The following is a 111,945-nucleotide window of genomic DNA, read 5'->3' as shown; positions in this document are numbered from 1 at the left end:
GAAAGAAAGAAAGAAAGAAAGAAAGAAAGAAAGAAAGAAAGAAAGAAAGAAAGAAAGAAAGAAAGAAAGAAAGAAAGAAAGAAAGAAAGAAAGGAAAACGGGTTAGGGATGGTAGCCTGAATCTACTTCCCAGTTACGGTGCCATTAAGCCACATCCCCACCTTCCCGATGCCTAGTCCTTTTCCTTAATTGACAGAAAGATAAAGCGTGATAAAGTCAATCACTGAATACATTCCTGTTGTTAGAGGAGCGCTCTGCAAATTGATAGAGTGGAGCTGCAGCCGTTATCAGAGAATCATCTGTGGGCATCACCAGTTCAAATTCCTGAAGTTTCTTGAATACTGGGAATGCCAGAGCAAAGGACAAGAACACCAGTGAATGGTAAATGAGGAATATGCTTTAGATTTTCTTGATGGAGGTCTAGGTTAAGTTTAAATAGATAACATACCAGTTGCTGAGTGGGCCCATACACTCTGAAAACAACTGGTGACAGTGTAAATCAGTATCACTTGCTATAAACAAGATTAATCTTTTTAATCCATCAATCTTTTAAAATTTTAACTATTTTTTAAATCAATGAGTAATAGTTGTGTATATTTATCACGCACAACACTTTGTTTTGAAATGTGCATGCTTTGTGGAACGCTTTAATCAAATCAATTAACATATGAAATCCATCAATTTTACTCTAAGAATTTAGCTTAAGAAGTAGGGTGTAAGTATGCAAAGATCTATGTTACGAACCCCAAGAAAATACCAGAAACAACAGAAATATTCACCAATGTGGGAACTATGTGTTACCATGTATAGGATGCTTTTTTATTATTGTAATGTGTCTGAAATTAGTTAACTCAGTGTCTTATAATGAAAGGAGTCTGCCAATTATAATCAGTAGCCATTTTTCCTACTTGTGGACATGTAATCTTACAAGTATAGGCATTTTTGATCCACCGAAGTATAGCATATTAAAGTGGAAATGCTGCCGCCACACATTAAGTTTGCAAAGACTTCCGCAGAACAGTCCGCACGTAAGAGTCTACTTACGCTAACATACATGTTCATTGCTGAAGACAACAACCAGCAAGTCAGTGACTGTGATTGTCTTCAGGGAGGGTTAGAAGAGCTTTTCCATTCTCTGTAATTTTTCCCCTTTTTTAAAAATGTATTTAGTTCAGGGTCTACAGAGTTTCACTACAGATTGGACTCGTAGTGATTCTCCTGTTTTCAGCCTCCCAAGCATGGGGATTACAGGCGTGTGCCACCATGCCCAGTCTCATTCTCTGTATTTTTAAAAAGCAATTTATAACACATTTTCAAGAAAAATAAAGACTTTTTAGATAGGTAGCTTGCCTTATCTGCCTCTTCCTACCTCTGTGGCACTGTGTATGCTGACTGCAAATACAGTGACACAGGTGAGCATAATGTTGCTCTTCCTGCCCCTTCCCAGAAGCAGTGACATCAAAAGTCTGCAGCTCTTGGCTCTCAGTTTTGCAATATAGACAGCTGCTGGATCTTCCATTCTGACAACTGCATCCATTTGGTAGAGGTGTCGCCACTAAAGCAGTATCACCTCCACCCACAACTGCAGGGTGGAGCACTGAATGCTTGAGAGATGATGGCAGAACACAGGACTGAGTGCTTAAAATTCATAGGATATTTTTGTATTTAATTACATCACATTATTTAAACAATCCTAATTGAATGTTAACCAGAGTCATTTAAATTTATGTAATGTGTGATTTTTAAATTTCAAAGCATTGTGCTAAGTATATTGTTATTATCAATTAAATTAGCACTCTTACTATTTCACTCTCAGTAACTTTTCAGCCTTCCACTGCTATTAGGTGGAATTTTAGCAGCAGTCTCATCAGCGAGGGCTCGTTTTGGCTGCCATCCTGTTCCATGAATAATGTCTGAATTAAATAAGGTTACAGCTGTCCCTCCTTGTCCATACTACCTTGTTGCTATCTTTCTTTCCAGAGTAATTTTGTTCTGGTCTTTCTGAGTTTTGTTCTGTAAGATTTTTCCACACACAGAAACAGGCTTAGCTCCTGGTGTGTTTCACAAATGGATCTGGAATTTCTCCTCTGCTCCTCACCCCGCCTACCACAATCTGTTCTCTCTCCTTCTCGGTTCAGCTCCTTCCCTCCTCCCTTTCCTAAGGCTTTTCTCACTGCTAGCCATTTCTCACCTCCAGTTCTTTCAATTGTCTTAGGTTTATTTGCTGCCTAGCTCTTGCATCCCTTACCCTGAGCAATTCTATTGCATCACCTTTTTCTATTTCTCTCTATATTTGGTTGTATGTTCCAAATATCCCATCATGAGAACATAATCCTTATTCAAAGAGACAAAATGAATGCCAGCTCCGTTGTGGAAGCCCCTGTGGTCTCCAGATTGTCAGCACTGTAACACAGCCCCACAGCGGGCTTGCCTTTATTTGTTCAGCACCAAGTACTTTTTTTCCCTAGCTATTTTTCTTAATGGGGGTGGGGGGCGGAGAGAGAGAGAGAGAGAGAGAGAGAGAGAGAGAGAGAGTTAGCTTTGGGCAAAGTAGTCTATTCAATGCCCAAATATAACTCCCAAGAGAATGTGTTTCTGAAGTAGTTTATCTTCCAGGCTTGCTTTTTACTTGAGAATGTTGTCATTGTTTTGAAGTCTTTCCTTTTCTGATACACACAAAAACATCTAGCAACTTTAAAAACTGTCTAGAATGATATTCAACTCAAGAATAAAAAAGAGGGGCTCAAGATTCAATCCTGATTGTTTCTAACTTGGCTTATGTTTCTGAATTGTGTGTGTAGAGGCCCAGTTGTACTAGAAAAGACCTTAGTGGAGCTTTGCTTTAGACATAAGGGCTTTGAGAAAGTAGAGCTTTGTGGCCTTGCTATTCATTACAGTAATCTGTAGCTGTATGTGATGATTTACATTTAAATTAATTGAAAGTTCAAGCAATATACACTGTGCCTTAGCTGCATTAGCCACATTTCATGTGTGCAGTAGCCAATGCAGCAGCATGGACATGTGACCTTTTCATTTTAGTGGAAAACTCTATGGGACAACACTGGTTTGGACCATCCCATTCCAAGGTCCAAGAACTCAGGACTTCTGCAATCTGGAGACTCTACTCTCCTGTAATAAAAGGTGTGTTGTAGCAGTGTCTTACGGTATAGGAACTGGAGAGCTCATGTACAGAGGGAAATTGAATTAAATACAATTCCAGGGAGTTGATCACTCAGGAAGCGATGGTTTTCCACTTACAAAACATTTTTGCATCTGTCATGTTTGGAGCCCATGACAGCCCTAAGAATAATCCTAGGAATGACAAATGTTTGGCCTCTCCATTCATGGAGGAGAAATCAGTGGCTCAGAGAAATTAGGACTTAACCAAAGATGCATTTCTTTTAAAATAGGACATAAGCTCCAGTGTCCTGCTCCAATTCTTTTGGCCATTTCATTACGTTGAAATGCACCAGGAGGACAGGAAAAAAGCCATGCTTGTTAAGGATATTCTTGCTTTGTTAAAGGTTTTAAATATTGCATAATCCTTGACCTCAGATTTATAGTCTTGAGTGTACAACTGACCTCACCCCTTGAAAGTCTGATAAATTCTCAAATTTACAGTATCTTAGGCAGCTTTGCAAAGTCTAGACAAGATAGTAGCTTAGTTGAAGGGCCAAAGAAGTTGGGATGCTCATGTTGTACTATGAAGAGTAAGTTCCCTAGACTATTCATAAGAAAGGAGAGGAAAAAGCAGAGCAATCAGGTTTTGCACAAGAGGGATGAGTTGGTTGCGGATACCCTTTACTGTAGTAGGGTGCTTTTTTCACAGTGAAAATTAAATAGATGTCCTTGTCTGTTTCAATAACTCAAGGTTCCCCATTACTTTTAGAGTGACCCCTCACCTTGCCCTATGATGTACTGCTTACCTGGCTCCTCTAAGCCTCTCTTCTACTGGGTGTCCTTTGCCCCTGTGCCTCAGGGCCCTCCTTTCTTTTCCCCAGCTCTGCCGTCCTGTCTCTCCCCTGGGCTTTGCCTGTGTGGCCTCTGCTCTGAAAGCACATTTTCACCTCTCCTACGGATGCTCATTCTCTTTCCCCAGGTCTTAGTTCAAATGTCACCTCCTTAAACAAGCCTTTTCTGACCATTGCATGAAAAGAACACCGCCCAGTGCAATGCCCTGTTTATTTCCTTTTCAGTATTCAACCAGAATTCTAGTTAACTTATTGTTGCCCTCAAGTATTGCTTAGGGACCTTATTACCTTTGCTTTCTGAAGTATCTGCCAAACCTTGAACAACACCTGGCACACTGGCATAGTAGGTTGCATGTAATTAATATGTTTCCATCTCAGTCACTCCTCAGAGGACAGGGAAGACAGATGGGTTATTGTACAAGGGACTATAGGCCACTTTCTGTCTTAGCCTCATCTTTTTATGCCCCTGTGCAGTGTTTCTGTGCCTCTGAGCCTCCAAATGTGCTGTTCCCTCTTTCTGGAATGCCTTTTACTTGCTGTTGATTATATCTGCACATTTTAAGACTCAGTTTGAACCTCACTTTCTCTAATTAACCTACCTGATACCTCTCCATAAGCAGAGAAATTTCTCCTTTTAAGATCTGTCTTTGAGCAATGCCATATAATGTGATGTAATATATTCTGTGATTGAGCTTATGTCAAAATGAAGTGCTGTGATCTGTTCAGAGGTCACTAGATTGGGAACTTCATGGTTGTAGGACCTGCGCAGCATTTCGGAGGCTGCTGTTCTCTGACCCACTTCTCCACCTTCCACCATGTGGTCATCACAGGACTCACCATAGCTGTCTATGCAATCCCATGCTTTGCCCCTGCAGATGGAGTGAGGGTGGGCACCCAGCTGAAGTAGAGGGGCTGATCCTACAGCAAGAGTCATGTGAGCTAGAGGTGAGCTCCTGATCCCAACAAAACCAGTAAGTGGCCTTTCTGGGGATTTGGAACCAAGGAAAGAAACTCAGTCTTTCTGGTTTGTAGGAAGAGAAACGTGAAATGAATGAGCCAAGGGGGTGGAGCTGAGAGAGATAGTCCTAAGCTCTTAATTCCTGGTTCTAGTGATAATAGAAGTCCCACTTCACTCTTGGGCTTCCACAGAGACACCCTAGTATTCCTATAATCAATGAGATGCTAGGATCTGCATAATCAATTCCCCTTTATGCATGGAACACTTCAAGTTAAGTTTTTGTTATCACCAAAACCAAGTGAGTAAATACAAATATACAAGCTAATATAAATTGCTTGTGCATCTTTGAATTCCCAGTGTTTAACAGTCTTTTGCTCATTGTATACTCATTAGCTAAATTAGTGAATTAATTAATCTTTATCCCAATTTCTGTGTCATACAATACTATATAAAAATGCCTAATCTTGTAAAACAAACAAATACAAAAATGTAGTTCTGCTTAAGCTTCTAAAATCGACTACTTACTTAATAAAAATGTATTAAAACTCAACCTTTTGACCAAATATTCAGACTATTCTAACTCAATCATAAACTTCTACGAAATGGACAAATCTTTGGACATTGGAATCACAGTAAAGTAGAATCTGCTTAACTCAGTGCTGGTCAGTATATATATGAACAATAAAATAAAAGAGATTAAAGCTTAGATAATATCTGTTTTTCCTACCTCAGAGTTGATGGTAATATTAAATGAGAAAACTGTATAGAGATCTTAAAAAGTTGTGAAAACAATAACTAAAAGCATAATTTTTACTACCATATTGCTGTATCACAAATACTCAGATAAACAATTCTCATTTTATAACTGTGAGAATTGTTGCTTTAAAATCTTTAATCAAGGGTCAGGGAGATAGCTCAGGGGACTAAATGCCTGTTTAGGCAAGCACAGGGACTGAGGTTCGATCTCTGGCACCCAGCCCCGCCCCTGGGTGTGCTAAATTGGTCACTAAGACCTGGTGTGATGGCACACACCTATAATCTCAGAACTGGGGAGGGGGGCCTGAAAACAGGAGGATCATTACAAGTTGTGTAGTTAGACCCTGTACAAAATACATTAAAAAAAACATCTAATCAAGTCAAATCAATAAAATCATCTTTACTCTCATAGTAAAGTATAAGTATTACCATCTAAAACTGGTTTATGGAAACCAACACAGGGCTCCTCTTTGAAAAAATGAGGAAGGGGGTCATAATGGCCTGAATACTCCATGATTTCCCTTTGGAGAGAGGTTAGATTGGCCTGGAATGTTCTGAAACACTCTTATTGCTTTTCCCTTTTCTTGGCTTCTCTTTGTTCACCTCCCATTGAGTGCTATTTCCCAAAGCAGTAGCCCTTCATAACAATATGTTCGACTTGCCTGGCATTTTATTTTGAAGGAAATCCAAACCATTAAACAAGCAAGTATTGTCTCCTTGTAACAGTCAGCGATCCTGACCCAGTGTCATGATACTCTCGGGGAAGCCACACTGCTGTGACTAAACAAAAGAGAAAATGCTCAATCTTCTGCTCAGATCATCTAAAATGAATTACCAAAGACACTGCTCTTCCCATACAGATAGAGCTTACTCAGGGGCCCAACCTGCCCGGGCTGCCACGGGGAAGAGAAGAGATGAGACGGAAGTGAGTGCAGGCTTAATCACAGCCCCCTTGGGACCAGTTTCCTCACCCTCTTCCTCCTCGTGCTCTCCAAGAATTGCAGGAAATCAGGCCTCCAATAAGGAAAAAATAACACTTAGTGAAGAAAATGGCAAACATTCCCCTTGGGGTTCTGTTTGCTGAGAACACATTGATTACTTTGGGAGGATGAAGCCTCTAGAGAAAGGAGAGGATGCAACCAGCGAATGTTTCAGATGTGAGTTTGTCTGCCATCAAGCGGGGGGGGGGGGGTCTTGACGAACCCAGCATTATGAGTATCTTATCTGGGCAGGGAGTGGGCACCACAGCTCTCAGGGCTCCAAGAGAGCAGGCAGAAGAGAAAGACCATGTGTCACAACTGGCGTTCCCAGCATTGTCTTTCCTCCCATGAGCTTAGAGTAGAGGCAATGGGGCCAAGACCTGGGGTGAGTAGGACTAGCAGTCCAGTTTCCCAAAGACTGTGGTTAGATTTGGATCTAGAAGAACCTCCCTCAAAATGATGACAGTTTCTACTAGCAACAATAATGACACGCAGCACTTACCAAGCACATGTGTGACATGTGCCAGGTCCTACTGTTTCCTGAGCACAAACTGAGGATGATTCTTAAAACCATCTTCGAGGGGTTAGTAGTTGCTGGACAGTAAACATGCCCAATAATTTATAATTAGTGTCTGGTTGTGTTTGTTCCATGGATTTACAATTTATCTTGGAATAGACTTGGAAATTATTTCAACAGAAAGGAAATTCTATTTAAAGAACTTGGTATGGAAGAAGATGGAAAAGTGGCCCAGTGTCTCTCCAGCCATGCCCATGTTTCTCTATAGCTATAGAAGCATAGCAAAGCCCAGAAAGGCTAAGCCTTAGGCCACACAGCATAGCTTACCAGAGGTCTATCTGGAGGTACAAAAATGATTCTTGACAGCTTGCCTACTGTCCTCTCTGTCTTTATACCACACTGCCTCACACACAGCAGACACATCCTTGTCCTTGCTGCAGTGGAATTATGTGTTCTTCCACATCATGGAAGAGCATCTTTAGTGCTCAGAAAGCTGTCTACAAAAGTGCTTTTATAGTTTTCTTCCTGAATGTTTTGCAAGGATATGAGGAAGGCATGTGGACGAGGAGGAAATGGTGGCTCTGGGAAGGCAAGTGAGTTCATGCAGGTATTGGAGCAAATAATGAACTACAGTATAAGCAACAGAGTATGTGAAAGGCTGCATGGCATATTCAGAGGCAGCTAGCCTGTGATGAAGGGGAAGTCCCTCATCAGCGCCCTGAGAACATCCAACTGAGCTGCCCATTCCTGGCTCTGAAGAGATAGACATGGGTGCTTGCTCCTACCCCTGGCCATAGCTGGCTGGCTAGTAATGAGCCACAGACTTGAGCTCAGCCAGATAAATGCTTGTGGGACGTGAGGACCTAGAGGCTGTCAGTTTTTTTGAGAAGCCAGTTGACAGGGCCTGCTGTGAATAGAACTAAATTGTTATTTGGCTTAGTTATGGTGGAATCTAAACTGGACCATCTGCAGTGGATGAAGAAGCAAACGAGCTTGTAGAAGGGAAGAAAGCAAATGCACAAAAATAAAAATAAAACCAAGAGAGAGTGAGAGAGACAGAGAGAGAGAGACAGACAGAGAGAGAGAGAGAGAGACAGAGACAGAGACAGAGACAGAGACAGAGACAGAGACAGACAGGGAGAGACCTAATAATTCTCTAATTCCCATGTGGTCTGTTTTTCCATGGGAAGGGTTTCATGAAATCCCTCTGTATTTTTTTTCCTTAATCTCTTTATCTTGATCCAATTGCAGCATATTTTTGTTCTTTGCAAAGAAATGCTGACTTCTTTTTTCCTTTTAGATGTTGACTTCTGCTTTAGAGAAAATCAACAGAAGAGAGGATATATCTTGCTTTGAAACGGGCTTGTGAACTGGTGCTAAAAACGGATGGTCCCATGTTTCCCTTGGAGTCTCAGGAAACATGACACGCTGCAGAGACAGGGAGGCCGAGGAGACCCGGGCGCCGGGATGCCACTGAGCCAGCCTGGTGAAGCTGGGGGGTGGGTGGTGGTGGCTGCCATCCAGACACCACGTTGACTCACTGCCCAGCCAGTTGCATTTTCCAGCCCCAAGAGCCAATCAGCTGCTCATCACTGCTGCCCAGGGAGAGCATCAAAGGGATTTAATAATGGTTGGCAAATGTCAAATTACATTGAATCCAAACCAAATTCCAGACATTAAGGGCTGTGCAGTCATTAGCAATCAATTAGTGCACTCACTTTTCAGTCAAGCATTTTTATACCCTCTCTTTTCCGCGACAAGGAAACACATGCTTTGCCTCCATCCCCCTCAGCAGCAAAGTTGCATCCCTCCATCAGCTTTGTCAGTGCTGGAACAATTGAGCCCCTGTTCTCCTGGCTTTGCTTCCCTGTTTGATCCTTGGGCCACAGCACTTTCAGGAAATGCTAAATAGCATCTGTATGCGGCATCTTACACACATGGACAGGGAAAGAGGAATCAGTCCCGGCTCTGTGTTTTTTAAGATTCCCAGAGCAGTAAGAGGTAAAGATGATGTCAAAAATCATCCCAAGCCTTCTCTCTGGCATTGAGAAGTGGCACATGCCAACCACACAGGGCCACACTGTGAACTCAGTTCACCTCTGGCGGCCCACGCTCAGCGCAGCACGATGGATGACATTCAAGCAGCAGAGCAGTAAACATTTACCACAAAACAAGACGTGGCTCTATTGATTGCTGTGTATCTGCTTCATCCTTCCCTTTCCAAATTAGCTCAGATTGATGGCAATTCCTTTCCTGTTCCCTGCACCAACGACATCATCTCCAGGGTCCTGCAGGTCAGAGGAAGGAGATAAACAGGAATCTGTATCTGAACATTTTCAGGAAGTGCTTTTGCAATCATTTTGAAAATTCCTCTTGTGCTCATGCTTTCCTCTGCTAGGTCTCCCAGAGATGTTATTTTTAGCACAACTTTCTTAGAATACAGAGAAGCCCATATCCTCTCACTGTGACATGGATTCCTTCCTTTGCTGTAGTTGACAATCTGGACATGAAACCCGCTTAGCTCAGCGTGCTTTGTCAACAGACGCCTACAGGTCCTCCATCGTTCTGTCTCCTCTGGGGCCTTCTAACTCTGGTCTTAGGTCACTTCTGCTGGAAAGATGAGCTCCTGTGGTTGTGAGGAGAGGGGTGAAGGTCTAAAAATATACACAGGACTGAAGGAGAGAGGGTGCCTGGCTGTGGCCTCACCGCCTTCGAGGGGAGTCCTGCTTCCGCTCTTGCTTTCAGAGTGTGGCTTTCATGCTCAGGCTAGGCTTCTGCCAGAGGCTCTCTCAGCACAGCACACAAGCCACCAAGCCCAAGCTGGAGAACGAAATCAAAACTATCATGTGAGAACTCAGAGCCCAGACAGAGCCCTGGCCTCTGCTCTGAGGAAAGACCCGGGGGCGGGTTTCAGCTTGCTCTCAGGAGGGGAGTATTTGGCTTTACGTGCCGTGCTGCCTCTCTGGCAGTCACCCTGCAGTGAGGGGCATGGAGAGGCCATCCCCACTAGGACAGATCCTCAGCGAGTGCAGCCCAGAGATCATGCCCAACTCCTAACAAGTCACAATGACAGACGTTTGGAGACCTGCACATTTAGGCTAGAACTAAAGAATGTACGTGTGCTTTGTAAATACCTTGCTTCTCTTTACAAAACAGTCCCTTTCTATGAGTGTTTGTCCGCCCCTGAGGTACTCTAAAATGACTTTGACAGGGTGTTGGAATATATTTACCCAGGCCTAGTGGTACACCCCCATAATCCCAGCTACTCAGGAGGCTGAGGCAGGAGGATTACAAGTTTAAAGCCAGCCTGGGCAGCTTAATGAGACCATGTCTTAAAATTTAAAATACAAAAAAGGGAACATCAATGAAAACAGGACCAGGACTGTGTAGTTTAGGATTAAAACATTTGCTTAGCATACACAGTGCCCTGGGTTCAATCCCTAGCTCCACAAAAAGCAAAACAACACAACCACAACAACAAACCCTCTCTGGCCCAATCCATTCCCATCCCAGCCCAAAGTGTTTAATTCAAGTCTGGGGCAAGACTCAAGTATTGCATTTTTAAAAAGAATCCATGATAATTTTAGATGGTCATTGGCTCCCAGCTTAAGAAATGCTGCACCTAGTAGGCTTCTGCATGCATTTAACAGAAGTTAATTTCTACTGGAGGAACAGTTTTTTGTAGAAACCAAGGACCAGTGCAGCTCTCTCACTGTCTTCCAGTCAGTGTTTGACAAATGAAGACATACTGGAATCTTCCACATCATCTCTCAACTTTCTGCCTCAATCTACACATAGGGAAACCAGCAAAGCAACAAAAATTACTCCCTCAGTCACAGCATTCTCAATGGTGCTGAAAACATGGCAGCTTTCTGACTGGACAACAAGACTAGTATACAGGAGGCGGGAGCAGGGACAAAGGCCTCAGGGAATGCAGCTTCCTGCTGCTGGGGCCCCAAAAGGAGACACCCCAATATAGGCCTGGGGGCCAGTTCTCCAGAGTGATTTGGTAAATATAAGGAGGTGATAAAAAGGGGCAAAGAAAGGGATTAAATGAAAAAATAAAGGAAAATTTTTAAAAAGCACAGTGGCAAGACTAGAAAAAGAAATGCATTCATTTCAAAAAATGCAATTGTGCTGTGCTACAGAACATGGGTCTGCATTGCTTTGGCTCTGGTGGTATGTACAGCCCACCAGCAGCGATCCATTTCTTGAGTGTATCCCATTGCCTCAATATGTCCCCGGATGTACAAAGGGACTGTTGACTTTCTATGTGCCACAAAACCAGGACACTGAAAGCTATTGCTCTGAGGAACAGAATCTAGCCCCACAGCTGGGAATATGTACAGCAATTGCCGTTATCATCCAGCTAGTGGCAACCCATTTGCTGGTGCTGTTTCCTGAGCCCTGCAGACCCAGGTTCCTGTAGACTCTTATTTTGATGATGTAGGAGGCCTACTGGCAAAAGCATACTGCTCAGTCCCTCCACGACGTCACTGGATTCCCCCATGGCTCAGCAGTGCCAGGCAGAGCTGCTTGCCTGCTTGCCTCCCACATTCTGAGATCCAAACTGACCACAGGCTTCCATACATTCGCTCTTACTCATAATTTCTGTATCTCTCATCCACTTTGCTCTTAAAAGTTTTTAACTGAAAAGATTAAATTTATTCACATTAAAGTACACATGAGGGGCAAGGCACAAGAAGTTGTATCTTCCTGGCTGATTAAAATTTAAAATTAGGGAAGAGTTTAGGCAAAGAATATGTACATCTTTAATAGAAGCTGATTAGGAGTCCAGGAGCTGGTTGGAAGCGCAGTGGAGGGAGGAGGGCGAGCTGTGTGTCTGTGTGCATGTTTAGGTGTAGCCTCAGGACCCCAAGTACCATGCCACCAAGGTAGTGTATGTTGCAATGGTTTCTTTCTCAGGCATGACTGTGGAGTGTGGAACCCAAGAAAGGAGACTTGGTCCAGCCACAGCCAGTTGTTCATGGTTCTATTCCCAGGAGAGTGGCATGACCTAGGCCTCGGCCCACCCAGACAGTGCCTTTCTCAGAGGGAAGGTGGCTGGGCCAAGCAGGAGAAGGCAAAGGTGAAGTCAAGAATGCATTCATTTTGCTCAGAGGCTACATTGTCTCCTTCCATCTAATAGATCTGTCTTTGTCTCTGTCTCTGTCTGTCTGTCTCTCCCTTTCTCTGAACTTCCCAGGCATCAAATCAGTCTTTATTAAATTTTCACATGCATTCACTTTTAGATTCAATTTGAAATGTGCTCCAAGGGGCGTCATATGGACTAAAGAATTAGCTAAGGAGAGACGGCCCCATGTCTCCCAAGTGCCACCACTAGGACTGAGCATTCTGACGTAACATGAAGATAAGTAATTACAGTGTGAGTTACTTATTTACATTTATATTTAAATGGAAGCAGTTGTCAAGCCAGTAGTTTGGAGAATAGTTTTGCTTAGGCTAAAGCTAAAACCTGTATTTAGGGTTTTTAAGAAGTATAGCAATGTCAAGAAAAATATGAAGTAACTAATAGTGCAAAGATATCAGGACAATTTCCAAGTTCATGTTTATGTGCTTCAAGATTAAGGAAAGACTGCCAAGACCAGCAGAGCACTGCTGCATCTCAGCACCCCCAGCTGTCACCTGCTCTGTAAAGGACAGGGTGTCTGACCTTGGGCAAGAGGGAACCTTGGACCGCCGTTGACTCAAGTAACACAGCTGCACTGAAGAATCCCTTTCAGTTCCAGCACAGGAGATCAAAGGAATCTATATCATTGGTCACCTTCTGTGACTAGTGGCAAGGGCACAGGGAGATTAGATCGATGTTTTCTGCTGTTGTGTGATGGCTAGGGAAAGGCCTAAACATAGAGCCAGGTCCTGAGATAGCAAGGGGTACTGGAGTCTGCTGCACTGGGAGTGGAGGGCCTGTGTGCTAGTTCTGCTGTTGGCCACAGGGTCTTGATCAAGTCTACCTCTTTTTGAACCTTCATTCTCCTATTTTTTAATTAATTGTTTTTTAACTGCCAAATACAAATATAGGTCTATTGTATGCAGTGTGATGTTGTGAAATACATGTGTATTGTGGAATGTCTCAATGAAACTCCCTAATATATGCATTGCCTCCCATATTTTCTTGGGGAGAATGCTTTGAATCTACTGTCTTAGAGATTTTCAAGAACACAACACATTTTCATGAACTATAGCCACTATGCTATACAACAGGTCCCTGAACTTACTCCTCCTGTCTAACTGAAACTATGTATCCCTGGCCCAACAACTGCCCAACTCTTCCCTACTCATCCTCTAGTCACCACATTCTACTCTTTGCCAAGAGCTCAGCTTCTTCAGGTTCCAAAATAAGTGAGACCAAGCCGTGTCTTTGCCTCTGGGCCCCAGTTTCTCTATCTGAGAGAGCAGATGGTGAATGATAACTATGTCAGCTACGCAGTCTTGATGGCTGGTGAGCAGCTCAAATGAAGTGTACACAAAATGAAAAACTCCATATAAACATAAATCTTGTTATATCCTTCAGTAGATTTCATCATCATTTCATTATTTTAAAATACACCATGGGTCTATGGATAGCTGTATTGTGATCAAGAATAATTTTTTAAAAAAATCAATAGTTTACATTTGACAGTCAATATTGATAGTTTTTATAATATCAGATAAAATACTTAATACTGAAAGAGACATTGTGAATTGGCTCTTCATGGATAAACCAGAAAACCATCAGTAATCCCTCAAATCTTGTTTCAGTTAAAAGTTTGAAACATCTCCTCTTCTAAGCCTATCAGTAGGAGATGAGCTAAGTAATTAGCATGTCCCCAGCCCTCACACAACACCAAATACTAGGTAATTCTACAAGGCTCCTGTCCATCAGCCCAGCATTCCCAACTGGGTATACAACTTCAGCATGCAGCTGTCACAACTCTGTCACCCTCTTTACTCTCATTAGGTACACAGGTTCCCTTTCAGGTGGCTGCCTGTGCAATTCCAGTTCCACTTACATTTTCTTTTAGAAGTTTCCAGTCTCGATTATTTGATGTGTTAGCTGATGTGCAGGTAACTACTGCTAAGTGGTTACACACACACACCACAACACACACACACACACACACACACACACACACATACACACACACATAAATTACTTGTAATTTCCAAACAGGACGACACTACAAAGAAAGAATCACCCAGCATAGAACATAGAATCATTTAACACCAAGACAGACAATCCCACCATCTGGGGTCATCCCTAAATCTGTACTATATGGCAAAAATGAATGCTCAAAATTTTGTAGTGTGGGTAACACATATTTTGACCTATTCTAAGCAAAAATTATTTCTCTAAATAAAGAGCTTCAATCTTCTAGAATATTCACTTAGGTAAACCTTCTCATTTCTTTATGCTGCATAGATCAGACTTACCACTCTCTTAACATTTCAGCACAGTGCAGGTTATCAACCATCTACAATGTCCACTTTAATAGTATTTCATATCTCAGAGAAGCAGAGTAATAATAAGCTGTGTTCTGGGCCGTGCTGCAAAGCTATCTCATCTCTCCCTGCACCAAGAAATTTCTAGGTAAGTGATTTTGGTTATGAGCATTAAACTCCTCAACTGGTTCTGCAGTTATGGCAAAGCAGGGACCAGGCAGCAGACCTGCAGGTTCCAGCACTGTGCTTGCCCAGACCAAGCGGGATCCTGTCCAGCCTCGGCTGCCTGGGTCCAGCTCACTTGCCTGCTCAGCACATGTGGAGGCTGATATTTACCATTTTCCTGGTCCCTGCAATACCTACTTTCATCTGTCCTGTTTCATTAGGGAGAGGACATGTTCACTCTACTTGTCTCCCAACCTTTTGCTTTATTGTGACACCTGTTTTACTGCTTGGACACTAGGAAATGTCTGTGCCCAAACAGCAGGTTCAATCACAGCTTCCAGCATGCAAACTATTTGAAAGGTCTTGTGTCAGATCCGTAGGATTAGTTTTTCCCCATCATACCCATTTTGGTAAACCCAAAGAATGAAAAAGAAAGCTTTTGTAGTAGAATCCTCTGGGACCTATGTGTTTCTTATTTCCAGTTAATGATACCACCTTTTGTGGGGGGACAGCCAGGCAAAGGATGCTTGGATAACACCACTTGTCAGGTTCCCCACTGTCCTTCCTACTTTGGCATTTTCTTTCCTGGAAATCGTGGGTGGAAGAAAAAAATGTTAGGAGCCATCTTCTGTGTTCTGAGAATTTCCCTCATGCTTTCATCTCCCTCTTTCCTCTGTCCCAAGGCTGGTGCTTGGGTTGGCATCTATCCTTTTGTGCTCTCTAGAGCTACTGCTGGCTGTCCCTGCTCACTCACCTCTTCCACTACAAGCCCAGCCCTCTCCTGTGAATACCCTCAGGCCGTTCCTCACTGCATAGACGCTGTGTAACTGTGCCCCTCTTCCTGCCTCCATGAACTGCTTCCAGCGATCCTTTCTAAAGAGCCTCCTAGAACCACCATCCCAGAAGAAATCGGCCTCTCTGCTGAGCAAATAAACTGCTCTCAATAATCCCCTACCAACCCCCTAAACAAATATCCTATTATCTACCTCATTCTAAAATACTGCTTTTCGTAACCTTCAACCATTTACTCTTTCTGCTCTGGAAGAAATAAACTTCCTTGGGTGTGTGTTCTTAGGCAGACCCTTAACTACCTGAATAAAGTTATAACACACACACATGCACGCGCACATACACACACCCCACAGAAAAATGACCTTGTACCTTTCACCTTCTTTTTTCCAAAAAAGAAAACTTTCATAAAATATAGAAAGACCAAGCTGTGGCTCTGAGGATTTTTTTCTCCCAAGTGAAACAAGCTGAGGTGAAATACATTAAGGCATCCTGAGACTGAACACATTCTACTGTTTATTACACATATTACATTCTTAAATAAAAATGCGTCACATAACATTTTTTGCATAGATATCTTACAATATACCAATTTAAAAAAGAATTATGAAACAGACCAGTAACAAAAATAAATTTTTTTCTTCATTAATAATTTTGTAACATTAACATACCACCATCATATAATACAAATAATAGTTTTAAATCTTAAGACTTTTGTACAGCAAAAAAACTTGACAAAGTAATATATTTATATATATATATATAAAAAGCTTAAAAAAAATAAAATGTCAAAAAAAGGCATAACCGAGGGCTATAAGACTGGGTACTTCTGTGATATATTATAAATACCAGAGAAGGCCTGAGAGAATGTGGCGGGGGAGGGCGTGAGGGGGGCTGGGAGTAGGTCTTTCCAAACACACTTGTTAGACACATCTGGCAAAAGGAAAATGTATAGTGCAAAACAAACATCTTCAAGCAATGGTTAAGAAGAGAGAGTGGGAAGGAAAGTCGTGGCTGGGAGCTTGTGTGGTGAGGAGAGGGAACGGAGAGTGGGGATGGGTTGTGGAATGGAAGGGGAGGCTTCAAAAACTTTAAACATTTATTTTTGCCTCTGTGTTAGCAAGGAGATCTTGACCATAACAGTTGTAGTTTTCCTCCCTGGAATGAAGCAGAAGTTAGAAAGAAAGAAAGAAAGAAAGAAAGAAAGAAAGAAAGAAAGAAAGAAAGAAAGAAAGAAAGAAAGAAAGAAAGAAAGAAAGAAAAGGAAATTAAGTCTGGGTTTGGATAGGCAATGCATGCTGGGAAGATAAAACATAAATGGTTGAGAACCAGCCAATGAAACCCAAAGCCTTCAGGATCTAGATATGCAGAAATCCTTCTGCCTCCAGTCTAAAGGCCTAGGATTTAAATGTCCCCTTTCCCCACCCAATGCCCCTCCCCTTTATGTGGAACTAACTCCCAGTGTGGTTTTGATATACTGGCGATTATAAGCATCCATCCCCCCCAAAAGATATTAGGCACTGGTGGCTACTCCTCCGAAACTTCAGTAGCCTGTTTTCCTTCTGTGAAGGTACAATAGGTATATGCACACGTGTCTTAGTGTGTGCATACACACCACCCTTATTATTCTGACGTGGGGTCCTTTTTATGGCAGTAGACAGAAGCTGGAGTCAAAGCGATTTACGATTCCAAAGCTCACAGTTGAAAAAAATAGTACAAATAGTCCCCAAACCAAGACCACATCAACCTTCCCTCATGACCACTGAGCGGAAGCCCTATTTATTGTACAGAGTATCTTGTTTGGGATACTGGTGAAGTGATGGCCTAGAATTTCTTTCTAATTTTTGATACCTGTTTCCCGAGGACTTAGATGTAAATACAGAACATCTGAAGAATACAGTACTATATTGTAAGGATGCAATGCATGTAAGAAAGTTAATTGCAGCTTTGTCTGTCCCATTCCTGGGATCTATTATAGGAACCAAGACAGGTGACTTAGGAGAGTGTTAAAAGCAAGAGAAAACCCTGGAGCCTCAGGCAGTTAGTCATGAGATAATCACATTATTTACAAATGGTTTTTGCTTCCTTTGACACATTTCTATTGTCCTATCTCAAGTATTTCCAAAAAATCCTCCAAGAGGAAAACAGGCCCTCAGGAAGGCATTGATGTGTCCTCAGGCCAGGCCCTCTGGTTTCCAAACTGAGAAATCACCGTGTTTACCGAAATTTAATCCCAACACCCAGAATCCAGTCCTCCCTTCAGGTCCCCTTCTCCTGCCATTTACAAAAAATTAAAGGGAAAGCACCCAAAACCCAACTTCAATCAGGCTCTACTTATGGAATTTCCACTTTTACGATGTGCGGGGTGCAAATTTGTGGCCAGAAATGCTGGCCCTCCTAAATTTTTTTTTCAAAGAAAGCAACAATTGTTATTGTTATGATCCAATGGTTTGCTTCTTTCTGAATTTCCCTAAGTTTTTCCTTCTCCAAAATAACCACTTTGGCAAAATAAATAAATAAATAAATAAAAAGTCAGACGCACTTCCCGCTATACTTTATCTTACAATTTACAAAGTGACTCCCATAGAGGAAATCATTTTGAACCTTCAAAACTAATCACCAGGTTTTGTTGTTCCTGCAATTTGAGTTCATTTCTTTTGGCTTTCCCATAGGATGCAGGAGTGAAGGCCATGGGTGGAACGTTCTGAAAGTGCTGGATGAGCCACCCGAAAAAAACCATTTATTTCCCCTTTGATACAGACACGGATAATCTGGAATCTTATACCAAACTAAAGTCCTTAAAAAATCTTCTCTGGCTTCAAAGAAGACTTCTGAAAACCAGGAATCCGTTCTTCTCATCATGTGTGAGGTTGGCTGTCTTTTTACCCTGTTATAATCAGGCAATTGAAGATGGCAAGAGCACAGGAGGTGCGGGTGGGAGGAGATGGCATTGAGAGAAGGGGCATTTGCAAGGCTTTGCAGGGAAAACAGAGAGAGAAGGCAATGGTCAGCATGAAGATCGTTTTGGGGTCTCCAATATCTTTACGAAATGCAGCTTTGTCATGGAATCCAAACATTTCTTCTTGTGGACACAATACTCATCACCACCAGGCATAAGGTGGGCCAGTGAACCAACAGTGGGGCAGGACGCCAGTAGCTAGGAGCAGCATTGTAACTCAGGTTTCCACATCTCTGGTTTGCAGCCATGTGGTAGAGAAAGAAGCACAACTTGAAATAAAGAAAAGTGTCAGTGGCTTAGAAACACTTTTCCTACCTATCAGACTCTGAACCCTGGGTAGAGTGTGTTGGAGAGGACAGCCACAAGAAACACCATGCCAGCTTTTTCCTTTCAAACCTGCGATGCCCTGGAATGTTAGGAGGTAATGATTTAAATGAGAAAGGGGTTTCAAATGTCCCCTCAAGCACCGCTTAAAATAACCAGTCCTCTCTGGAGCCAAGTACACTCAGATTTTTTTTCTTGAAAAACTTGTGCACATCAGCGATAACGGACAATTGATCAGAGATCCATTTCCAAAATGGCCAGGGCCATCCCCACCCCACAGTCTGGACTGGTTATTATCCACAGGTGTCAAGCTGAGCTAGAGAACAGTAGTTTCAAAGCCACACACTTAGCACCCACTGAATTCTCAGGCCAATTCTCACAGTCAACGAACGACTGAAGCAAGCAAGCAAGCACCATCATCGCGGTTCAGGCACCCTGCTCTGGGAAAGGTCAGGAGCAGATTAAAAAGGACCTCACTGATACAAAAAGGAGAGAAGTTACCAAACATTTCAGACACCGAGGAGGACCAAAGGACCTTTGTTCTGCCACATTCTAGTAAGACCACAGATGAGGACAGGGAGTGAACAGTAACAATAACTCTTTTGCATTCTATAAAAAAACACAAAACTTTCTTTTTCATAGAGCCTTGCATTGGTCAGTTCAAATATTAAATTATTATAAACCCTTAATAATAGCGTTTTGAGAGGGAAGTGCAGTTCCAGCTCAGGAGAGAACATTTATAAATTGTGGCAGCCATGGCTTAAGGCCACCACTGGCGTGTGCGTGCGCAGACGCTGGAGCTCTGCTATGGAAAGAAAGGAAAAGAAAGGAACCAACAAAATGTGGGCATTGAAAGTTTCCTCTAGTGCACTGACAGGAGGTGCTACAGTTTAATACAGCTGAGGTTCGAGGTCCCTCACACATCCTTATCCAAAAAGGATGTACCACACATTCAAATATAATCCCATGCTACGCCCCGATGGACTGGCCATAACACACACTCAAATGCAGTAGAGAACTAGGAGATTGTCAGCAAGCAGTGCTCCAGAAATTGTTTCTAAGTCATGTCTAGTTTTAAATCTTTGGAATAAAACTGATTCTTTTTAATACCCTCTAACTAACATATACATAATTGCCTCTGGCAACTGGACAAGTTTTCTGTGTGTTTGTGCACGTGTTATGTGTATGCTTAGGGTATTGTTTCGTTTTTTGTTGTTTGTATGTGTGTGTGTTTAAATTTTTTTTTTGGTCTAAATTGAAAAAAAAAAAAGAAAATTCTAAGGGCCAGACCTTAAAACGCCTTGAATGTTCCAACTGGCAGCTATAGTATTTGTGGCAAGGAGGTTCCTTTAGCCTCAGACAAGTAGTTCCAACATTGCAGTGAAAAGAAAGGTTGCAGAAAGTTGAAAACCCAAAATGCCAACGATCTTGAAGGCTGCTGTCATATATATGTTTATGCTTCTTATATTATTTCCTTTGAAAGACTTCAGTTTTGCATCCCAAGTATGCATGGGTGGCATTGTAACAGTCAAGGAGTCAAAGACTCAGAGGAGGGCAGGAGGGGAGCCAGCTGGTAGGGAGGAGCAGCAACCATGTGCGGACCAAATGCCATGTTTGGTTTTGAGACGTGTCTTGAAGGGATGGTCCCAGAATATACAAAATATACAATTTGTCCCAATAACCACCCCGCTTGCTTGCATAGGCCAGTGGATGGTCCTAAAGGCAGTCTTTGGAGTTGAGGCCAGCGCCAGCTAGCTAAGAGTGCGGGTAGACAGAGACCGATGTCAGATGTGTGTGTGTGAGTGTGAGGGCTGCAAGCCTTCTTAGAGTTAGCTTGCAGAATACATGTGGGGCCTCTGTTGATCCTGGGTGCACTAGGTCACAATCAACCTGGGCCTATCTGCCTCCCCCCCCCAAAAAAAAAAAAAAAAAAAAAAAAAAAAAAAAGAAAGAAATTAAGAAACCTAGAAACATCACCGAAGAAACACCTTCACCTTTTTCCTTAAAGGTCAACCCTCGATTCCCACCGGGGTGTTTCTGAATTATGTATTGTAATCAGTCGGGTAACATGAGTTCAGTGGGTATGAGAGAGGAAGATAGGGTGATGTTTTGTGAAGCCACTAGACTTGGGAGGCATCCTCTGTTTTCCCACTCCTGAAAAGAGTGATATTTTTGGCTTTTTTCAGGTCATGACCCAGAGTTAGATTAAGTACACAGCTGCCTTTTGAGACTAGTGACATCTAGGCTGTAACTGCTTATAGGGTAGCAGTGACACACAGCACTATGGGCTGAGGTCATCGTGCCTCAAGGAAGATGAAAGAACCGTGATGTCCGGTCTGATCAGTTGCTTTGAGAGCTGGACATCCAGGTGCCGACAGTGTCCTGGAGAGGTTAGGTCCATGGTGAAAAGATAAAACATTTAAGCTTCCAAATAAGCTTTTCAAGTTTTCCTTAGCAAAAAACAGAGATTAAAAAGAAAAAATCTAGCACTGGCAATAAGGTGAGGCTCAAGGGATATACTGTGATATATCATCAAGGACTTTATTCTCTTGGCCACTTTGCAGTCATGCTAGAAGTTTCCAGAATCCCTAGTGCATATGGTGTGCAAGAGTCAAAAAGTAAGTAAAGAGAACTCCTCCCTGGAGAGTGAAGTCTAGAGAGATGCAGGCCAGAAAGGTGTAACAACAACGTGTTATTTCAGAGTCTGCTGCCGCTAAGGCCGTTGGTATCAACTCGAAAGATCTCAATGGTACTAAGAAGAACCAAAACCAATCAACAGTTCTGTGAGGAAGTCTGACGCACAGAATAGTAGGACTTTTCACACACAAAGGACAAATAAACCAAGAGTTAATTTTGGCTACCAAACTGCAATTTGGTTTTCTAGGTCATTCTCCCCCAACTATTTAAAAAGAAACATTAGTGCTACACATAAGCAACTTTAAGACGTTGGACTCTCCTATCAAGTTGCACGGAGAAGCGAGTTAAGTAAGCCCCTCGTACTGCCATCCACTGGCAGAGACGTCACATCCATTTGCTTTGATTTCCCTTGGCAACAGCGGGAAGTAATTCCAATAGCGCTGAAGTAAGCAGCCAGTCTGCCTTGCTGAGTCCACCTGGTTTCCTTTTCTTTGTCTTCTACCATCTGGCTAGGGCAAGGCATAAGGAATAGACGTATATATTTTAAATATAGTTGAGTGCATGACAGTGTGGGTGTGTGTGGGTCTGCATGTAAGACGGTGTGTGTGGGTGTGTGTGTACACAGAGGTTTCTAAGTGAGAACTTTCTTCTGTGAGGCAGAGGGTCCCCACTGGAAGTCCAGCCCCCTGCCACCCGGCATCTCCTTCGGACATCAGCTGACACCATGGCAACTCTGGCCTTCATGGTTTTTAGATATGTCTCTTCATGTGGAGGGCAAGATGGTCAGACCTGGAAAAACACCTGGAAAACACAAACAATAGTGAGGATGTTAGCAACACCCAGGGGAAGAACTCTTTTCCAACACCCCTTAGGAAACTATGAACCTCACTTGAAAGAGATCTTGAACATGAGTGAATGTGGGGTGGGGGTGTTGGGGGGCTGAGTTGAGTGTGGGATCTTCCAACAGCTGTAACCTTGAGTTCATTAACTTCTCTGGCCTTAATTCCTCCTCTGTGAAAGGGGACATTCACAGCACTGCTCTCTCAGGTTACTTGTGAGAATTAAATGAGACGATTTATGTCAAGTTCTCAGAAGATTGCCTGGCACATAGTAAGACCTCAATGCCTGTTAAGCTATTGGAATTGTCACTGTTCAAGAAGAAATGAATGTGAATGTGTTTTGAAAACATGCATCAATGTTCATATACTGTAAATATAGTAAAGAATAACTAGCTTGTATCACTGGATAGTCCAACTCTGACATTTCAATACCTAGATTTCTGTACTCGGCCCAGAAATGCTGCCTGAGATACTGATAGACCCCTGCAGACACTACATTCAAGCCAAGGAAAAGAATGGAGGAAGACTTGCTTTTATTGAGTATGTAATAATATGCAGGCACCATGTTGGGTGTGGGGGGGTCCCTCAGTATCACCCCAGTACCATCTTTAGCAACCTTCTCTGGTGAGGGACCTCAAACTGTGTGCATGAACAAATATCTGAGCCCACTCTTTGGACTACGTGTTGGTCCTCATGGTTCTTGCTTAAGTGTTCTTCTCAGCATCACTATGGATTCAGGTGTCACATGCTCTTCCCCTGGGTGCCACCTTTGACATTCTCAGAAATATGGAGCTTACTTCTGCCATGAAGGGGCAGTTATGTGACTCACAGAGGTGTGGCCTAGACAGCTCCTGAAATTATTGGAATACAGAAGCTCTCTTTCCTCTGGGATTTCTAAACTCCAAAGATACCAGCCTGGAGCCATGGTGGACAATACCCTGCCAGAGCAGGAAATTTACAGAGAAAAAGTAATGGGAGGCATGGCAAGAGGATGCAAAGATCTGAAGACAATGTCTAGAACCCAACGCTAAGGCCAAATCTAATTCTGCTCTTGCTAGTTACTTGAGCTAATGGATAGCCTCTGATGCTAACACCAGACTGAAACAGGTTTCTGTATCTTATAACTAATAGTGTGAGCTTTTCTTTATCCTAGCACCCTACAGTCTCAGCCCGGATTCACCTGAGGAATGATCCTGTTTGGATCCAGGTGTTCTCCCTTGGGCTCCTACTCTGCAAACAAGCCTCTTCTTTCCCTATGAGAATAGTCTAGGCTCCCCTGAAGGCAGAGACACCCCCACTGCCCACAATCTCTGTTATGATGTTAGTAAGATGCCTAGCTCATCTTAATAACACTTTCTGCTCAAAGCAGGACTTCCTTGTGTTTGTTCATTCTTAAAACAAGAAAATCAGGGCTGGGCAAGGTGGCACATGGCTGTAATCCCAGGACTCAGGAGGCTGAGGCAAGAGGATCTCTGTGAGTTCGATATTAGTTTGAGCTACAAAGTGAGCTAAAGGCCAGCATGAACTGCATAGTGAGACCCTGTCTCAAAGACAAAAACGAAACAAAAACCAAGAAAATAAAAAAATCCACCCTGTGGATTACCTTATCCCAACATTCTCACACTATGTTTGAGCCCATTCCTTAAATAGGTACATGTATAGGATAATATCTCAAGGAGACAAAGTGAGACAGGATAGAAGCACAATGAAAACTGGTAAGAATGGGAAAACTGCAGCAAAAAAAAATCTGAAGCACTGAACAGCATACCAAATAATAACAATACCCATTATACCCACTTATTCAGGCCTTGATTTGGTGAAAGCAAGATATTTGGATAATACCCTACAGATATCTCTACAGAAGATTAGACTTGCTGTGAAGCAGGGGTACATACCTGGCATACTGAAGACGTTATATAGCCTGTAGGTAATTTAGCACTCAACTTGCCCTGTCATGGAGCTCAGTTGAACACTGTCCACTGCCTGTTCTCCTTCCCTCCCTCTCCTTCCCTCCTTTCCTTCTTTCCCTTCTTCCTTTATCCTAATAACCTAGAGAACAAAATCTAAATTAGGAGGTACTCTTTGTAGGTACTTCTTTTTTGAGGTTAACATCCCCACAAAGAACTCTATAAACAAAATATATTTATCTTAAGTACTAGATGAGATGTTCATCAGACAGTAGCCAAACCAGGATTTAAGCCCCAGTAGTCTGACTCTAAAAGCCCATACTCCTACCCACAGCTGCTTTTTAGCCTGAGACAAAGAGAAACTGAGTTATCAATGTAAGGAGCCTGTGATAGGCAGCACTGCCCCCACCCTCAGAACCCATGTTCTACTGGGTGACATGGAAAGGGGGGCTGCATTTGTGGATGGAATTAATTTACTAGTCAACTGAGCTTCAAGTAGGGAGATAATCCTAGATTATCTAGGAGGGACCAGTACGATCAGAATGATCCTTAAAAACCGAAGAGGGAATTGGAGGATAATCATACAGAAAACCGCAGAGGGGCTGGACCATTTTGAGGATGGGATCTGGAATTGTAAACCAATGATGAAGCAGCCTTTCCCATACTGCAGCTATTGGGGAAAACACTGTCCTACAGACTCCTCAACATTGACCCAGGGACACCTAAGTGGGACTTTTTGTGTATAGAATGGTAAGATATCAAACTTGTAAAGTAAATAAACACAATACTCAATGCATGATCACTGGTCATGCAGGCAGAGAGAACATGGACCTGGAAGTTGAGTGGTTAGATCTCAGCAGCTAGCACCTATGAGAAAGCAACAAAGTAGGTACCAGGAAACCTGACTAAAAGGAGTGAAGAGGGTCCAGATGGTGAGAAGGAACAGAAGTCTCAACGGTGGATAAAACCTCTTCAGTTTCCTTTCTATGTTCTGGGAATTTTCAGGAAAACACCAAATTCTTGGTGTAGAAGTTCATTTGAAAGAACTACTCAGTCATGTATGTCTTCAGCCTTTCCTTTCCAAGTTGCTAGTTATCTAGCAGGATACACATACAAGTATCTGCCCTTACTTTACAGACGTTGTCAGGAGAAAAAGTAGAAATAAACAAAATAGTTCTTTAATGTGGTATGAGATATAACTGTACCCTTACTGAATCAAATTAACGTCATTATTTATACAAATTCTAGAAAATATATGCTGAGAATTAAGCCAGGTTCCTCACCATTGAGATTTTTATTTAAATTCAATACGGCAGCAAGATACTCACTCATCATTAATTTATATTTGTTAATTTATATTTGTCCCTGACTTCCACAAAGGAATAATAAAAGGTGATAGATAAACTCGGCATCTAGAAATGCAGAATCAAATAATTTTAAGGGCACTATACCCCAGGGGAGTGTTTATGACTATATAGCAGTGAGGTGACCTTAAATTAGAAGATTCTTAATAATTGAAATTTGTACATTCAAGAGGACTAGCCAAGCCCCATAATCATTTCTCATGCTTATAAAAAAGACACACTGAAGTCATACGGGAATTACACCAACAGCCACCCTCTAGAGCACTTGAGGGCTAAGGGACTAGCTGATATTTCTTACCACCTATATGTGCACTGCTACAAAGATCAAAAGGGCCAAGACCTGGGTTGTTCTACCCCGGCAGCAGTGCCCCTGGCCCAGAGCTCTGCTGAGTGGATCGCATAATGCAGCGCATGGCCTCAGAGGGGAGCAGAGCCCTGTTCACTACAATCAGCAGCCTGGTGCTCTGTAGGCTGGAGGACAACTCATCCCTCCTGTAACAGGCCATTCAGTGTGCTACGCAGCTTGGTCTCACAGTAAGGAAGAGCACAACCACCCGAATGTGATTTCTCCCCAACCGAAACCTGAAGCCAGAGGTGACAGACTCCAGGGTCTCCAGGGCTTGCGAGATCAAGGACGTAAGTCCAACAGCTAAATGTAACTCTTGGCTTATCGCTTTTCACTTGTAATAAAGGCATACCAAAAAATCGCTCTTTCTGGAAGAAGAAACCACAGAGCAAGTAGCATACTATTTGGCAACAAATGATGCTTCCATGTTAAGGAGGCAAAAAGTACTGGCAACGACAGTGGAAAAGTAGTCACCCCCTGGCCACAGCAAATGGACAGTGTGGCTATTTAGCCCCAGTGACTGATAGTCATGTGGCCATGTGAGCCCAGCACTGCAGAGCTGGCTTTTTTTTCCAGACACAGCCAGAAATATAAACTTTTTTGTTGTGACATTTAACAATCTCAATAACTACTGGCAAAATAAATACAGTGAATGCATTTTTCAAAACTTTTCTATGGATAAAATAAGAGCATAAATTAGGCTTAGCACATGTGCAAGGAAAGGAAGCTCAAACCCTATTTAACTTCTAAATAGAATAGTCTCACTGCTCACACTTCTAGAGGCAACAAGGAGCGCACATAGCCATACGGGGCCCCAAAAGAGCACCGGGTCCTCCTGAGGGCTGCTGGTGTCCTATTTCTGAGGACTGCCACCTTCCTGGTTTGTCCAGGTCTCCCTTTCCAGGCAGGAAAAACGGGTCATTCCAATATCCCCCTCTACCCTGTCAGACCCTTCTCTGAGCATGTTCACCACGATGGAGATGCAAGGTACTGCCTGCTGCCAGACACCAGGAAAATCCCGCCTCTCACTTCTGACATTGTTGGAAATGTAGTACTGGTCTGTGGCACAGGACTCTGATGCATGCCCATCTCCCTCGGGGCCACGTCGCAGAATCTTTACCATCCTCCCAGCAAACTGCTAGCTCCCCAAACTCTAGTGCTTTTTGATGAAGACAATAAAGCAAAAACTCACCAAATCATGTACTGTGGATGACCCCCTTTCCTGAATCATCTGGAAAACCTCTCTACTAAAGTCACACAAATGGTGGCCAGACTGACTGATAATACATTATGGACTGCTGGGAAGTTGGAAATTCCTCCGCAAGTGAGTGGTTTTGAACTGAGGAATATAAACACTGGTAATTTCCCCAGAATTCTGTCCTCTTTCAAGAGTGGAGAAGCCCCAACATGCAGACTTCAAGTAACAGCCTCAACACCCTGTGGAGATGGGTGTGTCCCTACTGCCATCTTGCTGTGACAGTGCACAAAGAATTCAATCTCATGTGAGCTGACCACATGGAATTTTGCCTTCCCAGCTATCGCCAGGGGCAGTCACTGCTTGCAGGACTTCTTTATTAGTCAGGGATAGAAAGGAATGAATCAGGGAACCCTGAGATGAGAACTGAAGGGAGATATCAAACAAGGAGAAACTCCACTGGGACATCTCTGGAAAGGACAGCTGCTGATTCACATACTCAGGGGGACTTTGAGGGATGAAAGGAAACGAAACCACGAGCTGTGTTCATGGGCAGCACAACAGAGTTCCTGGGGAGCAGGAGACAATCGCTGCTGTGCAAAGTGTACTTCCTCCGTGCGGGCCTGAGGGGAGAAGGGTAGGCTATCTCTAGGCTGCAGGAGGCGTGGGGTCTTTATTTAGTTCTCAAAGAATGAAGATAAGAGGAAAATAGCCTCTTCCGGAAGAAGGAAAAAGGAGGAAAAACACAACTGATCCTTCGTAAGCATTTTAAAGGAGCACCACACCAACTTGGCCCACCTCGAGCCTTGGACACCTCTGGCCCGCTTGCCAAGCACACTCTGGAGGAAAGCCTGGCCAGCAGGAGGTGCAGGACACAAGAGGTGGGCGGGCAGGATGTGAACGCCACTGTATTTCCTCCCAAGGACAGCCAGACCCCTACTGACATCCTGTGCAGTCCCTCCTGCCATCCTGGGAGCTACTGCCCAAGCCAGGGAACCCTGAGGCTTTCAAGGGCTTTTATCATATTAGAAGCATTTTTCTCATCATAACCGAGACCTTTAGTATTGCATTAAAATTGGTTAATTTTCTTAAGCTTCCTTTTAAACACAGAAATAGGATTAGAAGAATAACACGCTCAGATGCAAGCCCGTTATTTGATTATGTCTAAACCTAATCCTGCCTTCACCTTGGCCTGCAGAGTCTCCATTTTGGGGTTTATTGGTTGATAAGGCCAGGCCTGTCAGATACTATTACTTGGGCAGTATCTGTTGCTATGTGCTCCTCCTTCCACTATCAAATGCTGAAGGGTTAGAAACTGAATTACAAGGTGAGTTCTCAAGGCACTGCTGTCTTCTGGGCCCTTCCTTGGACTGCCTTGAAAGGGGAAGACTGGTTCAGATCTCCAAAGAATGGGGACTTTAAGTAAATTCATTTTCAATAATACTTCAGAGTAAAGCCTTATGAAGTAATCACTCTGCTGTTAAGCAAGCTTTCTATTTTTTTTTTAATATTATGAAGGATGAGGGAAAGCAGTATTGACGCTAATAAAAAGATCATAAGCAGCAGCCACTAGTGATCATTCTCTACCCTGTTACTTTTCCTATTATGCTAAACTTACCTGTCACATTGCCTCCCTGAAGTGAGGAACTATTGCTGACACTCAGTGACTAGCACTGGGCCTAAGCTAATTAATGCTTCTGAAGCAGAATCAGGAACTCATGCCACCTCTTGATAACATGCAGGAGGACACACTCTCTTTTTGGTTTTCTCAGTGGAGAAATAAAGGGCAATTCCAAGGGCAATGATCTGCAAGACCTGCGGGTAACCAATCCGAGAGCCCACATACGGGCCATCCTCCAATTCACATCCCATCCTCCTCCCCTGCCTGAGCATCTTCTCCATCCCCTTACCTGTCGCAGTGGTTGCATTTAAAGGGCTTTGCACCTGTGTGTTTCCTGTAGTGCCTTGTGAGCTCATCACTCCGTGCAAAACGCCACTCGCATCCTTCCCATGAGCACTTGTAAGGCTTCTCACCTGAAAAAGAAAAAGGTCCTGGTGAGTACTGAATAGCCTGCACTCCACAAGGCCCTGCTTAGTGGGGCCAGTATCAGAAAAGGGCTGCATGAATCATTCTCCAAACACCACATCTACTAACATGGTGGCCCAGCCAGTCTCTCTTTTTTGAGTCTCCTTTTTCCAAACATAGTTTCATAATATCTTCCAATCTAGAGCTGTCATTTTAGTTCCCAGAGTCAAAATATTTCCTTTGAAAAAAAAATTTAAAAAAAAGAATATTTCCTTCAACTAGAGAAGGATCAACTTTACTTATTTTTGATTCCCTGGAGCACTCTGACCCCCACAGTCCAAGCAGAAAGGAAAGGAAAGGTGCTATTTTCATCTGAACCACAAATGCTTCTAATTCTATTTTTCTCAAGATCCTACAGTAATTTCCCATTTACCTTTTTACTATCCTCCCTCCCCCATCTTCCACCACAAACCAGAGCTAGGTAGACACCTGACAAGACAAACAGCTTGGCTCTCCCAGAACCACTGTCTCTTCCAGTAAATGTTCCTCCAATGGATGCCATCAGAGAAGGGCTACCATTTGGGAGCAAAACAAAAATTGCTTGATGACTTCTGTCACTTTTGAAAAATACTGCCATAAAAGTCCCAGTTCAGAAGCCTCTAATTTAATGACCAACTGTCCATAATAAAGAACAATGTACATTATTACAAATATTTCAAAAGCCTATTTGTAGAGCAAGGTTTTAGCCACAGAGAAGTTGCTTAGAAGCATGAAATCTGAGCACTTGTGCTCAAATGACCTTTCCTAGAGTAAACACAGATGGAGGAATATGTAAGAGAAAGTACAGGACTTTGTCTTAGACCTTTCTCTTTAACCCATCATGTCCGTCACTAAGCATGACAAATATTTACCCTTCCAATTGTATGCTGCACTGGTTCTAATTACAAAGAAAAATAATCTCTGAAACCCCATGAAATCGTGCAATGGAGCACTGTCACTGAAAGGCAGGTTAGTACAGTGGTCAAGAGCTTTCCAGCCAATGTTTCTAGGGTGGGTGCCACTCCTGCTACCGACTGCCTAACCCTGGGCAAGGTTCAGCAACCCTGGGTAATCATCTAAGCTTGGACAAGTTAATGAACCTCCCTTAGCTGTAGTTTTTATGGAATAACAACAGTATGTACTTCAAAGTGTTAGGGAGGAATAAATCAATATCCATATAAATTATACATTAGATCAGTTGCTGGGACATATTAAATAATACAACTGGCAAATATTATAAACTGCATAATTCAAAATTTCAGGATATGGAGCTGCCAAAGTACTATGAATGTGCCATTTATCTCTCCATTTTTAAGAGCTAAATCTTCACTATGCCTCTCTTAAGAAGACATTACCCAGTTACTATACTTGACCTACTTTCCACCTTTCCCTTCCCTTTAAACTCAGCTACAAAGCATTCACGATTCTCTATTTGTATCATCTAGAATCAAGCCAAACATGCTTGAAATTTTTATTTCATTAAATCGGTGCCCCAGTGAGCTGCTGCTCTGTAAGACCCATGGAGAAGAGGAATGTGACACACAGGCCTTTCTTTTAAAGGGGACCATGAGAACAGGAAGGAGGGCTGGAAGCCCAGGAGGGGACCAGGAAAAAAAGAATCACTAAGCAATGTTCAAAGTTCACCTTCTGGCTCCTAAAGCCAAAGTGTAGAGAAGATGCTCTTGCTAAAGCAAAGGTAGCTGAGTGAAGGCAACACAGACGCTTTGAGGTCAGCACATTGGAGACCTTGTGGAATTCAGACCTCAGTGTCTTTATCTGCTAAATGGGGATGGGCTTATTAATAAAGCCACATTCATTGTGTGCTTTTGGAGGTCACACAGGAGATATATTTCTTACACCTGAATTCCCCTGGCTCTCCCTTTCTGCAGTAGTGGCAAGGGAGGAAGGTCTAACTAGCAGTCCCTAAAAACTTTCAAACAGCTCCACTCAAGGCTAGAGTCACTCTGGGCAGCCTAAATACGGGAAAATATTTTAGTTGAAAATATTTTTATAGTATACTGATGGAGGGTGGATTTGAAAGCCTGAGCACCTTCAGTTTGTTCCAAATAAGGAGATGCTGAGGTGGGAACTAAGAGACTCCAGTGTCTTGGAGAGAAGCACTGGCCCTGTTTAGGAAGTCACCAAGCACCGTGTAGGCTCTGTTATTTCTCATGGTAATTTGGCACTAACAAATACATAAGGAGAACGAGGAATGCAAGACTTCAAACATTCAAAATGTCTCTCCTTCTCAAAGACCTTCAAAATATAAGGAAAACTGGAGTTTACCGGCTCCTTTGGGACCAAACATATCCCAAACACAACAAAGCACCTAGGAAATCCCATGAAATTCTGCAGCAACAAGCTGACTCACGTAGTCCCCAAAAATCAGTCCCATAATCGAACTGACCTATTCCTCACAGGCAACCACATGCTGGAGGGCACAGGAAGGACAGAGAGAATAAAGGAGACTGAAGGGGATGCCTCTGGGCACTTTTTTTTATTACAAACTATTTGCTTTTTGTTAAATCAATTAACTGTGTTCTGTGTTATTTTGGCAAATCATATCAAGGTTTCTGTTGTTTCCAAGAATTTTTTTTTAGCACATATTAACAAGCCTACCCAAGAACTACTGTGTCTCAGAGTCCTTTTAGTGACTGTCCCTTTTGCCACGGGCCCTAGAGGAACTGCAGAAAGGCTGATGTGGCTCGGACTGTTATCGCCTACCACTGTGTTTTGCTTCTGGCCAGTTGCTACAGAGAATAATACAGAGGTCAGGCCTCTCTGTGCCCTGACATTTTACCCAAGTTACACTGTAGTGATTCAGCAAACTTTCTCCAATGTCTAATCAGTTTACCTTCAAATTTCCATTTCTGAGAATACTAATATGAAATTTAACACAATCATGGAAGAACTCAATCAAACAAGGGCACAGTGTCTGTAGCACACATGGCTCAGGGTTCAGAGGAACAGAGAAAACAGATGGGACCCAGAATACAGCCGCCTAGTGAGAGCCTCGGCCCAGTGGGCTTGAACAGGTTCTGTACCCAGTTCCACCAGCCAGTTTCTACTGGTGAGGCTGACAGGCGACAGCCTTCCTGTCATTATTTTCAGCATGACCTCCCTGGATCCTAGCCCACAGCTTGTGCTGAGGAGTGAACCCACCTGGAGCCACTCACCATTTGTCTTTATCCTAATAGGCTACTGGAAGATCTCTGCTCTTTATAAAATACTTGGCTATCTTTCTTTCTAAAATAATTTCTATATTTGTAAAAGAAAAGATAAAAATGTTTTCTTTGTGTATGATGAGGGTAAGGCAATGGTGGCCACAATAAGGTTCCTTAAGAGCCTCTCGCCCACCCTCCCTTCTCTACTCCTCCCCTCCAGATACTCCTCCTGGGTATAAAACAGGGAGTGGTATGCCCCTACACAACACTCCCATACTGTGCCTAGGATGAAACAGCCATGTGGCCTGCTGCACCACAAGAGTGTAAGAAAATGTTTGGAGGTTTGTTAGTGACAGGCAGGTGACTGACTCTTACAAGACTCAAGTCCCAAAGATACATGAGTGTGAAGTCAAGAGGGTGAGCACACCCAGCAGAGGCCTCTCCTCGCAGCCTCCTGAATTTTAGGGAGAATATCAAGAAATCACTTTTCCTACCTGCTGGTAACATCAGAAAACTTGCATGTGGGGGGGTGCATGCCACCTCATAGGTGACAGTAGGTCTAATTGGGTGTAAACAATTTACAGTGGATGAGGGATCTTAAGGAGAGGTGAAGGTGCTTGAGAAACACAACTGACACTTAGCAAGGGTGACTTGTGGCAAGCAACCATACTCTCCCATGAATGTCTGTGACATGGAGTGTGCTGTAAACCAGTGAGGCGTTTTTTACTTTCTTATAGGAGCACACTGCCTAAGCCAAGACAATCAGATTGGATTGCTTAAACACCACCAACAAAAACACTTTCCTTGCACAAACCTCCAATATATGTAGATTTATTCATAAATTCTATAAAACAGACTGATGTCCTAATATATTAGAATATTAGAAAACATATATTCAATAGAACAATGAAAAAGAATGAGGGCAAATTAGATATAAATAGAAGTTATATATTTTTTCTTCTTGCAGTAAAAAAGATTATAAACTTCATCTAACTAAAAGTTATATATTTTTCTTCTTGTATTCAGAAAGACTGTGGGGGCTGGTGAGATAGCTCAGTGGACTAAATTGCCTGATTAGACAAGCTCAGGCAAGTGCAGGGACTGTAGTTCGACCCTAGCACCACATGCCCACCAGTCCCACCCCCAGGATGGGCTGAGCTGGTGACCAAGCCTGGGGGTGATGGTGCACACCTGGAACTGCAGTGCTGGGAAGGCTGAAAGCAGGAAGATCACCACAAGTCCGAGCTGTGTAGTGAAACCCTGCAACAACCAAATACAATTAAAAAGAAAAAAAGACTGCTGAACAATCCCACTGCAGGCTGGTGCCCTGTGGGATAACGGACCAGCACTGCCCCTGGCCCCATCTCACTTGTCCTCCAGGCTGTGCTCTTTAAGGCAGCCAGCCAGAGAATCCTTTGCAAATGTGAATCATAGCATGTGCGTTCCTTTCAGGGGAACTTAACACAATATATATTCATGTAACTGGTTTCTTTAACATTCCCTGGATTTTATGTATTTAAAGCATTGTTCTATAAAAGGTATCAGAAGGATTCAGTAGACAAAAACGTTCACAACCCCCCCAAAAAGGTTAAGATGAAATAAGAATGCCTGCCCTAGTGGCTTCCTATCTCTTTCAGAATGAAAGTCAAAAGACTCTAAGGCCTAGCAACCTGGCTCTAGTAACCTTTCCAATGTCATTCCCCCCTACCCCCTCACTGCCCTTCTTGAAGTGGAGTCCTCTACTGTAAATACCACTACCTCAGCGCCTTGGCACATGCTACTCCCTCTTCCTGGAACACTGTCTCTGTCTCATTTCATTCTTCCTTTGGGTCTTTTCCTAAATGTCTCCTCCTCAGAGAGACCTACTCTCACAACCTCCTCATGAAAGCAGATTCTGTCACATGCCCCAGTGCTGTGTTACTTTGAAATCAGATTGCGTATCAAATGTGTGAGTGACAGCCAGCTTCCTCTGGTGGCCCATCAGCTTCAGGTAGGCATCCATTTTGTGCAGAGCAATACCAACTGCACTGGAGTGGCACCTGGCCTCAGGTCTGTTGAACTCTGAATGAATACAAATTCCATCATGGTTTTAACAAAGACTAAATATAGGCAGAGGGCAGGATGGCCTGTTGGAAGTGCCAATCCCCTCACTGTCAGTGTAATGAACTGGCTCACGAGCAGAATACTTGTCTGGTGTTTAAATTTGACCCTCACTGACAGAAACTAAAATGTAGTCTTCTCCAATGAATGGAGTATTCTTTTACCCATAAAGATGATATTCACTTCTTCCATATCGCTCAGAGTCTAAAAAGTAAAAAAAGGAAGATTCTGAAAACCTTCCTGTCACCCTTCATCCCACATCTCAGACCTCAATCTCCTGAGTGACACCCCCTCTGGGAAGCTAGGTGCACTATTTTGTGAAAGTCATCTGCAAAGTTTCCCTCTGAGCTGCATCTGAGAGGGCATAATGATAGGTCAAATGTGCTATGCTTAAAGCTGCCTTTAAGATACAAACTGTAGCATGAAATATGAACATGTGGCAGAATTCTGCACCCCATGTTTAAAAGTCCCTTGGAAATAAACATCACTAAATATACATTTGCTATATCCATTTCCTGATCCACAAATTTTGAAGTTTCTAATTCAAGGTCTCCAAAGATGAGGATTCTGACAAGCCCAGTCTTCTGTTACAGTACATTTTACTCTCTCTTGTCTCTCTCTCTCTGTCTCTCTTCTGTTACAGTACATTTTACTCTGTCTCTGTCTCTGTCTCTCTCTGTCTCTCTCTGTCTCTCTCTGTCTCTGTCTCTCTCTGTCTCTCTCTCTCTCTCTCTCTCTCTCTCTGTCTCTCTCTCTCTCTGCCTCCCTCCCTCCCTCTCATGACTTCTAGACCAATGGTCATGCCAAGGTGTTGGTGTTTTAAAGACTTAGATTAGGAACCTGGAAATTTCTCAGATCAGGAAATGAAAACGCTATCTGGGGAAAAAGGAAAATACTTCATAATAAGTTTGTATTGCCCCTGGTACATCCAGAGATCAGCAAAGGCCCATCAATTGCTTTCATATCACACTCAGCAGCACTAGAGAATTGAAGCAACCCAGAGAATAAACCACTATAGAGAAAAAAATGTCTTGATACCAGAAACAGTAACCTATAAATACCACTCCATAGCTTGGCCACCACTCAGGCTGTGGACACTACAACAAAAGACTGACACCAATGTATTGACTGACTTTGCTTTAGAAAATTGCCTGAATTTTTCTTTAGTCTCAGCTAAATCTTAAATGTTTTCTTTTTCCCAAAAGTTTTTGGCTCAGCTAGTTAATGGGAAACAAGTCAAAGGCTCTATTCTCTAGAATTTCAAAAGCACTTGTAATAGGTGCTACATAAAGTAAAATGTGTACTCATTAATTTATACTCCATATTGATTTTCATTCATCCATTCCTTTCTCACCCAAAGGCTGCTAGTTATTGATCCTGAGCTATTGTATTTACACAATGTAGTCACTTACAGAGCAAACATTTACTCTGTTCTCTATTTTTTCTTTTAATTTCTAAAATAACCATAAAACAATGATGAGCCTATGTGAGGTTAACTTCTTATAGATGGATAATTAACTTAGGTTGTTCAAAACTCGAAGATGTCTCTGACTTCCACACCCAACCTCCAAACTTAATGGATGGCAGCAGCCTTTCTCTTTGGCCAGGGTATTCCCTGGACTTGTCCTCTGCTCTATCCACAGAGCAGCACAAACTTTACACATAGTAGAAGCCTAGAGTGTACTCTCATTCATAAAAGCATTGTATGAAACCCGAAGTAATTTCTGTCTTTAAAGAGTTTAAGCACCATAGTCATCTCCTTTGTCATAAGCAGTCCTCTAGAGTAGTGGTTCTTACACTTTGATTAGAATTAGAATTAGAACACTCTAAAGAGCTCGTAGAGGAACAGAAGCAGGACTGCACCTCAAGTGTGTCTGATTTAAGAGGGCTGACTCACTAGGGGAGGACCCAAGAATCCCATTTCTGGCTAATTCTCAGATGGTGTTGGAGCCCTGGGCCCAGAGCTCACACATCCAGAACTACTGCTCTAGCAGGGAGAAAAATGGGCCAGCTGTCCAAACATAGATTATTCTAGTTCACTCTTGGCTGCATGAGAGCACTGTGGTCTTAACTTCTTTAAGATGTATAATTCTTAACTGTGTGAGGAAGGAAGGAAAAAAAAGATCTGTTTCCACTTCCCTTGGAGCTAAAGATTTGATGGAATCCAGTGATGTGAAGGGTCAGTTACCAAATCCCAAATGAATGAAAAATATTACTTTGATAGTGATATCAAAAGAGAGTTTGCAAATATGCAAGAAGCCAGAGGGGTGCAGGGGATAGAGGCCCTATCAACTTGATGTGTATGACAAGGGCCCAAAGGTTCTCATGAGACTTAACCTGGAGTCCAGCAATGCACTGGTCACTTGGGCCCACCCTGCCTTGCAAAGCACAGCAGGGAGTAGCCAGCGTCAGAAAAACTCCTAAGGGACATGCTCCTTTCAAAACAACTGTTTACTTTTTCTAAATGTTCCTTTGAAGGCAAACTGTTAGATTCTTGATGAATTTGTTTGAAATACTGAAGGAAACCTAGATTTGTACTGAAAATTACTAACCACTCTAGAGTTATTGAAAGTTAAAAAGCTTTTGCAATATGTTACCATGCTTCCCATCAGCCCAAGAATGCCACAGGAGCCTCGATATAAAATTTTTTGTGTAATTAAAAATGTATGCAGTGTTCCAATATCTGGCAGTGAGTGAACAAAGTATAACCAATTAATATCAAAACTCAACAACAAAAAAACCAAATCTCTACTCACAAGATGGATATTACTGTCATTTCTAAGACTATAAATTCATTTAAGAATTTAGATATCAAAAATAATCATACATGAAGCTATCTCTTCTCAAATTCTGACATAAGTAGGACCATCTGAGAAAAGTACTTATTTTTTATGGAGGACCAAGCTAATTTTAATTTTTTATTATCTTGTTTTTATTTCTTTTATTGTTATTTGGGTTTAATTTTGTTTCTTTATCCATTTTTAATGTCTCTTAAAAATTTAAATATATTTAGTGTTGATCATTTAAGATAAAGCCAAACGTCAGTTACATAACACATTTGAAGAAAGAAGTTGTTAAAATATTCATCTTTTTCCTTTCAAGACACTAACTTTGCCATGTGAATTTACTTCAAATTAATTTGCAGACTATTTCTTTCACTTGGTCCTGAAAGATTGTTCTATAAATCAAGTTCCTACATATCAATTTGATAAATTTCAGTTGACTTTTATTTTTTAAAAAATAAGAATTTTAAACTCACCTTTTATTTTTGCTTTCAAATGTAAAGACAGTATGTATAAAAAGGCTTTTTACTAAAATGACAAATTATCAATGTTTGAATCAATTTTAAGACTGAAGAAAGTAAATTTTAAATGCAAACAGTCTTATCTCCAAACAACATTTTCGAAGCATGTTTAATATATTGAAAGGCATCATCAAGAGCCGTGAAAGCAACAGCTGGTTTAAAGCAGAGGTACATCCTTTTGATGGAAACCAACACAAGACAGGAACTTCCCCTGAAGATCCACTCAATTTGAGAGGCTGGCAACTCCCACACACAAACCCATGGAGGTTGATAATAATAATAATAATAATAATAATAATAATAATAATAATGTAGCAGACAACCTTGAGGGAGGATAGGCCTACACAACACCCTCTTTGGGAAGAGAAAAGAAATGTGAGAGGCCTGGGTGCTAGGAATCATGGAAAATGGAACGGTGTGCAGGCCCATACAGGGGAGCAAAGGAAAAGTGACTAGAGTGTTGGCAGGCCAGGGACCCATTGCGCTCAACAACTGGCACACTCGTTGATGACGTCTAACTTATTGCCTTGAATATGTTGGGGTTTTTTTCTACCTGAAAACTGATTTTTGTTCATGAACTATTTGTTTACCCCTATGCCTTCAAGATTTCCACCTACTTTCTCTTTCAGGAGATACTGTGTTTCTGTTTGTTTAGATCTTTAATCCATTTTGACTTTAGTTTAGTGCATAGTGATAGACCTGGGTTAAGTTTTAGTTTTCGGCATGTAGAGAGCCAGTTTTTTCAGCACCATTTGTTAAAGAGGCTATCTTTCTTCCAGTGAGTATGTTTGGCTCCTTTGTCAAAGATAAGGTGGCTGAGTGTGTTCGTAGGGGCTTCAGCATCTTCTAATCTATTCCATTGATGCTCAGGTCTATTTTGTTGCCAGTACCATGCTGATTTTATCACAGTAGCCTTGTAGTATAATTTCAAGTCAGGAATTATAATGCCTCCTGCCTTGCCTTTGTTGCCCAGGATTGCCTTTGCTATTGGATCATATTTGCATCTTGTCTTCTGAATAACTACTATGAAGACACCAATATACAATGTATTAATTATTGTAACTGCCCTACTAAACTATTTTGAATCTGTTTCATTGCTATTTTTTCTCATGAAAATGAATAAAAAATTTTTTTAAAAAAAGAAAATTGAATAATATAAGCTGAATCATGTACTATTAGGATAAAAAGTTAGCTTTCTGCTAATAAGTAACATATGTAAAAAGGCATGGGCTAATGGTTCATATAAAAAAGAAACACACAGGAGGAAAATCCAAACACCAGCTAGCCTCTGCTCTGGAAGCTGCAAGATGGCTCTTTTCAGCATCCTGAATGTGTTTTGATTAAGCTCATGATAAGTTATTATTCCCTGATTGTACTACTGCAGATGGTGGAGAAGTGACCTGAACATATCAACAGCTTATAAGATAATCTGCCATAAAATCAATAAAAAACAAAAAAGGAATTTTATCAATCTTGAAGATGACCAAATTAGGTAACTGACATATAGATAATGAAAAGCAGGGCCCTCCCCTGGACTGGCTATTATTCACATGGAATTGATATGGATCCAGTTCCCTAGTGATTTTCTGAGGCAAATATCAAATCAGTGAAGGTTTAAAATATCAATAGTCTGCATAATTGTCTTTCAAGATGGTCAAACATTTTTTCCCAGAAATCAAATTTCTCCTTTGGCTAAACCAACCCCAATGTATAACCTTCCCTAAGTATAAAGTCTAAGAAAAGAGTATCCTATTAGAACATTTTAGTTTTGTATTTTGATGAAGACTTGAGAATGATGTTTTTCACAGTTTCATTTTCTACATAGTGGGAAAGATACCCAGGAAATCACATCACCCATTGCACCCTACACAGCCTCCCCATCACTCAGAAACACTTCACCCCACCTTTCCTATTCAAATGGACGTCCTCTACTCATTAGGTGTCTTTGTTTCATGTCACCTCCTCCCAAATTATTTTACCTTCTCAGGAAGCTATATGTTTCTATAAGCTTTCATTATTTGGCTATTCATCTACTATTTCCTGTAGATATTATCTTTTTATGCCTTCTCCTCCTTTTTCCTACCCACATTAGATGGAAAATGCTTTTAAAACTGGGACATTCATACCTGCAATTCAATAAATACTGCATCTAGCGCAATACCATCCCATTTGTCTCTAATCATGAGATGCATTCAATACAACCCTGGCTAATTAATCAATGAGCTATCAAAATCTGACAGTATAAAAAGCTTTGTTACCAACTTGCCTTCTAGATTCATAAACCCTAACGTGCATTACTTCCAGAATGCTTATCTCTATCCGCAGTGAAAAGACCAAGTCAAAAACTTAAGACTTCTGGTCTCATATACTGACAGGGAAAATAAAAACAGGACTTGCAGTCATTATTGTCTCAAATATATACTCACCAATGACATTGCTAGCGATTAAAACAATAACAACAACAACAAAAAGAGTTGCTGTGAGATCCAAGTAGACAAAGCTCTGGGCTCACATACTAATAATTCAGAGGTCAAAATATTTGGTAAATGCCTCTGTGTGGGCATGAGGAGGACAGACTCCCTACAGTGTGGTAGGACCATCAGGACAGGTGTTCCACAGATCAGCCTCCAGAAACTTGAAGGATGCCATGGCAATGGTATGGAAATCTCAAGAAGACTAGCATGTGGAAAGGCCAGGAATGAACAACTGTGGTATCACAGTAGAGGTGAAGGGTGAGTCTCTGAGGAGCAAGTTCGAGAGTGAACAAAGAAGTGGTAACAGCCTGACCGGGAGAGGCCCTGACAACAAACTCTCTCCCTAAGAAACAAACTATCTTGGGGGCACAGCTCCTATGCACATCTGCATGCTGAGAATTTGGCACAACATATGGCTCTCCCACCACTGTGACATTTGGTCACAAAGAGACTTGTCTTACTGAGTAATCTGTTTATATTTTATTACCCTACAAAACCAAATGTCTCTCAAGGACAAAGGCCAGGTTACAATTATCCCAGTTTTCCAAGACAAAATAATGGGGCCCTGCTAAAGCCTCTCCAGTCCCTTAGTTTAACAACCACAGGTACACACTACTAGTTCATCATCCAGCCTTCCTTCAATCACTGCCCCCTAGATCTGCCTACATCCTCTTTCTGATACTCCTTAATAGGAATCATTAATAAGAAAGAAAACACAATGATTGAAGCCATCCGTAGTCTACATTAACACACACACAACTTCCCCTTCCTCCCAAATCTGCAAACAATTCATAACAAACATATTGACACCCACATATGTAGAAACACCCCCACGCAATCTGCCAGACTATATACTCCTAACCTCAAACAGCCTTAATTTTGTCTGTGCTAAATCCACAGCTACAAAATACTTTTCTCTTTATTCTTCTACCAAAGAATGAAGGCATGCTGGGAGGAAAATATCAAAGCAATGTGCTTTGTCCTTTGAGAGAAAAAAAAAAAAATGGAAGAGATATTAACATTGTGGCTAATTTGAGCCTCTATGCCAGGTCCTGCAAGTTAACTATTTCCCAGTTCCTTCATATTATTCCAGTAACACAATATTCTCTTGAAATGCAAAATGCACCTTAGCTTTCCATTTGGAATTTTTACCGTTCTCCAGGAACCTCGTTTTCATGCAGCTATTTTGATTTTCGCAATGCGCCAGCAACTCAAATGCACCGATTTTCTCCTCACCATGTCATACACTTAGAATTACAGAAATCAAGCACTATATGTTAAAATGTCTACACTGCAGGCTGAAAATGACCTATGCTTAAAACCAAAAGGTTAGCAGTGACTAGACTAGCCAAAGCTGCCTACATTCATTCATTCTTTTTTTATAGCCAGAGGACCCCTACATTTTGGTTGAGTTTGTGGCCTCCTAGAATAAAGTCTGTATTTCTCAGTTCCTCTACAGTTGCTTGTTGACATATGACTAAGTTCTAGATGATGGAATGAGTGGAAGTGACAGGTGTAATTTTAAACTGTGCTTTTAAAGGGTGGGACATCACCTCCCATTCTGACTTTCAAAATAACTGCAAGAGAACTGTGTTCCTGGAAAGCAGGCCTGATGCAGCCATTTGAATGCACACACCAACAGCTGCTCAGGGATGGAAGGCCTAGGGATGGGGAAAGCAGGAAAGAGTTTCAAGGGATTGCTAAGAGCCTAGACTTTATGCAAAAGGGAAAAACTTACATAGTTAAGTTTCTATTAGCGTGAGTTTCTGGCATGAAACCTTCACTTATGATCTAATTCTAAAAGCATAATAAGAAAACCAAATGAAAATGATGGATATCCACATGACCAATACCTACAGTTTAAAAATTATTTTGCAACTCACTTCTTTTCTTCAGAAAGATTTCTAGGACTGCTAGGAATAAGAATTGTGCCCAAGAAAAGTTTGGTGGAAAGCACAGCTGCACACACACCTAACTCTCAACCAGGAGGACTGGGTTCTAGCCCCAGCTCTCCCAATCTCTGTATGCCCCCAGGACAATCATAAACCCTTTGAGTCTCGCCTTCAGTATCGGAAAAGGACTGTCAGTCCCGTGTTTTGCCTCAGCTTCATAGAAGCACTGCAAAGTATGCCAGAGATGATTTCCATACAAGTGTTGTATACATCTTAAAGCACTACACAGGCAAGGTTATTATTAAAACATTCCACACAAAATCTTTCTTTATGTGACATTGTGCAGGACCTAGATGGTGAATAAAGTGCATATAATATCCTGCTTCTAGTTAACGACAGCTAGCAACCCATGGAAGACCTTACACCTCAACACTTCAACTTGCAATGATTAAAAGACAAATGTTTGGACCAAGTCACACAAACTCAGCACTGCACCCAAATAAACAGCCCTGAGCCCTAACAGTGCATCTCACTTACTAAAATATATTTTGCCTTTTTTTCCATTGGATGTATGGACACACCGATGGCAGAATCAAACCCTGATGGGATGTCTATCATTTTCCTCCTCCCATAGAAGAAAACAAAGTGTGCAAGAAACATGTAAAATATAATGCAAGACAGGCTCAACAATGGAGTATCTGTAGAGAAGATATCTGGAGTGACCTTCCTAAGCCAAGACTAATGGGTCGATTAATGAAAAGGAATGCCTTGTCAATGGATGATAGCATTCTACAAATCATGGACAGATCATTATCAAGTGCTTATTATACACTGAAACCTACTGATACTAAGGAATATGTATAGTATCATCTAAGTCATCTCAAGAGGCCTGTGAAGCACACACTGTTATCTTCCCCTGTTTCAGATGAGGAAACTCAGAATCCGGAGAAGGGGTGCACACACCAAATTCACCCTGCTTGTAAGCGATCTCCATCAAGGCTTAAACTGTGGCAGTATCACCTTCAGAGTCTACATGCTTCACCACTATCTCACTGCCTCCTATGAAAATGCTAAGAAATTGAAAAAGAATAAATGATTACCTTCCCTTTGAAATTATGCTCTGGCAAAACAAATGGTTCAACAGGAAAGAACATAACAATGACTTAGATACGTCTATATAATGGCTCTTATAACTTTTTAAAAATGAATAAGAAAAGAAATGGGACCTCCTGAGACCGGAAGTCTCCAGCACTCAGGATATCCTATTTAGCTACAGAATACTCTACTTCCCGAGATGGGACCTCCCACTGGATAGACAGCCAGCTGAGCTCAGGAGAGGAGGCTGTATGTCAAATCCACCAGCATTTTCTCACTTTATTCTTTTCACTTTCTCAAAAACATTTGGGTTGCCTGACACCACTCCAGATAAACCAAAAATGGAAAGCCTGAAGGCTGGTAGCAAAGTAAGGGCTTCAGTTTCCACCCATATCAGATGCCTGTAAGCCCTGCAGATGGCAGGGTAAAGATGGCTCTGTATGTACTATGCCTTCTCTAGCAACCCTTCGGTAGGGGTCAGGGTCCCTTATTATTCAGCCTCCTCCTCTCCACACCAACTGTGGGAGCCAGGCAAAGAAGAGGAAGGGAGTATGTGTTCTTCAGGAGCAGAGATGCCAAGCAACCCAAGGACAGACAGAGACAGACTTGGGCATGACACAGGCGGGTAGCCCTCAGCATGGAAGGCTTGAGTCTACAAGATGTGAGCAGTAAGGATTCAGAGGTGTGCAAGTGCCAAATACTTGCTGATGTCAAAGTTTACCAGATGGAAGCAAAATATGAAGGACAAAATGAGAAGTAGTACCTTATTCATTTTTATACTGATTACATGCTGAAATGATAATGTTTGGGATAGATTATATTAAGTAAAATATTGTATAATATTAGAAGTAATTAATTAATGCAATCAATTGTTTTTAACTGTGGCTGCTAGAAAATTTTACATTACACATGGGGCTCATGTTATCCGAGCACTTCCTGATGATGCTTCAGAGTCCAGATGGCACCCTAAAGGCAGGGCAGGTGCTGGGACCTTTTAAGCAGAGGCTTAACAAGATCAGAAGTGGGCCTTAAAAATGGCATTCTGACTACAGAATGGAGAATGGGCAGAAAAGGGCAACAGCAGGTGTGGGGAGCCTGTCCAGGAGCTTCTGCCACCATCCAGAAGGAATAAGACAGTAGCTAGTAGAGGGAAGTGAACAAATGCAGAACATATTTAGAAAGCAGTGCACAGGCAATAGGGTAATTGACTGGGGGTTGTGCACTAAGACAGCCTCCAGGGTCTGCTGTGCGCAGTCCTGGTGGGCAGCCACTCACCACCTTCCTCCAGTATCCAGGGCTCACCAAGCATCCTGGGGGCAGACATGCCTGTTTCTGTGAAGTTACCTGCAAGGGGCATGAATCATCAATACTCTGGGGATACAAGAATGAGCATGTGCTGTTCCTAAGTGCTTTCCTTTGGAAGAACTCCCACAGCAAGTACCTCAAAGACCTGCCAAGACAACAATCGCTTTGGAATGCTGCCGGAAATGATGGTAATTGATGCTAAGACCAGGAAATGGGCTGAAAGTACAGCAAATTGTTTGGATGGGGGGGTCTTTGCTCCAGGCTCCCTCTCTTGGTTTCCTCCCAGGGAAGGTTCAGCATGATACCACAGGAGACCAGGTTCCACAGTCAGGCCAAGGCATAAGAACCAGCTGGATTGCTCTATTAGATGGGAGCCCACAGGCCCTGCTAGGCTTCTGTTTTCTCTTTATTTTGACAAGAAAAACCCCTGCCTACCTTATAAGGATTCAGTGAAATGACTTAGGTAAAGGCCCTGGGACTGCCTGATCTTTAGAGAATATTCCAAAAGTTGGGGCCCTTACCTCTTGGCATTCTCTCCAGTGCAGTCACACCAGTTCCTCAACAGGACAGCAGGTGCAAGTAAGACTGTGCCTCTTCTCACCTCTCACAGGAGACAAATCTCAAGAAGGGTGAGGCAGGCTGTTTGAGTGTTAACTGTACAGAGAAGCAAACCCAAGCTCACGGCTGCTGCAACATCAGAGGGCTGCCCCTTCTGGGGCACGCATTATTATGAATAATTAAAACGAAGCTCTGCTTATCAAAATAAATGAACAAAGGATGCCACTGACAGAGCACTCCCTTCCCTATCAATTTGGGGATTGTTTTAGGAGATAATTCCCCCAACCCAGCTACTGCTTCTTCCGGTCTGATCATCTTCATGGACTTGCCTATCAATGTGGATAAATTAGCAAGCTTCTCCTCCACCTGTACCTGCAATCATAAATCACAAATATGATTGTGTGTGAAATTATATAGCATGGGCCTAGTGTAATAATAAACACATTTATATTTTATAACTGCTGTTTTCTCCATGTCCAAGCAGCCCACTGCCCAGGCCCCAGAGGTGCCCAAGTCTTCCTACAGGGCCCTGTGAGGAGCAGCTCTGCTCTGTGCGCAGTTTCCTTTCAGCCTGTCACATACCACAATCTGCCAAACGCCAGCCAATTCCTCTCTGGAGCATACAGGGAGCCATACAGGCTCACTGCCCTCTCCGCAGCTGAATGCAGACACAAACAAGCAGGTGACCTTTCAAACCGCATCAAAATAGGCCCTTGACCCACAGACCTCAAAACTTCGGTGCATTCACTATCTAAATCAGCCCATCTAAAAAGACCTATGTTTGCACAATGGGATTGTGTTTACACAAAGATTTAACACCTCAATAGAGCAAAAGCTGTTCAGTTAATTTTAATTATTGCTTTATTCCCCTTACAACAGATTTTAAAAAATGTGTAACAGTGAGCTCAAGGCAACTGATCCCATAAGCTTTGTGCCAAGGGTCCCTTTAACTCATATGATGACAAAACTAGGAAAGGTACATACAAAGTTTTCCTAGACTGGAAAGAATTCTTCCAAGCTGCTAGTTCTAGTCATTACCCATTCTCTTTTGTAGAAGAAGGACATTAAGGAAAACCACAGAAAAACATGAAGATCTGACCATGGGAAGAGGGAGGAAATATACATGGGTGGGGCAGCCAAGCATTCTCAGTACTTAGCAGTGAATTATAAGCAAGCAAAAGGCTAGCATCAATTGAAGATGGGGGCCCTGCCAATTATAATGACTTACTGAGATTATTTCCTTAGTGTAAAATAAAATAAAAGGGGTAGGTGTAACCATGCAAAAATGAACAGGAACACAGGACTGCACAAAGAAAAATCTACAGGCGAACAATGCTCAAAAGTTGAGCTCCTAGTGACAATGTGTGCTATTCCTTCCATCATCCAAGAATTGGTCTTTTGGTGTTAAAATTTCTTTCTTCAAATCTCTGGAAAACAATGCCTATCATTCTAAGGCTCCTCTGGGTTCTTTTGGCAGAATGTTGGACAGCAGCTATACCACTTCACTTATCAGAATAAAGAAGAAGGTCCACTGTACATGTTAGCAGAATTGTAACCTGAGTTTGAGATTTTTGCCCATTAGTGTATTTATAATTCCTGTGTTTACCAAAAGTCTTCTCATTAGGGCATACAACTTATCCATAACTATCTTCAACAACAGCTGACACAAGAAGGATCAAACAAAATCAGGTCTAACTCCACATATATCACACAAGGACAAATGGAAGCCCTCAAACCACATATTCAAACTTACCTAGTAAACTCTGGCAGAAGACACAGGAATATGTGACTTGTGTGTCATGATATGCCCATAGCTTTCTTTGCGCTCTCTAAGGTACCTTCCTTTGAATTTTCTAATTTTATACTGAAAGAGGACTGCTAAGACACATTCTTTTAAGGGGTCAGGGAGAAGTGTCTATTCATTACTTCATTCCACAAATTCTCTGCTCTATGTAAATACCATAATGCTCAGATACCATGTCAAGAATCAATACATTTGTTTGCATCCTTTCAAATTAACTTTCTTCCTTAAAATAGGGATAAATCAACTAAGAGCAAGGATTCCTAAGTTCAACCAAAATAGCATACATAAGACAACCAATCTATTTTTTCTGCTATCTTACATTTGTAGTCATATTGGATAAGTAAGATAATATTCCACATGTTACTTAGTATACGTGTAAGTTATGTAGAGTAGTAAACATTAAGCATTTATTTTCCTGAGCCAGGAATATAATCAAAGTAATTTTTATTCCCCAAAAGAAATAACCAATCTCTAAAGGAAAAGCAGAGTGACAGAAGCTCTGTTAGATAGAGTTCAACAGTGGTGACTTTTAACAATCCAAGTCTGAGTCCTCTCATCTGCAAATGGGGTATGCTGAGAATACTTCACTCGTGGAAGAAGTGGGAGTTCAATGAAATAGTATTAGTGAAAGTGCTAGGTAATCTATCAGGGTTAATACAAGAGATATTTCTGCTTACTTGGATATACAATAATACAGAGAGCCATTCACAGGCCTGGCACCCACTGTATTGAATCTCAAAGCCAGTAGGAGTAGGCTTGTCTCAGCTTACCCTGTCTTCAGCCCATCTGCTCTAGGGAACTGACTATATAACCATTGCATCTTCAGGTCATCAAGATAAATATGACTAATTCCCTATAGGGCCTAAAGCTAAGGTCCGAAAACAACTGTGATCCAAAAGATGACACTTAGCATGACCCCACAAGGCCAGCCTGTAATGGAAATACCTCCAAGTGGCAGGGATAAGCTAATCTGTGTGAAAGCCACAGATGTCACGTTCTCCCTACAGCCACATTCACATGTATGAGAGGAATAATGTCAGCAGTATTATCTCTAACAGCAAGGACAATGCTGTACAATTATAATAGCATATTGTCCATTATATCTGAGGATGGCTTGTATGACAATGTTATTTTCTATGCATGTAGCTAAAAGAACCAATGCATAATTCACATCCCCTGACAAAATACAAGTATAATGCACATGCCCATTAGATAAGGCCACTTAAATCTTTTTTTTTCCCTTTTTTTTTTTTTACCTGAAATAGCATCTTTCTGCCTAAGAACTCACAGTACTTTCAGTATTTTTCTCACACTGCTGCTGCAAAGCAAAATGTTAAATAACAAGAAATGCACCGAGGTAGCAAACACCAGTACAATGTATGAGTTTCCCAATAAATGCTCTATTTGCTGACTGAAAATACACCTCAATAACAGTCAGTCTTCTTTTGGACAGAAACAATACCAGTGTCACCAATTGTGGCAAGTGTATCTCAGAGAGCAGGCAGAGAATGACAATACTACACAGTGCTGCAGATCCTCAGGGCTTGGTCAGCTGGCCATTTCCTGGCAAAACACCCCCTGCCAAATACCAGCCTTTCAGCTCTTCTGATTCAAACCCCTGCCTCAGCGAAATCTCAAATTATTCCAGGTCAGGAGACTTCAGCAGAAGGGGAAAGGGCAGCATTCAGAAAGGGCCGCATCGTGAATGCTAAATCTACAAAGCTAAGCGTGCAGCAGAGGTGGTGTGATTGCCATCACATCATACGGGGAAAACAGCACCCTTCATAAGGCTCTCTAGAAATAACATATTATGCCATACTGCTATGAAGTCAATATTGCTAAAGATTATAAATGGAAAGCAAGACCTGGAGGGGAGTATTAAAAGGATTAGGAGATATTTTACAAGTGGTTTGGAGCAACTCAGAAAGATGTCAACTGCCAGGAGGTTGTATCAGACAAGTGTTTCCATGGCCCACCCTCCCAGCCAAGTGACCAGTTGTTGGGCTGTCCTGGGCAAGTGGGATATTCCACAGCATTCTGCCCTCCACTCACCAGATGCCAGTAGTACACCCTCAAAAATGATAACAAAATATGCTAGCAGAATTTGCAAATGTTCTGAGGGGTAAAAATCTACCCTGTTTGAGAATCACCATATTAAACAACCGATAATCTCACATTTAGGGGGATGGTACAAATGAATGGTTTTGTCCCTCATCTAATGGCCTCTTTAATCACACACACACACACACACACACACACACACACACACACACACACCTGCTGTATGCTCAAAGGATCTGGGAAGGTCTATCAGAGTGGATCACTCACTCAGTAGGGGCCAGGACAGGTTGTGAGCACAGGGTTTCCAGCTGTGGAACAAACGAAGAAAGAACCCAGCTCTACCTAGCAGCACAGCAGCACATCTGCCCCATACAAGAGGCACCTCATACTGATTCTCACAAATATACACTGTGGGTAAGTAGCAGTTCAGCTGTGGGGCTAGCAACCATCAGATTCTTCTTCCTAGATATGTCAACAGATTTACCTGAAAGGACAGTGCTAGCTTTGTGTAGCCTAAGATTCAGAAAGCCTGTGCTGGGGGCTGAGGAGAACACAAAGTTGAAGGACCTAATGCATGCCCGCATTCCTCATCCCCTACAGAATGTCTGCTCTGCGCCTGCACTATCAGTACTGTTTTAAACATGGAGGCAGCTACAAAAAATTGATCTGCTTTCCCAAAAGCATGAAGAATGAAAGCTCAAAAGTGCACACTGATGTTTACTTATCACTGGGATCAACCATAACTGTGTCAGACTTCAGAGATCCCAACTCAAAGTTTCCAGGATCTTGTCAGAGCCAGAGGAAGGGTACAGAGTTCCACTTGATAGATGGGTGAAACGTGAGCTTGAGCAAGACAAACATCCGTCCTTCGCTGCACTTTTAAACATACCTCCTGTTTGAGTCAAATAGGGCTGATCCATAACACATTTGGAAATGCTATCCTAGCAATATGCTGTCAACAAAAACTAAACCCTCAATCAAAAACAGCCCTTCCCACAGGCAGAATTCAAAACTTGTCAAGAGATAAAGGAATATTCTAAATTCTAATGGTTCCCCACAACCATATGGCTAAGTCCTTCAAGGAACAAATATACTTGTGAGTGATTGACAACTGGTCCTTTTAACAGAGACAGCAGAAAGAATATGAGACCTGCTCAGTAGTTATCATCTCATAATACGATTTTCCTCTTACTCTTTACTGCTAAGAGCCCATTGCTCTATGGAATACTGTACTATTCTGTCAGTCTTCCACCAGTCATAAGTACACATTAAAAAAAATTATGCTGAGGAGCCTGATCTCATCTTAGAGTAAAAGGGCTCAGAGCTCAGATTAGGACTCTTGCTGCTTCTCTTTTGAAAGGAGATGGTAGATCTCATTAGTATGGGCAGCCAGTATCAGCCATTAGTGTCAAAAAAGACTTGTCTTTGCTAACTATTTTTGTACAGTCACACAACACACTTTGAGTTTTCTCAATAAAACAGCTCCTTCCCAAGGGAACAAAGTTGCCTCTTCAAGGAGCTCCAATTGACACATGCTTTCTCAAGCATTTAAAGTGAAATCTCCTCAGAAGATGACTGCAGTTCTGCAGAATCTTCCTCCTCACACTTTCAGGGAGGATTTCAATAATGATAAAATGGAGACTTCCATCCAGGAGACAACTGCAAGGAAATTATATTTTTAACATTTTTTGAAATTCCAAAATTGATTTCAGGTTTATTATCCACCAGGTCTATTTGTTTGCCATAAAAAGCTAACTTATGCAAATACATGCATTAATTTATTCTAAGTACAGGATATTATCCACAAGTAAGGGGACATGTGCTACACATATCAGAAGAATAAAGCCCACAATGGAAAGCCAGAGGGTTTCCCTTACTCCTTCAAATAAGTCAAGAAAATCCTATAATACACCAGTCCATTTCATTTTGTGCTTTGTATATCAAGAAGAATCTGTGTAAAATAACTTAGTCCATTTAAGAGATAAAATGGCACTACCCTTAACACATTAAAGATTTGTTTTGTTACTGAGTTAGTAATTTCACTGTTTGTACAAATTCTAGTAGGATCCATATCAAATTTTGGCAAGTAATTTTCAGCCTGCTTTATTCTTAAAACCAAATTCATCACTTAGGTCATAAGTCATCATCAAATGTTTTATTTCTTTAAATTACATTCATAAGGAATGCAGAGAAAGGAAAGACTTTAGGGCTCTAATGTGTTTTCATAGCTAAAAGATTTAGTTGAGAAAGCAGGATGAGAGGACGCAGGTGCCAGACATTGTGTAGAATTTGCACTTATGCTCCATTAATTGCCAGCATATCTTCCGATCCCTCTTCCTCCCCTCCCCCACTAAATCCCTCTGGAAAACAGCAGAGCAGCAGGCCCAGACTGGTACCCAGCAGCAACACCAGGAGCAGAAGTAGCCAATTACCCTCCAGAATACAAAGGGGGGTAGTGGTGGAGGGAATGATGTAGTTACCTAGCAACCAGAAAGAGCAGAAACAGCTGTGTAGCAGGCCCGAGCTGGTACCCAGGCAGAAACAGGATAGCCAATTAGCACACTGTATTTAATGCTGATGTGGTTTCCTAGTAACAAGCTGCACAAGTCAGTCTGTTGCATTTTCTTCCCCCTCCTTCTTCACATTTTCCTCAATCATGCACAGTATTACTATTTGCCCTAATTACTGTTTCTCCACTGCTTCAAGCAACCATTATTTTGTCCCTAGAGAAATTGGAAGAACTCAGAAAAAAAATCTTCTGTAATGACAGTATTTAGTTTCAAATTCAGTTTAGCTGTAAGCCTTGAGACACTAAACAACAACAAAGAATAAAAAACAAAAAAGCAGTGAACCACCCCTGCCTAAATATAAAAGTAATCTAAAATACCTTTCCTGCATGCAAGTATATTTGTATGTGAGTAAAGCCAGAATATGTAATAATACATATTATCATTTTGCCATATGCTACATTTTTCAAATATGTTGAATCAACTATATGCTTGAATTTATTCATATTGATTTTCTGACATTCTCTCCTGAACACTAGGAACATAAAACATCTTATTACCTATATCAGAGAGAGGAGATGTATCCTTTGTTGCTCTTTTTAAAATACCAATACTAGTTTTAACAAGCTCATGACCAATTGAGAATTTAATATGAAGAATTATTATTTCTTTTCTGCAAGTTGCAGACAAGTAAATGTTGCATATCCCATAATAAGGGGATTCGAAACATCATGTTATAAGTTCATAATCAAGTAACGAATTCTACTGAGGTGACATTAAGCTACCTGAACACATAAAATGAACACAGAAAACATTCAAACAGGTCTCCTGGGCAGATATTCTAAAATGTATTTCTGACACATCTTGCTGTCTTCGAATAGCAGAATGTGTGCCAGAGTCAAATTTATATCCAATTCACTTGTACATAGATTATGTAGTTCTATATTTCTTAGGGCATCCATCAGGCTCCTAGCACCTCTCAGTTAACAGCAGCTTCAATATTGTAACAAGCTACAGTCCTTCCATCAAAATAGCCCTGATAGCAAAGAGCCTGGGCTCTGCAGGAAGACTTCTGACTCTGTAACACACCTCACAGGGCAATTTCCCACCGTGGAGGGAAAGGACTTTACCAACTGAGGATGGCTTCTGCCTTCTTATTTGCAACAAAAGGGTTGATAACTTTTATTATCTTTAACATATCTACGCCAGCTCAACAATCTTGTATTAGAAAAAAAATTATATCACTTACCTGAAAACAGAATGCACTACTTTACTGAATTCCATAGATTAAATGTCAGCTACAGTAATGAAATGAGTATACATTCTGAAGGCTGAAACAAAAGAAGTCTATGCTTTATGACATCTAACAAGTAGTTTATCAAAAGTTTTAAATTACAAATGTATTTATTATGTAAACAAAATATAGTAAATGGAATCTTATGGATAAATACAGAAAAATTTGGGAAAACTAGAATGTAGTTACATGTTTTGCAAGCCTGGTACTATATAGGGATGGAGTGCAAAGAGGAGCACCAAATGTACTGAGGGTGGGATTCAAACCTGTGTAGGCACTAGCTCACTGCATCTTAAGCTGAACACCATCCCAGGGTCTACTATAGATAAATTGGAGGACAAAAAGGAGAAGAAGACACAGGGTTCAAACATGTAGAGGCTCGGTGAAGGACACTGTTCAGTCTAGGCTGACAGGGAACTGGCAATGGGACACTGGTCTTCATTCACTGAAAGCTTATGAGGTCAAGCTCTGGGTTAGCCCCCAACTCACCTATCTGCATAGGTGTGGATGGTAAAGAAGAAGCTAAGATAAATATGAGATAGACCATGGCGAGCTTATTGTTACTAGAGACATTCCTAAATAATTTAGATGATCCACACTCCATGGTATAAACTAGTCAGGTCTTATCATGGGTGATAGAGGATGAGACCATTCTGGGAATGAAGAACTCCTGACTAGTTGGCCAAATAGCCAGTGCATTAAAAAGTCACCCTTTGATCAGTTTGATGGGTCTTGGCTCTACCAACATTTAGCTTAGTAATGTCATGACAGTACATTACTGGAACAAATGAAGCTACTCTTAGACTAGGAGAAGTATAAGCAGGGGAGTAGGGCACTCAGGATGAGATGAGAGTCCAGTTTCCAGCACTCCCCCATGTTTCCCTACTCATGTAGACTCTTGAAGTTGTAGTAATAGTTTTTCAAAATTGAAAAGCAAGGAAACAGTGAGAAATCCAAATGTTACACACTGGTTAGTGGATATGTAACCTACCCACCAACAGTGTAGTGTTATCAGATCCTGCTATGGAGGGTCAAGAAAGGGAGAGAGGAAGAGAGAGAAAATCAGGTCAGATATGGGGTGAGGAGTGCAGAAGAGAGGAATAAAGGCTATTTAGAAAACTGCCTCTCCCAGAGTCATCCAGTTTGTCAACATAGGGAAGTGACCAATAGAAAATGCCTGGAAAGGAAGGACCTGGCTTTCTGTTTGGTACCCATATAGCCTAGCAGAGCCTATGACAGGCTTGATTCCCAAACTCTTCTACTTATTCATCAGAACTAGCTTCCCTACATGAAAAGTTTCCTGACAATCCATTATGGAGGTCTCAACTGAAATTTCTATTAAATTCAAATGGAAGAAACTTCAAAGAAAGACACCTTATTTTACAAATACTCTTTCAAGAACCATTCCCAAGTTTTGTAGACAAAAAATATTTTGTTAACTATACACAACTTTCTTCAGTTCTACTTTTTTTCCTGACACAAACAGAATCATTCTGTCATTGTTTCAAATTCCAGAAAGCATATGAAAATTAGTACCAATCAACAGCAAGTCAAAAACATCACCTTCGCCTTCACTGTTTACAAAGTAGTGCCTTTTAATTCTCCTGAAGCCTCCTAGTATAACAGTTATAGGAGAACCACAATCCTCATGGACTCTCCTACTCTAACAGAGATAACTTTTGTACATTGTTTATTAAACAGTAATTGCTCTACACTTCACACTGGGCCATCCCAGTATCAATTTTCCAATTGCACACACAGCCCATGACTCATTTTCCCCCTGTCAAACACAGCTGGCTGACCCTTCAACTCTTAGAATTTATAAAATTTTATTACTTCTACTGCCTTTTCTGAACTGAAATTCCTTTATCCTCTTGTCCTTCTTACCAGCGCCCCACACACCCTAATCCATTGCTATATTCGCTTTTGAGAACAGGTACCAAACATAATGATTTTATGGAATCATATTTTAATCTCTTGCACTGAAAAGCAAGATTCTCACAACTAGGGAAAAGATAGACTTTAGAATAGTGTTCAACTATATTAATTGTATAAAATACTCATTAATTTCATGTTTTGCTGTCTTGAATCTTAATGTAGTTATTTACTGTGTGACTACCAATTACCCATTAAAAGGACATCTGGAATAGGCGTTCCACTAAGCTTATATTTATTATTATATTATAATGATAAAATAAATGTGCTTACTGTGTGTACACTGGGTTTAATCTATTCTGTCTGCTCAGTATGTGTTTACATAAACTTATCTTCATAAATGTTGAGCCATCATATTACTAAATTATTATGAGGTAAGTTCTAAGATTTTCCTAAATCACAAAATGTTCCCATCAGTTATTTTCTACCACCTCACTTTATACTCTTATTTCCAGACTCCTCTTAAGCCACTGATCATGCTGACTCCAAACTGTCAAACCCTCCCATTAAACTCTCTCCACCTTAGTAACTAAATGCTTAACCCCTTCTCCAGCTTCCATCCCAAAATGGGGTCTAAGGAGTCTCTGCCTCGAGGCATGAATGAATTTCACTGGCAGCCATGTGTCTCAATACACTGCAGGCTCTTTAATGTCTTAAAGAGCATTTCAGTCATAAATATATACATGTAAAGAATTTTCCTCTACAGCACTGAGGAAGCTGAAAGTGGGCAATGCACTCCCCCGACCCCACACACAGTTTGACACTGAGGTATTCAATTTCATCCTGCATGATATACCTGCCCTTGAATTGGGTCATTTATATAAATTCATGTATTATCATATTGGCATCACTTAAAAAGATGAGCAGCAGCAATAAATACCCCATCCAGAAAGAGACAAGTGGTATTTCACTCCTGAATCTTCCATGCTGCCTCCTCATATTGACAGCAGCTCCTGTACCCATTCTACTTAAACTTCTAGAATGGCTTGGCTTGCCTTGTCCTCCTGTGACTGCCGCTGCAGACACACACAGTGTATAACACCTGTGGGCACTTAACAACAGTTTCCAGAAGGGCTGAAAAAATAAATAGGAAAGGGCTGGGGAGGTAGCTCAGTAGAATAAATGCTTGCCTGGCAAGCACAAGAGCATGAGTTCAATCCCCCATTCGGAAAAAAAAAAAAAAAAAAAGAAAGAAAAGAAAAAAAAGCAAAATGACCTACTAAATAGGATGCAAGCCCAAGGTACAGGAAGGCGCCCATGGCTCAAATGTCAATTCTGCCATCGTGGGGTCTGCATAGCCTGGGCTAAGTCACTGTAACATTACTGGTCTTCAGTTTTCCCTATGATTGTGACAATGTTGGTCTTTCTTTCTTCACAGCGATACAGATTGTTATTTTAACGAGTGAACTGAGGTTGTCACAAGAGTGCTTGTCTCTCAGTAATCCTGAGGTTTATAAACCTGATAGTAATGATGATCCTAATAATAGTAACTGCAGAAACAACTACAGGAGGCTTGGAAAGAGCAAACTTCTTTTGCAATTTCACCTCTGCTGTTTCTCAGTCATTTGATGAGGCAGTCCGCATAAGGACCTTCCTAACTCTTACCAATAAAGTAATTTTTATTGCCCATGGAGATTTAAACTTTATGTTTCTCATATACTCTAAGAACAGATTATAAATAGAAATCTCACTCTTTTTCCATCATTAGCACAGAAGAGCTTAGACTACAGTAATGCTTGGGTCAAATCCTTGCCCAGTCACCTACGAATATCAGATGCTGGGCAAATTACTTGACCTGTCTGAGTCATCTCACGTTCCTCATCTATAAAACAAAATAAGAGAGTACGTATGTCACTTAATTTGAACTTTAAAAGGGTTAATATAATATTAACACAAAATGTGCCTGGCACCCAGCTAGTGTTTTATCAAGCATCTGGGAAATGAGCAAAATAAACAAAAAATACATTTCAAATTTTAAAGAACTTTCATTATATATCTGATTCGGGCACTTTTGTTTGCCTCCGAAACACCACACTTGCCCTTTTATGTGAAATGTTTTTAGTCATATTTTCATCTGAAAACTACAAAGCCTCACTAAACTTCGATTCTACCACTTCTGAGTTCACAGAGACCTGCCCCCAGCAGATGCGAAATGCCGCAGACTGCACCCTTGTGCGGCCATCCCATCCAAACGGTATCCTCTTCATGCTCTTCCTGCAAAAACTATCACTGGACTTCAGGCTAGGGAAAAAGCCCTCCAGTGGCACCTAGGCAAACAAGGCTCCTTCACGGTGACCAAGAACCCAAGATCTCACTGCCAGCCTGTCTCCTCCTTTTCCCAACATAGCCTACCCTTCACAATGTAAGCGTGGATACCCTTTATATGAACTTTTAAATTCAGTAAGTCTGCTCACTTAACAGAAAGGACCATTTCAATTTCAGGCTTTTCTTTCTCTAAGAAAAAATCAGGAAGAAATAAGGATAGAGTGCTTTTGCTTTTTGTGTAGAAACTGCTCAACATTTTAACAAGTTATGTTTGGCTGAAAATGAGCCTAAGAAAGAGGGTTTGTTTTGTTTTACTAGTGGAAATGAAGGCTCTCCTTGTATGACAATCTAAGAGCTACTTAGCTGATTCCAAGAAAATAGAAGTATGATCGCAGTGGCTGAATTATTGAGAAAGAAGAATGTATTACAGTGGCTGGTGAAGGTGTACGAAGGTGTGGTGGCTGCTAACGGACATTCTTATGCTCGTACCAACCCTAAGTGCTCTTCCCCATGAATAAACCACATGCCCATTTCTGTTGTCTTTCAATAAGATCCTGATACTTCATTATAACCCTTTGTTTCATTCCCTGCCTCCTCTTCTTCCACCTGGTTCCCCCCAACTTTATCTCCTTGGGCAACTAGTTCTTGTGCCCAGCTACCAAACTGAACATCTGCTACCATAAGGAAAAGATCACTTTGTTGTTTAATATCCTCCAGGGTAAAAAGTTTGGAGGATTCAGCATCCTCACAAAACACCCACGGAAGAAGGAAAAAAAAAAAAAAATGCCTATCTTTTCCAGCTCAGTAAATTCTATCCATATAAAAATTAAATGAATAACAACTTTTAAAAATTCCTCAATGCAAGCAAATCCATGACCCAATTCATGCACTGTCTTTCTGTATGCAGAGAAGGTGGAGACTCGCACATTTCATTTTATTTTATTTTTCGCAACTGTGTCTCCTTTGCAACGCATTACCATATAAAAGGGATATGGCACATATATAACTGCAGAGCAAAATGCCAGAGCTCCCCACTCTCTGGGATGATATTTTTTTCCATCCCAAAATACCTCTCCAAATGAAAGATGAGAAATATTTCCACTGAATGAAGTGAGTCTTGTGCTAAAATAGTTTGCCTCAGTCCATTTAGAACCTACTTTTGAAAACTTCATTTCAAAAGTTGGTCAGCAGCTCTTACTACTCTGCTCCTCATACCAGCAGTCTCTTTTGCATCCAATTCCTATCATCATGTACCTTTACCCTCGAGCTTTTACCAATCCATTTTCTTTATATGTTTGCGCTTAATTTGACTTCATTCTTCATGCTTTTTCCATTATTCTGAGTTCATCCACACCACATAAATTATCACCTTTGTTTTCAGTTCCCCATGTGCCCCATTCACACCCATTCCAAATAAATACTTACAATTCTCATCTATTTAATCCAAATTAAATCATATTCTCTCTCCCATCCCCCATTTCCATCCTCACCGCCCCTCCCTTCAGTTTCTCTTTCCTACAGCACCTAGCTTTCCTTCAGGGTTGCCAATGGGGAAGGAAGGTTTTACAAGCAAAATGCTTCCTGCATTGCCTTTGGAAAGGCACGTTCTCCATGCTGGTGGGCTGCTGCTTACAGGCCAGGTCTATGAACACCACCACCCCAGGCCAAGGAGGAACCATTAAAAATGGGGAAAGAAAATTTTTGTGATGCAGGTTCATCTGAAATGACTGGGAGCAGAAGTATTGCAGATTTTGGATTTTTTTTTTTTTTTCTGATTTTGGAATACTTACACACATAGAATCAGATATGTTTGGGATAGGACCCAAATCTGAATATAAAATCCATTTATGTTTCATTTTCACCTTATCTTCACAGACTGAAGGAAATTTTATCTAAGATTTTTAGTGTGGCTCCACTGTGTCTGTGACTTGTCCTATGAGGTCTGACCAGGAAATTTCTACTTGTGGTGTCACATGGGCTCTCCAAAGTTTTGGATTTCGAAATAGTTAAAACTTGGATCTTTCAGATCAGAGATACACAATCCGTATTTAATTCTGGCCCACTGGCTCATGACTAGTTTACATAAATCAGTTTTTCACTCAATGATCACCAATCAGTGGTAACGAGTAATAACTAGTGTCAAAAACAATCTTACAGCTATTTTTAATGAGCTCTATATGTCAAGTAATCTTCTAAGCAATCTATGAGGTAAAGGCAATTGTGCCTATTTTACAGCTGAGGAAACTGAGACTCAGAGAAGACAAATAATTTCAACAGGTCATAAATCTACGAAGTGGTAGGGCCAAACCCCAGCTGTGGGAGTGCAAAGCCTTGCTCTTAATTACCCTGAAGTGCTGCCTTTCTAACAATGCTCGGCTTTTCTTTTAGTAAATTCCCAAGGAGACGGAGTCTCTCCTAGCAATCTGCCTAAGGCAGGTAGCTGTGGGTGCAGGGAAACATCAAGGCTGTGCTTGAGTATTCACTTGGTGCATCCGGTAATCAAAAAGCAATGCATTACTTAAGGCATTAGTCACAACAGTTACCTTTTTGAGATCTCTACAGGGAAAGCAGGACAGAAAACAGAAGAATGTTTTCTGCCCTCCCTAAAAATCCTCTGCTGCTCCCAGTGCTGTCTAGCTTCCACACAAAGCAGGATGTAGTCTTTCTTACTGTGATTCAGAAAGTGTCCACAACCATGAATTCCTCAGTGCCAACACACCTCAACATTTTTGCCTCGTCCTTTTTCTGGTTTCCTGGGGGTTGACACTAGGCTGAGTTGCATATCAAAGCCTGGGAGCACTGTGATATCTTGTTATTAACTTGCTCATTGACTTTAGAAAGAAATGTGGATAAATATCACTTTTAGAATAAAGTCAGAGGGGCCAGGGAGATAGTTTAGGAGAATAAGCACTTCCCTGGCAAGCACAAGGGTCTGAGTTCAATACCTGGTTCTGCAAAAAAAAAAAAAAAAAACAGAGTGTCAGAGGGACAAAAAGAAACTGGCAAACATGTGAAGTCTTGGTCTCAGTGTATGTGGACTGGGGAGATGGAACCCAAATTCTGATGGGAATCCATGAACAGAACCCTACATGTGAGACACAGGACTCCAAAACTGTTAGTAGACTAGAGGCAAAGGGAAACTAAGCTCATAGTTACAAGACTATAAGCCTAAATTCTTCTTGTAAGCAAGCGGCATAAGTTTTAGCATCCCATAGGAATAACTTTGATCTTCAAAATAATGATTTGTTCAAGTCATATATTATGCCTTCCTACTTTAGAAAAGTTCTTCGGCACTGCACAAAGCTATGTCGTGATCACCAAGGCATGAGAGGGAAAAGGAACCTTAAGAGCCAAATTGACTAACGTAGAAAATGAGAAACAAAGAAATAAAATGACTAATGCAAGGTCACAGAGCTAGTGAGTGGCAGTATAGACCAGAATCCAGATGGCTCTGATTTTCCAGCTTACAGTGCCTTGCTCCTTGGTGGCCCAGCCCACTGACCCCCAGAGTACCAGACCGAGCCCCCCATGTGCCACCACCCACTTCTTTCTGGGAACACTCTCATCTGCCACTCACAACTGGGGAATTTTCTTCTTCAGCTTGAAGTGTGCAGGCAGTATGCAAATACACACAAGTCGCATACTGTTAGAGACCCACTTAAAAACCACCTCTCAGTAACTGCTCCTAGTGGCATGCTAGTAGACCTAAGAACAGATACCACCCTCAAGCACCAAACTTGAAAAAGAAAACAAAGACCAGCCTTACGGAAAAGCCAGTCTTCCTCTATTCTGTATAATTCTCTTCTTTCTTCCAAATGATCCCGTGGCTCAAAAGATCAATATGACTCTTTGGAATTACTGCTAAAGCCCTGAGTACAATATATAGTGCCATCCCTCCACCACCCATCCTTACCACACACATAGCAATGTAATCACTTCAGCAACTTCTCGGTAACAAGCTCATTAAAAAGCAATTCTGCCATCTCTCCATAAAGCACGCGCCAGAGAACAATGCAAAAGAGGAGATGCCAATTAATTATAGAATGATCACATCTAATGAACTCTGAAACCCTCCTGCTGCTGGTGACTTTGATGAAAACTCAGGGATGCCCGCAAAAGAGTGAATAGGGACAGCCTCACTACTTGTTTAATTGTGAATGCTGTTAAATGTACCTCCCCCGATTCCAGCGTTGACCAAACCTGCAGGGCTACCCTCCTAAGACAGTTGCATGAGTGCCAGTCTGTGAGTCACGCTACCGAGCTCCCTGCTGTCAGCCCCAAGCCATCGTGCTTGGCATCACCTCCTCAAACAGCTCTCAGCCAGCCAGCGACAAACCCGTGTCCTGTGCTTGGGACACGCTGAGAGTCCTGGGGTGAGGAGGGAGTCATTCCAATGCCCTACCAGGGCCCCATGCTTCTGTACCCTGCCTCCTTGGCACAAAGGCCACTTCTCAGAACACAGCCAGCCCTTCCCACCACGAGGCAAAAGCAGGAAAGGGAAGCAGCCACGTGCGGCCAACTTGTACCACTACCTGTGTGAGTCCTCTGGTGGGCCTTTAAGTGGGAGCTTTTTGTATAAACTTTCCGGCACCCGTTAAACTGACAGCGGTGCACCCTCTTCTTGTTTTCGGGGCATGCTTCCGCCCCTAGCCCTCCTTGTTCACTGTCGCTTTGTCCACTCTTAACTGCCCCAGCTGGTGCTACGGCTGCTGCTGCCGCCGCCACCCCTCCCACCTTTACGGAGCTGAGCGCAGCCTTCTTGGCCACCAGTTTCAACGTCACTGTGCCATCCACGGCTGACAGAGTCTGTGAGGTTTTGACCAGATGGCGGCTGAGCTCAGGGGATGACGGGGGTGTTAATGAGGTCACTGCGTTGAGCTGGGCCTGGTTGACGGCTGTGTAGCTGTCCAGAGAAGAGCTGGTTGGCTGGAGGCTGAGGCAGGTCTCAGAGAGCAACTTGTCCCGAGAGAGCAGAATGTCCACTGCAGAGCTCTTCTCACAGATGGTGGCTTCTACTGGGAGCAGCAGGGGGTCTAAGCGCCGGAAGCTTTCCTCGATGCACGGGGGAGGAGAGGCATGGAGGAAACAGTCCAAGTCCTCACCAAAGGTCTCCGAGATTCGCCGGGGCTCTGTCTGTAGGTAGCGCTCCAATTCAAGGCATGTCTGTGGACAGAAAGGATGGGGGAGAAACAACTATCAGAGGCAAAAAACACCAGCAGATGGGCAGAGGGGCAAAGAGCAGAAAATCTGCTGGTTGTTTACAGTAATTTATTAAAATTATAATTTCTACAACACGGTGGCAAGGAGCTAGGATCCCATACAGTTCTGTAGCATCTCTTGCCATAGGATGAAAAAATAAGTTCAGACACAACTCCCTAACCGGCTGTAGACAGGACCCTATATAGTAACATAAAATTGTCACCTGATAAAGAAATAGACAAGAACCAAAGATGTTTCAACAAATCTTTATCCATGCTCATAAGTCTTCATAAGATGATAGAAGAAATTTCATGGCAAAATTTAATACTTAAGATGTTCCCATCATCCTAAAGCCGTCCTCACTTAAAAGCTCTTTTACTCTAGAAGTTTATATAAAACTACATTGCTCAACATACAGCATCAGCCCAATCTCCATTTTCTTAGCGTCAATAGAGAAAGACTAATGGCAAATATAAAGTGTGACAAGTTCCAAAAATTTACTGCCACCATAAAGCTAGTATGTTTGCAACCAGGATTCTGATTTTAGGCTCTTATTCTGTTAAGAATATATTTTAATGATATACCTAGTTGTATTATTTCTGTCAAGGATTTTATTTTGGTGACATTTCAAAGATTTATTTTTTTAATCAGAATTCTGGTAAAAGTCTGCATTACTGAATATGAAAGCCAGATTCCTAACTATGAGTCAGGTTTGAGTTCTGCTGCTGAGTTTTAATCATGTGAACTGATGAATAGTTCCCATCTTCATTCAATACCCCCCATCACAATCGTTCATTCAACTACTGCACTCACTGTATGGCTGCAGGGCTTTGCCTGTGTTAGAAGGAGAAGACAGTATAATAGATCCATGTGACATAGGCACAGAATAAATAATTAGGAGCTAAAAGTGGCAAAAATTTACAAACCAATGTGATATCAAAGTGTATTCTGTAAAGTGTATTGATAAGTTGTTAGGGAGTGACTGGTAATGAACTCTACTCTCTAAGATACAGATATTCTTCAAGAAAAGCTTAGTAAAAAAGTAGTTTTTATTTTGTTTTAACTGTCAAGGAAACAATATCTCTTATATTAGGAACTAATCCTTCACTATTACCACTCCTCATATCTATCTAGAAATCTGCATTATCTTCACTTGTCCATATTCTCAATTCCATGACTTAAAATTTTCCTTTCCTTTTTCTACCTCATTGCTAGAAATTTTCATTTAGATCTCCCAATATTAAACTGCTCAGCCTCAGCTCCCATCAATCAACTTTTGAGTTATAAAATTCAAATCCCTAAAACTCTCTTAAGCTTCTTCTTCTCTTTTTAAACTATTACCTAGCATGCACAGTATGTAGCTACCATGACATAACTAACTACACACTATGACTTTGGTCTTTATGCCTTCTCCACTCTTCAAAAACCCTTTTCTGACACCAGACCCTAGATGGTAGTTACCTTTCCACAGCACCTAGCCAAGTTTCTCAAAATTGGGAACATATACTCATATTATACCCCTATTTCACTCTTCTGTATTTGCTGTCAAAATCTGTCTGCTTCTATTGACTTGCTAGTGACCTAAGGTAGCTGATTTTATTTTAAACTCATTATTTTATTGCTGTTTTCAGTATCAGAGTCCATCATTTGTGGCAATAAAGGAAAAAAAATTAATTTCCAGATAGCTTGGAATGCTCTAGATATCTTTCTACTATTGATTTCTAGTTTGATTTCATTGTTATCTACTTTATAAGATATTGATCCTTTTCAATTTCTTGAGGTTAGTGTGATGGTCAATGGTATGGTCTGTCTTGCTGAGGCAGGCAGTCTAAGAAATGACCACTAATATATGTCTTTAGGAGCAGAGTCATAATGCTTCTTGAACTTTGCCCAAAGAAACAGATCTTTAAGACATGGATATGTTCCAAGTAAAAATAAGCTACACTGTGGGTTACAGGATGTCCTTGAAGTAGTTCCCTTCCTCCCACACACCAAGTGCCAATGTCTAGTGGGTACAGCTTTTGTAGGCACGGATCCCTTCCATACATCCCAGCTCAAAGATTTAAGTCACTAAGAATTTGATAGTTAGGAGGCTCAAACTTTCGTAGTCTGAGTTCTAAGGCATTAAAATATTTTAAACATATGTTTATGTTCTTCTGGGAGGAATAAGAAATAACTTGGGTTTGCATCCCAGGAGCACATGAAGCATACTTATGATCTAAACAGGGAAAGACCTTTGTCACTAAAGTCTGGATCACTTTGGAGAGGCTATAAATTACAACTGTGATGCAGGACATTCTTGTTCCATCTGAGACTTAGAGAAACATGGCTACCCATCAGGAGGCACTACATAGCCCTGTGAAGTCATTATGAAATTCATTTCCTATAATATTAGATAAAGGTGAAGCTTAGATCAAAAAGACATCAACTTGAACATGGAGTGAGGTCCTTAAGAATGTATTTATAATGAGTGTGAAGATTAAAATGCTAATGATGAGGAAGGTCATAAAGCTAGATTATTTTCAAGCCAAAGAATGTCTTTTTAAATAATAATTAGAACTTTCTCAATAAATATCCCCAATGCTTGAGGTATTAGTATTTACTTGTCAATTTTAATACATACCAAGATTTCCAGGGAAGTATGTACATGCAGGAGTAAACACATGTATGTTTTTCTAATTCCATCTACTGAAAGAGATACCAACACTCTCATATAACAATGAACACAGAAAAACCTGGGTTCCTAAATATCATTACCCTGTAATAATAAATCAGGGTTCTTTGGAAAAATAATTGTTTTCAGGGTTGGGACAAAAAGTGTAAAATAAGCTACAAATATGCAATAGTAGGACCAGAAAATAAACTGGTCATTTGATGAGGGAGTATGTCAAAATGGCTCAGGTATTAACTTAAAAAATGCTCTCAATGGTCAAATCTGGACAATTTGAGCAAAGAAATGAGTATTGGTAATAATACATTATCATTCAATAGTTTAAGTAAAACTCCATTTTGATATAAAGATGATTGAATAATGGGCCAGGGAGATAGCTCAGTAGAATAAGTGCCTGCTTGGCAAGCATAAGGGCCTGAGTTCAATCCTCGGTTCTGCCAAAAAAAAAAAAAAAAAAAAAAAAAAAAAAAAAAAAAAGAAAGAAAGAAAAAAGAGGATTGAATAAATAAAGGAGAGGAAGGGTCAGCTCTCCATTATAATGAAATTGCAATTAATAAATAAAGAAGCACTGATGGAAATAAAAAAAATTACTATAAGACAAATAATGAATAATGAGTGCAAGTTGGAACACACCAATGGATGCTAAAATTAGTAGATGAAAGTATGATTAAAAATAAGATATTGGGCTGGCCAAATAGCTCAGTGGATTAAAGTGCCTGCAAGCAGGTGCACAGGCCAGGGGTTCAATCCCTGGGCCTGCCTTGCCGGCCCCGCCACTGTGGTGCACTGAGACAGCAATTGAGAATGGGTGTGGTGGAGCACTCCTGTAATCACAGCACTTGGGAAGCTGTAAACAAGAGAATCACTACAAATCTGATCTAGCAGTGAGACCCGGAACATGCTGTAGACTCTTCCCTAAAATACAGAAAACAAAACAAGATATTTACCTATTCTCAAAGCATCCCCACACAAAGCATTCACTAGTTACAAAGACAAAAATACTGACCTTACAGTAAAAAAAAGTAGGCAGATAGAATCTTGACTATCTGATATTAATACTGTTACTAATTACTTGCTCAAAGTTACTGGTACTGTTACTAATTATTAATTACTTCTGATAGCATATACCCTAGTACACATTACTCTGGGACATTCCTGCCAAAAGTGTATAAACTCAATCTAAACATGACAAAATATCAGTCAAATATTAAGAGCATTCTACAAAATACCTGCTCATTTTTTTACATGTCAAGGTAATAAAAAATAAAGCAAGAATGAGAAGTTGTCGTACACAAGAGGAGACATAAGGATATATGACAAACACAAGATTCTGTTCTAGACCCTGGATAGTAAGAGCACATTAGTCAGAAAAATATAATGCAATTCAAGTAAAATGTAGAGATTCGTTCACTGTCTAGCATCAATGATAATTTCCTAGTAAAGATAATTGTCTATGGCTTAGGTAGATTTAGTGGTGGTCATGGAAGGGACCCATCAGCAAACTGTGTCTCTAGACTGTCAATGTGGACAGACAGTCCAAGCATTTGTTTATCCACCAGAAGCAGAGATTCAGTGTGTTCCAACGACGTTCTGGCCAGCAAACTCCAAATCTGAGTCAGCAGATGTCAGGTTAGTGATATGAATTACACCCACCTGGTAACTCAGGGGGTCTGAGGATCCCCTCACAATGACCTAATCTTCAGGCTTGAGCCACTGCTCAGCCTCAGCCCTGAAAATCTCACAACAGCTCACAATGAGAAGGAAACACTCTCATGTGCAAAGTGACTTTCTAATGTAAGTCCTAAATAAGCCTCGTGACCACAAATGACTGATAGTAGACGAGCAACATAGGTAGTAGTAGGTGGCTTTTTATCACTTGGAGTTTTTGGGTTCCTGTACAAAAGGTGGTAGGGCAAGCGGTAAAAAGAAAAGAGAAACAGAGAGAGAAAATACATTTTGCTAGTGATTTTTTTTTCTAGAATAATAAAATCAAAGAACTAAAAAGCCAACTACTACTACCTATGTTGCTGGTCTACTATCAGTCATTTGTGGTTCCTTTAGCTAATTGTTCTTAACCATTCCACATACCCCATTTAGAAAGGCCAAGAGTTAAAAATACAGAGAATTAACAACAACAAAAAAAAATACAGAGGGATAAAATAAATTTGGGGGCAAATATAGATGTAAAAACATGGAAAGTACAGCTTTCTACTTCTTAGAAACTTGCAAAGTGACACTTCTCCAGGCTCAGACTTTAACCAGAAGATAATGAGGACAGTTCCTGGCATGCAAGGGGTGAACCTGCTTCCAAGAAAGAATGTTTCCCCAGGCAATTACACACCCAGGTGAACTGCTGTCAGCTGCCCCAGGAGCCTCTTTCTGACATTTAGTATGTGTGATTTTGTCAGGTGTTACTAAACATGACGTCACAGGTCCCAAAGAATCTTAAGTAGAGAAAGAGGGAATGAACTCCCTCCCCCACTTTCTCCTGAGAGAACCCCAAGTTCAATTACTCTTGTGTGCTTTATAATATTCAAACACATCCCAGGAGAAAACCTCAGAGTGACCCAAACAAGCTACTGACAGGTGGGAAATTTGGGTTTCTTTGTCCCAGCCATCTTATAAAATATTCTTTTTTAACTTCATCTGTGAGCTTACACCTCACACTTTTTCAGCTTTAGCACAAAAAAAAAAAAAAAAAAAAAAAAAAAAAAGACATTTCCTCTGACTCTTAAAACCAATTTTTTTAAATGGTAGGACTGCACACTGGTATTGATGGGAACTTTGTGGGAATGATATGATGTAATGATTCTGACAAACTTCTAGGCTTTTAAAATTAGGTCAGAGTTGAAAGATGGGAAAGGAAGTGGGAAGCATAGACAGAAAGATCTTACACTATTTTTCTTGAGGGGTAGGAGAGGGGACTGAGGAGGCCTGATTAATAAACTCAGCAAGCCCCTGGGAGAACCTTGGCAGCCAAGTGCTTGAACTTTGCTGCCTTCCTTCCTGGTTATTCCACATTGTAAAGCAGTTTGGAGGAAGAGGATGGTCACATTAGATCTGTTTTATGGCACACAGGACAACAGAAGCCAGTGGGAAGAATCGGTCTCCAAAACCTGGAAAACCTCAAAAATGAGTTTAAGATGATTTTTAAGCAAATGTTCATCTCTTTATTTTCATCACTAGACAATACTGCGGCAGAAGGCTAGGAGAAAATGAATTTTGTCTAGAAAACGTGGGTAAGCAAGTCTAAGTAAAACTCTTACTGCATTTTTTTAGCCATTAAGTTAAAAAAAGACCCACATCAATAGCACACCCCAGAGGTACAATAGTATTACACATTACTGTCAGAATTGCTGAACTCCACAAAATAACCATGATATTATATCCAACATAAGATCACATTATTTTTCACTGCTTCTCACATCAACTGTATGCTGGAGCTGAAACCAAATTAAACATTTCCCTCTAGTAATTTGTAAAATTCTGGGAGACAATGCTGTGGAAATTAATTTAATTCTCAATAAACATGAAAGTTGGGAAATAACTACCAACACTCCTTCAACATTTCTCCTCCCCAAATTATTTTGAGCATACAGAGAAAATATTTGTTTATATATTTTTCCTTGGGGAGGCCGGGGAGGAAGGAGGCAAGATTAAAGGCCTGGGGAGAGGACGATGTCTTTGAAATTACTATCCCCGGGCGCATGATGCAAAGCAGCCTCAAATACTACTTTCATCTTCCAAGGATTCCGTTGTTGCAATGCATAAAAGAAATCTCCCAAACAACTCAAATCCAAAGTAAATGTTAAAGGAAGCCTAAGGTCACACAGTCTGAACAGCACTGGAACTGCAACGCAGGTCTTTCTTGGTTCCTTAGGGGAGGGCCTAGGGACCCCTGCACACCAGCCACATAGAAATATCTTTTCCTCATTCATGTCTGTGATCTTCATGTCTGCAGGGACAAGTGAGCCCACACATGGACAGCCCTTTCTAATTCATAACCATGTCATTTATTTACATGCTGCCTCTCCAAGTGTATCAATCTGAAGTCTGGCCTCTACGCTCCACTGCAGCTGGCTGTCTAGGAAGAGTCCCTCACTGTTTCTCTGCCACTGTGTTAGAGCAAAATTCCAACTTCTGAGGATCCAGAGACATCACTGCTTGTGCGCAGTGGGATGAGAGCAGGTCTGCTCTCCTCCCCTCCCTACCACGCTGCTTCTGTTGGCTAGTGAAAATCCAACTTGCTACTTTGTAGCTTGAAAGTTAGTTTCACTAGCTGCCCCTGCTTCAGTCATCCCATTTCTACAAACACAATGAAACTCACTTGCCTTAAGAGGCGATGAAAAATAACCCTACACACACTAACTACTATTAAGAGCAGAAGACTAGATCTGGATTGAAAGTGAAAGTTAAACCAGAAGAAATTCAAAAGAGATCTTACAAGAAAACTCTCCTTGGCCCATGAAGATTAGATATCTGCCTCAGCAAGGAGGCCACAGTGTCTCAGCTCTTGGGAGAGCCTAGGACTTTGGGGAAGTCTCCCTTCTGAGGATCAGGGGCTTCCCATGAACAATAGGCCTGACGGGTTTTCAGCTCCACCATTAATTTTCCATAAAGAGCCGTTTTCTTGACGAGCGCTTGTGTCAGGCAGGGCCTGACGCTTCAGAAACCTGTAATTATTCTTAGCTCCACACCCCCCACAGCCTCTGCACCTGTGTCAGTTCGGGTACCAGCTGGCCACATCTTGCCTCCTGCCTCCTAAGGGGGGACAAGAGGGGGACCACCATTGAAAACCCAAACTCACATGATTCGCCCCTTCTCCCCAAATGCAAAAACAAAACAAAAAAATTTCAACTCATCCATCTTACCCCTTCCCCCAACAAGGCTTGCCAAAAGCAACAAATAAACATGAATTGGCTGGAGTGCCTTCATTCAAACCAAAATTACTGGAAAACACAGTAAGAGGGGAAAGCCTGACAAGGGTTATTAATCCCCTTTTACAGCCCACTCTCACCCACACCCCCGCCTGTTCCTATTAACTTTGCACACACTCACACACCCTCAGCAACCTCCCGGGCCCTCCACTCTCAGGGGCCAAGACGGGAACATGCCGAACCACTTACATCATCTCCCCTTCCTCTCCCAAAGAAGTTGCACAGGCTGACTCAGGCTACTGCAATTTTTCTTTTTCTAAAGCAAACTCATTTCAGTGAAACTCTCCTGGAACGTGGTTATATCCTTCTCAGTTGGGTTAATTAAATATACCTTTCCCCTACCCACTACAAAAATACATATATGCACAATTACAGCTCTGACTCAAAGCATGGGCACACGGGTGACGATGCTCACTCTCCCCACTCACAGCTTGAACTTCCCAAGAACAACAGGTCCAAAGCCCACTGGGATCTTGAGTGGCAAATGCAATTTACTGGCCAGCAATCACAGAGACCAGTACTTTCAAAACTCAGAGCTTTCAGGAACCTCCAGTACGCAATGTTAAGTAGCAGCACGAAGAGAAATGCTTGTTCTGCTCCTCAGACCACAGGAAATGAAAGCAAGGAGTAAGCTGCCTTTCCCGCACTGATGGTTGTACTTTTACTTCATCTGAGGTACTGGGATTGATTTCCCAAATATCTGAGGTATTTGTGTGGCTGATGCACCATGTTGTCAACTGCACTAGAGGAAACCCACTGGAGCAGTGCACAACAAAGGCAGAAGCGCTGAGGTGAAGCGTGCTAGGCCGGGTGCCTGGGTGCCAGGGTCCAAAGTCAGGCTACTCCGCATACCGGCTCTATCACACAGAAGGAAGATACTCAGCCCTCTGGTTCTCAGCTTCCTCACCTGCAAATTGATTATATTTGTAAGCAGACAATAAAGATATGAGTCAAAGGCACAGAAATGCACAATTTAAAATAACACAACTCTCAAAGAAAATAGAGAACTATAACATTTCAATAAGCAGCTCTGTCAGGATGGTTAGCCCCGACTAACTAACTGGGTCACCTTAACCACTCTGCACTCGGATGTCTCATCTACCAGGAGAGTGGGCTCAACTCCTAAAGGACCCCATTGTCTGGAATTTTGTGAGTCCCTGAAGCTATAATAGAGGCAGGCCTACAGTCATTCACACATCATTGCTGCCAAACTCAAGCAAAACGTAGGAGGCTTAGGATAACCAGGAAGAAGGGCAGTAGGGGCCTTGGGCACTCTGTAGTAAGACCTATGATACTAAATCATGTTAAGTTTACAAAAGGCTGTGGAGATGTCATTTCCTGCCTCCCCCAACCCTCAGCCTCATCAGAACTTGAACAAGTACAAACTATAAAACCAGTAAGCTATATTCTCAAACACCCTCACCACCTCAGCTTCTTTCTTAACATGGCCAGCAGCCCTACTGTGACCTAGCCTTCCACTGCCCCATTCCCCTTCTCTCCTTCACTCACTCTGCCCCTCACACAAATCCTCCTCACTTAGCCCTATAAACCCTAGAACTTTCCCTAGTGAATCTCAGAATGTCTACCTGCAGGTCATCACATACCATGTATCATATTTCAGCTTCGCTGTTCCCTATTCTTGGACTTCCCTAGCCAGCCTTGCTCAAATATCCTATCATTCTTAGCGTGCCACTTTGTTTTACTTGCTATTTAGTTCTTAGGAGGTTCTGGAAAGATTGCCAATATTTGTGTGCATGTTTATTTTGTACCTTTTCCTACTGGAATGAAAGTTCCTGGAGAAAAGGGTCTTAGTCATGTGTCAACAAATCTCTAGTGCCCATTTCAGGCATTCCTTGGAGCATTTGCGCTAGGTGGTCCAGCCAGGAAATCTTGTCCTAAAATGCCCACTTTATTAGGTCAAAAGGCTCCATTATCTTTCAAGTTTTAGCACTGACAATGCACTCAATAATTCACTCTCATCAGAAGGGGTGAAAAGGAACCTTTCACTTTGTCTTTATCAAGACAAAGAGATCTGTCCTGGATGCTACCGTCTGCCTAGTTCAGGCAGATGCCAACACCAGCCCATTTCGTCTTAGCAGTTCTTATTGCATCATGTGCTTCTGGTGTCACTACAGTGAACACAACTCGCCCTCTCCACACCTCCATGACAGGTGCTTATTAACTGGTGTCCTGAGGGAACAGAAGAAAGAAAGAGGCTCAACCCACTTTGCATCACCTAGTCCCATCCTAAAAGGATCTCCCTGAGAAATGCAACCTGGCCACCAGCCTCAAAGCACTGAAGGCTCATGGCAATTCAGTCCCCAGCATCAGCAGCCACTTTTCTAACAGTCCATAAATAGCAGGTCCTGCAGTGAAAGGATGCAAATCCAGTAATCTTTAAGGACTCTCATTTTCTGCCATGCCAAAGAACCTCTGCTTACACAGGTAAGGTCCTGTGAAATTCCTGTTTTGGACCATTCTTGTCTTTCCCATAAATTCCCCAATACAGAAGTGTTTCCTTTCCTTCTGTTCTCTGTAAGAATTTTACATAAAAAGATGTCTCTACTGAGAGGTGCCACTTATTTCAGGATCATTATTTCACAGATACAGAACTGGAAGTGAGCCAAAGTCCAATTAAGAGGGGATGGTGTTTGAACTATGTAAGAGTAGAAGGGGAAATATTGAGTAGAAGCTGTACCAGATTCCTATAAATGTGCATGTATATATGTGTTTGCATGTGTACCACTGACAATGAAATGTATATTCTTTTTAAGGCATTTCAGATGCCTTTTTCTATACATGTCATTGTTCCCAGAGTCACAAAGCTGTTCCCTTTCTTATTCACTACGTTAGGCAACAGGAATCTTTCACATGCTGACCGGAGAAAAAAGATGAAGGAAAAAGAGGTAGTTTTCCTTCGTGTAAAGGAAAGTAAAATTATGCTCGACCCATTTCTGAACCACATTACGATGTTGCAGATTTCAAATTAACAATTCAACCCAACTTGACAGGGAAGTATCAAATGCTGAGACCCTGAAGTTTAGCTTCCAGCCACTGTGGCACCTCACTTAACCTTAGGTGGCTCCACTGATACTGGATGACGTGCATTTGCAAGCATACCTTCTCGCTGAAGAAGAGACACTAATTTGAATCATCAGTGCCATCCCCTCTCCCCTTTGTTCCTGTCTGAGCCAATTTCCATATAGTCTCAAGGAAATCATCAGCCCATGCAAAGGGGAATCCCAATGGAACAACTGCATTAGCAGCATAAGGGGGAAAATCTAATTGCCAATCCCGTTGCTTTGTTGTTTCAACCTCCAAGGAAGGTTGCTACACATGCACAACACAAATTAAGTTTTAAAACATCCCCATGATTTAAATTTTTTTTTAGAAACACCTCTCATGGGGAAAAGATGGTTCTTAGTACAAACCTCCTTATGCAATGAAGGTCAACTGCACCAGAACTTGTGGGTGGCCTCTATCTTTGAAGTCTCAATCATCTCAGCCAACAAAATATATAAAAATTGCATAAATTTATTAAAACCACTGCATATGCTACTTCTAGTGTATGGTGAATTAATTAATTTTTTTTAGATAGATTCTCTCTTTGCAGTTCAAGCTGGCCCTGAACAATGTAGTCCAGGCTGGCCTCAAACTTACAGCAATCTTCCTGCTTCAGGCTCCCAAGCGCTGGGATTACAGGCATGTGCCACCATGCCTGGTTATGGTGAATTAATTCTTAGTAAACGCTGTATCCACATTAAGCATTCTTAAATTACCTTGTTGACAGGCCTCATAGAAATGAGGTTTTATGGTCCAAATAAAGCATTCTCTTTTGGCATGGCAAGATATGTCAGTGTGATTTCCTAGTGCCCTACTTACTGGAATAAACCTCATGGCAAAGCATCAGTGTGACTACATCATTAATTAACCTGAACCACATACCGGAACATTGCTGCTAATAAAACTCCCCTATAAAGAAAACATGTTTTCTCTACTGAGAATTCTGGAATGTGAGCCCCAGCAGAGCCATTGCTTTAATTAAAGATATATTTTGATGTTTTTGTCTATGTCTGTGATTGCCACTAAGTTTGGACATATTTGGTTTGATCTTTAGTAACTTAGGTCTTCCATGTATGTGCTTTTTTTTTTTAAAAAGAAAACAAAAATGACAACCATGCGATCAGGATTTGCTAATGACTGAGAATGAAAGGATCATTTGCTCAAGTAGAGGATGCTGTATCTACAGGATTCTTAAAAGCATGCACTGAGCTTTCAACCCACAATTTACTGAGCCAGAGAGTCACAGAAACCTTGCATTTTCTCTAGAACACAGGCTGACAGAAACAGAACCCAATCCTAACTACAACTATAATCCTAACTATACTCAGGTAAAACTGGGACATTTCCCATCTAATTCATATGAAAGACACAAGTTTAAAAGAATAACTGGGGATTTTTCTCCTGAAAAGCATCTAAGAAGCTTAACAATCTGTATCATATACTACACTCAGAAGTCTTCCTGTCACAACATACAAGCAGCAAAGACTAAAACTCCTACTTATTGGGAACACAATCTAGTAAAGAAAAGTAGGGTTTCCAAGGTATACAACCAAAATACCAATATGAACAGAAAATAGAATCAAAAGTTTCTTGGCTATTAACAATCAGGATCTCAAAACATTCTAACTATTTAACACATCGTTATGAAGAATTCCTGATGAATATGTAGAATATTGCAAACTAGAAAAACAACAGGTCTCAAATTTATTTCATAAGGTGTTTATTTAAACTACATTTCTCTATTTTACTTGTTTTGTTAAGACTAGAGAGAACTGTCTTGCTTGCTTTTGATCACATCTTTTATTCTGAGTTTTCTGTGGTTATTCCATACTCTGGTGAAATTGTTAAAGGCAAATGGGATTTCAGTCATTCCCATCTATCAACATCAAGTATAATTGTAGAAACAAAAAGAAATGGAGTTAGTATCATTTCTTTTATGATATAAACAGAGAAAACTCAAAACTCAAACAAATACAATTTACTAGACCTCATTTTATTTATTTGATCAATACCAAATACATAGAAACTAAAATAAAAATAATTTCTAAGAGGGACTTGAACCTACTAGCCCACATTTTTAAAACGTTTCTGAATTTTGATAAATATAAAATTACAAATTTGACTAAACGAGATTAAACATTTCTCTCCCCAAATACTCTTCAGAATAGTGGCTCTTGGCCTGTTTTCAGCACCGATATTTCAGTCATCCAGTTCTTTTATTGAAGTATCAAGTAGAAAATGCAGCTAGAAAAAAGGCAAAAGACAGAATCAACAATAAAGATTAAGAAGGAGAAATGGTAGCAACAAAAAACAGATGGATGACAAGCATCTTGCTCCTGCGTAAAGTCTGGGGTGCCAAAAGCTGTTTTATCACTGATGTACCTTTAACCAAGAAAATCCATCAAGGTGTAGAGAACAGGCGGCTCAAGGGCAAAATTTACACTTGGTTCTACTTCCTGCATGGAATTTAAGCATTAATTTCAAAGTGGTTTGTCTATAATTATCTGGTAGTAACCAACAAAAAAGCAAGATAACTGTGGGTGAAGATTATTGTGATTCAGAAATGTATAGTAGTAAAGAACATCTTTGTTTTGAAAATTAGACACCTTAGCATCTTTTGGTGAAAGGGTGCCCTAGCAGTCTTGAATATCCAAATCTTTTAATTCAGGAAGTTTTAAATAAATGTGTAAAATCACAGGCAATAAAGGGTCACAGAGAGAAGACAGACAAGAGCTGGGAACACCTTTACCAGAACCTTTTACACAGTGAACTATGTGCCCTTCATGAGCCACCTCTTGTTCTTTACTTTCCTTATCAAGAAATCAAAGGTGCTAATAAAATGGACTCGATCCATACAATCCCTTCCAAGCCTATGAAAATCCTCCGTGAATATGATAAATTTCTCATGACCAAACCTTGCTTCTCTAAGGGAAGTGAGGCATGGGAAGAATATGGGCTCCCTGACTTCAGGCCCTCAGCATAAGAAGTGCCATGTTTCCAAGCACCTCATTTACAGACTCTGGACTGCAGTTTCTGTCTCCATTTCCTAGACAAAGTCCAATCACACCAGGTCATGTGGCTGTCCCTGAAGTACTGAGGCAGACCTGTTCTTTCAAAGGGTGATTTAGGACTTAAGATCCCCAATAAATCAACACACTGAAGTGCAAACAGGGGCCAGGAAAGTGAGCTGCCTTAGAGAAATGGTCATGGAGTCTGACACTAGGGATGGGCAGGAACTGCCATCTAAAAGGAGAAGCTGCCAGTTAGCTCCAGCTCATTGCTATCATGGGAAAGGGAGGTCTAAAACAGGGAATATTTTTAAAGAAGACAATTTCCAACAGGGTTATGTGCAATCTCCTGAATTTTAAAATGCTGATAATTAATATTAAAGGTTAGAAATCATGAGACAAGCAAAGTGCCTTTAGGTGTCAAGTTGAACCTTCTGCTTCAAAAGAAAGGAGAGGCAAAAGAAAAAACAGTATACTTGGGAAGTCCTTTCCTCTCTGTAGGTCTAAAGGATGGCATGAGGTAGCTGCAGAACACTGTCCCTTGGAGTTGCTGCAAGCTAGGAAACTGAAGCCACTTTCTGAAGTTTTCATGGGCAATCCCGTCTAGAGGACAGACCCAGCTGGAGGAGGTAATGGATGAGCAGCAGCATTTTACTAGCTCTCTGCTTGGTGACTCCTGCCCTGTGTTGCTGAGCTCGAATTCCTGCTCTCAAGAAAATCTGAAGGTTTGCAAAAATGAACCATGAAATGTCAAGGAGCTATGAAAAATCTACAGGCACCTGGAAGTTTAAACTTCTTTCAGGACTAGCCCAGTGTCTAGCATAATCAGTGCCTCCTGAATAAATAATTCTTAAATGAATTCTTAAAACATCTTGATTAGGAAGCACTACTATTTCTCAATGCATGCTCTTCTGGGAGCATGGGACAGATTGGCAGATGTGTTCAATGGGATCATGATTGGGAGACAGAAAGCTCTGCTAGAATAAGCAGGCTGTGTCTTTTAGTGGCAGGAACTTTACCTTGTATTGCTTTGAAATTAATTCAACAATTATTGCCAAGCTTCCACTTCCTATCAGACATTGTGCTAGAGACTATAGGGGATTCTAGGGTTCAATACCTTCCTCTAAGGTATTCATGATGCAGCAGGACTAGAGAGACAGAAATATATACAAAGACAATCCAGCATATGTGCAACTGATACTCAGGTAAATAAAATGCTACAGTAGCATAAAAAGGGAGCCTACTTAATTTCCCAGCAGAGGCAAGGGGAAGAAGTCCCACTTGAGCTAGACTCTGACAACGGAAAGAGCTTTCTGTAAAATGCAAAGAGGACAGTGATACTCTTGAAAGAGCACACCATGTGAGCGAGGGTGCAGAGGAATGAAAGGCCCACTATGTGTCAGGAAGGGTGAGCAGTCTGCGGGTCATCAGCCATGAAGCACATGTTTAGGAACAGGAGGAAATATATGTGGGGCCTAGAAAATGCCAGGTGCTGTTGGCTGACAACTACATCATGGGTCAGTCTGGGCTCAGCTTCCCAGGTCACTAACTAAAAGGCAGGTGCCATTTCTCTGGATCCTTAATGATAATTCAAGGAAAGACTATAGCACTAAGCAGATACTGAGAAGGCATAGGAGTTACAGAAATGCTGCCAAGAAATATTCCTGAACCTAAAATGGCTGAAGACATTATCTGAAGCAACTTTTCTTCAGACTTAATACTCCCAATGTAAAAGCACACACATACAAACCACAAAATGAGAACAACAAAAAAGACCTAAAGAAATAAATATCACACACACACCCCAAATCTTGGCTAAAAGCAAAAAATAAAGCACAAAATTAAATTCACACCTGAGCTGCCTGCTTACTGAGGCAAAAAGATCAACAATGAATTAAGAAATTTTCACTAACAAATAAAAAGAGCATCAGTTCCTCTGAAGTCAGTTGACCTATTCTAGTAAGCTTTTGAAGAAGGTGAAAGAAGGCAAGGAAACATGGAAGAGGGGAAAGAAGGGGGAGGGCAGAATTATATAATGAAAAAAAATCATTCTCTATGAAAAAAACATTTTAAAAAGTCAACTATTCTGAACGAATTTGTTGGTGAGGGGACCAAAAGTTCAGGACCTAAGTGTTTTTCTCCTTCGTAGCCTCTCCGTGGATGTTTTCCTGGCTTTCTAAGTAAAGAGGAAACCTCGCCTGTTCCTGCAGTCATGCGTTCTGACCACATCTGCAGGCCCACAGTCCTTGGCAGCCCTGGGGCCAGCTAGGGAGCTTCTGCAGCCACTGCTTGGGTTTCACGCAGCCAGTCGGTGTGGGCTCAGGCAGGGCCCACTTGTTAAGGACAACATGAACAGGCACATTAGATCTTTGAAAATACAGCCACAATCTTAGGCTTCCAGATTGAAAACAAAAACTCCACAGCCAAAGAGGGAGTTGGAGGAAGCACATGGCAAGCTCCCACGGGCTCCCTGGTGACTGAAAGGCTCACAGAATCAATAGAGCAGCATTATGAACTCTGCAATACCGTAAGAGAGGGCTTCGCTCTGGGCCTTGTGGGCGAGAGACCATGGGGGAGGGAAAGGACAGCTGTGAGGGTGAGGCGGCCCATTGGTCTCAACTCCAGGGACACAGGGCAGGCCTGGGTAAGCTCTACAGAGGAACCCATTGACAGACTCTCCCCCTGCCACAATCAAAGCCTTTCCCCCAATCCAAGACTTGTCACAATGTCACAGTGGAAAAGAACACAGTGTAGGACAACATAGGTTCCCAGAGTGCCAGCAAGGGACAGGCCATGCCAACAAAAGTTTTAAAGGCATCACACAAGTGTGACATTCCCTCATCTGCAACCACAGATTTTAAAACAATCCTATGTCTTTCATCCTTCTCTATGGTTTCCTGGATCACCCGCAGGTACCAAAACAAACCAAAGCCAGAGGTACCACCAAACCTGCACAGAGATACCAGGACCCCTGTCCTTGAGTGCTGCTTGGTTTGTAAAGGACTCCCAGCTGTGTCACTGGTTCCTCCTTCAAGTCACCTGATTCAATCCAACAACAAGGTCAGTATTACCAGCAAATTGAATGAACACTCAATGAGCAGGGGCGCATGTAATCTTCGCCTTCAAATTAAGATACACATATGTGCTGGTCTCTCCTGCTACTGTCCCTTGGTAGTTCTGGCAACTGTCCTGGGCAACTCCAAACACTGATATTAAAGGTAAACAAAGTTTTCAAATTCATCTTAATCCCCAAATCTTCCCTACAATCATGCAGATCAAACAAATGTCTTATTTCAATGAAGTCCTGGCTGTCCTCAGCTTCTACAAGTCTAGCTTTTGATTCTCTTTAGAAGGTTAAACATTCCCTATTGTGAATGTGACTTACTACATCACTTTAATTCACTTGCTGTTAAAAAGCACTCTTCTCAGAAATGATTTTTCTTTTTCTTTAATGATGTATCAAGCCAGTCATATACAGGCAGCCTGCTTTACTTATTGATATTATTCACACCTGCCAATAGGGACAATGGCAACTTGCTAATCAGTCCTAGCACAGAATTTAAGAAATGAAATACTTATGACTATATTTAAAAATAAATTGCTGCCACTGATGCCTAAAAACCACTCACTGTTTTATTTTACTAGACTTTGTTAGGAATCACTGTTCAGTAACATGTCATTAAGGCTTTAATGGACAGGATCAGTCATCTCTTGCCTGACATGATTGAATGTGTGGCATTAAAGACCAATTAACTTTTCCTTTTCTTTATTTCCCTCATTTTTTCCAGTGGAATCATATAAAGCTACCATGAAAGATGTTGAAGTTTTTTTTGAAAAAGACTTTAAACAACATGCTTATTCAATGCCAGTGATACAGTCATCCCTTGATATCTGGAAAAACTGGTTTTAATACCCTTACATGTACCTCAGGTAGAAAAATCTGCTTAAATCACCATAAAATGGTCTGATCTTTGCATATAACCAATGCACAGCCTCTTATTTGTATAATTTAAACCATCTCTGGACTATTTATAATCATTAATATACTACAAATGCCACATAAATAGTTGTTACTCTTACTACTTAGGGAATAATTACCAGAAAAAGTCTGGATTTAGTATAGACATTTCTTTCCTGCATATTTTGATCCACAGTTGGTGGAATGAAAAGACACAAAGGGTCAACTGTACAAAAAATATACAGTGTGACATTTTTGCTTAGCAAGATGAAAGCTCCAGCTAGATACAAAGTTATAAAACTCAAGAGGAGAATCATAATTAATGACATACAGGTGTTGAAAGGTTGTAAGTATTCTCAAAAGTCTGTTCCTTTTTAGATTCTTTCTGAATAGTGACCATAAATTTCAGAGGGAAATTTCTGAGACATTTTTAAGGAGACAAGTAGGAAAATTCTTTGACTATGTCAGATGTGCCTGTGAACAGTGCTAAGGAATGCTCTGTCCTGGTGGCCTATCCTTTCCCTTACATCTCAGTGACATTCCACTCTTCCGTATGCACTTATCTGTGTCTGGTCCAGTCCCATACACTGAGCTCCACAAAAGTAGTGCCAAGGCCTGCCCAGGGCATCCTTATCACATTGTGCAGTGCTTAGAACATTGAGAACTACCAAAAAGTAAAGAAAAAGAGGGAAAGAATAAGTGAATGAATTTAATAATGTAAAAATCACAAAAGGAAAATGAATTATAAATGCAAAATTAAGCATGATCTGATTCCTCCTCAAGAATCTGATGATGATCTGGGCATGGTGGCACACACCTCTAATACCAGCACTCGGAAGGCTGAGGCAGGAGAACTGCTGTGAGTTCAAGGCCATCCTGGGCTACAAAATGAGTTCAAGGCCAGCCTCAACTGTATAGGGAAACCCTGTATCCAAAAACAAACAAACAAACAAACAAAAAAAAGAAACAAAGAGAAAGAGAAAAAGAATCTGGTGGTTTATTGTCAAAGCATGTGATCAATTCTAACGTCTCCCCCTGCCTAGCGGACGATGAGCTCAGATATACAAAGGGTCAAGTCGACACATGCTCTGCTGTAAAGTAAAGAACAGGCAAATGGTAGGTGAGTAAGTACAGAACAAAGGAGCTGTGACCACTAGGACGCTTTAGAGACAAGGATTTTTCTGTTCTGTCTAGCCACACTCCCTCTCTGAAGACCACTGGTGTATATTGCCAGTGTTTTCTCCATTTTTTAACTTTCAGGTAAGGCTAGGGAGATTTAAGAGCTACTCCTACATTACTAACTTTCTCTGACTATTCCAAGCCATTTACTGGCCTGATGGTCTTCAGATACCAGGGACAATGTTCTGTTGACTCATTCCTCTAGGTCAGGCCCACACTATTCATCACTGCTGTCCCTCTTCCGCGTTTCTTCTCCTTGTTTCTCTGGAAGCTTCTCTCTACCTGTTCTTCTCTCAGTCTCCATTCTCCTCAGAGAAAGCCTTTCCCATGTGTTGCAATTCCCTGAGGCCTCCATTCCCAAAGTATCTTCCAGGATCTTCTGCTTCCCTTTGCTCATACCAGTCCAAGAGGAAAGAACTCAAAAAGTATCCCACTCAACTCTCATCACTAGGCCTCTCCCTGGAGGGCCTCACTCTGCCCCTGCCATGGAGGAAGCAGCTTGGGTCCAGGACACAATAACCTGCTAAAAGGCCTGAACTTGCTGTTCTGTGTTCTTGTTGCTGGTGGCTCAACCATGGCTGAAGGGGATGAGGACAGACCACATGATGAGAGCTGGACTGAGGCTATACTTGTCAACTGTGTCTCAATCTAGCTTTATCACCAAGAAAGGCACTTGATCTTTACTTGGCCTGTTCCTGTATCGATTTCCATAAACATGGTTGGGGCTCACTTATTGCCTCCACGGAAAGAGCAGCAATCCTACTACTGGCAACTATCAACGAGAAGCATCCCACATTCTAAGTTAAGATATAAGACAGTGTGAAAACCTAAGTGATCCACCTTCCAGTTCCTGGATTGTGCTTAAAATAATTAAAAGTAATAATCATAAATGAAGGGCAAAATGTTTAAACAGAACAATTGTGTCCTTGCTCCTCAGTACTTGTCTCCTTCTCACCTCAGTACAGTGCTTCTATATCCTTTTACTTGAAATGTCATGTACATCAGTATATACAATAGACATTTTTATTCTTTTTTCTTCATTTTTATAGAAGATAACCGGCTTTTCACTTTATCAGCTGAAAGACTCTGGGTACAGGGAGATTAAGGTTGGAAAGATGTGGATGCTCCCTGACCCAAGATCCCCTTGCTCCAGCAGAGTTTCACCTCTTTTTCTACACATTTCTCCCACTGCACCCATTTCACTTCCTCAGAGCAAATGCCTTGTCACAAATAAGCCTTAGGATAGCTACCAGTAGGTAAGATGTCACTACTAGGGAAGCTGGCTGCAGGGATCATGGGCCTCATTGGGCTATTTTTGCAATTTCCTGTTAGTCTATAACTATTTCAAAATAAGAAGTCTTTTAAAGAAGTAAGTCACTGCTAACTGGAGAAAGGTACAACAGAAGAACACGAACAGGAGGAACAGTCAGCTAACGATGACCAAGCACTCTGATAACACAATGTGCTGAGTGCCAACACAGGCCCCTGACCTGGCTGCCTGAATGGTACCTGAAAGCTTATTCTTAAAGTGCTTTTAGGACACATCTGATTTTCTTTAAAGAACATAACAACATTTTCCAATAAAGCTAATTGTTGTAAGCTTGGAGTGTTACCACTTGATCCAAAGTACTTTTTGTTTGTTTGTTTTTGATAGCTGAGTTTCTAACCTTTCTTTTAAAAAAATCAAAACAAAACCTTAAAAGTACATACATATTTAATTTTGCAGAGAAAGGTATGACTCTCCAGATACAGAATCTGTCCAAATCATGATGTCAAGCATTTTATGGCCACACTTCCTTGCAAATCATATTGGTAGCAAAAAGCCAGCTGCAGACTCAAGTATTTTAGCACATTCTTGACTCTAGAATCAAATTGCTCGTGTGGGAGGTGGGGCCAAAGGTTCACTCCAACAAATCCCTACAGAAGTGCCTTGAGAGGCTGTCATTCCTGTTTGTCTTCACATCCTCTGGCACACAGAGCTCTGGTCCAGTGCTAACTGTGACCAGCTCTACCTGAAGTCCACCCAGGTAGACTCAGCAACAGAAGCCCCTCCATGGCCCCAGACACCTCACTTCCCAGGGCCACCTGCATCTAAATTGCCACTTTAAATGGAGGTATAAAGACAGCCATTTGACATAAAAAAAGATAGCTGGGCTAAATACCTACTGCTTCGGTGTCCAGATCCAGTCTGCAAATTCTTGACACAGTCAATATTTTTATTCTATTCATTTTTTTAAGTCAAAGGACTTAAAAATCAAGGTTCCTAGCTTCTCATGAAAACCCAGAAGATCTGGCAATGGATTCTGTATCCCCCTTAGAGCAGCCTCTGGTTTGAGCTGAATGGCTGTGGAACCTTTAGCTATAATCTTTAGTAACTATATCACAATGGTCCCCACCACTTGCTGATGACCTGCACTCTCTGTCTTGCTCATTCACACTCCCATCCTGGTTGTCTGTGGCCATCCTTCTGACCCTCTCTGTGACTTCTTTGCTAATGGTAGCTTTGGAGGGAGGAACTTCCCTCCATCCATCTACCCACACTGCATTCTTCATCTAAATTCTCAGGGCTCTCACTCCATGACAGCCCCAGCTACTACCTGGGCCCTCTAATGTTCCTCCTCTTGTTCAAGATCACGAACACAAAGGAATGTCTCCTGGCACCCAGCTCATAGCTCTCAGGTGCCAAAAGATCTATCTTCTTCCGAGTGCCAACCAGGCATGTTGATATCTTAATTAAGAAAAAGAAACTTGTGTGGTTTCCCTTCTATGATGGGTTTTCAGTAATTAGGGGAGAGATAAATTAAAAATAAATTCAAAGCTACTCCCCTACCAAAAGCGATCATTCTGTCTCTAGGAGGTTTTGCATTAGCTGTATTGTCTTCTACATTAGCTGTGTATTTTTCTATTACTAATACTACTGAGCTTTGGAAGGGATGGAGATACAGAGAGGAAGGGGCCTTTGGGCCCCGACCCTACCTGGCCCACATCTGCTATCCTGGAAATACTGCAAGTCACCCAACAAGCCAACAAGCCATACATCCTGCAGCTTCTGTGCTACTGATGGTGAAGCTTTTAGCACTTACAATGAGAGCAAAAGGCTGGCAGCAGCACTTGCATCATGGGTTCACCACCACCACTCTACGCTCACACTCAGCTCGGCAGAGGTGCTCACCGTGCACTTTGGATGCAGCACTGCCACAGGCACTGGACAGAGGACAGCATCCAGAAAGCCTCTCCTAGACAGAGATACAAGCCTGCTCTCATTTCTACCAGCATGCCACATGAGACTCAGTGATGTACTTTGTACTTGGCCCCTGGGCTCCCATGTCCCTGTGAGTATGGCAGATGTAGGTATACCTTAAGGAGCTGGGAAACTTGAGCTTCACAGGGTTTGGCCCATACAGTTGATGCAGTTATCAGGTCTGGGGGTTCACCTCCTTCCTATGTGCAGCTACCTCCTACCAAAGTCATCTCCAGCTAGAACAAGTTCATAGCCCAGGCAGCAACACACTATTCTGTCCCCCACCCCCAGCATGGCTCAAACCGCCAGGCTCAACAGTCTTCCTACCTCAGTAAGTGAGTCCCCCACCTTCTTGCCATTACCCACACGTGACAGTGCCCTGTTAATGAGTTGTTTATCCATACAATGTCCACTTTAGAAGAGAACTGTCAACAGGACTCTCACTTCCATCCCAATACCTAGACTTCCTTCTTCTGAAGTATACCACTATCATCACACACACACACACACACACACACACACACACACACACAGTTTTGTGGATGTTATACTGTTTTTGCTATCTCAAGGGACATGCATGAATTTTTCTATTTTTTATTAGTCAATTGCAACACATAATAATGGCATCCATGTCTAGAAACTGATACACATGCATATCACATCCTCATCATTCTCTCCCTGTTCCCTGCACTCTCCCCACCCCAGATCCCTCCCCATCTCCACAGACCACCTCCCTGTTTCCTCCCATTGCTCTTTTCTTTGGCTCTTTAGAGGTTGTATATCTTGGCCTTCTCATATGAAATAAGTCATGCAATACTTAATATATGCTAATGATTAAAATGTGCTTTTAAATGCAGGGCTTGGGATATAACTGAGTGGTGGAGTGCTTGTCGAGCATGCTCAAGCCCCTGTCTCAAGCCCCAGCGCCACCACCAAATGATGATGATGATGATGACGACAACGACAAGAATTATCCTCACCCAAAGGTTATGACATGCTATATTCCATAGACTAAGTTTATTTCTTCAAAATTTAGTTTAAACCTGACATATGTGGGGTTGGTGAGATAGTTCAGCAGTCTAAAGCACCTGCCTAGACAAGCTTAGGCAAGGGCCGAAGGACCGCAGCTCAATCCCCAGCACCACAAGCCATGCCAGCCCTGCCCCGAGGGTGGGCTGAGCCGACCACAAAAAAAAAAAAAAAAATCACATGTGAACATCTACAAGAAATCAGTTATGTTAGTTTTTTGTATCATTTAGACAACCAGCAAGAACATTTTCAGAGTGCTGTGATGAAGGTACCGGTAACAGCCCTCATTTGGATAAATAAGAAACTACAAAGTTCCTGCTCAGAAAACAACAGAAACCATAAAGAGAAAGGCAACAAGAAGCAATAGTTTAAAGTTCGAAAACAAAAGTTTCCCCTACAAAGAAAACAACAGCATCGCAGTGCACTGACAGTTCACAAAGCTCTTTCACATCTATGTATCATTTGATTATAACAATTCTATTATTATAATTTCCACATTGATGATGGGAAAATGCACTTTAGCAATTTGCCTTGGTTTATATGTACAAGCAAGGACTCAGTTCCATGTTTTCTGATGGCAAATCCCTTGAATTTACCACACTGCCAAGTATTTCTCCCACTTTATTCCATCTTCACAGTTTTACCTGAACAATCATTTTCCCATTCGCATTTTTAGCTATCTCACTAAGGCTTAGTGTGCATCTCTGCAAATGCTTTTCTACAAATGTGCATTAATACAAAGTAATCACAACATCAAAATCAAAACAATGGTATGAACTTTAAACGAATGTTTACCTATCACAAGCTGTCTGAAACCTATACTCTATTAAAATCGTAGTAACAATAAAATAAAAGGAAGAGAGACAGGAAAGGAAACAGGGAGGTCATGAAGGGAGGAGGGAATGAGAGATTATCAAACTTGAGGGGAAAAAAAAGAAATAAAGCTTGAGAGGTGTTAAAGACTTGCTACCCCAAGCTCTTTTTCAACTTGAGTTAGAAGGATGGAAATAAAACTGAAACATGAATAAAACTACCTCCCAAGGTGATTCTGTGTTAGTTAACACTGTGCTCGTGAAGCTGTGGAGTACGGAAAACAAGCCCAGTCTTCCAGAAGCCCTGGGTAAGACCTGCTGTACCACGCTGCATTAACATGCAAATGTGCTCAAAATACTGAAAAGGGCCTCGCGATTCTTGAGTGTCCAATACTGCCTTAGACTTAATGATCCCTAAAGTTCAGCCAGGTTATTTGCAAATTGATGGGGAGGAGGCATGTTCAGGGATCAGAATGAAATGTTTAGCACTCCTCAAATTCTCGTATGTGGGAAATCCTAGTCTCAGGGATGCAAAAGCTAGAGGAAAAAGCAGGCAGGTGTGTCCTGAGTGAAAACTGTTCAAGGGCATTCTACAATCATACACTGTCTTTGTTCCTTTTTGTTTTCATTTTCTCTAGAAACATTTTTTAGAAATATTTTAGTAGTAGCTAATTCATACAGTAAGATAAACAGCTCTCTAGCTCTGAAAATGTATATAAACACAGTGGGAGAAGGGGAAAAATGATGATAATAAACTTAGGTGTTAGCTTAGCAAATAGATATATTTAAAAAGAAAAAATCAGAGATAGGAAAAAAGAAGGAACAATATCATATACCAAACACATCAAAGGAATGACTGTTTTTAACTGGATATGAATGAGCCTGAAAACCACCATCTGGTCAACCTAAGTGATATCCTGAGTAATATAAGGAACTCATATAAAAGGATAATTCTTTTCAACACACCTAATGTAGGAGACCATCCTCAAAGCACTAGAAAATGAAGGCCAAGTGCCTTGCCAGCAGATTTTGAATGTCAGGAGCAGGAAAAAAGCAAACTGCTCGATTCCAGGAAAGTACTTTATGAAAAAACCCTGAACTTCTTCACACCCAAAGCACCACTTCCTCAGAGAAGCAGCTCACCTAAAATCCACTTCCACAAAAAGCAAGCCATTAAAGGAGTTTGTGTTTTCTCTCCATGTGACTCTCCTTAGGCACACTCTACAGCATCAATCACTTTCCTCTTTGGCCCCATAATCTCCTTGATCAGAAAATTTGGGACACTACCGAGTTACATGACATTACAGTACAAGATCTCATATGTCCTGAGTCTTAAGTGACCTTGGAAGGCTAGGGCCAAAATGTTAGCTTTCCTTGAGGCCCTCCTTTTTCTCTAGTTTTGGTCTGCAAACTTAGGTTGTTAACCACCCAGAAGACAAGCTTATTGTTATTACCATATAACCTAGGCTGTTAAGCTTAACCTCACTATCTGTCTGAATATCAAACATCTTGGGCATAAAATGGAACAGGTATTTTTCATCAAGTATTGATATGTTGAACTTTAAGTCCCTATAGAATATGACAAAACATTTAAAAATTAGAATATATTTTTAAAAATAGGCATAAAGAATTATATACTTCTTATGTTTACACATAAGTCCAAAAATCTAACCATATACAACCTTGAAGCAGGACAGTCCCACAATATTCCTTTTCCTATCTCTTGCCTTCATTCACACATTGGCCAAGCAATGGCCGTGACTCATCCACATGGCTGACACTGACAAAGGTTCTACAATCTGAGGTACAGGGTCTCAGGATAAATCCTGAGGGGATTTCACTACCTTATCAGACCCAAAAGCTACAACTCTTGTTGCATAGGTCCTGCCTTCCCTTGGTCTTAACCATCCAGCAGAAAAGTATAAAAATGAAATATAAGAAGTAAAGCCATGCTGTTATGTTGAGCTGTAGGAGACTCAGGTCAACAATTTCTGACATTGCCAGTGAAGCGGAAGACCCAATACTATTATGGACCTCTGAACTCTTTTAGATTATTTTGCTGAGTTAACACACCTATAATATTCAAATAACGGAACTAAACAAAAAAGGGGATGCAGATGAATGTCCATTTTGTATCTGTGTATTCAAAGTGGTTAGGATAGATATATAGTTACATTCTCTTCATGAATAGAGGGATTTGTTCTAATGGTGTTTGTAAATAGGATATCAAGTCCACATCTTGTACAACAATTAACCACTAGGAAGAATGTATGCAATGTGTTCATTATTGAAACTGTCCTACCAATTTGGTTTGAAACTGTCTCATTGCTATTTGTTTCTCAATAAAATTATGGGGGAAAAAAAGCAGTTTGTGGAATCCTGTACAACATCCTTCCATGTCAGACCAAAAACCTCCAGAACTGGTTACATGTTTACTTCCACAAGAAGGAGTCCCACCACTGACTCAATGCCACAAAAAGGAGTCCCACCACTAACACGATGAGTGCCTGTAAGGGGTAAGGAAGAAACCAAAACAATGGCAATCTTTTATTTTTATTTTATTTTTTGTTAGTGAGGAAAGTCTGATTTTAAAAAAGGATGAGGAGGGGCTGGTATTGTTGTATTTTCCTACCACTTAGAGCAAAAAGAGGCTCCATGCTAAGGAAACTCAGTCAGTTTCCAAGTTGGAAAATGTTGCAAATTTTACCAATAAAGAATGAACATGCTCCAGAGCAACTGCTCAGCCCAGGCAGGGGGAGGGGCAAACCAGATGGTCTTTTCCACCCCAGATTTCAATGATCTACAACAGAACCTGGATGACTAGGAAAAAGTGAGATGCAATTTGGAAACTGCTTTGTAAAATAGACTCCTAAACAAAGACATCCAAAAAGATAGAGAAACTGCAAAAGAAATTAGAATGTATTCTGTTTGAGAGCAGAAAGCAAGCCAGGTTGATGGGGTGATAGAAAAATAAAGTTTCCCCCAAATCATAGCTTTTTGGAGGGGTGTTAGTCTAGGTGTCAAAAGCCCAAATGCATGCTCACTGGATCAATGATGAAAAAAAATCAGTCATACATAATGGGATCAGGGTTCACTGACGAGTACAAGACCACGTCAAAAAGCATTTCAGCTAAAAAGAAAACGGAGATATGTATGCCGGCCATATACCGCATCCCTCTAAGCCACTTGACCTTAAGAGCTTTCTGTTGGCACTGCTGATAATATCACTGTTCCCATGTCTCCACAGTGCACATTAGGAAACTACAGACCAGAGAAGTCGCATCACTCAGCGAGAAGCATAAAATACTGGTTGTATGTAACAGAACCCACGTGCTAGGATTAGGTTACATAATGACAGGAGGTCAAACTGGAAAAAAGAAATAACATTACAGTAAAGTCCTCTCATAGGCCTTTTGGTTCAGATGTACTAAGTTTATATGATTTAAGTTTTCAATAATAAATTAGATTATTATCTAATTTAGTTAAATACAAAACCACAGACAACTTGCAGGGGGAATACAGTGGGAAGGTTATGCTAAAAAAATGAAAAGAGCAAACAAACAACTAGGTGGTCAGAGAGTCAGATATTAAATGTAAAGGGAAAAAAAACCCTGTAAATTGATAGTTAAATTTTCCACAGTGAACCTGCATTAGATATGGAAAATAGTCCATAGTTTCCATTTTACCAAGAGAAAAAGTGGAACACTTAGAACAGCCACCTCGCTGTTTTTTTAATGCATTTTTAAAACATTCTGCGCTCATGGTTTTGCAAACTCCATGAAAAGCAAGGTAAAAAAAATTCTTTTCTATTCCTGGTATTGGTTCTCATATGTTAAGAAAATGAATAAAAAACTTAAGGATATTTTTTAAATGTAATTTGGGGGGGTTACTTTGAAATTATGAGATGAAGTCTTCCCAAGAAGTACAGGGAAGGATAAGAAGACCCTCTCCCAGACAGCTGGAAGCAGACAAAGAGCTGGGAAAGTTCCTCGGAGAGCCCACCTCCTGCTGGGCTGCGGCACTCTCCTTCCCAGTTTCTGTGCATCCAAGGAAACAACAAATGTATGATCTCCAGAAGGAAGAAAAGCAGTGTTCACAGGGGACTGGCATCTCTAAATAAATCTCCTTATAGGTGCCAGGCTAAACCTTAAACATGGAAAAATCATCTTCGAGTTTTATAGCAGCATATGAGTGATTCTGCCCCATCCTCTACAAAACTCCCAATAGGAAACAACCACATCAAATGACTGCTTTTTAGAAGCCAATTCAAAAATACCCTACTTTATCACAGAAAGAATATTCTTTATATATGTGAGTGCTTCCATTATGTCTTATTTGAAGGAGAAAAATGAAATAAAAATCCTATCTGAGCTATTTATAGATCTCATAAAACCTGATTCACTCTCATAAACTGCTATAAGCTCAGGCATCAGGTAAGGCAGAAATGGCAGGTGTGAAAACCAGCAACACATTATGCTATATGTGCCTAATTCCAGCTCCTAAAAAATAACTGTATGCTGGAAAGACTTACAAGTTATAAGAAAGATGGGAGAGAAAGAAAGGGAACAGGTTGGACATTTGAATAAATAAGCCAAGCAAATTGGAAGACTGTCACCCTAGGTCTGATTTCTGGAAACAAAGAATATTGCTATTTCTTGCCAGTTCTAAGTACTAGTGGCCAAATGAAAGCTTCTCCATGGAGGGATAAAGGAATACTATATTCAATATCTTTCCCCACTCTCTATCATTCATCCAGGCTCCCTGGGATCTTTGAAAAACCAGTGATACTATTTATAGAGAATTGAGCTACTTTGTACTAGGATTGAGGGGGAGAAGGAGAAAGGAAGAAGCATTTGTTGAGGGGCTCCAATATGCCTGAAATTCAGTCAGGGAACCAATTCTTGTAGAGGAATTAATAATTCTATTCCGCAGATGACCAAGAGACTCGGAGGTGTTCAGTGACTTTCTCAAGGCGTGGGGTCTGGCTGATGTCAAAGCCTCTATGTCATCTGTCTTCTATGAAACACTGTGACCTTAAAGAGCACTAACACAGTCCAATCAATTTATAGATGAGAAAACCAAGGTCCAGAGAGGTGACAAGCTGGTGAGGTGTTCAAATCCATATAGGTCTGCTCACTACCAGACTGCAGCTTTGGCTCCTGTCCTTGTATCTCCTACCTAAGCAGCAGCTAGCAGACATATAAGAATCAGCAGTGTTGAACAGCCTACTTACGTTTGGATCCTTGGCTCAACCATTTTGTTTGATTTTAAGTAAGCAATTTGCTATCTGAAACCTCCATATTTCCATCAGTAAAATGGCAATAAGGAGAATATCTATTTTAGAGGGTTGTCATGAAGATGAAATGGTATATTTAAGGAGTCAAGGAAATACTATTTAGGAAATATCTAATATATAATAGATATTATGATTATGACAGGAAGAATAGCCAAGTGGAAAGAATAAAGAGGAAAATGTATTCCACCACTCATTATGCAATTTGTTTGCAGCCACAGCAAGCCAACTTGCCTAATCATCCCCTGCCCCAATATTCTCACCCTTGAGTAGGAAATTCTGCAATATCTTCCTGCTTGCTCATTACAAAAAGGATGTTTCAATGGCAGGAGGCCATAAGCAACACCCCCTGAGCCTTTCAGAACTAATGCTCGATATACATGTTCCTAAGGCCATCATAAGCATACATCCCCATCATGGAGCAAATCATCTATTGGTCCATATTAAAGGAAATTACAATACTGAGATTGACAGTGTTTCCAACGCTGAAAAGGCATGGGCTACTTTTCAGAAGCCACAGGCTGAGCAATCTTAAAAACGCAGAACTCAAGCCAGTGACTCAGATCTGACACTGAGCAGGAGCTCCGGGAGCTCACAAGAAAATCACATCTACAAAGTGCCTCCTCACAGAAGACCTCCAACTCCACAGGAGGAATGTGCACCACGAACAGTAAAAGCTCAAAAGGTAGGGCCAGCCATAGAGAGAATCTATTTCCATGCCTTTATAAGCTGAGTAAATGTGTCGCCTCTCCAAAAATAAGCAACAACACTATGACTGCCCTATTGAATTCCTGCTCACTGGGTTCTGCAAGGTGAATGTGAGAGCTGGGGTCAAGAGCAGCGAGCACTCCCTTGCAGGGCAACTGCTCCATGGCTAATTGCCATTTTCACAGCTGGGTCAAGGTTTCCAAAAAAGCATCCTTCAACCCTGAGCTCTAAGCTTCTCCTGATGGTCTCTCTTGCCAACCATATCCCCATCAAAGGCAGTTTATAGATGAAAGGATGTAGCTACAGTGCATACAATTTTGCAAACATCACAGTTTGACAAAAGAGCCATTTCTAAGACTTCTTTGTGAAGATCACCACATGCCCATGGTCATTACCACAGGAGCTGGGCTTTCTGTGGCTATGGAGGCTGTCTCTTTCCCCGAATGTCCTCAGCAACAATTCTTCTACAGTTTATTTTTGTTCCTCTTATTAGAATGATGGCTCCTTTGAAATTCTTTATGAGCACAACCTGCTTCCAAACACCATGGTCAGCAAGAAAAATGGAGATCTGGTACCTAATGCCTAACTAAATCACCTAACAGATATACATCCTGCTACAACCATACAACAGGCTGAAGCAGCTGTAACCATAGCTGAGACCCTACCATGAAAAACTTATTTGAAATACAACATGGCAAGAGCTAAATGCCCAAATTCACAAAGATTTCAGAAATAGATATTGACTACATTAAATAAACCTGGTGTAGGTCACAGACAATGCGAGCCAAATAGGACTTCTTGAGACACTTCAAGGTGAAGGAAGGCAAAATAAGATTGATAGAGAAACACTTGGGCAGCTGCTGCGAGCCAATGAGCTGGATGAAGAACATCCAGCCCTTCTGTCCTACTTTATGACAAACCTCTGGTACATGTGAAATCCAAGTTATATAAGAAATGCAGTATTTTAAAAAATGAGGAGAGGGCAAATGTAATGCTGATATACTGTTAACCCTCACTGATCAAAGCTGAAAGCCGGGGCTACATATTGGATCCACTGGTATCTGAGTCCCTCCAAAGAGATACTGATTTACTTAGCCTGCAGGGCAGCCATAACTGAGAACCACTACCAAAAATAGAGGTATAGCTTCAATCACAGTCATGAAATATTCCCATATAACTACTGAATACCTACTGTGCACAAAGCCCCCTAAGAAAGATAATATATTAAAAGCTTAATTCCAAAATTATAGGGGCCGGGGAGATGGCTCAGTACAATAAGCGCTTCCCTGGCAAGCGCAAGGGCCTGAGTTCAATCCCCGGTTCCACAAAAAAAAAAAAAAAAAAAAAAAAAAAAGATAGCCAACACATTAACCCTGCTTTAAATCAAACAACTCAGTTAGAAAAATGAAAGAGAAAAAGAAGGGGGGAGAGGTTCCAATAGATAAAACCATAAGGAAGTAAAAAGTTCTACAGACAAGTGTAGAAAGAGTAGCAACTATTATTGGCTAAAAGCAAGGGTGACAGTTGCTTGGACGATGTGGCAACTATCTGAAAGTTAGACATAGTTACAATTTGAACAGAGAATTAGGAGGGGGAAGGAGAGCAAGAGGGAAAAAGCTAAAGGGAAAAAATACATAAAGACAGAAGCAGAAAAGCACTCGCCTCATCTGGGTGGAATTTACTACCTGTGAAGGTGAGGTACAAGTTGGGCCCAATCTTAGAACAGCTTGACATTAGAAGTTTGGTCTCATCTCACATGTTACAAGAAGCCATTGGCAGTCTCAAAGCTCGCTGTGCCAGGTGATAAAGTAGAAAGACCACTCCAGGGAGATGACAAGCGTCGCATCAGGACAGTGACAGAGAGAGCACGAAGGTGAAGATCCATGCGAAGGTGCCACAGAAGACAAATTTATGGGATTTTAAAAATAACTATGTTTAAACCAACGAGATTTTTCAATCTAGAGCTTTTCTTTAAAAAAAAAAAGTCAGATTCAAAGAAAAGAGAGAGGCCAAAGATAGCTTGCAAAGTTAAACCTAGATTGTGAGAAGAACAGTTATATAAACAAAAGAAACAGAAACCAGAAGAAGGAAGGGGCCAATGGCAGAGGTTGATGAGTTAGGGATTTGGAACAACGTGAGCTCTGGCAATAGTGAAACAACCTCAAAAGATTTTATTGCCAGTCATCTAACGAAAAAGTGGATCTAAAATGAATGTTTTCACCTGAGGCTGGAGATGTGGATTATTACTCCTGAGCAAATAAAGAGATCTCCAAATATCTGGGAAGGATGTTTCAACTGCCAAGATCTTTGAACCGAGAGAGGTGTTAGACAAGTTTCAAGAAAAACTTTTGCCATCAGAACTAGACAAGACTGTGAGTGTGCAGGGAGGGCCAAAATGAATAGGACACAGGAGAGCTGAGGTTCCTCATCAAAGTTGGGCCTGCTTCATCCTTCAGCCTCCCCAAGTGGTGGAGTTTCTTCTCCACTATTTATTAAGAGTGTGCAGTGCTTTCTGTATAAATTTATAAAACATTACAACTCAACTCCCATCCAACTCTCTTCAGAATTTATTTTTTTATTTTTTGGTACTAGGACTTGAACTCAGGGCCTTGTGCTTACCAGGCAGCACTTGTGCCACTAAGTTATATCCCAAGCTCCTCTCTTGCAGAGAACATTACCATGAACAAGTACATGGGCTGATGTTCTATGCACTCCTTAGACCAGCAAGATTTCCAAAACAAAGCCACTGCACATCCGTTGCTTTCTACACAAAACTCCCAACTCTGTCTTCCACCCACCCCTCACCACATATGTCTGGATGTGTCCTCCTTACTCCCACTCCATTTGCTGTTATTTAAATGGCAAAACTGCTTCTAAGGCTAGCTTTGTAACTGGGGACATTTTTCCCCAAGTAAAGTGTACATTTTCAAATTTACCACACATTGTTAAGAATAAGATAAGGATTAAACAAGTTAGTTTTCTCTACCATATTCAATAGTTTGGTCCAGGGTCCAGCCAATTCTAAAATTTCATTTAAGTAATGAGAAGATTTCATGGAAGTAATGAGAAGATTTTCCTTGCTTTTTTTTTTTGAAGGAAAAAGAGAACAGGGAAAGAGGGAGGGGGAGAAGTAGAGAGAGAGAGGGGAAGGTGAGGGCCTGAGACAGAGAGAAGGAGGCAGGGCAAAAGGGAGGGAGGAAGAGACCAAGTACATTGTAAAGCAGTGATGGGACATAAACAAAGTGAAAGCCACTTGGGCATCTGAAAGAGTCCCAGGCCTTGGGGTCACTGGTATCTACATTAAGTTGTGATCTGGAAGAATTCAATCCCTCATCTGGCATTGAATCAACAGTCACTTGTTCCACCCTTAGTATTTAAAAATTGAGAAAACCAAGACCTTTTCAATATTTTAAGTTCTAAGAGTCTCTGTTCTTAGCTTTGATACAAGGCTTGAGGCCTGACTTTTAATATGACCCTCAGGAAATGTCAATAGATCCATATTCAAAAATAGATATCACATATGGCTCTCCATTATTTTAATTACCATGAATCATTTCCTAATGACAAAGACATGGACCCTGGTTCCTGGCCATTATGGACATGTGTATTCACAGCATACGCACATCTGCCCTGAAGCATCCAGCCCCCAACAAGCCCTTAGCTAAGAGCATGCCCACCATGGAACTAAGTGGATCTCAGCATGTTTTATAACCAAGGGTGCAACAAAGTGCAAACAGGAACAGGTCAGTCAATGTTCCTAAGCTCACATAACTTAACAGTTGCACCTTCTTGCATTGGTGCTTTATTCTGTGGTACTTTACTTTGGGCAAGTTTTCTCTTCTATACTAGTCTATCTCCTAGGAGACAGAATCTATGTGCAATTCAACTCTGCAATTCCCAAATGCAGTATTTTACACAAAATGAGACCTTAAGGAAAGAAGTATTTACTGTAAGATAGTTTTATATTTTAATATAAACAAAGAAAATCCACGAAGTACCACTGGGTCCATTGGCCAGTTCCACCAGAAATGGTATTTCCTAAAAGCAGAAATCAGAGCTGAAGCAGGGTGACAACAGAGGCAGACCCCAGGGCTGCTGTAGACACTCAGCTGTAGCATCCACATACCAGATTGGGGTGGCATAGGACTGCTCTACAGGAGAATGGGACACACATAACACAGTTCATCGGGCCAAGTCTTTAAGGTTGCACCAAATACCAAGTGAAAAAAACAAAACACAAGGCAGTAGAAATAATTCTGGAAATTAACAAGGTCTGGAGGAGAAAGATTATGATAAAACTTAAGTAAAATCCATCCTAAGAATGTTTATATCTTATTTTTGAAAACTTTTAAGTTAAATTTAGGGAAGATCATTTCTCAAGTGAACTTGTTTCTTGTCACTATTTCACATATTGTTCATGATTAGGTAACTTGTACAGATTAGTTACGTGTGTAACTTGTTAAATTTTAACACCATTGGTAGTTGTTTTAATCCCTGTACCTTGTAAGATTTGGCAATTTGGGGTTAAACACTTTCACCTGTTCATGCTAAGTAGGCACTCAGCTGATTTAGGAAATCTAAGAGGTAGGAGGATGAAATCTCTACTTCTCACCCTCCAGCCCAGCTCAAGTTAACTTGGGGAGCTGTCCTAAACTTTCAGCAAATCCAATGCAAACATGCTCATTGATACACTGACTGAATTCTCTGCATTTGCCAGGCATGGAGACGGGCCAAGGTGCTTAAAAAATGATTCCCACTCTAATAAACTACAAATATAGGGGCACCTACCAACCAGTCAGGTATCAGAGCACCTAACTGGTCAACAGGAGCTGCTTAGATCTAGTCAGAGTAAACTGCATTCCTTTTTTCCCTCACATGCACAGAGTGAGGAAAGAAGACTGTCATGCCTGTACTCAAAAAGCCAAAATGCTGGAAAATTTTCAAAGAGAAAGAATTTAAAGATTCATAAGAGAACAGCTATTAAAATCTCCACTGTGACCCTCTCTAAACTATCCCCATTTAAGTGGAGAGGCAAATTAGGCCCACAGGCACTTGTATTTAGGATGGGCTGAAAGAAGAGCCCACATGTGAACACTTAAGGTCTCTGACATGACAATCCATAAATCATTTCAGGGAAAGCCTGTCACCTGCATCTTCTGCTCTGCCTTTTAAATGGATGGGACCCCAACACCCCATTCTCCTTAGAGGAAAAAGTAGGGGTGGGAGATACACTGAGAACAAAGAATGATGACTTTCTCTTCCCCCTACCAAGGAAAGATGTAGTAACAATAACTGCATTGAAATCCTCACTCACTTTAAAATACCAAACTGCAAACAGGTAGATGGAATGATAATGTTTGAGAGGCCGTAAACCTACACAAAGATGTATCTATTAAGAGAACATGGAAATGAATCTATTAAAGAAAGGCTAAGTGATTGCATTCACATGTGCTTTCATTTTTAAAGCTACACTTATTTAGTGGTTGCATCTTTTAAAGAATTTTCTGAATAGCAGAAGTTCTACTTTTTTGTCCATCTACCAAGACATCCTTTCAAATAAAGGAATAGATTATCTAGTCATTGAAGAACACACACACACAAATCATATACCAAAATAAGATAAAGCCAGCTATTTTATCCTTTCAACATGGTTACCAAAGCTCCATTGTGTCTACAAATTTCCCAGGGTGGTGCTGTTGCCAAGAAATTCTAATTCATGACAAGGTTCTCCGCAAATTGGGATAGGGGCAAACCTGCAGAGGGACAGACCCTACAGTTTGCTTTGTCTTTCTGGCTGAGACAGCACCTGGCTGCTCAGGCCTGTGGAAGGCAGAGAAACAGGATCATACAGAAGAGTAAGCCATGTGGCTGACTGACCCAACCTTATCCCACCATGAGATGAGGTGTTCTTAGAAGGCAATGATTTCTGTGGGTTTTCCCCTAGAGATGCCTCTTAGGACCCTCACAAAAAGTGCTTTAGGATGCCTGAAACCAGAATGAAATTGCAGTGTTATGGGGACACTTTAGTCTTTACAGTAGCCAAGTATGCCATTAGTTTAAAACAATGGGGCATGGAGGAGGGAGGAATGTTCTATGATTTATTTATTTGTTTCCAGTAGCAGTGGAAAATTTTCTCCAAGCAAAATGGAGGCCTGAAACTGACCCCATCTGCCAATTATGAATCAGCATTAGCAATGAGCACAATTCCATAAGAGTTCTCAAGTAAACATGCCAAGCTCCTCAATGACATGAAGCAAAGTGTATTACAAATAAGACTTAAGAGCATCATTATTTGACCTGTACTCACGAAATGCCAGGCTAGGTATAATAGATGTACAAAACCTCTGAAGGCTTTTTTCCCCAGTAACTAAGAGTATCATATCAAATTGTTTTTGTTTTCCAAGTCAGGGGTGTATCCAAGCAGTCATAAGTTCTATCGGCAACAAAAGTCATGAATGGGTCTCTTCTTAAGCTATCATCAAATAGTACCCTACAATCTTCTCCAGCTTCTGTTCTACGCTGGCCTTTTTTCTACTTTGCTCAGACAGCTCTTGGAAAATTTCCTGCAAGTTTCCAAAGATCTCAAGGCTAGTAGCCTTAAGAGTTGTGTCAGCTGAATTCCATAAAATAATACACCACATAAGCACAGTGTAATTTAGAGTTATATGACAGGCAGAGACAATATTACCGGGGCCAAGTGCTTAAGTATGCAGTCAGAGTCCAGGAACGGAGAGCTGTTAATGTGGGATGTCCATTTGGACTTTAAAATTGTAACAGCAATGATCTGGGGAGTTGGAGCTACATCACTGACTGAAAATCCAATGTCAAAATGATCTCTATGACAGGAGGTAGCCCTCTCACAATCAGTGGTTCTGTTGTAAGCTCACTGACACAGAAAATCATCCCATATCATAAGTTTGAACTAGAATCCCCAAATAGCATATCCTTAATTTTCAAATGTACAAATGTTCTTGGGTTTAGCACACAAGCTACTCATTCTCTGGAAAATCAGATGATTGGAATCTCATTATTTCACCCTTCTCCCTGAGGCCAGGTATATTGTTCACTTTGACAAGATCTAATAATTACTCCTCATTTGACCTCTAAAATCAGATAACCCTGCAGCATCAGACAACTTTCTCCTGCCTGGGTTTCTTTGTAGCAATATTCTTGAGCTGGTTTGAGCAAAGCAGTCTCAAAATTTCACCGTCAATGGTTGATTTGGAACCGATAGTTGTACAGAACCACCATTACCCCTTCAACTCAGAAGTAGCAAAAGGGGTTGGCTGTGGGAATAAGGAAGAGATATGGGCTAGAGGTTTTGGCATCAGCACAAACTTAGGGTCCTGGCTACCTTTAAAGAGCAGTTGTGACTACAGAGCCAACAGCAGAAAGCTCCTTGGAGTGACATGTTTTGTAAGTGCTTGCCACAAGTTTTATTTCCTATGGATCATGAGTGTGCAGCTCTGAAATAGCCTGGTAAAGGGTTTTAAGGTGAGGGTGTTGGCACTTACAGAGGATTAAGGCAAAAAGTAAGGAAGAGGTTAAGAGGAGACTAATTCCTCTGCCTGCAGATAGAAAGTAAGCTATCGGTTCCTTCAGTGGGCAGGAGGGGGAGGGGGAGGAGGAGGGAAGAAGGAAGAGCAGAGCTGGCTTCCAGGGAAACAAAAGATCTAATGCATCCCCTAATTGTCAAACCACTGATGTGCCTTCACAGACCTAGAGTTTCTCCTGGATGGGCTAGCCATATCTAGCAAGGCAGGTTTCCTCTGGAGAGAGGCCTTCCCGCAAAGCAGGCTTTACTACTGTGAAAACTTGAACCAAAACAAAGTTGTGTGATTCATCAAGAGGGAACGCTGTAACAAATAAAGCCAACTTTCTCCTCTCCAACACTGCTGAACAGTTAGTCACAAACAAGAGCTGCCTCGAGCAGGCTGACTAAATCAACAGATTCTCTTCCCTAACCTGTCTAGACAGTTGTTAATATGCAACTGATTCAACACCAATCAGCTGACAGTGCAAAAAACGAAAGCTCTTTAGAAAATGAAATTCTGGCAACATTTTGGTTCACACAAAATAAAAGGAAGGTAATAGACCCAGTGAGGCCCTTCATGAGACAAACATGTTACAGATGGGAGAGAGGAGGTATTGAAGAAATGCTGTATGCAAAAAAAAAAAAAAAATGCGCTTAGAGAGTCAAGTGTCAGAAGTATCCACCAACATCTTCCGACAGGAATGCTTGTGCGAACACACAGGCTCAAGAGGCCAGTACCTGCAGGAAAACTAGCAGCTTCTGTTGGGAAGAACAACTAATAACAATGGTGATCAGCTTCACCATGGGGCTCCTTATATCAAAAGTCAAACCTCTCCCACTAGAGCTGCAACTGTTACATCCCAGCCTCTAGCTGGCAAATCCTGCTTCAGATCCTGGCTGAGGAAATTCAGCCGTTCATTAGCCTTAACAAGCCGCCGTCACTGAGCGAGCAGAGAAGTTATGAGGGCAGCTGCTCACTGCGCCTGTCCCCCAGCCCTCCCCAAGGGCAAGCATGTTTCTTCAGGATGGACTGCACAAGTTCACACTTCCGATGTGCAAATCTAGAATGTCTTCTTGGACTTTCCATGGTGCACACCATGGAGTTTTTAAAGACCCATGTCCCCCGCCCCCACCCACCACCATCTTCCCCGCAGAATGTCCCCCCCATCGCTGCTTAAAAAAAAAAAATACTGTTCCCACAGCAGACCCAGCACTTTCCACTGACCAGTATTTTCTTTATTCCACTTCACAAAGCCCAGTGAACTTGTCCCCCGCCCCTCTGCATCCTCCTCCGGACGCCTACCCAACTTGGCAAGGCAGCCTTTAGCATCCTAGGAGTTTCTTAACTAGTCCTCCGCGACAAAGTCAGAGGATGGAAGCACGTATCACCCTTTGTCTGAGGTTGTGCTAACTGAAGAGGGGCCCCAGAAAAAAAAGAGGGAGAGAGAGATAAAGAGGAGAGAGTGAGAAAGAAACAAGGACACACAGAGAGGGTGTTTTCCTTCTGGAGGCATTCCACTGGGGAAACCTACAATGCTTTGTCAGACTAAGATAGATACATCTTCCTGGCCCCCTTGTATGTAGATAGATATCCTTGAGTAGCTTTTGTCATGGGTTCTTTTCTCTTTCCCCACCTCTGATCTCAAAAATCAAGCTCCTATTCTTTACTGACACTCGTTAATTACTGGGAAAACACTTCGCTTTGCTCCAGCCCCCCCATCCGCTGGTCCTCAGCACCAGTTGAAACAGATGAACCTTATTTAAGGTACTAGGTTCGTAGAGCCTGTGCGTGTAGGGGATGAGGTATCCTAAAGACCCAAACCGTCTTCCTATAGGGCTCCACCGAGCCCTAGAAGTTGGGCATGTTTCTGCTGGCGGCCAGTGAGCGGAAAACGTGTGCGCAAGGATGTATGTTGGTGACTGAGACGCAGGCGGTTCAGACCTGGCTGCTCAGCAAGGGAAGACTAAGGGGTTAGGGGAGGGTGGAGAGGTAAGCGCCTATGACTGTATCAGAAAACATTTTAAGCAACATAGAGCCAAAAAAGGAAAACATAAATAAATAAAAACAAACAAAAAATTTCAACCCAAAACCCACACCAATGCAGCCCCTGCGTCTCCGCCGCCGCCACCACACGATTTACACAAGTAATTTAAATCATTCACCTGCTGCCAGGTCTCCTCCAGGGACGGCAAAGCTGAGAAGTAGCCGGTGTCGTGGACAAGTTGTAGCTCCTGGAATATACTATAACTAGCCAACACGTCCATGCTGCTGCGGCCGGGCAACGCGGGACGACAAACCCTCCCCCGAGCACAGTGGGGTCTGTTTGTCTGTCAGTCTGTCTGGCTTACCCCCCAAGAAGGCAGACATCCAGTGGCCCTTTTGTTTTGTTTTGTTTCAGTCAACTAAAAAGGAAAAAAAAAAAAAAAATCAATGCAGGAGCGAGGGCGCGAGGTGCGAGAGGAGCGAGTGAGTGGGGTGGATGGAGAGGCATCCAGCGTGTACAAAGCAGCTGACTGCCAGGAAGAGGGGACTTCACGGGAGTCACAATTCCCTTCCAGCTCTAATCACTCCAGCTCGTGGATCAGGAAGGGGACGCAAGCTCACTGACACGAAGCTGCCATCTATTTCTGCAGCGCTGTTCGCTCCTAATGCAATCTTTGCTCTTTATTTTGGGAGGTTGCATTTTTTTTTTCTCGCGATCGCTTCTCTCCCCCACCCCTTTACTTCCCTCCCCACCCCCACCCCATCCTCGCTAGTTTGTAGTCCCCCCCTCCCCTTTTCTCCTCCTCCTGCTCTTCCCCCTCCCCAAACTCCCTCCCTCCGCCCGGCTCTCCGCGCAGCCGTGGGATCTCGGAGGAGGGCGCCCATTAGGCTGCATGTGACCATGTAAGGTAAACAGGGGGCTCATGAAGTCACTGAGGACCAATGGGAAGCTCAGAGCTGGCTCGAGGGCGGGGTCTGGCCTCAGCGGCGTGCACGGATTGGCCCTCTGCGGATCTCCCTGCTGCCATACAAGGCGGCGCGAGGCAAGCTATTTTTAGAGGGCTATATAAAGGGGCTGAGGCGGCCGCCCGGCGGTCGGGGAGCGCGAGCGCTGGGGCGGGCCGGATGACACTTGCGCTGGCTCCCGGGACGCTCGGACTCGGGCTGCGCGCCGGCCTCCGACCCTTGCTCTGCTGTCTGGCCGAGCCCCGTCTGGGGGAGCCGGAGCTGCGCCGAGGGGAAGGGCCGCGTGTGGCTGTGGTGGCGCGGACGCAGCTGGGCCGGAGGTGACGGTCCGGAGAGCTGAGGCGGGACACCTCCTGGAGGAGGCATGGGAGGGACGCTGTGGAGAGGACACCTCGCGCTCGGCCTCCCGCCTCGGTCCCGAGTCGCTAGGCAGAGGCCACGCTGAGGAGGGCGTCACCTACCAAAAAATAAAGGTCCCCGAAGTCCCCTAGCAAGCCCCCCATGGGCCGTCTAGGCAGAGGCGAAGCGCGTTAGACCCAGCAACTCACAATAGCGGAGAACAAAAGAGCGCGCGTGCCCGGCTGCCCCGCCCCCGGCCTCCCCAGGCCCCGCCCCCGCGCGCCTCCGACGCCGTGCGTGCGCCCGTGCTTCCTCGTGACCCCGCACCAGGGTCGGCTGGAGTCGGTCGATCTGAGTAGACTGTGTGCGACTTGTCCTCCGCTGTGCCCTAAAGAGAATGGGGGCGGGGGAGCCCTGGGGCTGCGGCTCACCAGATGGCTCGGGGCGAGAGCAGAGAAGGCCCAGTTGTTTCCTAGAGCTGGGTTGGAGGCGAAGGTGCTGTTGTCTCTCAGTTGGGACCCTGCACCCTGCACGTTTAGATGGGCCAATTGTTTGTTTAACCTTAAATGGTTACTGTGGTTCAGGCTTCTCCAAAATACGCTGAGATGAGCTACTTTTGGAACGATTGCAAATTTCAGTACTTAGAGATGAGAAGCTTCCTTGTGCTGTTAATGGAAGAAACTCATCTGCCTTTCTCTCCCTCCCCACTTTTCCCTCCCTTTGATTATGTGAGACTCTTGGGCACGATATTTGAAAGATTATGTTTTCTAGAACAAGCACGACTTGAAATTAAGTATTGGCCAGGGGAAATTAAACAAGAATTAGCGGGATTGAGAAAGGGCCCCTTATTTATCTGTTAGTGCTGTTAGTGTGTGGAATGGTGTTGGTCAAATGTGCAGCGTCCATGGTGCACTTACAGCAACATAGATGCACGCAATATGCAAGGTTGTCACCACTTCCTAACTGCGCAACTTTGAACAAATTGCTGGGTCAAAGCTCTACCTACCTGATAAACAGGAAGATTTTCTTTGTTCTGAAGAGTGGACATTTGCAAATCTCCTAGCATAGTATCTGACACAAGGAAGTGAGTACTAAATGTTATCTATCACTGCCTTTTTTCTTTTCCTTTTTTCTTCTTTTTTGCGGAACCAGGGATTGAATTCAGGCCCCTGAGCTTGCCAGGCAAGCGCTTATTCCACTGAGCTATCACCCCGGCCCCAATGCTGCCTCTTGACTTGAGCTAAGTAAACTAGATAATATCTAAATTAATAGGGGGACATACTGAAGCTTTGGAGATAGAGGGCAAATAGACATCCCTTTGCTACAAAGTCCTACATTCTCTACCTTTGAGCTATCCTGCTTGGCTGGAGTAGTTAGCAGGACACTATTGAGCTGCACAGGGACAGTGATGGCAAAAAAATCCAGTGGCCAAACTGCAACCCAGGCCCAGTTACTTGTTGCAAAGTGCCAACTGTGCAGTTAAACCCGAATGCCAGGCTACTGGAGTGACCTGGCTGGTGTGCTGATAGAACTCTGAAGCCCACTGCCCCATAGCTTGGCCACCACTATACTAGGGGTGAACATTTTCACGAGTAACAGGTGAAGGAAAATAACTGTAGGAGGCAAAAGGCAAGGTGAGATCACATGCTTTTGAAAGCATACAAAGCCTGAGACTCAAGGGAATGTAATTTTTCTTATGTTACACGGTTAAACTATTTTTGAATAAAAATATAGCAATTAACTTTTATGTTTGAAGATTTTATAAATAATGATCACCGTTTATTAAGTACAATGTACTACAAGTACACAAATGTTTTAAATGCCATGTTGGGTTCAGTCCTCAAGACAAATGCATTTTTATTATTGTGAACATTCTGGATGAAGCTACTCAAGTTTGGAAGTATTAAGTATGTCAGCCAGGGTCACACAACCAAGAGTTCAAATTCAGGAACATCTGATGGTTACAACTGTGCTTCTGCATTAGCTCTCCATGGTGAAAGGTTGAGGTTCCTGGCTTTCTGCTGAAGTGTGTTCATAAAAATTGCTTGGTTTGACTTGGGGGTTTGTCACTGATGCCTTCCTCTTGCATAAAAGAACCCAAAATTTTACAAAATAAGTTCTGCAAATCCCATCATGAACTTTTTTTCAAAACAGTATGAAATATTCCAAAATTCATTTCAAGAGATCAATGCAGCAAGGTATTCCAAAAAGTTCATTTCAGTATTTTTCATGGTTAGCTCTTTTTTATGTCCTAGATACCCTAGGTTCACATTGTGAGACACATGCATAGTACCAAAAGGTATAAAATAATCAACAAGTTAAGATCAGAAGGAAATTTTGGCAATTAAGCCAAAAGTAAACTGGCTAGGCACAGTGGTGCATGCCTATAGTCCCTGCTCCTTGGGAAGCTGAGGCAAGAGAAGCACAATTTTAAGGTGAACCTGGGCAACCCTGTCTCTAAAAACTAAAGAGCACTGGATATGTCATTCAATGGCAGAGCACCCCAAGTTCAATCCCCAGTACCACAAACAAACTGCACTCATATGATGACCATGTATTGAATACCTCCTTGGTTCTTAGCATCTTGCTAATAATATTCACATCAGACCTTCACTCATCAACACGGGATGCAGGTGTTTCTGGTCCTTTTCTTACAGGTGAAGATACTGAAGTTCAGAGAGGACATGTGCTTTGTTCATTGCCATAGGTCTATCAAGTGACAGAAGCAAATTAAAGTATATATCTGCTTACAGATTGACTCCAAAGTCTGTTGCTTTACAATTGTTGCCTTTGGACATGCTAATGACATCTCTAATATTATTCTCCTTTGGAAATAATCCTGTAGGGTAACCCTAGAGTAAATAAGGTTGCTGCTCAAGAACTCAAAAATGGAGTATTTAAAAAAAGAAGAAGAATTTAATATCTAAATAAGTACAATTAAGGAATTGGACTTTTACCACCAGGAAAGTTTTGTTTCATTAGGAAAGAAAGACCTTATTATCCTAGTGTGCTTAGTATTGGTAAAGGCTTCTCATAGGAAAAACCACTTAAAACAGAAACCAAATTTTAAAGCAATTAGGAAAAAAGTTTTGCTTAGAACTTTATTTGAAACTAGAACTCGTTATTAAAAACATTTATTCTGCATTGTATTGAACAAAATTAATGTTTCAAGTATAAGTCTGCTAATTGTAGAATGAATAATTAATACATCAAGAAAATTACCAGTTGCTTAATTTTGCCTACAAAATGTGAAGTATCTGTCAGTGCTCAGAACATGATACCTGAAAGTATAATGCCTTGGCCTGTTGGGTATTTTGAGTTGAAGGAAACTGACCTTTTCCTGTTGAATATTTTGAACTGAAAAGGATTGAGAGCCACAGAAGCAAAATCTCTCCGATCTTCCCCTGCCTGACTCCTTTTTGTTCCCCTAAAGTGCGTATAGAAACTAAAATTGCTCTTCTCCAAAGTGAGTCACAGAAACCAAGAAGGTCACCCTATGAACTCCCAGCTTCTCCCCTGAAAACCCTATTATGACAAGTATCCTGCCCATACCCAAAGATCAAGAAAAACTAAACAAAAAGACCAGCTTATTACCATTAGGTCATAGCCCCTTATGCCAATCATACTTCTGCAAAACTATTCTTCGTTGGTGAAGGCTCTCGTATCACTGAAAACTTTGGTTAGATGAATTAGCTGTGATTTTCTTTGGTTAACATGTCGTTTGTTACAGCTTTCTCAACACTGAAGCCTGTGACTATGACGGGAAGGAAGATACTTGTTATCCCTTGCACACCTTGAACATTACTTCATAGTGAACTTTTCAGTATAATTAAAAGGGGGGTCATGTTGGAAAAATATTAGGATTCTTTTCTGAAGCAATGATATGGCCATCTTCCGTATTGATGTAGCCTTCACTGTAGTCTATATCTTTAGTACTCATTTCCTGATGGCTTCACAGGTCTCACTTTGATATTAACATGACAAAATTTTACCCCATTTCAAAATTTTGCAATTCCACTCTGGCCAGAATTGAATCTATGTATATTGTACTGTGCCTGTCTCATAGAGAAGAAAAGACTAACATTAGGAAAGATCCTTGAGCAGGCTTAGTAACCCAAGCCTTTAGTTCAAGCTGAGGTTAAGGCAGAAGGGTTTCAGCCCAGCATGGGCAACTTAGTGATGGACAAGGCTCTATCTCAAAATAAAAAACACAGAGGGCTGTGAATGTAGCTCATTGCATAGGCCCTGAGGCCAATTTGTGGTATTGGCAGGAAAGAAGGAAAAAGGGAAGGAAGGAAGAAAGGGAAGGAAGGAAGGAAGGAAGGAAGGAAGGAAGGAAGGAAGGAAGGAAGGAAGGAAGGAGGAGGAAGGAAGGGAAAGGAAAGAAAAAAAAGAAAGAAAGAAAAAGAAAGAAAGAAAGAAAGAAAGAAAGAAAGAAAGAAAGAAAGAAAGAAAAGAAAGAAAGAGAAAGGAAAAAAAGAGGAAAGGAAGGACAGGAGAGATATTTGAGAGGACTAATCTATAAGAAGTTTTATCATTAAAAAATATTTTCCTGACTTGTGCACCCCCTCACAACCTCATTATAGCCAGAAGAGCATGAACTTATGGAGTGTGCTTTGGGTTTATCATAGAAAGCCAGGGTGTCATAGAGGTGGAGATGGGTAAACAGAGGTATCTGAGAAGGCACACTTGGAATTTGGAGGAAGGTGTATGTGTCACTTGCAAGTTGTTTCATGATCAAGAAAAAAAAAATTAAAATGTCCACTTCATTAGACTCCTTGTGTCTTGAATAAAATATTTCTAGAAAATAAACATCTCCCTTTGTTTTCATTCTGTGTTCACTTTCTGCTCACAACTTGGCTTCCTACTTATTCTGCCTGCAGGGAAAAAATTTACTGGTTCCAATCACAGGATCCTGGCCACGGTGACACCACTAATTGCTATTGTCACTTAATACAAAGACGTTTCAGTAATTTGTACATTACTTGTGAGTTCAGTTAGAATGGGCTTGACTCCCTTGATGTGTTTAATTTTGAGATAATGACATGTTAAGGTTTCTGGATGTGTCAGACTTAAAAAAAAATTGGTCTTAGTGAAATAACCAAGAACTCTTGGCAAGTAGCCTGTGGATCTTGTCCAGGAAGCATCTCAATCTTACCACAACTTTTCAAAATTCTGTGGGTATGCTATGTTTAATGAAACATGTATTTTCAATAAAATGGCAGCACCAACCCTGAATGCTGGTTCTAACATTGTAATAAATCATACATAGTAGGTAGAAGAAGGACTGGGTGCATGTTGATGCTGGACATGTGGCTTTGGAGACAGTTTTCTTCTCTTCTGTAACTCAAGTGGTCTACTACTTAACAAAAATTCTCTTACCATAATGATAAAGTAAGGAATTCATGAATTAAGCCAAATTCCACTATCAGAGATGCCCTATCCAGACATTCCAGTGTTGGACACTTAATGCTATTATGACCTGTGTAACATATTACACACAGAGATCAATATCTTTAGTCACTTTTCTAGCTTGAGATACTACCACTTAAAAGTGTCTGTATCCTCTAATAAAGAGCAAACTCATCATTGAAATTCACTTATCCATCACTCAATATATATTAGACAAAACAGTCATTTAACACATATTATGCAAAGCAAGTAGGACAAGAATAACATGGTAAATGCAGATTACCAAATGGTAGGTGGTAGTGTTACATCTCACACTTTAGAGAAAGGCAGGTTATGTCCAAGTTCTGCCAGATCCTCAGCTTCCCAGTGCAGCATTCCCTCCAGAAGATGCTCAGCTTCTCCAGCAATGGGGACACCCCATTGCCCGAGGCCTCATCCTCTGTGATCCGGCCTGGCTGACTGATTTTCCCTATCTAAGGACAGCATCACAAGCTATTAAGAGGTTACCATATAAATATTCTGAGAAAGGAATCAGAGGGAAATGAGGAAGATTTCCTTTAATAATAAAAGAATTATATTTGCTATACAATAATAGAAATGTCATGACAGTTGTAAAGTCACTGAGAAACTAAGTTGCTATTGTTTTAGTGATTATTGCCCTTTGTACTATACAAAGCCCAGTGTACAAAACTGTATTGTGTTTAATCCTGAGTATTTTTTATTGTGACATGTTGACTACAATATAGTGTCACTATTCATATATTAAATATCAATGTCACTGTTTATCAGAATATTATTTTTTTCTTTTTGATGTGCCATGTCTGAAGGGTTTGGTAAGCAGTTAAAAGGAGTTAACAACAGAATGCAGTTCAGATTTTGTAATGGAAATCAATGGGAGAATAAGATTGATTTGATAGACAATCTCTGCGGCAAACTTTGCTGACAATGACCATTCCTTTAAGTGACGGATACCTATTCCACAAGTGCCCGATGATGAGTTTTTTATGTATATGATAGATCTGGGTAATTTGGAAGATTAATAATGTCAGCAGCAGTATTTTGCTGACTGGTCACTCATTTGAATTCCACTGAAGTTTTTTCTTTTGCCAGAAGCATGCTTATTTGAGTGGTTAGAAAAATCAGCTGAGTCATAACTTTTGATACTGGTTACTGCACTTCTCGGGAGCAAGCAAGGCAGATGCCATCTCCTGCTGGTGCTGGTGCCATCTAAGCGGGTGAACTAATGCTGCGCTCAGTGCTCTCCTCTCTTCTCTTCCTAGTGCTGGGAACGTTCAAAGGCTGCTTTAAGAAAATATGGTCATGTTTTACACAAGGTCCACTCATTTGCACTTCTCTCACACTCACAGATGCTGTGCTTTGAGGGAAGATAGGACAAGCCTGTTTTCTGAAGGGCAGAGGCCAATACAACTCAGAGAGGGTCATTCCCTTGAAGCAATTATCCAAATAAGATATGCTATACTGCTCACCCTATGCCACAAACTAATTACCCTTTGTTCTTCTGCAACACTGATTCTAAATGTTTGAGAAAAGCTTTTGCTGGGCCTCATTGTTTTGTCCCTTCTGTGTGTTCATGTGTATGGTTGCTCTGTTGAAATTATAAATTCCTGGGAATCATTTAGTTGATTACTCTACAGAAAAAGCTGGTATCTCCCATGGAACATAGAAATTATTAATTTTTAAAAGGATTTATGAAACATTTTTGGCAAAATATTTTAATATAATTTTAAAAAATATTACCTTTTATGTAACAGTATTTGGCCATGGGATTGTTTGCATTAGCTTTTGTCAAGTCATTTCCTAAACAACATGAAATTATATGACATTAAATGATGTCAAATATACTTTCTAAACCTTCTAACAAAATCTTTGTACAATTGGTCCTCTAAATCCATGAGTCTTACATCCATAAATTAGAAATACTCTTATCAAAATTTCATGTTACTGAATGTACAGGCACTTTTTTCTTACTGTCAGTCTCTAAACAATGCAGCATAACAGCTATTTACATAGTACTTACATTGTGTTAGGTACATTGTATTAGGTACATGAATAATCTAGAGATGATTTGAGTATACTAGAGAATATTCATTGGCTATATGCAAATACTATGCCATTTTATAAAAGAGACTTGAGTATCTAATGATTTTATACACAGGAGGTGTTGGAACCAATCCCCCCAGGGAATACTAAGGGATGACTAGAATTAAAATTACCAGAATCTGCACAAAGTATGAGATACAGTGTCAGATAATTCATTTGCAGATTGACTTAGAGAAAACATATATTTTTATTTAATCAATAAGGCATTTATTAATTGTATCAGCTTTTCATCACTGAGATGACACACCTGAGGAAAGCAACCTAAATGGAGGAATGGTTTGTTTTGGTTTAGCGGTTTAGAGGTTTAGGGGTTTCAGTCCATAGTCACTTGGCCCCAAAGTGTTTGGGTATGTAGTAGATGAGCAACACACGGTAGAAGATATCAGTTCATCTTGTGGTGGTAAGAAAGGGGGCTGGGAGGTTAGGGTGACAGAAAGAGAGTGAGAAACACAGACAGACAGACAGACAGACAGACAGACAGACAGACGGACAGAGAGAGACAAAGAGAGACAGAGGGAGAACCCCTTCAAGGATACACTTTTGGCAATCTAACTACTGTACCTTCTACAGCCCCTCCTCCTAAAGGGTCCACAACCCCCCAGTAGTGCTACAGCCTGAAGAAAGCTTCAGAGAAACATTTGAGCTAAAGCTTTCAGGGGGACTTGACCTTTGAGGGACATTTGAGATCCCAACTGCAATGCCAGCCCGTCAACAAACAGTCACACATATATTTGCTACCTCTTAACAGAGACTATACTTTTGAATATCATCACATTTCAAGTGGTGTAATAATGGAACTTTCTGGGAAATAATACAGCATCAGCAAGAGAGAAGCTGGGGAGGAAGAATTTATTCACTACAAGTTTCTTCCCCATTGTGTGGGGATAAATGTGTCCTGATACTAAATGACCTTTAAAGATCACTTCAAGTGAAGAGATCTGCTTTAGTAGCTTTCAAGGGAGTATTTAGCAACCTTGAATTTCCTCTTTCTGATTTGTCTTTACTATAGCAATCTTCTGGTCTGTGATTTCATCTTCTGGATAGATTGACTTATCTGAAGTTGCCCTTGGTAAACACATGATATCAATTTTAACTTTTTTCATGCTTGCATGTTATTTCTTCTGCTTCATTGAGGAAGTGTGACTAAACACAATAAAACATGGAAACTATACTACAAAACTCTATTAGTACTAAACAAAAGAAGCCAAATATGAAAGAGTAAAAAAAAAAGAGAGGGCTGGGGAGATAGTTCAGCAGTCTAAGCACCTGCCCGGCAAGCCCAAGGACCTAGGTTTTGATCTCTTGGTACTCATGCCCTGCCAGCCCCAGAACCCCTGACATGCCTTGCTGGCCTGAAACTGGGCATGGTGGTGCACCGTGTAATCCCAGCACTGGGGAGGCTGAAACAGGAGGAGCACTATGAATCCAACTACATAGTGACCCTGTATCTTGTATGAACAACGAGAGAGAGAGAGAGAGAGAGAGAGAGAGAGAGAGAGAGAGAGAGAGAGAGAGAGA

At 41.5% G+C, this 111,945-nt stretch overlaps 1 protein-coding gene across 3 annotated transcripts; it reads right to left on the bottom strand.

The window, feature by feature from the left end:
- Positions 1 to 22,052: 22,052 nt before the first annotated feature.
- On the bottom strand, positions 22,053 to 102,295 carry Klf7 (Kruppel like factor 7). 3 transcript variants are annotated; one of them, XM_023710077.1, is made up of 5 exons: positions 102,211 to 102,294; positions 101,769 to 102,008; positions 61,503 to 62,136; positions 29,061 to 29,184; positions 22,053 to 22,300 (listed from the first exon to the last, which is right to left on the bottom strand). In XM_023710077.1, exons 2-5 carry the CDS (start codon positions 101,868 to 101,870, stop codon positions 22,249 to 22,251), a joined length of 912 nt encoding a protein of 303 aa, XP_023565845.1. In that variant the 5' UTR covers positions 101,871 to 102,008; positions 102,211 to 102,294; the 3' UTR covers positions 22,053 to 22,248. The 3 variants fall into 3 exon arrangements, with proteins under 3 accessions (XP_023565845.1, XP_004626692.1, XP_004626694.1); XM_004626635.2 differs by having other exon boundaries at positions 22,248 to 22,300; positions 61,506 to 62,136; XM_004626637.2 differs by having other exon boundaries at positions 22,263 to 22,300; positions 61,708 to 62,136; positions 101,769 to 102,295.
- Positions 102,296 to 111,945: the final 9,650 nt, after the last annotated feature.

The sequence above is a fragment of the Octodon degus genome, unplaced genomic scaffold, assembly GCF_000260255.1.
Source record: "Octodon degus isolate 3935 unplaced genomic scaffold, OctDeg1.0 scaffold00016, whole genome shotgun sequence".
NCBI classification, from domain to species: domain Eukaryota; kingdom Metazoa; phylum Chordata; class Mammalia; order Rodentia; family Octodontidae; genus Octodon; species Octodon degus.
This window is presented reverse-complemented; position numbering and strand designations above follow the sequence as displayed.

Excerpts from the sequence above, each read along its gene's own strand:
- Klf7 (XM_023710077.1), bottom strand. The coding sequence starts at position 101,870 with ATGGACGTGTTGGCTAGTTATAGTATATTCCAGGAGCTACAACTTGTC. Across the intron at positions 29,185-61,502 it reads CCAGAGGACTCACACAGGTA|GTGAGAAGCCTTACAAGTGC; the intron begins GTGGTACAAGTT and ends TTTCTTTTTCAG. Across the intron at positions 22,301-29,060 it reads AAATGCAACCACTGCGACAG|GTGTTTTTCCAGGTCTGACC; the intron begins GTAAGGGGATGG and ends TGTGTTTTCCAG.